This window comes from Equus quagga, chromosome 1 (assembly GCF_021613505.1).
Source record: "Equus quagga isolate Etosha38 chromosome 1, UCLA_HA_Equagga_1.0, whole genome shotgun sequence".
In the NCBI taxonomy this organism is placed as follows: domain Eukaryota; kingdom Metazoa; phylum Chordata; class Mammalia; order Perissodactyla; family Equidae; genus Equus; species Equus quagga.
The window spans coordinates 184,937,465-185,057,448 of NC_060267.1; the positions used below are offsets into that span (position 1 = coordinate 184,937,465).

Sequence of the window (119,984 nt, forward strand, 5' to 3'; positions counted from 1 at the left end):
CCGCGGCCGCCGCCGGAGCTGCGCGGCCCGCCGTCGCGGCCCCAGCCCGGAGGGCCCTCATAGCTCATCGCCCCGGCGGGCCCAGCCCGGGAGCGCCGGCAGCCGCTGGAAATGGCGGCGGGCCCGGAAGCGGGTGCGGACCGCTTCCTCCTTGCTTCCGGCGCCGGCGCGAGGCTGGCCGTTGAGCGACCCGACGGGCGCTTCCGGTGACGTCAGGGCGCCGGCCGTGAGGTCGAAGGGCGGCCAGCGAGGGCCTGTGTGACGCTTTCCGCCGGCCGCAGTGGTGCGTCTGCGCCGACAGCGACCATGGGCGGCAGGTCTGGGCGGCGCGCGCCCGGCGTGCGAGGCAGGGGGCGGGGCTTCCTGTGGGAACCCGGCCGTGAAGCCCGAGCTCGCTTCCGGCGCGGCCCGCAGCCTCGAGGACGCCCGCCCGGTCCTCAGGCTCTGGTCTCGCTGCCGCGGTCTCGCTGAGTGCAGGGCGCAGCCCAGGGAGGCGGGGCGTCCGTCCGTGGAGAGTGGGGCGTCGGGGCCGCGTCGTCCGCGCGCCTCCCGGGCCGCCGGGGAGGCCGTCGCTTAAGCGGGGCCGGCGCCACGCTGTCCTCGAGGTCCCGCCCCGCGCGCGGCCTGCAGGGCCTGCGGTGAGCCCGTCCTCGGGGCGGACCCGCAGCCCGAGCTACCGCGGGCGGAGGCCGAGCGCTCTCGCGGCGGGGTGCAGCCCTGGCGGCGGGCCCGTGGGCCGGGCACCGGGCAGCGGGCGGGGACGCCGAGGGGCCGCGCGCTGGCCAGGAGTGCGCTCGCCGCCGTGAGCGGGAGGGCGCAGCTGGAGGCCGGGATCGCGACACGGCGGCCGCCCCCGGGAGGTGGGGACGCGTCGCAGGCGGAGACGTAGCGGGCGGGCGGGCCGGCGGGCGGGCCGGGCCGGCGGCCGGGTCAGGATGGGGGTCGCCGCCTCCAGAGCGGGGGCAGACGGACGCTCCGGGCGAGCGTGGAGGCCGCCCCCCGCCCGCGTGTGGAAGCCCGGCCCCGCGAAGCCGCGGCGGGAGACGGGCCTTTGAGCGCCACGGGCCTGGTCGTAGAGGCGGCCCCGGTGCAGGGGCCGAGTGTCCCCGTGCGAGAAGGCGCCGGGGGGCCCGCCCGCTGCCTCCTCGGGAGACCGGCCGCCCTGGCTCTGCCTGCGGCTACGGGCAGGACTCCTGCGGCCCGGCGCGCACCGGGGCGGGCGGCGCACACCGGCTCGCGGCGCACTGCTCACGGGCGGTCCGCCGGTCGGTGCCCCCAGGCTGTGCGCGGCACCGTTCGGGGCCGGGGAGACACGGGCGCTCGTCGGGGACCCGACATGGCGTGTTGTCCCGGTTGTCCGGACCTTTCAGCTGGAGAGGCGAGGCGAAGGGAAGTTTGCAGGGGTACGACGTGGGCACCCAGCCTCGGGGGCGGCGGAAGGGGCCGCGGCGAGGGGTGCGCCCTGGGTCAGGCGGGTGAACCTGTCCGCGCCCCGCGGCCGTGAGTGCCGGCCAGGGCCAAGCTCGTGGTCGGCGGGCAGCAGCGGGAGTGACGGCCGCGCGCCTCGCCCAGGCCTCGTGGCCGCCCCAGGGGTGGCGCCTGTTTTCTGACCAGCCGTCCTCTGCGCCCCGTGTTTGCCGGCCCTAAGATGCACCTCGGCCGCGGATCTCGTCGCTAGCTTTCCTGGCGCCCTCGGCGTGAAGCGCGGACCGCTCTGAGCAGACGGCTGCACGAAGGATCCTGCGCAGGGTGGGCCGCCAGGACGCTGTGGGAGGAAAGGCGCCCGCTGTCCCCAGGCTCCCGCGGCGCTGGGCACCAGAGCGCTCCCGGCCCGGTGCGGCGGAGTGCGTCTGCGCAGCCTCCCAAGCGTCCTCCCCACCGCCCGCAGCCAGCCCGCGGACGCACGGACCCTGCTGCACGCCCGCCGGCCCGTCTCCGGTCCAGCCCCTTTGCACGGACGGGGCCGGGGGGCTCCCTGACTCTGCATTTTTACCCCAACACTGTGCAACACCTTCGGCAGGATTTTTCAGGGGTCTAACGTTCTTGAAGCCCGGAGTGAGGAGTTTTTTTAGTGTTCCCCTTGGAGAATGGAACCCTTAATTGACTCTTACTGCATCTTGGGGTGGGCAGAGGGGAGGTGCTGATAAAAGTAATCCTAGACGGCTATAGAATATAACGATCTGGCTGTGTGAGGCTGGGAAAGCAGGAAAAATGGAGAGCTAAGGTCACGTTATGAGAAGAGCGTGGATGGGAGATGACCGTGTTCATCTTTGGAAGACCGTCCGCTGTGTGTGCTGATTCACGGCTTCTCCAAAACGAGGTCACCCCTTCATTTTGACAGCTTGACAGACTTCTCGTGCTGCGTCACAGACACTCCTGCTGCTGCCGTTGTGACGGCTGGAAGGAGAAGCAGGGATAGAGCACTCGCTGTTTAACGAGTGCTTATCGTGTGTCAGGCACTAGAAGCAAGCGCCATGTTCTGTTTTACTACAGTTGGGCCAGGAAACTCGAGGAATGCAAAGACTGAAGAATGAGACCTCTCCAGGGAAGGGATACCATCACTGATCTAATCCGTGAAAAATGAAGCATCTGAGAAAAGCTAGGAAGAACCAGATGTCTGCAGAACCGTTTATGCCTCCTTCCTGTATAAAGCTTCCATTTTCAATCACTGAAATCTCATTTATTTATCAAATATTTTTAAGAGACTAAATGGACATATTTTCAGTCTTCTCCTCTCTAAGTCATATTCCCCAGTAGACTTTGCACAAGTATAGCTCGAGAGAGGGGGGAGAATGAAGTCTGCCTTGGGAAGGATAATATGAGGAAATGGAGATCTCTGATTCATAGGAAGTAGTACAAGGAAGCCTTATTATTGGAGGAGAATGTAGAAGGAGTGTGGGAGAGAAGAGGAAGATGTTTGTGTTACAAACATCCCGGCTTTTTTGCCATATTTCCTGCTTAGATCTCTGAAAGCAGACCATGTTTTTTCTGTTTGTTGGTTTGGTTTGGGGTTTTTTTTTGAGGAATATTAGCCATGACCTAACATCTGTCACCAATTCTCTTTTTGCTGAGGAAGACTGGCCCTGAGCTAGCATCCGTGCCCATCTTCCTCTGCTTTATATGTGGGACGCCTGCAACAGCATCACTTGATGAATGGTACACAGGTCTACACCTGGGATCCGAACCGGCGAACCCTGGACTGCCGAAGCAGAACGTGTGAACTTGACTGCTACCCCACCAGGCCGGCCCCAGCAGACCATGTTTTGAAATACACTTTTTAAAAAACTCCAGTTATAGCTTTTAGTATATCCAGTGCTTATGCTAAAGAGAAAAATTACTTACGGAAGCCTATATTCCCCTGGAATTCTAGGAGGGTTTTGCTTTTTCGTTATTTCAAAGTGATGTATCCTCTATTAGGCCAGTTTTGTCATTTCCTACTACTGGCTTCTCTTGCTTCACTAACCTTTGGGGAATCTTAGACACATCAGGATTTTCTCCTGGTCTTTATCCTAAAATTGGTGAATGCTAAGGTTTTTTATGTTTGTTTTTTGAGGAAGATTAGCCGTGAGCTAACTACTGCCAAGCTTCCTCTTTTTGCTGAGGAAGACTGGCCCTGAGCTAACATCCATGCCCATCTTCCTCTACCTCTATTTTATATGTGGGATGCCTACCACAGCATGGCTTTTGCCAAGCGGTGCCATGTCCACACCTGGTATCCGAACCGGCGAGCCCCTGACTGCTGAGAAGCAGAACGGGCAAACTTAACCACTGCACCACCAGGCCAGCCCTGCTAAGGTTTCTTGATCCAAGAATACCAAACCTGTGCTCTACCCAACTCCATCAAGGGTATTCTTGATTAAAAAGGAGAAGAAGATCCTCATCAAAGTGGGGTTTCAACACAAGAGGAGCTGAGAGGATCCAGAACCTTCGTTTGGTATCTTAGAATTGTATATATAATGCTGTGGCTGAAAGGTTTTAGAATCTAATCCACCTGGGCCTGCGTCATCCCCAATCTTTCTAACATGCATTCTAGAGTACACTGAGTTCTTGAGAGTTGAGCTTCAGGCTAAACAGCGGTAGAGTCAGAGATGGAAACCAAGCCTTCTGATTCCCAGCCCAGTGCTCTTTCCACTGCAACCAGACCAGTTAGGCACTAGGAAAGGTTACAGATTGGAGACACATCTGTTAGAGTCCTTACAGAAAGCAGATGGCAAGCTTGAAACAGGAGAATTCAGGGAGCATTTGTATGTATTTACACGTGTTAAAGCTGTGTACAGGTGCATGTGTAAAGCCTAGAAAAGGTTTCAGTAAACTGGAGCTAGCAGCAGCAGAGATGTTACCATCTCTAGGCCCAAGTGAATGAAGAAAGGGGGCAAATGCTGGCATCCTGAAAGAAAGCTCCATAGAGCCAGCTGCCAGCAAGGAGCAGTGACCACTGATAAAGGGCAGATCCAGTCCAAGGTGATCCTGCTGGGAAAGAGAAGAATAAACATCCTGACCTCACTCTCCTCTCTGGGCTCTTGCTGGAAGTCCCTGTTGGCCAAATCCCGTGGAAGCAGAGGGCACATGCTTCTGTTTGTTGATGCAGTTGAGGCAGACGGGAAGGTGACAAGAGCAGAGGGGTCTGCAGGAGAGCAGTGAAGACGACCAACACTGGGCCAGAGCAGACTGCTGCTTTTAGTTGCAGCAAATTGTAAATATTTCATGGAGGCAGAGATCAATCAGAGAAACTCCAGTCCCTTTATTGTCTGTCAGATGCAGATATTATCTGCTTCCAGTCTCCTGTTTGAATTTGACTGAACATCCAATGTCTCCAGAAGGCATTCTTTGCGAAGACCAGGAGTGGCTGTGTGCTCACCTTTAAGCTGAGTTTCTGAAGGCGTGACAGTCTCGTCCTTTTATTACCTCCTCTCGGGTAGGTCCTTGATGACATTCAGTCATAATTTTCTTATTTCATTCGAAATACTGAAAGGGAAATTTCTTTTTATTCTCTAATAGAAACATGAAAAGCAAGCAAGAGGTACTTTTAGTAGGAAATTGCAGATGTTACCTCGTCTGCTTTTTAGTTACAGTTGGTAGCTTATGTTTTGAGGAAAGAGCATATAGATTAGGGGTTACTTGCTTCAGAACTGTAAGTAGAGTGACTGTAGAATTTATTGTCCACTCTGGGACACTCTGAAGAGTGAAAGAGGATGCTGTTATTCAGTATGCCAGGAGAAACAGTCGTACACTGGGATTATCCCCGGCAAGCCGGACGTTTTGTCATCCCAGCTGTAAATAACTGCCACTATCGGCTAATTCCATCTCTTTCTCATGAAAAGGAAAAAAGAAAAATTGTGACTTGGTGAAGGTGGAAGGATTCCAGGATCCATGTTGAAGACCTTCTTGACTGGCTTATACAACATACTTTCCCTTGACAACTACGTAATCTCATTAAAGTGGATTTTCCTCTGCCCGGTTTAAGCACACAATCTTGGAACTTAGGAAAAGATATTATGAATGAGTACTAAGAAAAAAATTGTTTAATTTTAATCAATACATTTTTTCTAAATTAAAAAAGATAAAAGTACAAAGTACACTTGAAATTTATCTGATGTTATAAACCATTGTTAATTAAAAAAATCTAGAACACACCCGGGTCACCGAATCTTATGAGATCACTCTTGAAACCTGCTTCTTCCAGGAAATTTCCCTCAGCTAATTAGTGAATGATGCTGAAGCCCCTGATGTGGAAATTCCTCAGACCCTCTGTCCTCACAGCCCCTCTGAATGCATTTCACTGTACAGAGTCAAAACCGTTTATTTACTCATTCTCATTTTCCTCAAAGTAGTTATTCTGTGCTGTTGCTCTTATCTGACATAGTAGATTTTATGGTCAGAGTTTCTCAAACTTCACTTATTGGTGTACTTCCGATAAAATGTTTACCATATGCAACTATAAACTCTACTACTAGTTACGAAATTTCATGAAATTGACTCATTTTTATAGTCAGTCATTTATTTGAAAGGGAAACTTTATATTACTATTCTAGATGTGAGATTAGCATTTTTTCATAAATAGATAAAGATAAAGGTGAATCAATGAAAACAAAACAGTGTAATTGAATTCCAGCTTGAGTCATTTGCCCGCTGAGTCTAGTTTAAAGCCTGATTTCCCATTGTCAGAAAAGGAGAGAATCGAGTGGTAGTGAGAGCTAAGGACTTGATAGTACCAAGCTGAGAGTTGTCTCTTATGTAAGCAGAGAAAATAAAAAAGAATTAGATGTTCTTAGAAAGAATAGGAATTAAGAAGGAGTAACTTTCTCATTGTTACTTAATGATTTATCAGTAACACTCACTGAAATCTCATGCACCCCCACTGTGTGTCACAGATCTGGGACACCATGCCCTGCTCACGTGCAGTATTAAGTGATCTGTATGTCATGTGATGTCCTGTATAGGCTGTAACTTTTCTACCCAGTAAAAATGTATTTCCGTGTGTGAAGTTCAGAAACCCTCTAATGGGTGATGATGAGTCAAATTCATGGTTCCTTTTGTAGGTTACTGCACAAGAATGGATATGTGGGAGACCTCTGGGGGCTAGTAATGTTCTGTGTCTCGATCTGGGGGGTAGTTACATGAACGTTAAATTTGAGGAAACACATCCAGCTGTACACTTAAAAAAAATTTTTTTTAAAGAAAATACAAAGTCTTAAGGCTTCTGTTAGCGTGAAGATCTGTATCTTTACTACTATAACCAGGTGACCGTGGATTTGCCTAAACCCTAATTTTTTTGACCCTGACATTTTACAGTTTATGGGAGTTTCTGCTATGTGGTGGAGACGAAAATTTAGCTCTGAGGCATTTTTTTCCTCTTTTCTGGAAAAATTACTCAGTGGGACTATGCTTGTGTAAAAGTGGAAAGATCCTCCTCTGTAATAAAGTGTTTCAAGACAATGTGGCTCCAGGAATCTAAATTGTTCTGTATAATATTGCAAAAGACCGTCTCCATGGTGGTTTCATATTTGGATTTTGATTGCCCAATGCCAGCAAATTGCTGCTGTTCTTGAGAATATGTGTTTTTGTATGTGTGGATGTTTGTGTATGCATGTTCTTGACGCATTTTAAAGTTGAGATCTCAAGACTGAAGGAAAGACAGACAAATATGACTGTCTTTGTATCTTAAGCTGGAGAAGAGAGCCTAGAACAAGTTGACCGAGGTTTGGAGCAGTATTGTCTAGATTAGGGTGTTGATGTCCTAAATTTAGTCGAGACCCAATAACTCAAACTTGGGGAAATGTAGCACTGTTGGGTTACTGTCTGCAGCACCTCTGTCTGCATCTTATGACACCAGAGAGGGGCCCCTATTCACATTCTATCACCGTATGGTGTGTGATTGTCTAGTCAGGGCCACAGCGTGTGGCAGAGACTGGATAGCTAGCTGCTCACCAAATTTGGGTTTCTTCTTCCTGTGCACACACCTCCTCTGCAGTGCAGTGTGGCTGTGTACTGAGATGTGTCCAGTGTCGTGGAAGCTGCAGTGACTGAGGGGCTGTTCTTCTAGGCCAGTCCCACTGAGAGTGCGAGCGCAGGATCCTCCCTGCCATTTCCCCTTCTGCCGGCTTGACACAGACAAGCATAGTGATCGTAGGGAATGAAGAAGTGGAACTGTGAGACGGACAGAACCCAGGCCCTGGAGGAGAAAGGCTCAGCTGGTCAGGAGCATTCATTGACCTGCTCTGCTTCTCTTCCGCTGTACCTTCCACGTCTCGTGCAAAGGTCTGTCGTTGGCAGCTGCTAAACCTGGACCTTGCCGGCAAGACAGACTGGGAAACATAATTTTGAGGCTTCTAGCCTCTGTGCTACATGGAGGACTTTAGAAACATTGGGATATTCCAGAATATTAACAAAAAATAGATGCCTGAGGTAATTTGTTCTCAAGTTACAGGTTCCACACATAGACGTTTAATAAATTTATAATCTAAAATTACCAAGGAAATCCTCCTTATTTATTGAATCAGAATACAACACTGTCACCATCTCCACTGCTGCACCCTAACCCGAGCCAACGTTGTGTCTAACCCAGACCCTTGAAATACCCTCCTGCCTTTCCTTCGTAGCTGTATTTGTACCCGTGTGGTCTTTCCCCTGACAACAGACAAGGATTCTGAAATCAGACACGTCACTCCTTTGCTCAGAACCTCCCAGTCGCTTCCCACCTTGTTTAGAATAAAAATAAAAATCCCAGGTGCCGACCTGGTGTGCGGGGTGCTGATGGTCTGTCTTCCCTGCCCTTCTGTCTGTCTGTCTGTCTCTCTCTCAGCTACACTCAGCACCCTCCGGGATCGTTTCACAGAGCCCAGAAGGCACACTCCCACTCCTGGAGACTTGCTCTCCCTCTGCAGGACTGTGATTTCCCCGGATGATCACACAGCATGCTTCCTCGCTTTATTTGAGTCTCTGATCAGTGAAGCTTTTCCTGACTAAAGTATTCAAAAAAGCTGTCTGTCCATCCTTGTCTTTTTATTCTAGTTTTTCTTCTTAGCATTTTTAGTACTTCTAATACCTATTATCTGTCCATACACTTAGCCTTCCCCGATATGTATATATATATAAATGTATAGTAAAGAACTTAACTTTATCCAAAGGGAGGTCTGGCCTTTGCCCTTCTGGGGAGGTGATCTCTAAGCCCTTGGAATGTGGTGCCTGATAGGAGTGCCTTTGTTTATCTGGGGGCCTCGGACCAGCCAGAGAGTAACTGTGATTTAGGATAGGGGCTTCCATATCACCTGACCTTCTGGGGAGCTGGAAACTGAGCTCAGTCACGTGAGCCGTCAGCCATGCTCGCCCTGTTCCTAGCATGACAGAGTCCCAGTAAAGATGCTGGACACCAAGATCCAGAGCAGCTTTCCTTGCAGGCAATACTCCATGTGTGTTGTCACACGGTGCCAGGAAAGTCATGCTGTCCGTGACTCCTTGAGGAGAGGACCACAGAAGCTCCGTATTTAGACTTTTTCTAGACCCTATTGTATGTACTTCTTCTCTTGGCTGATTTTAATTTGTATCCTGTTAAAAAGAAACACCAGGCCCAAAATGGAGTTGCTTGTGCTAAGCCCCACGTCAGCAAAGCAAGACTTAATGGCAGTTTCAGCTTCTCCCAGGAGTGGAATTTCAAACCCATCAGTCTGGAATTTCCTGACCAACACTAGTGAGGTGATCCACCTGATAAGACCCCTGCCTTCCAGCCCCTCGGGGAAGGTGACCTTGCCTCAAACAATCCACTCTGTTTTCATAGCTTCCTTGCTCTGCTCCCTTCTGCCTATAAAGACCTTCCATTTTGTACAGCTCCTCAGAGCGCCCTCCCATGGCTAGATGGGGTGCTGCCCGACTCATGCCTCTTTTAATAATGCCGATTAGGTCTTCAGATTTACTCAGTTCAATTTTTGTTTCTAACAATCTTTTCCCTGTATACACCAAAACCGTGACTACACAGCTTGCAGTAAGTTCACTGAGTTCTTCCAGTGAATTACAGAAATGACAGTGGTTTTGGGAACACCTTGAGCTTGCGGTTGATGTCAGAACAGAGGGAAGTCTCATGTGGACTGTGTTCTCTAAATTTGCAGTTGGCTCAAACTCACAGTATGTATGTATTTTTGGTTTTGCTCAAAACCAAATATAGGTACAATTCTAAGTACCTAGAACAATGTCTAGCATAGAGTAGGCATTCATTAAATGTTGTAACGAATAAATGAATGAAAGTAGCTGAATAATATACATCAAAAACTAAGAGAAAATTTATCTATGACATCCAATACTAAAGAACCATGTTGAGAAAAGCTTTCAGATAATGCACGGCCAAATCTTCTTTCTCGTGTTCTGAGTAGGGCTGCGGTGTTTACTGTCTTCCAAATGTTGCCTCTGTCCATCCCAACTCTTGGAAGTCTTTGGGATTATTATGTTATTAGGGCGTTTTAGGGATTATGTCTTTTCAGTTTGTAGGAGTCACCACCAGATGGCAATATTTTTATTAGATAACAAGTAGTTGTCTTCAGATACATCAATTTATAGAGAAAAGAAAACCTGTATGAAATATGGCATTTATTAATAAGAAGAACAATATAACGATGCAAGGATAAGATATTTAACTATGCACAGGACACCTGTAAGGGTGTGTCCCATACCAGAAACCCATTTTCGCCATCATAATCCCTTTGAAGACTAAGTAGACTTTGTGCTGGTGTAGCTTAACCTGCCCTCTCAACAAGGACTGGGAGGAGCGCTTGGTGCAGAAGCACAGCCCCTGTGGGTCTCCTTACAGAGTCAGCTGCTGTTGGCCTGGAGTGGGAAGTGTTCCGGGTTGGAATGTGATGCTGATTAGCCTTTCAAACTATGACTTTGGGCTAAATGGTTCTGGCATTGTGTCAGCACTGCAGGATTTTTAAGTGTATCCGTTGTATAGCTAATTCAACAACCAAGAGCAATCAATATCCTAGTGTTTTTCAGTTCCCCCAGTGAAGAGAAGATGGAAGACGGGAGGGAAAATGTGCACTCCTGTCTTCCGGTCCAACTCAGTGCTCTTTAAACCTTAATTCCATCTTCTCCTCTTCATTTGAAGCACTGTGCTGCTATAAAAGATTTGTTTGTATTTAACTCTTTATTTTCTTCTGTTTTATTATGATTTGGTGTCTAATTTCTTTGCTGCCAGAAATTGCACTTTACAGCAGGAAAATCACTTTTCTCTTTCATAGAATTTACATAGAATTTCATAGAATTTCTCTTTCATAGAATACACTTAAATATATCAAGGCTGTCCTTTTTTTTCAGATTGGCACCTGTGCTAACATCTGTTGCCAATCTTCTTTTTTTTTTCTTCTTCTCCCCAAAGCCCCATCGGTACATAGTTGTATATTCTAGTTGTGAGTTCCTCTAGTTCTGCTGTGTGAAACGCCGCCTCAGCATGGCCTGATGAGCAGGGCCATGTCAGCACCCAGGATCTGAACCAGCAACGACTTGGCCACTGGGCTGGCCCAAGGCCTGTGCCTTACAAAGCATTATTAGAATATTCAATTCAACTTTCTCTTTTATAACAGACATTTAATGCTGTTGATTTACAACATCAGATTGATCCGGCCGTTTGTCAGTGTGAAATAGCCCTCAATTTGGGGGATAAAAATCCTTTTTAAATGAAATATATTTGTAATGAGAATATATTTAAATTTGAATTTATATATTATGCACTATTTGAGGCTTGCTTTACAAGCATTGCTAATGGCTTTACATTTGCTCCCCAAGTTTAGATGAGGAGATATGGGTGAGTTAAATGAGAGTTAGGGAAAGTCTATTGAGATAATTATTTTCAAAATGACTTCTTGGTGGCAAAAAAATCTGAAGATGAAACGATCTGAAAGCCCATGTCAAGCAATTTAGAATTCTGATTCAATATAATGAAATAAAAACCAAAATAAATCATTTTAAAAAACCATTCACTTAGTCTGTAAATAGTAAATAAGATATGTGGGTGAGGTGGGTGTGCACAAAGTTTAAAATCATGTAAAATATCAACTCAGTAACTCTGGAAAATAAACATTTAAGTAGTACACTTAACATATGTTTATAGAAAGATCAGAATAAAGCAATTTGAAGGAAATCACTTCATAACTTTTGAAATATACATTACCAATATTCTGACAAGGTGATTCCTGCTTTTTTGCAATTTGACACATTTTAAAATTAGTCTTGAAATGTACACCCTACAGTCATGTAATATAATACATTGAGTTGTTTCTTTGAGATATACATCTTTGGGAAAGAAAGCACCTAGATTTGGAATAATATTTGAACTAAAATTTTCTATGCTTCAAGAATAGCTAAGAAAGTTTGCCAAATCTGCAGCTTTAGAAACAGACTCTTTTATTTTGGACTTAGAGCAGTTTCCTTTGCTCTACCCAGAAGTTGGTCACTCTAGTTGGGTGCACTTCACAGAACTTAATCTGGCAGTGTTTCCCTCCAATTTCCATTCAAATAAGCAAAACAGTTCAAGAAATGGTGTGTACATTCACAACCTTTTCCAATAGTGTGTGAGCTAGGGACTGCTTCTATTTCCACTTAGGACACGCAACATAATTGTTTTAAGGGCAGTCTTGATATACTGAAAAGATGAAAGGAAAACACTGTTTATTTAAGAGAGAGAAGAAAAAAACATTTGGTAAACAATTTGTATTTTATAGAAATGAAGGAAACTGCTATTTACAGACCAGGGCAGGCATGTCTTGAAGTTGGAAGGTGGCCGTTTGACACCACAAGAGATATCTCCCAGACATTAGCATAAAGCTAACGTGGTCACTGTCAGAGGCGTGTTTTGCTGGCACATCCAGGCAAGACTCTTCAAGACAACTTAAGGTTTTGCTCCATTTCTTCCATTCCCAAAGTGTGTTTTCCCCCTGCCAACAGTGGGTATAGACACATGCGTGGGGACAGTACATTCATTGAGTTTGTGCAACTTTCTGTTTGCTCTGAGGTTGATAAACAGCCAAAAGCACTAGTAAACTCGGCCAAGATTTGACTTAGAAAAGATCTTTAGAAATCCGATAAGAAACAAAATCTTTTAATAGCACAGTGTGTGATCTATGGGCAACACATCAAAAGCACTTGTGTTCACACTACTTCCAGCTGTTTGCACTACAAGTAATTAACAGTGAATCTATAAAGCTAACGCAAACCAGCAAATACTAAAGGGCATCCCGCAGCCTCCGAACAAAGGCGTTGGTGGAGCAGGTTGGAGTTGCAGAACCACCCTGCTCTTTTAGACCAGGGGATCACGGGCCCCTTGGCTCGCTCGCTCTCTCTCCCTGTAGGCTTTGTTCAACAGCTGGATTTCCTCTTGGTGCCCCTCCCTCTCCTGACGCTGCTTCTTGCTGTTCTGCCTGTGTGCTTCCACCGTGTCCGGGATGGAGATGTTGATGTCCCCTTCAGGACTACTTGTGGGCAAGAAGAGAGAGTAGGAGGCTGTCTCCCCTAAGTCACACGAGACGAATCTGTTTTCTTTCCGGGAGTAGCGCAGAGATGGCGATCTGACCTGTGTGGACGACTGGCTGATGTTGCTAATGATTGACACGGTGTCCAAGGCCTCCTCATTATCACAGATTTCAAGAACTTCCAAGTGTATTTTCACACTGGCGTCCGCGAACGTGGCGGGAGAATCCTCAGAGTTTGGCTCATGGCCGACACTTTTGGATCGATAGACTTCTATTTTCTTAGAGGCTGGGGATATTTTTTGTCCTTCTGCGCTTACCTCATAGGTAGACAGAGAAAGAGTTTTCCCTGTAGGCGCTTGGAGAGACACGGTGCCCTGGAATGCACACAGGGGGATGGCCAGGCCACCACCAGAGCGCTGGGGACAAAGACAAAACCGTTATTGTTCGGAACTAGTTTCTCAGATAGGGCCATTTAGAAATTCATTTTACTTATCAAAATGTAAAGTTCTTCTATTTCAGACCCATTTCCCTAGAAACTTTTTATGAATATAGGATTTAAATTCTGCCCTCAAAGTACCGTAGCTCAGTTTCTTCACGGTCGAACACAACATCTGCACAAGGGCAGTCAGGAAGCTGCCTTTCGAGATAAAGGACACACTTCCACAGTGTAAGGCAAAATTTGTGTATTGATGGGCGGCAGTAGATGTTTTCAAGGGCAGAATTGGGGCATAAAATTGGATACGTATTTACAATCTGGAATTGCTTGTCAATTTTTGTTACATGTTCAGTTACATTAAAAATTTTGCATAGGTTGAAAGAAATACAGACCGTGTTATCAAAATGCACTTTCTTTTCCTGTTTAGTACGCCAGGGAGCATGCTTATGAAACTGTGATTCAGACTAAGTACAAAGAATATCTCAGTTGTTAGGTTGAGCACAGAGGAGAGGAACCGATGTCAGCAGAGCTGTGCTACGGTGTCCTTACTTTTCCACCGAGAAATCAGTCGTGATTAAGTAAACCCAGTCATAGAGAAGTGCCCCACATCTCTGCAAAAACCTGCCTGAAAGTTTAACCCTTTTGTATTCTATGTAAAACTTTGTATATTAAGACCTTTTAAAAACTGTACTCACCACTGAGAAGTGCTTAAGAAATGAAAATAGGACCAATTCCTATAAAAGCCTGTCCTTTATACTGTTGATTCATGCCTCCATACTCTCAGCTGACTCCGGTTTTGATCACATGTCAGTGTCAGAAGAAGATAGTAGTATGCCAGACTTCTAGAGCAGCGGTGCTCAAAGCCACGTCCTCAGACCAGCTTCATCAGCATCACCTGATAACTTGTAAGAAATGCAGATTTTTGAGCCCTTCCCCAGACCTACCGAATCAGCACCTCTGGGGTGGGCCCGGCAGTCTGTAATCTAGCAAGACCTCCAGGTGAGCCTGTGCGTGGGAAGGTTTGAGATCCACTGCTGTAGCCAAAGAAATGTAGCCCAGAAAAGGAAGGGATGGGAGGGTGGTTAGCAGACCGTTTTGTACACCCCCTATGACGCCTGGAGTTTCTCACTGGACTGGCTGAAGTGTGTCTTTCCACCTGGGGAGTTGGCAGGAGGGCTCATCGTATTTGGCCAGTCTAGGATGATCAACCTTCCCAGTTTGCCTACGACTGTGCCAGTTTTAGCACTAAATGCCCTCATCCCAGGAAACCTCTCAGTCTCAGGGAAATCAGGATGGCAGGTCACCCTATTTTCCTTGGGCATTTTGTATCTGGACCTAAGAGCGGCTGGAGGAAGCCCAGAATCAAAGTCACACTATTGGAGAGCAATTTGGATTCTCTTCTGCTTAGAGAAATTTTTAAGGGAGGATGCATTGTGAGCTTCATTCGGGTGCCTTCCTGTCCCACCCTTTGAATTCATGGACCAGAAAAATACAGTCTAGGCTATGTGAGACATGTCACCAGTCTTTTCCAGTTATTCTCTATGGAGAAGTCTTGAATTCTATTTATCCATAAGGGGACCTGGGAACCTAACTTTAGGGCCTTGCCCCACACGGGGCCAGAAACTGAACTCTTGCACTATGAAGTTCACTTTACCCTTCTGCTGAGGCAAAGAATGTCATCAGCTTCACAGGGACGATGCTGACTGAAGGAGGAGAGACAGAGGAACAATACTTGGGTTCATTACTTACCAGAGCATTGTTTGAATGGTGGCAACTTTCGGCAAAGTTTTATTTTTTATTCATCCTTTTTTTGTGTGTGTGTGTGAGGAAGATTAGCCCTGAGCTAACATCTGCTGCCAATCCTCCTCTTTTTGCTGAGGAAGACTGGCCCTGAGCTAACATCCGTGCCCATCTTCCTCTACTTTATATGTGGGACGCCTGCCACAGCATGGCTTGACAAGCGGTACCATGTCTGCACCCGGGATCCGAACTGGTGAACCCCGGGCCACCAAAGTGGAACGTGTGCACTTAACCGCTGCACCACCGGGCTGGCCCCTCATCCATTTTATTAAACATTTACTGAATACCTATTATGTGCAAGATTCTGAGCTTACATTGGGTGTACAGATATACTACGTCTTCATTCAAAGACTCTACAGATAATTAGGTGAGAAAGACATGTGAAGAAACAAAATGAAAATTTCAGCTCTAACCGTAATAATAGAGACAGGAACCTAGTTCTGTGGGGTCCAAGCAATGACCACTTCTGGTAAAGAGATTTCATGTAGCGGGTGGCATCTGAAACTGATCTTAAGAATAATGAAAAGATGGACAGTTTAAAAGCCTTGCTTTCTGAGTGGTAAGTCATGAGTTAAAGGGCCAACCTAAAAACTTTCCATCCTCAGAAAATATTTTTGTTGTCAAAGACAGCAACTTTTATTTTTTAAATCAAAATCGACTGAAACATTATTTAATCAGAAAATTTGTGTCATTTAATAATGTGAATTATAAGTACAGCCTTCTTTATTCTGAAAGCTAGTTAATCTGAAAGCTGAACTCCCTTACATTGCACTTTCTTGCAAGGAGAAAAAACAACTGTGTCTCAGTGCTTAAAGAATTGTTTATAAGTTTCTCTTTGAAGTGGCGCGCTGTATAAACGATGTCCCATGGAGGGTACCAGTTTAAAAAGAAAGAAACCATAAGAAAACCGAGTTGTCACACAGTGCCCAGCAGCATTGGCTTGTCTGACTCAGCACCTTTACCAGGACTCCAACAGCATTACCGGGTCTTTGTGGGTACCAGCTTGTGTCACTGACGGGCAGTTAATATAAAGGCAAATGTGGTAAAGAATTTTTTTGCATCTGATTTTATACATCCACAGAGGTAATGCAGATTTCAGTAACTTCCCCACGCTAATCTTACCCTCAAGTGAACAAACAAGCTTTACTGAGTTATCAAGCGACAGCTCATTAAAATTAGCATTTTAGAATTGCATAGTGCCAGAGTTTAGCTACATATGAAGTCTGGTTGTTCTGAAATAGCACACAGCGTCTTGAGTTATCAGAATTCTTTTGTGAAGAATTTGTATTCAAAAGAGCAGTCTCCACTTGACAGTCATAGAAATGAAGACACAGAGTCAGATTATGTAGAAAGATCTGAATGTACATCTTCATATTATTAATTCAAAATTGGCAAGTTAGTTTCATCAAAATGGTACTGTCACTTTAAGCTCATTTAGTAATTTTAATTTTACTGGCTATGAAAGTATTTAATGTATAAATTTGTTTTGGTCTTAGATTTGTATAAGAACTATAAGCATAAAGAGTTTATACCAAATGTTGTTTGTACGCCTTTAAGCAAAATGATAAAAATTTGATGTGACAGTGAGGTTCATAGAATTTCGTTTTCTTTAAAAGGGACGTCTCCATTATTTAAGTTAGAGACTCATTGCTCTAGGTGAGGGAGAATGGGAGCTTGAATGAAGGGAGCAGTAATAGGGGTAGAGATTCAGGGAGAGAGCTGACAGAATGACAGAATTTGAGTAAAGAACAGAATTTCCCACTTCCTTTAGAGTATGGAAGGAGGATTATAGTGAAGAGAGATTAGAAGCTGGGAGAACAGATGGATGGGACCACTGTTACGTACTGGAACTGGGTCAGCTGCTCGGTCTACAGCGATGGATGAAGAGGCCGCAGAGCCATGGAATACACAATGACCAAGCTCATGGACAGCTGCATTTGTGTGTCATTCATGGGACCACAGACCCAGGCTGGAGTATGATGAGCGTATGAAATAACAGCCCTTAACCAGGTGGAGTGAGGGGAAAGGAGACCCGAGAAGTCTTCCCAGAGCAGAAGTACCGGATATCAATGCTACTGTCTAGTATGTTCTAGAGTCCGAGCTGGGCCAAAATCAAGAACAAGGAATAAGGAATATAAGTGTTGAGTAGGAAGAGACAAAATTATCATAATTGTCCGATGAAAATACTGTCTACCTAGAAATTCTAGAGCAGCAAATCTAAAAAAGAATTCAGGAGTTTAATAAGGTGGCTGAATTCTAGGAAAACATTGACATCAATAGCAACTACCAATCAAAAAATATGTTTTTAAAAAGTCCCATTCAAAATAGCAACAAAACTATAAAAATGGGTGAGAGCTATATGAGGAAAACTACTATAATAATGAGAAGTCCTGAATAAATAGGAGATAAAAGAAATAATGTTTCCACATGGGAAAACTCTATGTTGTAAATATGGCAATCTTCTTTTACTTTATTGATTTAACACAAGTTCAATAAAAATCCCAATGGAATTTTATTTTGGAACTTGGAAAGTTCCTTCTAAGACTTATTTGCAAGAATGAATGCTTGTGGATAACCAAGAAATATTGCAAACAAACCAATGAGGTGGATTTGCAAACTTTATATGGAGCAACCGTAGTGAATATAGGGGGTTAATGGTGAGCTGTGACAAATCAAGGAGAGTCAGGAAACCAGATGGAGTATATCACAAAGATGGCATTCCATAGTAAGTAAGGACTCATGGGAGCTCTTACATATTATTGGCTATCCATGGCAAAATTAAATTAGATTCCTTTTCATGTTATATGCAAAATTCATTTCTTAAGTCTTAATCATTCTTTTAAAATCCTGGATGAAGAAGAACTTTCCAAATCTGGAATAAAACCAGAAATGACACAGTAAAGGATGAACAGATTTGGACTGCAGAGAAATGGTAAGTGTCTCTGTAGAAACATACGCTAAAGCAGCAATAAAGGGCAGGTGGCGGCCAGGGGAAACGTGGGCAGCTCAGATGCAAGGCAGAGGGGAGCAGTCGTACACGGAGAGTAAGATGGAATACCCAGCCGCAAAGCGGAAGTGAAGTGGGCAGAGCTCTGATGGGAAGAAACACAGGCGGGGATAGAGCTGTGCAAAGACATCCAATTCCACCAGTAGTCAAACAAGGCAAGTAAAAACAATGCATCGTTTTTAGCATCTCAGATTGCCCTCCACCAAAAAAAAAAAGATGAATAAATAAAAGATAGATGCCATGTTTACAGAACGTTTTGATTGTATTTAAGTACAAAATAAAAACTACATATACTTACCAGCGATCCTATTTCTAAGTCAGTTTGATGTTTACGTCACTGTGGCAAGTCCTCGAGTACAAGTGACCTAAATGTCTATCATTTGGTAAAAATTGATTAAATTACGGTACAGTTCTGTACTGGAAAACTATCTTGAAAGAGTGAGCTAAAACCGTAAGCTCTGCCTGGGTAAAATAATTTCAATACATTTTAAGTTATAATAGCAAATGCAAAACAATGTGTATAGCACGATCCAGCTTTCCTGTAGAAAAGTGCCTATCAGAAGACAACGCAGCAAATATGTGTGTCTGGAATAAAAAACAGATCCATAGGCACGCGAGCACACACACATATTATACGCACAGAGAAGACTGAACGGCTACACACCAAACGACCGTTTCCTCTGGGACTGGATGGGGGAGGATTTCGACTTTCATGTTTTATATTTCTAAATTGCTTGATGGTGATTTTGCTCATGGAAGTTTATCAGGTAGTAGAGGAGGCAGAGAGCGAAAAATATTCCAGAAGGGCGCCCAGGATGTAGGGGAGGGTGCAGAGTGTGGGTGCTGCGACGGTAGTCAGCCTCAGAGTTCAGTGTGGGCTTTGTGCTGCACTGGGGGTTTGTGCTATTTTTAGGTTAGGAGAGGAGACAAGCGGGATGGAGGGCACTATCTCAAAGTTTTCCCCTAATGGTTTGGTTGAGTAGAATGAAAGTGCCAGTTGAGGTGTAGCTTATTTTTCATTCACACTTTAAAAGGGTAGAGAAAGGCACTTAGGACAAAAAGAAAAAAAAAAAAGAAATGTTAAATGAAAGGAAAGGGCCAGGGTCTGTAATAAGTCAGATTCTCCTGACTAATTTTCCTGGAAACAATAAACATTTGAGTCCAACAAGCTGTCGATTTAACATTGAGTTCAAATAAACAAAGAATCTCACTTCAGAAAAAAAAGAAATACTATAGAACTGGAGTCACAAACCACAATGCAGCCTGCAGATCTGCAAAGCATTCAAAAAGTTCAAGAACAATTTCAAAAAGAGACTAAAAGTAAAAAGCAATACAATCTTAAGAGAAAATTAACATTATGAGGAGATAATACAAAAAGTGGTTAATATTGGTTTAATTTATCCTCATCTTTGTATAGTTGAATAGGGTCCCCTCCAAAATCCATAGCCACTTGTACCCTGTGAATATGACCTTATTTGGAAATAGGGTCTTTGCAATACAATCAAATTAAGATGAGGTCATACTGGATTAGGGTGGGCCCTAATCCCATGACTGGTGTCCTTTTAAGAAAAGGGGAATTTGGGCACAGACCACGTAGAGGGAGGATGGCCAGGTGAAGAAGACGGCGAGTGGAGTTACGCTGTCCTAAACCAGGACGAAGGACCCTCCCCTAGACTCGGAGGAACCTGGCCCTGCTGACATCTCGATTTTGGAATTCTAGCCTCCAGAAATATGAGACAGTAGATTTCTGATGTTTTAAGCCATCCAAGTTTATGGTAATTTGTTACAGTAGCTCTAGGAAACTATAAATGTTTTATGCAAACAGGTAAAAATACATATGTAAGCAAACATTTTGTAAAGTCCTACAACTGTCTATTTTCTTTTGGATACTGGAACAAAGTGGCATTTGTGTCAAATCCGCATAGAACGTAATCTCCTCAAGGGAAGGGAACATTTCCTTGTTGATCTTTATTTTCCCTGCCATCTATAGCAGCGCCTGGCACATAGCAGGCCCTCAAAAGAAAAATTTGTTGAATGAATAAACGTGTGCATGAGTGAATGAATCTGCAACACTGACCTTGTAGACTTTTTAGGTTCCATATTTTAACTTTCTAAAGGACAAAAAATAAGATCATCTTTTAAAAATATTGCTGTCTAGAATTTGTTTTGTATTTTAACAGCCCTATATAATAAATGATGATAGTTTCAAGTGCATCAGAAGGTCATATTAGAACATATTCTTTTTATAAAAATAGAATGTTATTTTGAATTGTACATGAAAGTTTATTGCATGATAAAAATGATAGATTCTCAGAGAACATAAAACTACTCATTTCATAGTCTCTGCTTTCTTTCCATTTAAAAGTCTGTGAATTAGCATATGCTGTCAGGAATAATGATAATCCATTAATGCTGCATCCCTGAGCGTAGGTGGCTGGAGCTTTTTATTTGGCACTGAAAAGCATCTCTAACCCTCAGAGATGCTTCAGGAGAGAGCATGCCATGTAAACACACTAGCACAAATCCTCGGCTGTGATAATTGATTCAGACTTAGTGACCTTGGGCATATTGAACTTTTATTTCTTCACTATAAGCCTGCAGGTGAATTCAGGGTGCAATTGCGATATAAAAGACTTGCTCTAAATTTCTCTCCTAACGAGGTGGAGTATTCTGTTGATTATCTGAGTCACTCACCTTAAGGAAGGTGTATTACAACATGTTGGATCACAGCACTTCTCAGAGACCATGATTTCTCATCTTATAGAGGGGGAACCGACAGCCAGAAGGCTGAAGCCACTTTCCCAGGGTCACCCAGGTAGTAGAGGCAGGACGGCACCAGTACTCCGGGTCTTAACTCCAGTGCCATGCTCATCCACCACACCCTGTTGTCCCTTTGAAAGAAATGTGCTCTAACCTGGAGCAAATCCTGGGTTTTCTGCCCTGGAAGCTAGAATTCTGTCACTAACTCATGAGTAAGCCAAGTGACTGACAGTTTTAAATTAAAATTCTATAGATGATCTTGAGGTGATTTAAGTGACTTCTAGGCATCTAAAAGTACAGACACTGAGGAGTTAAGTCACGCAGACCATCTAAGGTGGTTTGGGGGAAAAGCGTTAGGGACACACATACACACACAACTAGAGTGAGAACTTTGTGAGAAAAACAATAAACTAGATTTTTAGTGACTTACTTTTGGAATTTTTCTTTAAAACTATGTGATTACTATATTTTCACATATTCAACTCCCAAAATATTCCTTGTGTCATACTGTCACCCTCACTTAAATGTTTAGTAAACCAAATTAAAGAGGGAGACCCAGGAATTTGCTCAAGGACAGGAGCGTAAGGGCAGGGAAAGAAGGACCTTTATCCAGGGCCTGCTGTGTGCCTGGGAAGCGCCAGGTGTCCTGACACACTTTACTCTGAAGCCTCAGACCTGCGAGCTGTCAATTAGGCTTTCTCTTCTTAAGGATGCAGTCTCACAACTGAGTAACACATTTAGGGCTGATATTCACCATAACAAATACTTACTGATTCTGCTCAACACAAGCCATGTGTCAGACTTCTTACTGAGCACTTTATATGCATTTTCTTATTTAATTTTCACATCAACCTTATAAGATGGAGACACTCATCCCAGTTTTATGGATGATATACAGTCATGTGTCACCTAACATCGGGGGTGCGTTCTGAGAAATGTGTCGTTGTGGTCTCGTCGTCGTGTGAACATCAGAGTGTGCTTACCAAACCCAGACGGTCTAGCCCACCGCACACCTAGGCTTCATGGTACTAATGTGATGGGGCCACCGTCGTCTCTGCGGTCCATCGTGGGCTGAAACGTCGTGATGTGGCGCCTGACTGTGATTGAGTCCTGGGGAGATAACTCGAGTCAGTAAATGGCATGGTCAAATCCACATCCAGGATTATCCGTCTCAAACCCTCTGCTCTTAGCTGTTCTGCTACTTCCAGGCTTAGCGTTACGGGATAAAATATGAAAAGCATCTCCCTCTCCTAATCCAGCTGGAACCCACAGTGTCCTGTGGGAACAAGGGACAGGAGGGGTTTATTCACATTAGGAAGGAAAAGGGATATTTAGAGAAGATATTTAAAAGTGGTTTCTAAATAGGGCCCTAAAAGGTAATTTTGGTAGCCAGAAAAGCAGGAAAAACGTATTCCAGGACGAGGGACCAGCAAGAGCAAGGGCAGATGGAATTCTAGGGGATGACACAGTAGAGGGAAATGAAGGTGGGCACAGAGGCGGGGCCCAGGGCTGAGCCCCGTCCTGTGGGATAACAAGTTTTGATTGTAACCCACAGGCAAGCAGGGACCACACATCTTTGTTTTTGCATTTATGGAAAGGAGGGAAATTAAGATGTATGGAGTGTCTATTAGTGCAGGCACTGCACGTGGCACTTCACGTATGAAGTCTAATCTATGATAGTCCATGGGGGGGTAAAATTATTTCTGTTTTACAGAGAGGTAAATTGAGGTGTGAAAGGTTAACTACCTTGTTTAGGTTACATAGGAAGCTCAGTTTTGAACGGTGACCTAAACTCAGCTCAGATTCCAAGCACTTTCCCCCACGCCACCTAAGGTCTACGAAGATAATCGGGACCCTGTGAAAGATTGGAGGAAGGAGAGCCTGGTGGCAGGGAGACCAGCTAGGAGGATTTTAAAATCCTTGCGTGCAAAAGAAAAGGGGATCTGACCTTCAGTACTGCTAGTAGAGATGGCAAACGTCGGGCGGACGATGGGGGAATTGCCGGCTGCGGAGGGCAGCGGTGAAGGACTGCGGTGGAGTCACGTGCACCTGCCCTGGAACTCAGCTGAGTCACTGTCTCTGCAATCCTCGCCCGCTCAGCTTCAGGCGTCTCATTTGCAAAACATGAAGAATAAATGCATTAATGCATGTAAAATGACTAGCTAAGTGCCTCACACAAAGGAAGTGCTCCGTGAGCATTAGCTGTTCCTAAGAGGTGAGTAGGAGAGAGGAATCCATGGCGCTTCTGAGATTTCAGGTGCGTGTGTCTGTACCAGTAGTTGAGATAAGGAGCTTAAGAGGATGTAGATAACTTAAGGCTCCTTTTACAATCTTCACCTCCGAGTCAGCAGCATATCCCTCTGCAGTGTTTTATCCTAATGGTCTAAATATACCAAATAAAAGACAGTGATGGCCAGAGTGGATTAAAAACACAACTCAACTATATACTGTCTCCAAAAAACTCACTTCAAATATAATGACACAGGCAGGCTGAAAGTAAAAGGATGGTAAAGACACAGCATGCAAACATCAATCAAAGGAAAGCAAAAATGGCTCTATTACCGTCAGATGAAACAGACTTCCGAGCAAAGAAAATTACTAGAGACAGGGAGGATTATTGGATAGGGTTAAAAGGATTAATCCACTAAGAGGACATAGCAATCGTAACTGTGTCTACAACAAGCAGCAGAGCTGCAAAAAGGTGTAGAGCACACTGATAGAGCTGGAAGGAGAAACAGTCAAACCCACAATCACAGCTGAGCCCGTACCACCCTTCTCTCAAGAACTGATAGAACAGCCAGATGGAAAATCAGCAAGGACATAGAACGCCATCAACCTGCAGGATCTAATCAACATATACAGAATATTTTATAGAAAGAAAAACTTTTATTTGTAGAAAACTGTCCAGCAAGAGCAAACTACACCTTATTTTCAAGCTCCCATGAAACATATACCAAGATAGATCGTATCTGGGCCGTAAAATAAACCTCAGTAAAGGATTAAAATTATACAGAGTGTGTTCTCCAGCCACAATGGATTGAAGGTAGAAATAAATAACAGAAAGATAACAGAAAAATCTCCAAACTCTTGGAAACTAAACAAAACACTTCTAGATAACCCATGTGTCAAAGAGAAAGTCTCATGGGAAATAAACAAATATCTTGAAGTGAATGGAAATGAAAATACAACATATTAGAATTTGTGGGCTGCATCTAAAGCAGTGCTGAGGGGATATTTAAGGCTCTGAGTGCTTACGTTAGAAAAGAGGAATAGTCTCAAGTCAATAATGTAAACTCCCACCTTGATAATCTAGAAAAAGAAGAGCAAAATAAATTCCAAGCAAGTATAAGGGAGGAAATAATAAAGATAAGAGCAGAAATCAATGAAATTGAAAACAGAAAGCGATAGAGAAAATCAATGAGACAAAGAGCTGTTTTTTTGAACAGATCAATAAAATTGACAAACCTCTAGCAACACTGAAAATTATCAATACTGGAATGAGATGAGATCTCACTGCAGGGATAGCAAGGGAAGACTACAAACGACTTTACACACTTAAATTTGACAACTTAGATTATAAACGGACAAATTCTTTGAAAAACGCAAACTACAACAATGTACTCAATATGAAATAGATGATTTCAATAGTTCTATAAATATTCAGGTAATTGAACTCATAATTTTAAAACTCCTAAAAAGAAATCTCCAAGCCCAGATGGTTTCACTGGCGAAATCCACCAAACATTTAAAGGAGAATTAATATAAATTCTACACAATCCCTTCCTGAAGATAGAAGAGGGAACACGTCTCAATTCATTCTCTGAAGGTAGTTTTGCCCTGATACTAAAACTAGACAGAGACAGTTCAAAAAAAGAAAACTACAGCTCACTATCACTCATTAATACAGATGCATTCTTAACAAACATCAGCAAATGGATTTCAGCAGTCAATAAAAAGAATTATACTCCATGACTAAGTGGGATTTATTCCAGAAATGCATGGCTGGTTTCCATATTCAGAAATAAGTTGTTGTGATCCACCATACTAATAGGCTAAAGAAGAGAAATCACATAATTCTATCAATTGATAGAGAGAAAAACTGTTTGACAAAATTCAACATCCATTCATGTCAAAAGAAAGGTAGGAACAGAGAGTAAGCTCCTCACCTTGATGAAGAGCATCTATAAAAACCCTACAGCTAACATTAACTTAATGGTGAGAGACTGCTCTCTCTCAAAATTGAGCACAAGGCAAGGATGTCAGTTCTTACCACTCCTCAATATGGTGCTGGAAGTGCTAGGCAGTGCAATGCATCAGAAAGGGAAACTAAAGTTGCACAAATCAGAAAGGAAGAACTAAAACTGTCAGTGCCTGCAGACGGCACGGTTGGTCTAGGTAGAAAATCCCAAGGGATCTACAAAAACTCCTAGAACTCATAAGTGGGCTACTCAAGGTTGCCTGCAGGTTAAACATGCAACATCTTCTGTATTCCTATATACTGGCAATGAACATAAGAACACTAACATTGAAAATACAGTACCATTTATACTTGCTCAAAAGAGTGAAATCCATAGGTGTTAGTCTAAGAAAACCTGTATAGGGCTTACATGCTGGAAACAACATGACTTATCAAGGAAAGAAGATCCCAATAAACGGAGAAACATATCACGTACGTGGTCTGGAAGACTCAATATGGTAAAGACATCAGTTCTCCCCAAATTGAATACAGGTTTAATGCAATTACTGTTCAAATCTCATCAAGATTTTTTTTGCTGATATAGACATGATTATTCTAAAAATTTATATGGAAAGGTAATGAACTAGAATAGTAAACTTATTTTGAAAAAATTAATATAGTGAGAGTAATCAGTCTATGTAACTTCAACATAGCTACAATAATCAAGATTGTGTTATGGTGGAGGGACAAACACACAGATGAATGGAACACAATAGAGAACCCAGAAGTAGACCCACACAAATATGCCCCACTGCTTTGGACAAAGATACAAAAACAATTCAATACAGGAAAGAGAGCCCTTTCAACAAATGGTGCTGGTGCAGTTGGATATCCATAGGCAAAAAAATTAGCCTAGAACTAAGTTTCATGCTTTATTCAAAAACCAACTCAAAATGGATGACAGACTTAAATGTAAAACTATAACGCTTTTGTTAAAAACACGGGGGACCTTTGCGATCGAGGGCTAAGCAGAGCGTTCTTAGACTTGGTAGCAAAAGCATGATCCATAAAAGGAAAATGGATAAATCGAACTTCATCAAAGCTAAAAACTTTCATTCTGTGCAAATGCAGGTTCGGATTCAGTAGGTCTGTGGTGACCTGAGATTCTGCTCTCAGTGAAAGCTCTCAGGTGATGCGAGAATACTGGACCGTGGACCACACTTTGAATAGCAAAGGACATACAGTCTGCAAGGCTCCTTACAATTCTAAAATTACATGATTTCTTGGGTTAATAGATTTTTGTTAGTTTATAGTGTTAGCAATTTAGAGAAGTAGAAGATAGAATTCAATTTCAGTTGAAGGAATAATAGAAACCCCTCAAAAGCCAAGTTTATAGCTAGTACAATAAAAAGCGAAATCTTATCTTTCAAATTCCTTTAATATATTCTAATGTTTTATTCAAAGGACATATATTGCAAATGATGAACCATTCTGATGAAAAAAGATCAAGTTTCTGCATGAATCTTCATTTTACATCAATCTGATGGCCAAAATGTAAGCTTCTGAAATGAATATATCATTGCATTTAAATTATTTTTTATTTATGGAAATTGCTATTCTCATAGCTTTTACCTTTATCTGAGCCCATGAGCACAAGCATCACAGGCTACAGGAAATCCTGCAGGAATTTTGAATTTAAGTTTGTTTTTGTTCTTGGCAGAATTGGATAGGTTTTTCCATTCTCTGGTTAAATAAAAACCAAATCTCTTGTCTTATCTCTAATAATGACATTTCAACTCAGATATGATGTATATCCAAATTCATCTCCACGTGTTTTCACTTCTTTCTGCTTTTCTAACAACATAAGGAAGAAACTGTAACTTGAAAGGGAGCGTGCATTGTCTCTATTTAGGAAAGAAATAAGATTTTACCAGGAATAAATGAATCCTAAGAAATGAAACAGCTTTTGTTGTCTTAATGATAAACGCTCATCCAGTTGCATGTTGTCTAAGTGAGGAATATCCTACTAAAAATGGTTGAAGGAAAAAATTATCTCTTACCTCACTGAGCAGAATTAGATCAGGAATGAAGGTATATTTTCATTTGTAAGACAGTTTCAAAGGATAAATACAACGTTTTTGGTAAGATTACTATACTCCAGAAAAGGTGTTAAAATTCATGTTGGTGGTCTTTGTAAAAATATAGAAGACAAAAATGTTTTTTATCAGCTGGCATAATATAGTAAAAAGATCAAACCAAAAAACAAATCTATGGAGATAGATGGTAGATGAGGAGTAACCTGACACAACATGGTAATGGGTCAAGAGTAACAGGCACGTGGGATCTAACTGGTGTGATGAAAATGCTCTAAAACTGACTTATGGTGATGAATGCACAAACTTGGTAAATTTACTAGAAATCATTGAATTGTACACTTGAAGCAGGAGAATTATATGATATGTAAAATATTCCTCAGTAATTTTTTTAAAAAAAGGAGCATTTGCCTGATATTCAGGAGATGCTGAACTACAACTCCTGTTCTGGCACTAAATAAATAGCTGTGTGACCCTAGACAAGTAGAGTGCTTACTGTAGACCGTTATTTCATTATCTGGATAAAGAGGGGGTTGGGAAGATGAACCCCAAAGTGTCTCGTGTCTCTGCCCATTGCAATATTTGATGACTCTATTTTGGCACAGATAGCCTCAAAGAAAGCACCTTTTTCCCTGAAAAATATCTAAGTAGGGATGCTCTTCTGAAAGAAATTAAAATCACAGAATTCTCTTTGAAAACTTGCTGAAAATCATGGATCCAAGCCCCTTCAAATACCTCCCTTTCTATCAACAAAGCATTATTGCTGATGGAACATTTCTTATGTTTTCAAAATATGTGAAATCTAAGCCACCATGCACACTGTCCAGTGAAAATGTCCAGCGTAGGAAGACAAAATAGCAAGCAAGAAAGAAAGCAGATTGTAAACTAGTGCTTAGAAAGAAACCTGTAAGGAGGGTTTGATGATGCTCATTAGTTCTAGTTTAAATCTTCAGTCATAGGAAGCATTTACTGAACACTAGATACAGGTAAGAGATATGGAGAATCCTGCGTATAAGAGTATATATGGGTTCGCGTATGGTATGTGTGTATGCATAATAATTTACAGTTAACTTTTTCCTGATGATAAAAATAATACATTATTGCTTAAGTTTTGCCATTAAAATAATATCTGAAGACTATGCATCAAGCAGTCCTTAGGTTCTAGCTTATTAAGAAGGACTTAATGTGACTATAATTTCAATATTTTAATCCTTTTGAAAAAAGAATCATTCAACTCTATATGGCCTATGTGGATGTTATGAGGTATCTAAAAGGGATTTTTTCTAATTTTTTGAAAAATTATTTTTTTCCAAAATTCTCTAGAAAGTTTTTTTATGCTTATTATCTAGAAAATTATTTGATAAGCCTAATATTTATACATTTAAAAAAGACAATACAGGGGCCGGGCCGTCCCAGTGGCACAGCAGTTAAGTTCACACATTCTGCTTTGGCGGCCTGGGGTTCGTGAGTTCAGATCCAAGTTGTGGACATGACACCACTTGTCAAGACATGCTGTGGTAGGCGTCCCACATATAAAGTAGAGGAAGATGAGCATGGATGTTAGCTCAGGGCCAGTCTTCCTCAGCAAAAAGAGGAGGATTGGCGGCAGATGTTAGCTCAGGGCTAATCTTCCTCAAGAAAAAAAAAAAAAAGAAAGAAAAGAAAATAAGTGCCATTAAACTCTGGTGCTTTGTGTTCCATAAGTGTGGCTAAGCTGAGAATTAATGTTCTCCAGAATCCCCTTTCTTGTATACTTCCAGGTTAGAATTGGCCAAGACAGGGGCTTGCTCAATATTTGGAAGGTAGGAACAAGGCAGTGGCTGTCACCAGCTGAAGCTCTTGTCTTAGGCAGATACAGAGACAGAAGAAGAGGTGCCTGGCGGGTGGCAGCTTGTCCTCTCCCTCTCCTGCTGCACATCCAGCTTTTCTTCTTGACTGCCAGCACTGGTGACCAACGTGGTCCCAGACGCTTGGCTAGGGACTCAGAGAGGTTGCGGTTGATTCAAGGCAACAGTTTTCCACAGAACTCTCCACAAATTCCCTTCATGTTCCTGCTTTGGTGGCCACACATACCTGGCTTCTCAAGTTGACTGATGGTAACTCCCTCTCTGAACCCTCAACTTCTCTTCCAGATCTTTCCTTGCTTAGCTTTCCCACAGCCCTGAATAAGGCTCTCACCCCACAATACTCACAGTGCTTCAGCTCCCCTAACTAAATCTTGACTGACACAAAGCCTACTCAGTGGAAGAGAATCCCCAAGCTTAACAGTAAAAAACTGCAATGACTTAACTAACACAAAAACCCACATACACTTATGGGTGAAGGTGGTAGAATGCAATCCAATCACAGAATCTCTCTCATCCAGTAATAAGATGAAGAAGAAAGAGCAGCCATGGATTCAAGCAGCAGCCGCATAGAGAAAGGGTCCAGTGTCCTGCGTACACTCCTAGAGGTGGTGACACACAAGAAACAGGTGGCTCACCCACTCGCGTAAGCAGCTGTGCAGGAAATATCTTGAGAATTCTGGCTGTGGACTCTATTTTGGCAAGAGGTAGTTGGAAGCAGTGGTTCTCAAAATGAGGGGGGCTGCCTAGTCAATACTATTTCCATAATAATACGGACGCTTTATTTGTCATTTTCACTGTGTTGATATGTTCACTTTTTTTTTTTAAAGATTTTGTTTTTTCCTTTTTTCTCCCCAAAGCCCCCCGGTACACAGTTGTATATTCTTCGTTGTGGGTCCTTTTAGTTGTGGCATGTGGGGCGCCGCTTCAGCATGGTTTGATGAGCAGTGCCATGTCCGTGCCCAGGATTCAAACCAACGAAACACTGGGCTGCCTGCAGCGGAGCGCGCGAACCCAACCGCTCGGCCACAGGGCCAGCCCTGACATGTTCACTTTTGATGGTGCAAAAGCAATGACAGGTAGCACTGCTGGCACTTTACCATGAATCAAGGCAGCGGACCTAAGTTCTACTAGTAGGCACTGTATTTTCACCACTGCACAGGTGTGCAAGCACACGCACACACACACAATCCAATTTCACTTAAGAAAGACCTTGATGAAGCTGAGCATTATGATCCCCATTTTATAGATGAGTTAACTGAGATGCAGAGATGATAAGCACCTTTTTCAAGATCAAGCAGATACTAGTGGTAGAAATGAGATTCTAATCTGGTAATATGGCTCCAGAAAAAAATCATACAACCCAACTTATTCATTCACTATATTGTTATTGCATACCTAATATGAGCCAGACACTATTTCAGGGACTGGGGATATAAAATGATTTTCCATCTGTTATCCATCCATCTATCCATCCACCAACCCACTCATCTATCCATCCATCCACCCATTCATCCATCCATCATCCACCCATCTACTTTTCTCCCTGTCTATGTGCATAGAGAGCTGTGGTTCTTTCTGGGTAGTATGATTTTCAGTTAGTAGCCTTTCTCTTCTTGGTACTTTTCTGTATTGCTTGAATTTTAAAAATAGTGAGCATATGTTATTTTTATAAAAACAATAAAGTCATTATTCTTAAGACAAAACCTAATGCAACTCATTTCTCTTTTGAAGAAAATACAAAGTAAAATTTCAAATCTTAAACTCAAAGGAGTATGAAAAGACTGCTCTGTTCTTTCTTCTCACGCTTAAATTTTCTTTCTTCTCACTACTTACAAAGTAATAGAGCATGACATGTGGAAATTGTTTTCTAAGACTGATTTAGAAGGCAAGGTCTCCAAAATCTTCCCATCCCACACATCAAGTACTAAAGCAAATTTTTAAAAAACATTGTTACAAAGCTTCTTTAGAAAAAAATTAACTAAAAATCTTAGTGATATCATTGGATATCAAAAAAGGAGAATGCTAATGATGCAGTTATACATAGAACATCACCCATATGCACACTCTTTGGAAATTAACCATTTGCCTTCAGAGGAAATGAGTCCTGTGAGGGTAAAAATGGCGTCTCTGACTGGTCTGCTTATTCCTTGGAAGAGAAAAATATACACATATATAACAATGTCAGGGATAGATAAAAGTTCGCATCCTAATAAAATTTCTATGTTTGTAACATGCTTGATAGTGATTTTTTTAACTGATGGAATTACTAAGGCATTTACATTTAAATTTTTTCTGGATTTTGGTTTTAATTCACACTAGTTATTTGTGTAGCATATAGGACAACCAAATGCACAAATGTGTGTTTTAACTTCACAGGGTGAAAATCGGTAATGCTCCAAAGTCTCTTTTTAAAAATATTTGGGCCAGTGCATAGTGTTTTTTTTCTCTTCCCCATCAATAATTATTAAGATTTCAGAATGAGTTGGCTGTCCTAATGTGGCAGTCCCAGGAATTGGCAGTAAGGCATCTGGGTCCTCAGAACCAACGATCCATGGTATCGTAAAAGTGTTTCAACACAATTCAGTCCGCTAGTTGAGACTCTATTCTTCAGCGAGTCAGGCCTACAACTGGCTTCTTTAGTTCCCTAAACCAGGTGTTTCCAAATGCCAGTCTGAGCTGACCACGTAAGGATCACCAGCAGAGCTGGTTAAAGTACATATTTTTGGCCTCGCTTTGGGAGATTCTGACACAGTAGGCTTAGAATTGGAACCAATAATTTATATTTGTAAAGAGCTTTCTAGAAAATTTTTACATGTGGCCAGATTTTGGAACCACTGACTTAGATGATACTAGAAAATGAAGAGAGAGCTGCGATGTCACACAGAGGAAATAATTTCCTGGTTAATTGACTGAACACCTCAGAAAAGCACATTCAGAAATATCTTGCCACCTGCTCGTGTTCTCTGATTCCCAAGCTTTAGTGAGAATTACAGGTGAAAAGCAAATGGGCATTTGCATTAGCTGGGACACTTCAAACTATTTAAAAATGTCAAAACCTCAGGGAGGAGACATTTATCATGATGCCACAAGTTCTGTGGGCTCCTCTTAGTGCTGGTTATTGTTGGAAGCTGTAGCTTCCTGAGGGCACAGGAGGAGGTTGCAACAAGAAAGCATTTCCAGGTAAGTGTGTCTGGGAAATGATCTAAAGAGATCTCAGAAGAAAGATGCCTGAATCTCCAAAGCACCAATAGCTTTGTTGTGGTTTCTTTTCTTGTTCCAAACAAATATTCATTTTCATATCTAATTCTGTATTCATAATTTATATACATGTTTTAAAAGATGTCTCCCCCAAAGACATAACATTCATGTCCTCCATAACCTGTGCGCACGCCCTCTCAAGGTCAGGATTAAGGAATCACAGCAGGAATATCAGGCTTCCTTAGAGACACGCCACTGAAGGAGCGTTAGACACAGATCACTTGATAAGGCAGTACCAGATGACATTTGAAGAATCCTCTAAGAGGGACTGGAACAGAAGGTGCAAAGTTCCAGTGGAAGGAAAAAGCATGGCATCTTCAAGAACGTGAAATTGTTAATAGTTAGAAGGACTGGAACAGAGTTCAAGAGGAGGTTGAGGAGAGATGGAACCACAGGAACCAATCACTTAAGCCACATTAAGGATTTTCAACTCTGTCCTAAATGAGGAAGGAACCACCAAAATGTTCTAAACAGGGGGCTGACGTGATGAAAATGACATTTTTGCAAATTTATTCTGGGCTGTGGTCAGTAAAATAGATTGGAGGTGTTCAAATCCAGAGACAGGAGGACCAGTAAAGAGGCCCTTGAGAGAGAAGGGGGGTCTAAATTAGGGGAGAAACAATGGTTGTGGTGAGACATGGGAACAGAAAGACGTGTTTAGGATGTAAGATTTGGTGACTGAGTTGAGGTGAGTTGAGAGTCGAGGATGTTGACCAAGTATCTGGCTTGGGCAACTGGATGGGTGGTGGTGGTGTTTGCCGAGAGAAGGAAAACAGGAGAAGCAAGCTTGGAGGGGTGGGATAGTGGGCTCAGGAGAAGACAGGAGTCAGTGTTGGAACGCTGAAACTGAGGCTCCTGGGGGATGTCCAACTGGAGAAATGTAGCAGGAGGCTGGATATTGGGGCCTGGGGCTCAGGAGAGATTTGACCTGAATATATATTTGGATATATAGTTGAGAGGAAATGGAATCAGGAAAGTGTGTGAAATGAGAAGGGGATCCCAAGGAGTGAGCAGAGATAGGGAGATCATGACGCAGTCCCAGAAGGAGTGAGCCAAAGAGTTCGGAGGATAATCAGAAATGTAAAATGTGATGGAAATCAAGGAGGGAGTAGAAGAGAGACACAACAGCATCACATGCTACCGAGGTGTTAGGTAGGATGAGGACTGAAAAGTTCATTGATCCTGGAGAGATGGGGATCCGAGATGGGGGCTCAGGCTACCATAGATGGAGTCAATGCAAAGAGGCACACGTACACTCTGTCCTCTCAGGGCCCAATGGGGACAGTGGCTGATAAAGCCCACATCGAGAAGCCCCTGAGAAATGTTAAAGGAAGTCCACGAGCCTTCATCACTGATTGCCAAGTACTTTGCTCAAATAGCCTAGCTTTTATCTGAAGTTCCAGTTTATAAAATCCTTTCTTGTCATATGTGTTTACATTAGTCAGAACTGGTAATCAGACTTTTTGTTGCTGCTCAAGGAAATGTGTTCACTGTATGTTTTAGGAATAAATGTGATGAGAACAAGAGACACAGTTCCTCCTGCCTTCCTCTGTCTTGAATATTGAGGGCCCACAGGAATGCACAGGGCTTGGGGCCAGAATTCCTTTCTCGGGCATACACACTTCTACTCTCCTGCACCAGAGTGATTCAGGTAGTGACAACACGGCCCAAAGAGAAGTCGATGACCATTCACTGCTACGTTCTCAGTGCCTAAGACCATGCCTGGCACATCATAGGTCCTTAATAGATACTTACCAAATGAATGAATGAAAAGAAAATGAAGGAAGCAATTTTAACCTTATGTCCAAGAGAAGAGCGAGGAAAAAAATATTGCTACAGAAAATACCTTTTGGGTGCTTAGAATTGTTTGCCTGACCAGTTTAAAAGAATTACGAGCTCTTGACCACACATCAATTTTCTGTTCTCCAAGAGTCCCCAGTGGCAAGGGATTGGGGCGAGGGTTCTAGTCCCTCCCAATACCCAGAAATAGGGCCTGGTTAAAATTCACAAAAACGAATATCTGACTGTATTTAACAGCTAAGGAAAGGAACACTGGTGTGTCACATTTGTGTATATAGCCCAGGGGCATGTTTCGGTAGAAGAAATCATTCTTGGCAAACTCAGGAAGCAAGGAGAGGTTGAAAAGCAGTGAACTGTGGGCCTGTCTCTTGCTCCTGTGGTACCGTCATTGGAGAGACAGACTTGGGTCCTCAGAGAAACCCTTGGGGTGGACCGGGCAAAGCGGCATTTCCAACACCCACGCATCCTTTCTAACAGAACGCTGTCACAGAGGCGCTCAATAGTGGGCTCTTTCCTGCTGGCTTCCACGTCTTATGTGATGTGGTCCAGTTTGAGCAAAGAGAAATATTTAGAAGCAGCTGTAGAGCAGCTTTTTTTTTTTTTTTAAAGATTTTATTATTTCCTTTTTCTCCCCAAAGCCCCCCCGTACATAGTTGTATATTCTTCGTTGTGGGTTCTTCTAGTTGTGGCATGTGGGACGCTGCCTCAGCGTGGTCTGATGAGCAGTGCCATGTCCGCGCCCAGGATTCGAACCAACGAAACACTGGGCCGCCTGCAGCAGAGCGCGCGAACTTAACCACTCGGCCACGGGGCCAGCCCCTGTAGAGCAGCTTTTGACAGAGGTTTGCTTCTGGAAGTTCTAATATCCTATGCTCCTTAGGAAATATTCATATGAAATTTTAATCCAAATGTTCACCCAAAAGCCAATTTTAATATTGCTTGCTTCCTTTTCTTTCCCTAGTAGAGGTACACTCTCTCTGTTAATATGCAATTTTATTCGTAAGTAGGAAACATTACCTTAAAAAATTTAACAAATGATTTGAGAACATTTTGTCCTCAGTAGTTCCATGCCAAAATATTACATTGTATAAATATTGTAGTTTTTCAAATGACTTTCATCTTTTTAAAAGTTTCATCTCCCCATTGAAGTCTTTTCAATGCTATCATCAATATCTTCAACACCGCAGGGCATCTTTATTGGTATTAAATCTGTATGAATTCTGTCCAGAATATCTTTAGGCTATTTTGTCAGCTTGGAACTAGAACATTATTTTCACCAGAGGACTAGATGTGCCAGAATGTTAATTTTTCACATGCTGAAAGGACCCTAATACCGAAAGTTACCATGAATCAAACTATATTTTCTCATAACTCATAATCCATAGTGGAATTCAGTCTTCGCAAAGACCATAAAAGAAGAGTTATGCTGAAATTAAGGGCATGTTCATATCCCTGATTATGAGAAGTATAAAACGATTTTCTGTTTTTATCACTTGCTCCTTAATTATGCAAACTTTAGTTGCTGGAAGAGGCATTTCTCACAATACCCATCTCACTGTTTGTAAAGAAGTCATATAATCAGGCTTCCAATTTTCTTAAAGAAATTAATTTCCTCCACTACAATCAAAGTTTCTAAAAATGCGTCCACGATAGCTTTGCACTTTTATAAGTCAATTCTCTCCGTTCAAGTTGCTCCTGCTTGCACACATGTCAGAATGAAGCAATGTGTATAAAGAGATTAGTTATTGGGATTAAATTCAGAGTTCTACCAGGACGTCAAATACACAACGTTCTGTGTGTGTGTTCATTTATATTGTATGTAGGTGTATTTATAATTTTTTCCAATACTAATACCAAACAAATATTATTTTGGAGGAGCGGGTGACCGATTCATATAATGTGCCCACATGTTGCATCATTTGTCTTAGGGAAGCAGGATGAAAGGAGCAGTGTACACTCCACAGGGCATTCCCGTTTCAGAAAGCTTTATCTGAAAACACACAGGTGATGAGGACATTGCAATAGGAACAGAAGATGACACACAAATCACTCGCTCTTGCAGTGCTCTTGGGAGGCTGTTCAGCTCAGGGTAGCCTTTGGGCTCGGGGCTCACATTTTGGCTCCGCCACTTCAGATATGGGTGACGAAGGGCAACTTCTCTGGGCCTCGGTTTCCTTTAACGTAATATAGATATAACAGTAATGCCCATTTCATAGGGTTGTCTTCAGAATTAAATGAAACAAGGTGAGAAGTAAAGAAAACAGATGTGTAAAGTATTTAGAAGAGTGTAACTTTCAAGAAATATTAGCTACTATTATAAGCTCAGAGCACCAGTAGTCCTGAATTTAAAAAAGTTCAACAGAAGATAACAATCAATACAATACACAGGGTGAATGGGGGTAGTAAATTGTGGCAGGTATTTAGAAAGTGAAAAGATGTGCATTTGCAGTGGAACATCATTTTAAATTGAGTGAGAAGAAAATATGTTGTATCATTACTTAATGAATATTTGCTCATGTGACCCTTGAATGAGAATAAAGTACTCTAAGAAAAGAGAGATTTTAGGTAAAGGATGTTTCAGTGTTAAATTTATAAAGCATATCTGTGTAAGCCAATATGAGCAGGGTGCTCTGGCCTAGAACATCTTCTTGCTCTGCTCTGCAATTATTTTTTATTTTAACAAACAGTTTTAAGGCATAATTTACGTACTGCTAAACTCACCCATTGTGAATGTACAATGCAATGATTCTGGTAAATTTACCAAGTTGTGCAACCGTCACCACAATCCAGTTTTAGAAGATTTCCATCACTTCCCCAAAAAGCTTCATGATGCCCACTCGCTGGTGATCCCTGTTCTGGCTCCCAGCCCCTGGCGACCGCTGCTCTGCTTTCTGCCTATGTAGATTGAAATCTTATGGACATTCTATATAAATGGAATCATATAGTGTATAGTCTTTCAGGTCTGGCTTCTCTCACTTGGCACAACCTTTTTGATTTTATTTTTTATGTGGTAGCATGTACTGGTAGTTGATTCCTTTTCATTGTTGAATAGAATCCCACTGTGTGGGTAGACCACATCTTTCCTTCATTCTCTACTTGATGGACATGTGGATTGTTTGCAGTTTTTGGCTATTATGAATACTGCTGCTATAAACATCATGCACCTGTCTTTGTAGGGACATATGTTTTCATTTTTCTTGAGTATAATCCTAGGAGTGCTGGGTCGTATAAGTTTATATATGCCTTTTGTGGAAGCCACCAAACTTTTTTCCAAAGTGAGTGTACAATTTTACATTCCTACCAGCAATGTATGAATGTTCCAGTTTCTTTACATCCTTGCCAACACTTATTACAGTCTATTTTTTTGATTGCAGCCATTTTAGTGGGTGTGTAGTGGTATCTGATTGTGGGTTAATTTGCATTTCTCTAATGGCGTTGAGGATCTTTTCATGTGCTTATTAACCATTCTGTATCTTCTTTGGCTAAGCATACGTTTCAATATTACACTTATTTAAAAAATTCGTTGTTTTTCTATTGTTTGCAAGAGTTCTTTATATATTATAGATACAGGTTCTTTATCAAACATATGATTTTTAAACATTTTTCCTGCTCTGTGGCTTATTTATTAATTTTCTTTCTTTCTGTTTTTTTAAAGATTGGCACCTGAGCTAACAACCATTGCCAATCTTCCTTTCTGTTTTTCTGCTTTTTCTCCCCAAATCCCCCAAGTACATAGTTGTATACTTTAGTTGTGGGTCCTTCTAGTTGTGGTGTGTGGGATGCTGCCTCAACGTGGCCTAACGAGCAGTGCTGTGTCCATGCCCAGGATCCGAACTGGCAAAACCCTGGGCTGCCAAAGCAGAGCACGTGAACTTAACCACTCAGCCACAGAGCTGGCCCCTTTATTAATTTTCTTAATGGTGTCTTTTGGAGTACAAAGTTATTTATTTACTTTCTTTTATAAATTAAAATTATTTATGTACTTACTTTGATGTTCAACTTTATCGATTCATTCTTTTATGAATTATGCTTTTGATGTCATATTTAGGAACTTTTTGCCTAATGCAAGGCCATAAAGATTTTTTTCTTGTGTTTTCTTCTACAAGTTTTGTAGTTTAAGGTTATACATTTGTATCTTTGATCTGTCTTGAGTTAACTATTGTGTATGGTGTGAGGTAAGGGTCTAAGTTCCTTTTTTTTTTTTGCATATTTATATCCAATTGTCAGCACCATTTGTTGAAAAGTCTATCCTTTACTCATTGAATTGCTTGGCTCCTTGTCAAAAATCAATTTTGCATTAATGCAAGCGTCTTCTTGTAGACTCTCAATTCTGTTTCATTCATCTATATGTCTCTCCGTATGCCAGCACCATGCTGTCTTGATTACTGTGTCATTATAATAAGTTTGAAATCAGGGGGTGTGTGTCCCCCAACTCTGTTGTTCTTCCTTTTGTGCTATTTAGAACATTCTTCACATTGAAAAATACAAGATTTAAAAACAGGATTAGCCATGTGTGTGTGTCTGTGTGTGTGTGTGTTCCTATTGGCTGAGGGTGTGAGTATCAGTGGTGTGCAGGTCCTTGTCAACCCAGATTTGTGTTCTCTCAGTCTATTTCCAGGCAGTTAACTGAATGCATGTTCTGCTGTGCTGTAGAAACCCAAATAATTAACTGGAATTATTGTTTGGTGGGAAGATTTTTCTACCATTTGAACGGAAGCCCATTTCCTCAAGCCCCCGCTGTCATCACAGTCATTTAACACAGAGAACAAAACAAAATAAAATTAAGTAAGCAGGCAAGTTGTCCTTTTTGCAGGGGAACTGCTTCTACACTATTTGTTCCTACATTTATGTGATTACATTAAATTACTTATTTATGTGATTTATAGAAATAAAACAACATTATTTCATCTAAGGCCCCATTTAAACTCCTTTTTATGTGAAAACATAATTAAGAGATCATTAGGACACATCCTTTGACTTAATCATTGTGCTCTCCTGCACCTGTGGCCCGAGAGTTCCAGCTACAGACGACACACCACGTTCAGGTTGCTACTGAGGGACAGAACACGAGCACAGTGCTGCCCTCACATTAGGGCGTGACTGACTCAAGAGACACTGACCAAGGGTGTGATTCTATTGCCTAGACACCTGTCTGCAGCATGACCAGGTATGCCCAGGGAACCATGACAAGTCTATTCGTGGAATCTTCTTGAAGCACATTGTGATTCTCTTTGTACCTTAACTAGAATGTAGAGACAATTGCTCATTAAACATAAAAAACCTTCATACTGGTGAGAATCACGTGGGTCCTACTATAGCAGAGAAAAACGGAGGTCATTCCTTCCTTGTATGCTTCTGCAAACAGGCTCTTTTACTCTGCAAATAGTCCTCTAACGCCTCCTCAGAACAATTTCTCTCTTCCTCATCTTTATTTTAGAAATGAATATGTTTCAAATTTAATATTCTGAACTAATAATTAACACAAATTAATTATTTCAAGGTCAAAATTGTTATGCCTAAGTAAATTAAATCCAATTCTATAAAAGCATTTAAGGGTTAGATTATTTATATACAGTTAAAAAAAAAAAAACGCTCATTAGCTTGACCACCTGCTATTAGGCTGTGTCCGATAAGCCCCAGGCAAACCCAAGCCCAGAATCTACTGAGCTGGGCCAGTGTCAGACACAAGATTTTAAAGTAGGAACGTTAAACCCAACACCGAACCCCAGGGGCAGACACAGCTGAAGGAAAATTCCTACAGCTATCCTGGTTTCTGAGTCTAGCAGATATTAAGCTTCAAACCAGTAGTTCCTAAGTCTAGATATTCCTCAGAATCTCTTCAGAAAAATTTTGAGAAATACAAATACCAGCATTCCACACTCAGAAACTTTTATTTGATTACTCTAGGTGGGAACTGGGCATCATTAGGTAATTCGGATATGCCATCAGGTTTAAGAAACACCATCTTAAATACAACCCCAAAAAGGCAGCTAAGTGTGATATCATGACCGGTGCAAGTGATTTTTTCCCCAGTTAAAATATATTGAGAATAACATGGATGCCCCAGGAGGTCATCGCAGACCATCCAGGTACATTCACCGGACCTTGCTATTCATGTGCTCGCCTGCCCATCCGCGTTGCCACGATCTGACAGGAAATAATCCGGAGAATCAATATGTTCTTGTTGCTCATTGCACACTGGCTTTTCAGATAACTATACATTATAAATGTTGCAGATCAACAATCACCACATTTTGATTTGAGAAATTGAGCTTTTTCAGCTAGCATTTTTCTTGAGTGCCAACAAAATAGGCTTTAGTGCTGGAATTGCTGTACTTTTAAATTAATTCAGTTCTGTTGTTCTCTAAACATTTAGGGTTTAGTTTTTCTTATAACTTATAATTATTTTGAAATGGTCCCTACCATATCAGAAATGTCTAATTGCTTTAAAATATTTAATATGAAGTCATTATATTTGATGTGGGGGGAGTGAGGAGTTTTAAGATAAAACACACTTTAAGATGTATGGTGTGGAACTAACCTGAGAACTTACTAAGATCTAATTGGAGAAATAAAGGTAATGATTTAAAGTCCTCTTATGCAAGAGCAGGAAAGTCATATGTTGTTAATTCATGGCACTCAAAATTGCATTTGGTGATATGCACCATTTTTTAAAAATATGTGACTACTTCCTAACACAAATTTCTTAAGAGTACACATTTGTCTTGACAAGGGTGTAAGGGGAAATATTATTCTCAACCTAAATGAATCAAATTGATGCTAAAATTACCTATTGTGCTGCACAACTACCTCAGTCATACTCCAAATAATAAGAAATCTTCCAAGAGAGGTTATTCTGCTAAAAGCCAGAAAGATTTTTTTTCAACACAGAGAGTCACTACTTCCCCACTGGTTTTTAAAGTTTCTTATAACTGGCATTTTTGTGAGAGATGAGGAAACACTTACAAACTGCACGTTTGAACGAAAAAGAGGACAGGCCTTTAGCTCTGTTGTGTCTTGAGCTTTGTCAGTGAGGCTGAGCGGGAGCCGGAGAGGAGTTGAGTCTCAGCGCTGTGTGTCTCCCGGGGGTAAGAGGAGACGGCCAGCGATGCCATCCCAGCCATGTGGGTAAGACCCACTGCTTCAGGAGTGGCACGCTCCAGTCAACGCCAGAGGCAGGTACAGCAGAGTTCAGGAGGGTGCGTGGTGCAGGAAACACTCAAAATCCAGGAAGGCTGACCATTGGTGCAGGAGGTCTGTCCATGAAAGCACAGACACAGCACCCAGGGGGTTCTAGATTTCTTTGCCAAAACTCATTTTTCAGAAAGCCAATTTATTTAAAGGTCAATTTGTCAAATGACCATTTGATCAAATTTACCAATTATCAAAAGCTTGTGCTGAGAAAGAGTCTTCCTGGATATATTCAATTATTTTATTCCAGCTGTATTTTACTTTTATTTTTTTTTACTTCAGCTGTATTTTAAATAATGTTCAATTTATTAAGTGCTGAGGGTCATAAAAGTCATTAAGTTTTCTTATGAGTATTTTCATGAAGAATAGGTTCCCAAGAAGAATATTCACCTTTAATATATTCAAGAAGAATATGTTCTTGATCATATTCAAGTAAAACATATTCTTAAATATATTCTCAATAAGAGTATATCCAAATTCATTTAATATATTGAAAAAGAATGTTCCCTAAAACAAATTATTGGTATATTGAAAAATTTATTAAATTCAGTGAATTAGTCATTCAGAAAATTACTCCTTCGGGCAATTATTTTTGGTTAACTGCTCTGTCTTCCATGTGGACTGGAATTGAGGGGGTAGGATTAGGGCTGAGATGGGAGTGTTGAGATCTGGAAAGAGGAAATAATGACTCTAGGTTAGATCGTAGTGAGGGCAGCCCAGGACACAGCGCCACAGCCCCAAATCTGGTCCAGCCTGTGGGAAAAGGGAGCTATAATAAGCCTGGATGAATGGAGGCATTGGGCCTGAGGCTACTTATTTATAGTCTACTGAAACCCAAATTGCTCTGAAAACAAATACGAGGCTGGATCAGCAGCAGATGAAGTGCACTGACCCAGCTGTGGGAGAAGTGGGGATGGCGGAAGTTCAGAAAACAGGCCAGGGGCTGAGAAATTCTGCTGAGCAGGCCACATTTATAGGGTCTCAGACCACACTTGATCATCCCTGCTTCCCAACATAGAGACAATTTCAGTAGGATTTGGCTGAGGCTGTGGGCATCTGCTTCTATACAGATTCTGTCCTTGAAAGGAAGCAGTATTTTCAATTCTGATTTTCTTTCAGTCTCTGGTGGTGAATATGGAGCACAGTACTGGGCACACTAAAGGGGGTTAAAAAATGCTTGTTGACTTGATATAGTTATTTGTGGACTCTTGAAAACTCTTGTCAAGTCATTTATGGCCTTTCTCAAGACAAAGTTCTAATTTACGCTTTCTATGGCAATTGCCCCAGTACGCAGAGTCTCATATTTCACAGGCATCTGCCTGAGGAACAGAAGCACTGCAGTCACACCCTGACCTTTGAGGAGGTGCTGGCTTGAAACCACGTCCTCTGGGCTCAGAGAGCTGAAAGTTCAGGGACGTTTAGAGAATTGTGAAGATTAAAAGGCTCCAGGCATTTTTCTGAAGCCTCAGGTGAGATTTTATTTTCAGTAAATTCAACTTAAAAGAAGTAAAATTATAAATAGCTATTGCTAGTAAGGGAAAGGTCTAGCCATTTTCTCATGTAGAAACATTTCCAGGCTCTTTAATTATATAAAGCAATTGGGGTCACCTCAAACATAAAAAGAATTATTCAAAACCTAAGTCTGTTTGCTTGCTCAGTGACCACCTCCAGGGGCACGGCTCTACGGGAGATAAAATCAGCATCAGTAGAAACACCAACTGAGGCAATTACAGAGTTGACATGGAAGCCTAAAGTTGGGGTCACATAGCTGGGATGGGGAAACCCTGCTACACTGGACAGAGAAGCTTTTGAAGTGAAATTGGGGACAGTGCAAGGTAGGGAAGAATTGTAGACTTAGAATTTTAAGGCTGGAAAAGACCTGAGGTTACCTAGTCCCATCTTTCCATTTTTCTCAAATGTCGCACATTTCAGATGAGGAAACAAAGGCCAAGAATCTGTCCTAGTGTATATCTGAGCTTGCGGGTTGCATATGGGTCAGTCTGTGTCTGGGAACTTGGTGTTGAGATGTTGTTGGGTAGAGAAAAGCAACTTGAAGTTTACTGCTATGGGGCAGAGCAAGGATGACGTGTTTGTGGTTATTCCACCTGGTTCCCATCCCCATCCCTTTGGTGTTGGAAAATTCAGAGTAGGCATTCATATGTTTTGTACCGATGGTGAGTACGAAGAAGTCTGAAACTCAGAAGAGGAACTCTGACCACATGCATGACATCCCTGGATACAAACTCCTTGGTCAATTTCAGTACACCAACTCTGTCCTCTTAGAGAATGACTTTCCAGTCCTTTCACAGCTACCGGGACAGTGAGTAGAGCAAGAAGAGGTCCATGTTCTGGGTAGAAGCTTGACCAGGCTGCTTTTCAGCTGTATGGCTTTTGGAGAGCTCCTTTTGGTTTGTTTACTTGTTTACCATCAAGTGTACATGTGGACAACACCCTTAGGAACGGGTTGAGGGAAAGACATAAATACAAAGATCTCCCATGCAGTGACTTCCACAAATGTCTGTAAATTTCTGACTCTTTGCTGCAGATAAGGAGAATAACTAACGGCTCATAACAAATATTAGTTGAATGAATACATGAATAAATGCACATTTAATGAGCAGTAAACACCTAATATTTGAAACATGCTTCATACTTTTAGCTTGTTTCACCTCAATCTCCTATGAGGTATTTTTATCCCCCTTCTTAGTTGAGGGAATTGAGGGTCAAAAAGAGGGGAACAATAGTCAAATTGGAACTAGAAAGTGCCAGCTTCGAAGCACCTGGCTCTGACTCCAGAGACCCACAATTACAACTTACACAACTGGAGAGAGCTCGACGTTGTTTCTGAAGACTCAGCACACCTGTCTACCTTTGTTTGCACGGGGTAGGCTCAGCCTGACAAGTTCCCACCAAAAAGGTTCAGGCCTGACCTCAAGGAACACTCTACTGAGGGAGGAGGGTGGTGCTGTGTCCTGGTGCGGCTCCGTGATCTTAGGAGAGGGCTGTTTGCACCCATGTTTTAAGAGACCAGAGTTTCTCAGTCAGCCTGCATTCGTCTCCCCGACTGCACGGGAAGCCCTTTGCAGTGGGAAGCAGATCCTGAGGGCAGCAGCCGTCATCCCCTCAGGAGAGACCACCTCTCACTCTCTGATCCACCGAGGGCTTTCCTCGGAGAGACTGTCACCCTACGTGGGCGAGGTATCTCTGTGAAAGATGTTGCTGAAGAAAACGGGCTTTGGGACAAAAAGAAACAGCCACAGAGGATTTAATCCTCAGGGAGCTGACACTGACATTTGGTCATCTAAAACACATTAATTTATCAATTTTTTTTGCAAAAGCATTTCCAATTAATAAGTTAGGAATGTCTGAATAGGAGAGTCAATATTTTAAAAATATAATAATCTACATATTTCCCTCCTATCCATCTGGGATAAATTCAACTTTTCTCTTTTGGAAGAAGGTTAAAGTATATTTTCCTCATTTTTTTCCCTGTAAAATAAATATCGAAGAGAATCTCAGGACTATGCTTACTCCATGTTCAATTTTAAAATGTATAACTGACTATATATAAACAATATCAATGACTGCAGTTTTTGAATAGAAATTTCATACCAAAACAAGACGTGGACCGTTCCTGGACTTTCAGGGCCTGTGTGTTGGAACCTGCTCCCTTCCTCCGCCCTTTCTGAGGGTGAACTGTTGCTCCTTCCAGGCCCCACGAGAGCTGTGTTGGTCTCAGCTGTGCCCTCCCCACTCCTGATCCCTGAGTTTCTTGAGACAAGGGCTCTATCTTATCGCCTTTGAATCTCAGTACCAGTACCCAAGCCCTGGGCTCCATGAATGTTTGTCGAGTGGACAAAATAGGCCTGGTCAGAAGTACCCTCACATTCCCCTCACACCACCCAAGGTCACATCAATGACCTGATGTGATCTCGACCTGACTAGGCGCCAGCATAGGGCACATCTCCCATCTTCTCTAATTTTGGGGGAGCATGAGTCAGCGAGCCTGAGTTACTTCCCTAGCTCAATTGTCTGCTGTCTCTGGATGTCTTATTAATAAACTTCAAAGAGCTGTACCTCCTCCTCCCTCATGGGAATGGTGGAAGATGAACGAGACCACATCTAAGGACCAGGTTTCTTATTAGAGAGAATGTTATTATCCTCACGCCAGCAAACTGCCGATGCTCTGAAAATCCACCCTGAGAAGAACAACCAATCATGTACCTTTTCAACCCACCTGGGCTGCTTTCTGTTGTTAAACAGTACACATCCTGGAGCCCCTGTCATGTGACTCTGGGCCAATGGAGCAAAGGATAAGACAACAGTGAGAAAAATAAGCCTGAGCATTATTTTTGTGGAGGACCACTGACTTTTGTAACTTGCCTCAAGGTGCAGAGGTATTTAAAATAAAGAAATAATAATTGTTTGCCTATTTTGAGTTGGAAGAAAGCACACTGATGTGTGATCCATACACAGTTTTTAATAAAATGTATGTTAAAAAATACCACTGGTTTTTTGGGTTGTTTTGGAAATTATGTTTCAGTTAACTTATTTGGAAAATCTCAATGATTCTACGTTACCTTACATTTTAAAGTACATTTACATTTAGTTTTCCTCATCTATAAAATGAGTTATAGGGCATTAACTATAAATTGCTGAGTAAATAGCAACATTTCAAAATATATATATATATACTTTTATGGACTGTAATTTGTGGGAAAAGTACTAATTTGGAATCCTTCTGTTTTTCCTGAGTGTATCAGGAGAATTTCAAGCCACTTCTCTCTGTCTCAGTCTCTCTCCTCTGTGTTCCATTGCACTCCAAGCTATAATTTCTGATTTCTGAATTTACTGAGTTTCTAAATACTGTGGCCTCCAACTATGCTTTTACCTGAGGACTGACTTAGGAAGGACTTCCTGGTGCCTTGGAAGCAGCATTCAGAAAACACAGCCCTGCCCCTCCCCAGCAAGGCCTGTGGAGCGGATCGGCAGGAGCAGGGCAGGCCATAACTCATTACTTACCCTCCCCTGACTCTCCTGGCCTGAGTTTGACTCCTTTGGTGTGACCTGGACATTGACTATACTAGCACAGAAGGATCTTATTCATGGCACAGACAAGGGAGAACAGAAGGTTCCTGATGAACTGACCACTGTCAGGAAAACCAGTGTCACTGTTAAGCTAAACACTTCACAGATAGAAACAGGTATTCAAATAAAATAAAGCAACTGCTTTGTCTGCATGACGGTGGGAGTGGGAGGTAGCACAGGGGAGGAAGAAGAACAGGCGGATTTCCTCAGAGTTCCAAGAAAAGTAAACCACCTGTAGGAAAGTCTGGGAGAGAGTGGTTGAGCCCCAGATCATTCATTCATTCATTCATTCACCATTATGGAGTATTAAGTCCACACCAGGCACCATGCAAGACTCTGGGAGACACAAAGATTCAGTCATAATCAAGAGGAGATGGCAGACACTTAAGTACAATAACACGATTAAAGAGAGGGTAGAAAGAGAGGCATTTAAAAAGGCACTGAGGAAAGAGCAATGACTTATGCTGGAGATGGAGTGCATCAAAATCACTGAAGTCACCAGGGAAACGGGTCCAAATCATCTTTGGAAATGACCTATCTCCTATGCGTCTTCAGATCAGAGATGAGCAAGGGAGACACTAGGTCTTCTGGGATCATTATAAAAAGCAAACGTCCGTGACGTCTTAGTGCAGACGGAGCCTCCCGACTTTGGGTTGGCACCAATCTTGGGTCAGAAGTGTGCAGGGCGGAATTTGATTCCCGAGTCTCTCCGATTTCTTCTTTATAAAAACCTGACTTTGGCAGTAACAGATGAGAAGAAAAGAAGTGCACCTCAGCTATTTAAACTAGCTTTAAGACATAGAAGCTCTGGAGCACGTCCTTCCAACAGAACTTTTTGCAACGGTAGAAATGTTCTGTGACTTCACTCTCCAGTGACGCTGCCACTAGACACGTGCAGCACTGAGCTCTTGAAGTGTGGCTAGTGTACTGAGGAAATGATGTTAAAATTTTATTTAATTTTAATTAATTTAAATTTAAGTTCAGCCACATGTGGCTAGCGGCTACATTATTGGACAGTACGTCTTTAAAGCATAAAACACCTGCTCCTAGACAACTGAGATGAAATGGCCAATTCAGACTAACAACTAAATTAACAAATGTGAGTTATTCTAGAATACAATTGGAAGAAAGTTTTAGACACCGTAAGGCTTAAACCCAAATCTAAATGCTTTAAACATTCCAGTTATACAGATATGCAGGTGTTCATCGATCGGCATTGACCAACCCCTGCCAGAGGCCTAATGATAACTTCTACCCGGCAACCCAACTCTCCAGTGAGTAGCTTCTGTCTCCCAGTTGTCATTCAGGCTGACTCCTCCCTTCCTGCTCTGTAAAAAGAGTAACTGCTTTCTTACAGAGTGCAAGTCTGAAATAGATTGTCTTATATTGGCAAGCCTATAATTCATATATGTGAAAGACTGTAACGAGGAAGAAACTTGTAAAATTAGAATATTTTAGAAGGAAAAGCCAGTGTTGGGATACTAACCTGCTAGGAAGCTAAAACTAATACTGACCTAAAAAAGCGAGTAAATCCTACTTCTCAGACCTGACTTGTTCTTCGGATGTGAACAGAAAGGTGAAGAGGTAGATTTGGGGAAATAGCTTAAGAATCAGGTTGTTTAGTAATTTGTAGAGCAAGACTAAAACCACAGATACCTAAAAAGTCATGCACCCTGTCAAGTCAAGCTAATGTTTCCCAAATCTTGATGCACACAGCCAAAAGCCAGATGTGGGAAAGCAGGAGATCACGTGAAATAATTTCTTGATAGGAAAACTCAATCAGGGGCTTCAAAACATTTATTTACTGTTTGAAAGCTGTATATTTCTTGACTATTAATACTTTTACTGATTCCTTAGGCTCAGATAGAGGCAGGAGCGTTCAAGATTTGTAAATGTGCTGGCGTGTGTCTAGTTTTGCACCTAAATCTCAAGAGTTCTGAAGTGGTTTGTATTCTGTAAGATTCTCACTGGAGTGTGTCACTCCAAGCAGATTTTTTCTTTTCATGTTGCCCTGATGAGCTTCAACTTACAAATTATACTGAAAATTTTTATTTGGATTAACCTCCATTTCTTATTAGGGAATCTTTGTTTAGTGGGGGATCAATATAACTACTGTCACTTCATAAGTCAGGTAACTTAGATACTAAGAAATAAAGTCGAGGAGCTAATTACCTGTCAAGGAATAGAGGAGGTCTCATGTTATTGGCTTCTATTATTAAGGAATTTATATTTTTAAAATGTAACTAAAGAAACAGTACTCAATTATAAATATATACTCCCAAATATATATATATATATATACACATGTATTCTTTTGTTTTGTGACTTTTTAACTTATTACAATGGGATGCTTAAAAATGTTTGTCTGTAATGAGTTGACTTTATTTCTCTTCTTTTACTTCAAAGGCTCCCTAAATCTAAAACTTATTGTGACTCAGTATAGGAACTAGCCATCTAAATTAAACATTATATAACTTGATAAGTTATCGTATTTAGAGGATTTAAAAATCTAAATTATATCTGAAGGTGATCAAAACATCATGATTCTAAAGACACAATTTCAAATAAAGCTGAGCATGAATGAGATAATTCTCGGAATGCAAACGTTAGGATCAGAGTTTTATTACCTATGCAAGGACTTCGTGGGGCTAGAGGCCCTCGCTCTCTTTCCTTTGTCTTTGCTCACCCTCTAAGTCTTCATCCATCATTTCCACCAACCTAGGGCAGGGAGGGAGACTGGTGAAAAATGAGAACGGCTTCTCTGTCAGTTAGTTCCTTCTTATTTTAAAGAATATAGTTTTTAAAAAGATCATTAAACATTGAACCACAAGATGTGTCCTTGAGTTTATAACACCAGCCATGTGATGTGGGTGTCTGAGCCCTTCCCACTGCTCTGTGTGTCCACCGGGAGCGGTGGGGGGAGGAGGGAAGTAAGCGTTCATGGTTTAGAGATCCATGTCCCTATTAGCAAATCCAGTCCCTATTATTTGGGAAAAGTTGAGAGTCAAGCTAGGAAGATCAAACGCCTGAATCAATTCTGGGGTGAGGTGCCTGGTAAAGGACAGACTGATAAAAGAAAAACAGAAAGAATCAGGTTCTAAGAAGGGATAGAGTCAGAAATGCTCATGCCAAGAGAAGGCAGGTGGGGAAGGAGGAGTCCAGGAGAGCCGACATGGAGGGACCATGGCTCCTGCGGTGAGACACTGGGTGCCTTGTGTTGGTCCTCTTAAAGGATGGAATATGCCAGGGTGTGCTGGAGCTGGCTTGTGCCCACTTGGGAAATCTTCAGCAATCTTGAGAACCAGTTGTTGAAAATTAAATTATATAAACTTACAATCAGCTAAACATTATCAAAAACAAAAATAATGAATACTCAAAACTCACCACTTCCTATTTATTACATTTTGTTATTATATCTTTTCTTGAAATTATTTGCACCTATTGCACTTGTATGTTGGAAATACTATGTAACATACTCCTGTGCATCTCTGCCTAACTCTGCATTCAGGGATGTTACGTTGGTAGCTTGAAATCAGCTGTAGTGGGAGTATTTATACCACCAAAGTCAGCAAATGCTACAAATTGGTGCTTGAGTTTTTTGTTTTGTTAATTGCCTATACTTACGAAAGTAATGGAGAAAATATTAATAATACAAATTAAAATTAAAAGTGTGTTTTGTCTGTAGTCATCACATTGTGAAGAGACCAGCAAATTGAAAACTATTAAGTGATTCAATAAAAGTCGTTATATCATGACAACAAAAGACAACATATGTCTCTGTTGTTTCACTTTCATCTTACTCATCAATGGGTGAAGATATTAACCAACATTCATGTTAGAATGACATCTACTTGCCAATTGCACATATAGGCTGGCTGTGGATTTAAGATTTTGACAAAATCAATGAAAGCGTTCTGTGAGAGTCCAGTGGCTATGTGGAATTTACAATAAAGAGTAGTGTCTGTTTTAACATTATTTGTAAATTGTGTGCTACATATCCTTTATATCAGTAAAATTTATAATAAAGGTACGTAGGCATATTCCCAGATATATATTTACACCACTGGAATATTAATCTCATTTCAATTTACTTATCTCTCAAAGCAGATGAAAACATCTGTGACTATCCAGAGGGAAGATAAGATTAGGCAATACATGTGAAAGTTCTTTATACATTGTTAAGTGCTATACAAATAATGATTGAGATTATGATTAGGGAAAGTTAAAGCACCTTTTTTCTTCTGATCCAGACTTTCTTAAAGGCTTTAAAAGGAAAGAATCTTTACTCTTTGAAATGAAGACTCACTGCAGAAGAGAGCTGCTTTATGGGGTCAGCAAAGTTGTGTCAATTTCATCTCTCTCTGATATTTTTCTTGCTTATTTTTTATGACCTTTTATCCTAAACTAGAAAATAGATAATTTAGAATGATTATTTCTATTTGTATCTGAGTTGAAACCGTTATGTTTTCCCAATATACACAGCTAAGAACAGGAAGATTTGAGTGTAATTTAAAAAAAGAAAAGAAAGAAAGAATAGCCCTGAAACATCATGGGAAATGAGGTAAGCAGAACATAATTACTACAAGTGAAATTTGGCTGAAATGACAAATTCAAAAGCCCAACTATTTCCATTCATGCTCTTGGATCTTAAATCATTAAAAGTGGCCATGACTCATCTCATCCATGTGGGAAGTGAATCAGAGGAAACAATGCCATTTGTTCAGTGATGCTCATGGTTGTCACCACTTGGTTGACTTGGCCAACTGAAGAATGACTGAGTCAAGTCAACCCTGCCTAGTGTTCACCATCTGTTCACATTAAAGTATGAAATGATGTCTCATCCCATTCATGAACGTGACTCCAGTAAAAAGAAGAAGTGGAGGAATAGATCTAATTACAATTGGGGCAGTTTTTCTCATTACTTTATAACTTTGCTTTATAAAGTATAGAGTAGCGGTGGTCAACCGAGGTTGCTCACTGGAATCATTGATTTAAAAAATACTGAATACTAGATCCAACCAGCTGAGATATCCATTTGATTGGTCTGAAGTGGGACCTGAGTCCTGGTATTTCTTAAAAGCACCCCACGTGATTTTAATGTCAGGGTGGGGCTGAGAACCTCTGGCTGGATGTCGAATGTTTTCCTTTATTAGATTTTTCTCCAGAGATCAGGTTCATTAAACACAAGTCAAAGCTTGTCTTCATTATGTGAATATCTTGTCAAAGATCCAGGCTACAATGATTTTTTCCTCACTTTTGTACAAAATATAATTCTCATGTAAAAGTCGAGCTAGAGTAACATTAGAGAGTGAATAAATGCTACTATAAAGTTAATATTTTGAAGATAAGAAAAGGCAGTGATAAGCTATCATTTCCCACAAATGTTTAAGAATTGTCAATCATCATTTAGTGTAATAAACATCACCTTTATCTTAGACTAGTCTTGGACTCCTCTTTTCTAACAATACTGGATACTCTCTTGAACCCAAACCCCTCCTGGAACTTAACTCTCCACGTTGGAATCAAAATTCCCAGTGTTTCCAGAGCTGTTGGCAGCTTTCCTCTGGCCAGAGATAGACAGTCCATTTACCCAGGTGCGAGTTTGAAGCATTTGAGGGCATGGCCTGAGGTATCTTTGTGGCACTATTCTTGAGAAGTCCTTGCCATTTACCACGCTGAATTCTCTCTACCAGGAAGCAGGAAAATGACTGTTACCAACACCTAGGTCCCCTCCACACTCTGGCCTGAAACACACAATTGCCTTCACCGACATTTGTTCATTAATTTAACAGCATATAAGAGTCTGTACCATATGAGATGCATACACATCTGAAGGTCTCTCACTTGAAGCTTCTATATTATTGTAATAATATGCATATGTAAATGGTTGTATTTTAAATCATTTATATCCCAATATTGAATCATCACAGTGCTCTCATGAGCTTATTAAAGGCCAAAGAGGTTACATTGGCCTAGAAGGTATTTCATGTGACATGTAGGGGTTGTGCCAATGGACAGTCTAAGGGAGGGTGTTCACATCCTTTCCAAAATTCTTCATTGTGCTCCCAAAGCCACCTCAACAAATCTGCTCTCCAGTGGAAACCAGTGAACTTAACACAACTTAACATCAGAACCAGCGAGTTAAACACCATTTTAAGACAAATCTTCTAGATGTCCCTTCTACAAGATTTTCATTCTGATGCTTTTTCTATAAAAATCCTGAATCCTCCCCTGGTGACACAGTACTATAGTATATTGAATTAGATGACATCATTCCTGAGAGATTCCCATCTCATTTTTACTGCAGTGAATCAGAAGTTGTAGAACCACCTTCCTAAGGTCGTGGAATTCAGTTATATTCAGTTGACAAGCATTTTATATGTATATCTTTGTGGGAAATTTAAAGCTACTCAGTAGATTTGTGGAAATGCATCTAGGATGTCTGTCATCTTCATTTTTTTATTATAAGATTGTAGAGATGAAGGAATCAAACAAAGAAGACAGGCTTCAGAGTCTGACAGATCTTTTCGTGGATGTGTTCCCCCCATTTTGCATGGGGAAATCCTGCTCGTCCTTCAGGTCTGGGTTTAAATGCCTTATACTCTGGGAGGTCTTTCCTAGGTTTCCAGTCAGACAATCTCTTTATACCCTCTACTTACTAAATACTCATTTGTTCAATTTTTCTCTTCTCTGTTAGGAATTAACTCCATGATGGCCGAGAGGATGTCTGTTCTGTTAACTGCTCCATCTATCACCAGCGCCACGCATAGGGCCCGGCACCTGGCATGCGTTCGATGAATAGCTGCTCAATGAATGAATAACAGTGTCAAACGTGTGTGTTGAATATGCACCATCCACCAAAATAAATATCTGATATACATTATCCTATCTAATCTTCATAGTGTGAGTTTTACCATTTCCCTATATTATCAATGAGGATACGGGGATACAGAGACGTGGAGGCAAGACTGAACTCGGGCCTGGCTGTTTCCAAAGCCCGTGTTCCACCTGCAACATCCCATAAGAGCCTAAACGTTACACTAAAATACTATATTTTACACCAAAAGACTATAGAATTGTTGCTGTTTCACAGGATGATAAATGTGTTTGAGTCCTGGTCTAGCCGCTTACAGCCGTATGATTCACGGGAGGAGGGGGCTGGTTCAAAGTTATCTTTCTTCAAAGGATGAAATGCAAAAAACAGCTATTTTCTAAAATTCTTAGAAGGTTTTTCCTCTTTTATTCCTGTAACTGCTTAAAATTGGTGACTTGTTAGCAAGTGGTACTAATTTACCACTTATTTGAAAGCTTTTCTGGCTTTGCAGGTAGTGCCAGTGGCTGAATTTAGATTTCTGAATCGTGGCTCGCATGCAGGAAAGATGGCTCTTCAGTAGAGACACATTCAGAAAGCAGAGTCTGTGTTCGCCCAGAGGCGAGGCAGTGTTTTCCGATGATTCTGCTTGCAGATAGATTAACCATAAAGCAGATCATCCAGCATATTTTAGTGTTGCTCTGCTGACAGTTTTATCTCACGGAGAGTACAGGAGGCAATCGGGAACAGTTTCTCAGAATCTGATTCTGACCAATAAGGAGAAATGACTGGCAAAATTGGACATGTTGGGCACATCAGGAGGAAAATGACTATTTATTCCTAGAATATACGCTGTCCAGAAGCTGTGTACCTTCAAACTTTTAGAAGACAAATGTGAAAAAAATCCCAGAAAATCTGGATATGTGAGTCCAGACTACAATTCTGGCTGTGTAACTGTAAGTGATCCAGTTAAGGAAGAAAAGAAGATTGTATCTTAAAAATGCCATGCAGGGGCCGGCCAGGTGGCACAGTGGTTAAGTGCGCATGTTCTGCTTCGGTGGCCCTGGGTTCGCTGGTTCAGATCCCGGGTGCGGACATGGCACTGCTTGGCAAGCCATGCTGTGGTAGGCATCCCACATATAAAGTAGAGGAACATGGGCAGGATGTTAGCTCAGGGCCAGTCTTCCTCAGCAAAACGAGGAGGATTGGCAGTAGATGTTAGCTCAGGGCTAATCTTCCTCAAAAAGAAAAAAAATGCCATGCAGGTCATGTTAGGCTTCAGGGGGACCAATAGAGAAATGATTCATTGGCAAAGATGGGAAGATTGGTGTTAGGAAAGCTGAATGGAGAAAACGAACTGTAGCTTGTGAAAAGACTCAGGGCAACCAAAAGGGCCTTTGGAAACTCATTCAGATCAGAAGACCAAAGAAAGGTGTGGGCTAATTGCTGGAGCCAGCGTCGGCAGGTCATGGGGTGACGCGGAGAACGCAGACGTGCTCGGCTCCTAATCTGCTTGTGTCCTCTGTAAGGGACCTTTGAAACATAAAGGAAATACTGTGAGGGGAAAGGAAGCACAATTTAAAACAAGAAATTGCAGGAGACGACCTTGCTGCTGCAGGATGGTGCAAGACTCCTCTCTCAAAAGAATTGCACCACGAGTTCCCAGAAGAGGTGTATAAACCTGGCAGAGGACCTTCCAGTAACGGCACACGGAACGCTGCAGATGTGCAAATGTTTCTCCTACTTCAAATGGGGAGAAGTGAGTCAACAGACTAGACAAGCGGTTCTCTGCCAATTCCTGGAAAGTTTCTAAGATCTACTGATGAAAGGACAGAGTTTGAGAGCCAAGAAAAAGAAGTTATAAGACCATGACACAGTACGAGCTCACTAAGACCACATCTTCTAGACCAGATCCTTTCTTCCAGGGTTGCTGGGCTCATCACTCCATCCTCAGTGGTCTAAAAGCACATTGTCCACATTCTGTGCGCTCTTTTCTCACTGGGTGCAGCTGTTTGCTTGAAAGGCTACTTCCTACACTTGGCTGTGAGGAACTTGAAGGCAGGCACTTACATCTTTATACCCATAGTGTTTCTATGAATGATATTCACTGAATAGACATACTAACGGCAGATAAAAGAAACACACTAGAAAATTTTATACTAGTACTTCAGTAAAGCATCTCATGACATCCATGTGAACAAGAGGGGGTAAAAATATATTGGTTGCAAGGGAACTAAGAAGATCAATAACCACTGGAACCACAATACTGAAGTTGTCTTTGAATAAACGAAATGAACGAGAGGACTTGTGTCTGTATGTGCAGCAAGGTTCCATCTTGGGCCCTGTCTTGCTCCACATTTTTAATCAACAATTTGAATAAAAATATGACTTACTGAATCCATGGGTGACACAAATTTGGGAATGACAGTATAGAAGTCGGCTCTTAGCATCAGCATCTGAAAGCATTTTGATAGCATTAGAAAGGCTATTGAAAATAGTGGAAGGGGCCAGCCTGGTGGCACAGTGGTTAAATTCACGTGCTCTGCTTCAGTGGCCCGGGGTTTGTGGGTTCAGATCCTGGGTGCAGACCTATATACCACTCATCATGCCATGCTGTGGCGGCTTCCCACATACAAAATAGGGGAAGACTGGCACCTATGTTAACTCAGGGACAATCTTCATCACCAAAAAAACTAAAAAGTGAAAGAGTGGGCTAAATGGAACAAGATGAAACTGAACAGAGATAAGATATGATCGGGTCCAAACAGCAGACTCCACATGTGCAATGTGTCTAGGCAGCCACATGAGCATGAGGGCTTCAGGGTGTGAGCGGATGTGAAACACCAGCCGTGGCTGCCCTGTACATGAGTGTGATCTTAGATGCAAGAAGGAAAGTGCAGTCACAGAGCAAAGGGGGAAAGACAACTGAATATTCCGTTTGAATCTGGGCTGTGGGAACCGTGAGTGAACGATCATGAGGAAAGTGAGAGTGTTCAGTCAGCATAGAGGAGAAAAGGCAACAATGTGAAGAACTGGATGACCTCACTCCATCAACTTAGCAGCAGGTGGGAGAGAACAGAGGGGCTCTGGATGGGCCCGAGAGGCAGAAGCAGACATGGCGAGAGGCCCAGGGCAGAGAGGCTCACCTGAATCCTCTGGGCAAACTATTTACTTTTAACTGTTTTAAAATTGTGAACTCTAACACACCTTCAAGAGAGCAATAAGGATAGACAGGCAGCACACGAGAGCATAACCCCCCTGGGATGAGAAAGCGGACCCTTCAGCACTCGGGGCCCCATGTGTGTGTCTTCCTTATTCTCTTTCCGGAGGTGAGCACCACTCAGACTTCCACGATACTCACCTCCCAGCTCTTCTTTGTGGTTTCACCACTTTTGTATGTATGCTTAAGCCATTTCGTTTAGTTGTGTCTGCTTTCAGACCTCACTAAACACAGTCCTAGAGCACGGGCTCCTTTTCTGTCATGTTTCTTTTATTGTATGTGCAAAACTCATTCACATTTTGTGTAGCTTTAGTTTGCTAAGTTTCATTGTTTTTAAACAATGAAGTTGAACCAGATTTTGATGGTCTTGAAGCTTACCTTACTTGCGTTCTTTAAGAAAAAGAACACGCAAATCTTGTTTTTGCGAATTTTATAAAAACATGTGTGCATATGAACACATTGCTAAGGTCCCTCCTAGCCTTGGAAGAGGTCAGGGCGAGTGAGGGGCCTAAAGTTTAAGTTTCCTTGGCTTCATGGAAAATACTCTTCTGAGCGAGGAATTCTGTTGTAGAAATATTCCACAATTTACTCATCAGTTCTAATGTTGATAGACTTTTGGTCTGTCCGTAAACGTGGGGCTGTTAGAAGCAAACATGGCCTAGGGGAGCGCTGACCAACAGCACTGCAGGGTGGCATGTCTCGTAGTTGTGCCGTCCAGGACAGTAGCCCCCAGCCACGTTTGGATACAGGCACTTGAGCTGTGGGTAGTGCAACTGAAGAGTGGAATTTTAAATTCAAAAAAATTTTGTAATTAATTTAGATTTAAATAGCCACGTGTGACTAGAGGCTACCACACTGGACAGTGCCATTCTAGGGTGTACGCTCAAGAGCGGAACTGCTGGGGCCGAGGCAAGCATGTATTTAACTTTTGTAGATATTGCCAGACTGTTTTGCAAACTGATTTTAACAGTTTACTCGACCAGGAGTTACATGAGCTCCTGTTGTTCCACTCTCTCACCGACTCCGGCGCCGTCAGACGGTTTAATTTTAGCTATTCCGGTGGGTGTGCAGGGGTCTCTCACTGCAATCGTAACTGAGCTTTCCAGATGATTAGCGATGTGCACGTCTTTAGACACGTTTATGGCTCTTTGGGTTTCCTTATGTGGATTATCAGTTTATCTTTGCTCATATACTATTGTCTGTCTATCATTTTCTTACTGATTTTTTGGTGTTCTTTATAAATTATATATTATAAATACAAGTCGTTTGTTGATTATATAATTCAAAAATATCCACATGCAAGGAACTTTAAAAAAATATTGATACTCAAATCTTACTCCAGACCAATTAAATCAGAATTTCTGTGAGTGGGTTCAGAGCATTTTTAAAGGTTTCCCAGGTGACAGTAGTCTGCCTGTATGAAGGGGAATAGACTAGAATTTAGTGCTAACCATAAAACGATCTCTCTGAAGCAGTTATGGCAGGGATATGTGGACGGTTCATGGAGTCAGATGGCCTGAGTTTGCTCCTAGGCTCTGGGAGACTCTAGGCTTAGCTTCTCTGTGCCTCCGTTTTTTAATCTGTGAAACTGGGTAACAATATCAACCAGACAGTCTCTGTGAGTACTAAATGAGCAATTGTATGTCCAGTGCTTGGAACCGTGTGTGACACATGGCAAGCACTCAGTGAGTATTAGTTATCAGCACCATCATCAATAGATTAAATTAGCTGCCTTACACAGTAGTGAGGGCCAGTGTCTTCCTTGATGGGAAAACATCAGAAGCTGTTCCTAAGAGCAGGAACAAGCACAGGTGCCCTGTTCCTCCCTTGTCCAACACTGCTCTAGAGGCATTAGCCAATCGACCAGAGAGAAGAAATCAAAGAGAGGCATAAGAATTGATAAAGAAGAAAAACTATCTCTATTAGTTGATGATAGGATAGTATATTGAGAACACCCTAGATAATCAATGGTTTTATTGAAAAAATAAAATAATTCAGTAGTGTAGTAGGTATGATATTAACAGGCAGAAATCAATATCCTTAATATACACAACCAACCAATTAGAGGAGATGATGGTAGAGAAAACCTCATTTGCAGTGAAAACAAAGAAGAATGAATATTTAAGAATAAACTGAACAAAAATGCATAAAATTTATAGAAAAAGCCTTTAAAATATTTCAGGAGGAATATACAAGAGTAAACTAGAACAAATGGAAAGATATCCTCTGTTCTTGGATAAGGCAACTCAACATCATAAAGATGTCAGTTCTCTCTGAACTAATTTATAAATTTAACACAATCCTGATGGAGCTCTTCTATGGAGTTAGATAAGTTGGAAGTAAGTTTGATATAAAAAAGCAAATATGTAAGAATAGCAAGAAAAATACTGAAAAAGAAAAAAAAATAGACATTAAAACTCAGTATAATAGCTTCCTAATTAAAACAATGAGACACCAGCGCATGGACAGACAAGTAGTGAGCAGAAGAGAAAGCCCAGGTGAATGTATAGAGGTACAGAAGATACACACAGTATCTCAAACAGTGGGTGATGATTGACTTTTAGATGAATGATGCTTTCTAATAAATAACGGGTAACCATTTGCAAAAAAGTGAAAACTACATTCATATCTTGCACCAAATACAAAATAAATTCCAAACGGATCTGGGATCTAAATGTAAAAATTGAAACCATACAAATACTAGAAGACAACACGGGTGAAATCCATTTAAATTGGCTTTCCATGACTCAAAATGCAGAGGCAGTTAAATAAAAGATTGGTCATTTTCACTATAAACAAATTTAAAAATTTTGCATGCTAAAAGACACCCTAAACAAAAGACAACTGACAAAGTAGGAAAAAATATTTGCAATATGCATCACAGACAACAGACTAATATCCCTAATATATAAAGAACTCTTAAAAATGGAAGGACAAAGGGACAAAAACCCAATAGAAAAATGGGGAAAAGATAGGAACAATTTACAAAAAATAAAAAAGGCACTTAAACATATGGAAGCTATTCAAACTCACTTATAATTACGTAAATGTAATTTAAAACAACACTGAGATATCATTTCTCTCCCATCAGACTGGCAAAGTTTAAAAAGCATGATAACATATTCCATTATGAGATGGTAAGGAAAAGGACCCTCTGTTACACATTGCTGGTGGGAGTCCAAACTGATATGACCCTTCTGGAGGGGAATTTGGCAATTCCTAACAAAACTACACTACCTTCTGACTCAGAAATCCTAATTGTAGGAATTTCTCTTGAAGATACACCTCCAACAATATGAAAATACATATGCATAAGGTTATTCACTGCAATATTGTTTTTAATTGGAAAACATTAGAAAACACCTACAGCCCACATAAGAGAGTGATTGAATTAACTATGGTGTAGCCACAGTATGGATTATTATGCAGCCATAAAAAAGAATGAGGAAGATCTCTATGAACTGATATGGAGTGACTTCCAGGATATCCTGTTTAGTGAAAAAAGCAAAGTGCAGAAGAGTATATGTAAGGAAGAAGGAGATATAGGAATACATGCGTGTATCTGCTCATTTGTGCAAAAAGAAATATAGGACGGTTAAACCAAAAACTGTGCGATTGGTTACTTACGGGGACAGGAGGAAACAGGGTGGGGAGAATGGGAAATGTAGTCCTGATCTTGGAAACATGGGGATGTTTCACTTAACCATAAATTATCAAAGTCAAAAAGAACGTAGGGGGAGCTCAGAATGGAATACAAAATGAACGGAATGGAAATGAGAAGAACTAGCTGAAGTAAATATGGAAGACTGTATTTTGACCCTAAATGGTAAGATTAAAGATAAAACTAAAGATAAAGATAAAGTGAAGACAATTATTATACTCTAGTTAATATTTTTTCCCCACAGGGGTGTGGGTTAGCAATTCTAAAATGACTTTATGTGTGTGCCAGGATTGAGCAAATAAGTAAATATATTTGTGGAGGATGAAAGCCAGTTTTCTCACTGTTAGAAAAAGAAATAACGAGTAAGAAAAGGGAAAAATATGAATGAACTCTGTGGAATTTGATTGGACTTGGAGGTATCAGATAAACTCGTGGCTTTAAAATATTTATGCAGAGAAATTGCTATAAAAATGGAGATGTGCCCATGTGCACACATGTGTGTATTTCTTAGATGTATCCAATGACAAGGTCTAGAACCAACAACACCCCAGTGGCAATGAGCACACCCAGCACGCTGATGTTGGCTTCTAAAGACCATTCTCCAATACAAGGAACCAGAACTCTTTTTAAAAACGGTTGATTCCAGGGATGGGTCAGGGAAAATACAAGATGAAGCTAGAATATCTTGTGCTGCTAGAAAGTAAGGAAGTATTTAAAAAGATGAGGATAGCATGTTGAATAGATACAGGCATCAACCTGTGGAGCTCCCAGTGGCCAAATCTAGGACAACTGGAGTAACAAAGGAAATAATAATAGTATGGCTTACAACGTATAGATAAAAATAAATATCTATGAAGCTAGGCTAATAAAAATAAACAAGCAAATGGAGGAGAAGAGATAGCTTTTTCTTACAGGAGAATTCCAATAATAAATATAGAAGGAATGGCAGAAATAGAAAATCACCTTCACATAAGTGTTGCAGGCAAGATTCATCAATGAATGCTAAAATTAGTGGGCAAAAGTATGATATGAAACAGAATATTTGTATAGTCTCAGAAAGTCTCTCCACAAGGTACTTATAAGTTACGAAGGGGAAAATAGTAACTTTACATGGAGAAATCTGGCAGACATTACCCTTACGAAGTGACCAAAGTTTCATCACCATCCTAAGACATATCGACATCATGTACTCTTGACATGATGCTCTGGGAAGGACAAACATCACTTCTGTGGTATTCTTGTCCAAAATCCATAACTTCAATTTAATCAACAGAAAACATAAGCCAATTACAAATTGAAGGATATTCCAGCAACAAAACAAAACAAAACAAAACAAAACAAAATGGTCGATAGTATTCAAAAGTCTCAAAGTCATGTAAGACAAAGAAAGGCTGAGGAACTGCTACAAATTGGAGGAGACATGACCACAAATGCAATATGGGCCCGGGAATTAGATTTTGGACCAGAAAGAGGACATCAGCAGGACAACAGGCAAAACTGAAATAAGGTCTAGAAATTAATTTCCTGACAATTACATTATTGTGATGTGACATGCTATATTAGTGGAAGTTGGATGAAGGATATATTAGAACTCTCTGTACTATTTTTGAAACTGTTTGGTAAATCCAAAATTAGTTCACAATAAAAAGTTTAAAAAATAGAGTGGGCTTTCAGCCACTTGAGTTCAAGTAAGGAAGAATCACTCAGTGGGAGGTTGTAAAGAGATTCAAGCCATAAAGGGGTGGTCCGATTCATAGCTTTAAAGTCTCTTTAAACCATGAGCTTTTTAGAGAATGTTGACAGAACTCTTAGCTTAAAAGGTGAATTATAGGATTCGCCACAAACTTTGATCCAATGTTTATCCCCTTGACTTTGTAGAAAGAAATTGAACAGTTAGCTCCATTGTACTTAATTTCAGCAAATGGGGCATGCTGTGAGGATCACAAGGTATGTTATGAAATATGTGAATTAGTTTACGATGCAACTCCCTTCGCTTCAACTTCCAAGACTTTGAATTCTGGAGAAAAAATTCACACTCATGGATAGTTTTCAGCCACATTCCAAAAAGCCATTCTAAACTATACCAGATAATCACAAAAAAAGACTCAAACAAGTGAACTCAGGTGAAAATTACACTCTTAAGGAGGGTAGATTACACAGCAGTAACTGCAGCAGGGTCCCAATTGTGGCAAAAGTAAAAATACGAGCATGGGAAAGAGTCTAACATTTTACATGATAAAATATAAACAGTAGTTAACTTGGAATGGTCGGAAGTGGGTGTTTTTTCTTTGCTTATCAACAATTTTTAAATTTTCTACAATAATTATATTACTTTATAATCATAAAACAATGAAGGCTCAAAAAGTTTTTTTAAAAAAAAGCAGTGTAACAATTTTTCAGGTCTCTGAATAGTGAGTAACCACTCCAAACAAATGGATGTAGCCAAACATAAAATATCTATACTCCAGATAGTCATTTTTTAGGATGACTGCCTTGAGGCTACAAATAGGAGCTGGTAAGTGAATTTTCTCCTATGGTCACTTCAGTTAAAAATGTCAAAAATTACTCAGAGAACAAGATTAAGCATTTGCAATTATTAAGTTAAGAGTCTCATGGGAAACACTAACATCTTACCCTAATTTATTTTTTTAACATTTTATTTTTTTAAATGAAAAGAGAACATGTATGTTGTTTAGGGAGAGGAAATAGATATGTGTGTCGGGGTATTTTCTTCTAGTCTTATTTCACCTCATGGGGCATATCTTAAGTGAAAAGGATTAATTTTGCCCTGTTCTTTAACCTAGTATCCATCTCCTGGTGACCAGAGGCTACAGCTGGGTTTCTGGAATTTTAATGGGCATCTGAGCCGGGGGAGATTCTGATCCTGCAGGTCTGGGAGGAACCTGATGTTGCACTGGGGCCACCTGGGGGTTTGTTAGAAATGCAAAAGCTTGGACCTCACTTCAGATTTACTCAGTCACAATCTACATTTTAACAAGATCCCCATTTGCCTTATTTGCACACTAAACTTTGAGAAGCTCTGATCCAAAGGATCCAAAATAGTCTAGTTGGACTTTGGGTTTCCACACTTTCCTATGAAAATTATTTAAAGAAGTAATAACATCAAAAAAGAGTATAGAAACCAATGTTGCCACTGAACTCTGTGAGCCGACAGCACAACTTTGATTTGTAGAACTGTTTTTAGATAGTGAAAACATTTTCCTTCAAATGGAAATAAAATTTCTTTGGTTCTCAGGTGACTTTAAAGTTAGTTCTTGTTGGTTTTTCGTCCTTATGCTGAATGGGTTATGTACTAATTCAAATGCAATCCCTTACCCCGTTTGTCTCTCACTTGAGAAGGATCATTTTAGAATCTGTTTTTCCATATTCTAGTGGCATAATGAAGAACCTTGAACCTTTCAGATGCTTTGATGATAGGATTATAAATGGGATTAAGTGGCATAGTTAACAGCATATCTTTGTTTCTGATTTGCAAAAACGAATACATGAGTTTCTAGAGCTCTCCAATAACACATGAAAGGAAAAGAAAATGGAATCCATGGGTAATTTGGTGAGTTTAAATATTAAAAGAGGAAATTAGAGTGATTAGCCACAAGCCACTAAATTACTGTATAAGTCTAATTTCTTTATTCACAGATGACAACACTTTTGGATTCTGGAGAATTATTACTTCATTTGAGGAACAATCATACTATGGCTACCACTTTGAAACTTTGTAACTGAAGAACCCTGACATTTATGACTATTTTTCTCTGAACATCTTAACAGTGAACAGCTTAGGATTCTAGCTAATAGGGGTCCAAAAAGAAGCGATTGTGTGGCTAAGTTTAACACTGAATTTCAGTCTTACACTCTCAACTCTCATCAGTTTCACTGGATCACATTTAAACTCACTGAAGCCATCCTACCAGAATCTTCCTTTCGCTGTAACCATCTGACACTCACTCCCACCAGGATTGCCAACAAGACACACTGAGAATTTGTTCGCTAACATAAATGCTAATAAAAAATGAAGCAACATGTATTGTAAAAATAAAATGGGACTCACTAAATATATTTTAAATCAAACCTGTTTTTAAAAGCCTAAAAACAAAGAACATACACATTCAATTAGCACCATTAGATAGGAGCTGATAGATTGAGCCTAAATATTTGAAAGTACAACTGTAGAAAATCAAAAGAGAGAGTGTTTTCAGAGTCACTGCCGCGTCCACCGCAGTTGAATGTATCACTGCAAGACGCACGAGTTAACGCTGCCTGCAGAGCACAGAGGGCGCCTGGAAGAAAAGGAGGAAATGGCAGTGCTTCAAGTTACCACCTCCTGCCCTGAAATGCCTGCTGGTGGAGAACAGGGGAGAGCAGAAACCCGTCTCGGGTCATAGGGAGCATTCTCATAAGCTTTTCAACCCTAGTGTGTTTTGGTTATGTTAACCTTAAAGGCCATAGGCAGTTTTGCCAAGGGAAGGTCATACCAATAACATCAGCCTGTGGTTTAAGGATTTACTATTGTTGTTTTGCTGAGGAAGACTGGCCCTGAGCTGACATCCATGCCCACCTTCCTCTACTTTATATGTGGGACACCTGTCACAGCATGGCTCGATAAGTGGTGTGTAGGTCCATGCCCGGGATCCGAACTCACGAACCCCGGGCTGCTGAAGTGGAGCGGGCGAACTTAACCACTGTGCTACCAGACCGGCCCCTAAATCATTTTATTTTATGATTTACAGAGGTTTGCGGGTAAGTCGTGATTCTTCATCCTTGTAGGACAATGTACTTACATGGAAACACTGTCTGACCCTTTGACAAGTTTCTCAGTGTTGGTAATTGCTTACATTCTCCAAACTAGAACCAAAACCTCTAAATGAGGGCTGTAAGTTGTGATATTTTTAGATGATAATTCCCAAAGTTTTCACAAAAAGCATAAGAAAATGGAGTCATTTAAAATAATGTTGAGTACAAAAAGAGCAGACACAGTATGATAAGCAATTGGTGCAGTATGACACCATCTTTAGAAAGCTCGGAAGAAGCAAAACTAAACAACGTACTCTGTTAGAACTATGTTCATTTGTGATAACACAACAAAACTAAAAGCAGGAGCAAGATTCAAGATGGCTATACGCCCTCAGGGGTAAGCATGGATGGGGTCGGGGCGTAGCACGTTATTGGGACGTGTACACACACACACGCACACACATGTGCACACATTTGAAATTGTAGGGATTATCCTCTTAGCTGGGGTACCATTTTGCTCTAGAAATACTGAGCATTATGTCCTGTCAAGAAAATACTTTTCACTGTAGTTTTCAATTTATGGTAAATATTTGGTGATTTTTTTCCAAGATCCTAATCATTAAATAACATGAATAATTATTTTAATAATATTTTTGTATATTTTCTTTTATTATCTGACTTGCTTTTTTTTTTTTAAAGATTGGCCCCTGAGCTAACAAACCATTGCCCATCCTTTTTTTTTTAGCTGCTTTTTCTCCCCAAATCCCCCAAGTACATAGTTGTATATTTCAGTCGTGGGTCCTTCTAGTTGTGGCATGTGGGACGCCACCTCAACACGGCCTAATGAGCCATGAGGCTCATGAGGCCCCTATTCAACTTACCTTTTAAACAGTGATATCAGAGTAAGACTAGTCATTTTAATTAATCAATGAGAATAAAGGAAATTTCAGATTACACTGCTCATATTTGTAGTTGGTGTTACATGTTCATACTTTTGATCAACGAATGCATTATTCCTAGCAGATATTTCTGAAATTACGTTTTTGTTTCCAGAGACTAGGTGCAAGTGGACTTTGATTTCCACTAAATTGTGTAGAAAAAGGCTCCTCTTCCTAGTAAACCAATAGTGGGGAAAGCAAGCAAGGGCGCCTTTAATTACCAGACCTGAGACTCTGAGAGAGCAATCTCCTATTGATATCACACCACAATTTCAATAAAATAAGAAGCATCCGCCATCATTCCAGGCAGGCTGGAATCCAAGAGAGAATGGGGTGAGATTAACACTCAAATTCTTCCAATTTTAGAAAACATTGTAAAACCATTCTTCCATCCTTAAAGGGATGGAACATTCAGCAGGGCTTGCACGGCCCCCTTGGGGGTATCTGGAATAGATCTTTTTTCCCTGCTGAGTACTAGAGGCTTTACTTCTAATGGGACCAAGAGGCAAGCTGTCTGGTATAGGTGTAGCCGGCCTCCCCTGCTCACTCCCAGCCGTATAAATATTTGCCTTTACGTAAAAACAGAAAACCTCTCTTGGAGACTGTGGAATACTTTTTGGGTGAGAGAGAGAAGAATAGAACCTACAAGTTAACTAATTTGAAACAAGTTCTGAGAGTCTAGTCTGAATTTAGACAGATTACTTGAGGATGAAATAGAATGCTCTGCGCTTCTCGAAGAACCTATTTAGCTCTGCCAATCCCCAAACGTATAGATTTTGAATGAAAATGTGTAAGTAATTAAAAAAATTTAAAAATCCTTCAAAAGACACCTTGAAATAAAATCTGGTAGTATGGAAATTAATCGAGGCAAGTGAAATTCAGCTCAGACCTGATAGGATGAAATAAGCAACTGATAATTTTTTTATGCCTATCATATGTGGTCTCACTTTTAATTTGACATGAAAAACAACCTTTACTGTACCTGACGAGGGGTTCTTTCTGATTTACTCCTACACCATTCCCAGTCTGAGAGGTCTGGTTTCTGACTCTCCTCATGAGAAAGTCTTCTTTCTGGCCCTTCCAAAAAGGTGGTTTCTTCATAGTTAATGTCACCTCCTGTTTTTTCGGAAACCAGTAGATCAACGCCCCTTTGACTGTGGGAATCCTGTTCAGCCTCTGTAATATCAGTATTCGTGCATTTGTTGATGCCTTTCAGGGTGGAGCTGTCCAGACAGGGTGTAGTGCTGATTTCCACTTTTATGGCGTTGAAGATATCACAAGAGTCTCTCTGAGAGTCTTTTGCAGTTTTGCACTCGTAGTTCATGAGACTGTGATATGATGTAGAATTTTCAGCATCGTCATAGTAATCTTCATATGCTATTTTATAAATTCCATAACTTCGTTGGAAAGATAGATTGAATTCAAAGCCTCTCCTCTTGGCTAAGTAAAAACAAAACCAAATTTCCTTGGTTAGGAAGGTAGATATAAACAGTAGTTGGATATACATAGTGAATAAAAATAGGAAAGTGTATTCAACTTGATTACTATGAAGTTAAAGCTATCTTCCTTTACTTCTTGACAATCACGAAAAGCAATTATGCCTCACAAATTCAAGTCATCTTATCACTCTGGGCCTAATTTTTTCACTTGCACAATGAAGGGCTTGAAATACATAAATCCCAAGGGCCCTGCAGACTTTAAAGCGGTTTTATGTAACAAAAGTGTAACCATAAATTAGAAAGCTCTCATATACATTCAGTTTTAGTTTTAGCAGTTTTAGTCTACCAATTATCTGTACACTTCTTTATTTGGGGATAAAATATATTATTTATAGAGGTTGGCCCCGTGGCCAGGTGGTTAATTTCGTGAGCTCCACTTTGGTGACCCGGGGTTTCGCTGGTTCGGATCCCGGGCGCCAACATGGCACCACTCATCAAGCCATGGTGAGGCGGCGTCCCATGTAGCACAACCAGAAGGAGCCACAACTAGAATACACAACTATGTATGGAGGGCTTTGTGGGGAAGAAGAAGAAGAAGAAAAAAGATTGGCAACAAATGTTATCTCAGGTGCCAATCTTTAAAAAAATATATATTATTTATAAATTTTGTTTTGCTAGAAATTAATTAAGTAGCTCTTAATATTATATGAGTTATTCAGCTGACAATACTACCAACAGATATAACTGCTTTAAATATTTTTATGTATACCATTCCTGACATTTATATGTTTATAAATGCATATGTTAAAAATTAGACAATGCTGTAATCTAGTTTTTAAACTTTTTAAAATAACATGTACATTTCTGATACAAATAAATTTGGAATGAATTGTTAAAAAGAGTGAATAGATTTATATTTCTGTGAACGGAAGCACTTTACAACATGTCTATCAACGTGAATAATTACAAGATGAGTTTAGCAGGGATGCATAAAAATTTTTATGTTTTAAATTATGTGAAATATGATGGTATCCTAAATATAGTGCTACTAATTGGTGGAAATGGTACAAAGTCTTAGTAGAATAATAAGTGAAAATGTGGCAGAAAGTCCTACAACTTTTGTGTGAATGTCATTAAGTACTAGATAATTTTTATATATTGAGAATGAAGCTATATCAAGACAGTAGACAAAATGCAATTTAATGTTTTGGTTTTCATCTTTCAAAACATAGATCATTTCAAAAAATTTTTCTACTTGGATAACTCTGTATTTTATAGCAGACATTTCCTTAGTGAAAAAATTTATGAAAAGTTATAAAATTTCTATGGGAACAACAGGTAAAATTTGATTTATTTTATAATACATCCTAGTGTCATTCACATGCTGATTCGATTCTGAAATTTTCCCAGAACTGAAGATTTAAAAGCCAATTCTGCTGTCTGAAAAATAGAGTTTATAGATATCATATATTACTTTAGCCAAAACATTCCTTGTTTGAGCCAGAACACAAACAAGAATTTCTTCAAAGAAATTGGAATTCAAAGAAAATGGAAAAGTAGAAACATATGTTAATACTTTATATACTGTCTCATTTATAGTTCTATGTACCTTTTCTAGTAATATAGTCCAGTAAAATTAAACTGAGATTTTTAACTTTAAAAGTGTGAAAGCTGATAGAACTAAAAGGATGTTTAAATTATTGATAGGTTTCCCTTTTCTCTAAAAATGATATAAAGTGACAAATTGTCAACTCAGGGACATTAAGCAAAGAAAAACTGTCATAAAAATACAATTTTATCACACAACGTGATAAAATTGAGTCTGTGGCTATATATTTTATTAGCTGCATATTATAACTATGAACCACGTAAAGCAAAAATGAGTAACGTTTTTGAAGGAGTATGCAGGTTTTGTCAATGGGGAATCTGCGTGCATGTCATGAGGTGCACGAGGCAGTCTCAGGCAATGGGAGGAAAGTGCGAGTGTGATGGATACCGAGGGGAGATAGCATGTCCCAGGACCAAGTGATGCACATAGGTCAGGCCACGTGACACAGCAAAAACCCCACACAGGAAAAAGCTTATTGGTGCCATTTTACAATTGAAAAAACTGAGGCTGATAGAGAAAACCTATCTAAGGTCACTTACCTGGTAAAGATATTTGAATGTAAAGCTCACTGATTTCAGAATTGGAGTTATTAACCTCTGTGTGAAATTGCTTTACTATAATCAGACCCATGAGAGAAACAGGGTAATGGAGGCAGAATGTCCTGGATTTGCTGTCTTTAACTTATGGGAAGTTCATTAACTATGAAGTGTAACCAAGAAAAACATTTCTTGTTAGTGACTCCTTAACACGAAAGGTAAATTCTGACTGAGGTAACTAATGGAGACAACACGTTATAACAAGACAACAGAGTTGACAATGTTTGACTAATAGCTTACAAGAACCTTCAGGACCATCAGAATGTAGTCAGGATCTTTTGAGGTCTATACTACACTTAGGAAAAATATAATTTTATATTTGTTCTGGAAAGCAAAACCCTGGATAAAGCCTGAATTAGCTCTAGTTTTGCTTTTAATCACATCTTGCTAATTAGGATTTTAGACATAGCTAATTATATCAGCTTATAAAAATAAATAATTCTTCAGAGTAATGTCACCAGATATTCTCATTTTGTCAAAAAATGAAAGATGAAAAACTGAGTAAAAGTCATGTCATGCAAACAAAATGAGTCTGAAAGCCATATCCAACCCGTGTGTCTGCCACCTGGGACCTCTGTGTTAAAAATCATCCTTTTTTTTTTAACACTTTTGTTTTGAGATGATAGTAATATAGATTATTGTTAGAAACAGGAGAGAATTATTATTTCTGCAAATTATTTTCCATTACTGACATCCGTTTTCTGGTTGCATGACTCTCAGTTTCCATTCAGTGAAGCTGAGATGTAAAATTATATTTACATCTGCAAAATGAGTTCATGGTAAATATGAGTTAGGAGAAAACAGTTTCCCTTCCTTGCTTCTGGAGTTCCCTGATAAAGAATGTAAAGGGTTAGGGGCCGGCCCTGTGGCCGAGTGGTTAAGTTCACACATTCCGCTTCAGCGGCCGAGGGTTCGGATCCTGCGTGCGGACATGGCACCGCTCACTAGGCCATGTTGAGGCGGCATCCCACATGCCACAACTAGAAGGACCCACAAATAAAATATACAATACATATGTACAAATATATGTACTGGGGGGATTTGGGGAGAAAAAAGCAGGGGGAAAAAAAAAGAAGATTGGCAACAGTTGTTAGCTCAGGTGCCAATCTTTAAAAAAAAAGAAAAGAATGTAAAGGGAGGGCTCTTAGTTTATTATGGAGAAAAAGCTTAAATGTGAAACTGGAGCCATAGTCCCAAAGAATCAAAGTCCTATAATTGATGAAGCACCTGCCCACCTGAGGATGAGCCATCTTAGGGCTTCAAAATTCTATTTTTGGAGCCGGCCCAGTGGTGCAGTGGTTAAGTTCGCATGTTCTGGTTTGGTGGCCCAGAATTCGCTGGTTCAGATCCCGGGTGTGGACATGGCACCGCTTGTCAAGCCCTGATGTGGCAGGCGTCCCACATATAAAGTAGAGGAAGATGAGCATGGATGTTAGCTCAGGGCCAGTCTTCCTCAGCAAAAAGAGGAGGATTGGCAGCAGATGTTAGCTCAGGGCTAATCTTCCTCAAAAAAAAATCCTGTTGTGTCATCCCAGCAATGGAAACTTTACAGTGGGTCTTCAGACAGTGAAAACACACCACATGTATTCTCAGAATTTCCTATGGCAGAACCTGCGATCATAAAAACGATGGAGCCATTGGAACCATAAGCATCTTAAACTAATGTTTCTCACAATGTCTCACTTTTGAAGCCATGACTTCTTCTGTAAGCCACATATTTCAATGCCTTTCCTGAAATTTTAGAATAAATACAAATAAAAGCAATGGTAATTTTAGAAGAAAAATGTCATTTTGATCTCGAAAGGCATGGTTTTAATTTCAAACATGAGATGTAAACGTGATGGTTGACTCTGCTGGCCTGCTGCAGGCCCTTCGGTCTTGTGCAGGAGAAGACAGAATCCTTCCCAGACCGTCTGCAGTGATGGATCTGTTGCATTGTGTTGCTTTCACTTCTGATAGGGGTGTCCGCTCCTTAAAATGACTGCCCTGAAGCACTTCACACAGACTTTCCATTTTCGGTGGCACTAGACTTTTCTTGTCCTCTCACAGTCTTAAATACCATAAGAAAAGGCTAATTCACTAATTTAGTAGCAAAGTGTTAATGCTTGATAGAACACTAGAATTTTCAGGCTGGTCAATTATTTTTATACGTTATATGTTCTTTTATGTGTCCCTGCAAAATTTATTACTAATTTTCTGTGTCATTGCTGCTCTGGATATTAATCTCCAAAAGCAAATAATTATTATAAGTTCCTTGGTTATTTTATTTTAAAAACATAGATGAATTTGGCATCTATTACAATAAGACTTTATGGCATACTTAACACTAAAAAAAAAAAACACTCTGGTCATTTGAAAAATACCTAGACATATTAAATTTTAAATGTCATCAATGCATGGAAAATGACTAGTTCATGACTAATCAATGGTTATAGAGTAACCTAATAACTGTTTATAGAATAACCCTGTCATAGAACTGAGTGCAGAATATACTTCAATATTCTCCAGTTTTCACACCCCTAAAATAGTCTGAGACGAACTGTTTTTATTTACCCTTTCTTCTCTGTTAAAGAACAAAATACATGCTTATTCTGAGCAAAGGACCATTAATGGCACAGTTAATTCAGTGTATGCTAATGCATTGTCTTCCTGGCAGAGTCAAAATGTGTAAGTCAGTCCTCAACTCGTCCTGTGTTTGTGTGGGAACTGCCACACTCCAGTGGTTCTGTAACCGACCCACTTCCTTTCTAGGTGTGCCTTTAGAACACATTTGTTATTTGTTGTTGTTTTTTTTAAGTAGCTAGCATAGCTAGATTCATACACAAACGTACATTGACAAACTCACCCACCTTTGTCCTTTCTTGAAACTGAGGTGTTTTGGGGTGGGGGTGTTGCTTTGTGTGTATATGTGTGTTTTCTAAAAGCAGAAACAAACACTTGGCATTTGTTTTGGAACTGTTTTCAGGCACTCTGCAACCACTTCCAAAACCCTGGAAGAACATCGCGGCACCGTAAGGAGAATGCTGTCTTTACTGTTCCACTACTAGCAATGGGCTGAGCCATCATGAGTTTCCAGCTCCTCAAGGAGCTCATCTCTTTCTTACTAGACTTAGGAGGGGATTCATTTTCTACTCTGGGCTCAGGGCTGTGGTGGACACCACGTCTAAGGGCCTGTGTTGAATGAATTGTCTCTTCCTTTCTTACCTAAAATAATCATGGCTCTAAACCTGCCTCCTTTAAAACTTAGGTCAACCCTGTGTTAAGAATTGTTCCACAGTTTCTTCTTACCTCTCACTCGCCCTCGGCCTGGTCCTCCCTGCTCACCCGGCTCTCCACGGACCACTTTTCTGACCTGACTGACTGCGCTCTGCACCGACCCCAGCGCTCTGCACCACTGACCTTTCCTCCCGTCCGACGCAACCTCACAGGCGCCCTGCTTGCAGTCGATGACGCAGCCACAGGGCAGGTGGGCCCAGCGTTTGGACAGGACGAACACTGGGGTCACAGTGGCGGCCAGCAGGGTTAGGAGGAAGCTGAGTGTCTCGAAGGGAAGGCTCTGAGACCCCACGGCGTGCTGGACCACCATGTGGACCTGCAAAGGCAGAGAACTTCAGAGCTGTCCCAGGACCCCATTTTGCACCTCGCCAAGCCTCTCCCCCTTCTGCAGGCTCCTTTCTGGGCCGCCGCCCTGGTTTGGGCGGTGGACCCTGGATCCCCTGGGGCAGGCCCGCCGCTCCAGGCCGCACAGGGGTTTGGGGGTTTCGCTCTCCAGCCCGCTCTGGGCCCGCCGCCAGGTCAAGTCTCCACCAGGGAAGCACAGTCCACAGCGCGAGGGACGCTACCGGGAAAACGAGCGGGCGTCTCCGCGACCTGCACCTCACATCCCCGACCCTCACCTCCGCGGGCGCTTGTCACAGCAGGGCGCCGCCCTGCCACCTCTCGACGGGGCTCCCGCCTGCAGGCTTGAACAAAAGCCTGTTTTGTCCCCCGCCTTCTCCCTCCACTTCTGATGGCGCCTCTCCTCTCTCTCCCGCTGGGCACGGGTGGCGCCCCTACCGGGCAGGGATGGAGCGGAGAGAAGGGGATGACAGAAGGTTGGGGAAAAACGCCCCTTTTACTCCCTGCCTCCTTTTCTGCACACTCCCAGATGTTGCTACGAGAGAAGAGAACACCTTTGGCCAGGACGGATCCAGGGAAACTAAGTCTCCCGCCCAGAGCGCTCCCCGCCCCCTGCCCAGTTTTGAAACGGGAACTTCAGTAGCCAAGACTCCGTGGGCAGCCAGCCCGACCCGCGAGCTGCCCTCCTCCCGGCGCGTGGCTGAACCGGAGACGCATCGCGCGGTGGACCGAGCGGCGCGTGTCTCGGGGACGCCGGTGCCCACGCGCACCGCCCGGCACACACCCCGCGCACGGGCGACCGCGCCTTTACCATCATGGGCAGCCACAGGACGACCTTCGCCAGCGCCAGGACGAAAGAGAAGCGCCTCTGCGCCGCGCTCACGGCGAGGCTGCGGGGGCCGTGGACAGCCCCCCGGGACCCCCCGCCCGGCCTCGGTCCGAGCGCAGCGGCCGAGGTCGGGGGCCGAGTTCCCGCGCCCCGCAGGGCCGGGCCCGCAGCGCCGTCCGGGGACCGGGCGAGCCCGCCGCCCGCGGTCGGAGGAGTCCCGGGCGTGCACGCGCCGCGGGGCATCGCCCGGTAGTTGGCGCGCAGTCTGGGCGGCTCCTCCGAGCACAGCAGCTGGTGGGTGAGCGGCACCGAGAGGCCCGCCAGGAGCGCGAAGGCCGCGGAGTACACGGCGAAGGGGAGCAGCACGTAGGAGCTGGAGCGGTCGGCCAGGCAGCCCCAGGGCGTGCGCACGAAGGCGCCCCAGCCGCCCAGCGGTGGCGAGGCCAGCAGCAGGCTGACCGCCCACACGGCCAACGCCGCGCCCAGCGCCCGGCCCGCTCCTCCCGGGGCCGGCCCGCTCCCCGCGGCCCCGCGCATCGTGCGAAAGTTGTAGGAGACCAGCAGAGTCGCCTTCAAGTTGCTGGAGAGCCCCTGGCACAGATACAGTAAGGCAGAGGTGGTGCACAGGGGCTGGAAGTGGTCAGGGGCCTCTTTTGGCCACTGCAGGAACAGGAAGATGGTCACCGACAGGATGCTCATGAGGTCATCCCCAGACCACGAAGCCACAAGCGTGGACACCACAGTTCTGTTCTGCATTTTCAGCAGGGACACCAGCGAATAGATGCTGCCCGCCAGGGCTGCCAGAGTCATCAGGCTTGTCAGGCAAAAAAGATAGATATTCGGAGGTCCTGCTGGATCCGTCGAATTACGATTTTCTTTCTGCAAGCTAGAGTCATTAGTTGATAAGTTACTGAAAAATACAGACATTGTCCTGGGTCAGTATTTAATTTCCCTTTCAATGAGTCTGTAAATACTCTCAAAATAAAGCGTGGCTGTTAGTTGCAAATCAGATCTCATTTTCTCCTACAAGTTTCCCTGCGATCTCCCCCATCGATCCAGCAGAAAATGGTCAGGTATGTCTCCTTTATCTCTGACTCAACCCATATTTTAAAACTGGCTTCCATTTAAAGCATCAATAAGAAACTTTTCAACATTCCAATTAAAAACAAACCAGAAACTCGCTCCCAAAACCATCAAGTTTCAGGCGTGAAAGCAAAAGCTCCTCAGGTAGACTGAAAAAACCGTGATGTCTGGGTCCTTTTGGGTCCTTCTTATGGAGCAAAGCAGCTTGTAGCGTGAGGTAATCAAACTCTGTTCACTTTTTAGGAGCAGTAACATGATGCATTTGGTTCCAGAGCTGGATTAAAAGGCAGAGAGATTTTCAGGTAGGTCTCAGCTTTGCCGATGCAGACACACACACACACACACACACACACACACACACACAGCACAGCTACCCGTGGGAACCGCGGCGTTCTTCAATCAGCCTGTGATCCTCATCCTCGGAGCTGCAGGAAGGAGGAGTCAGCTCCAAGCAGGAGAGAAGCAGGAACAAAAGGGAGGCGAGTTCAGTGTCTGAGCGAAATGTAGCACATCTTCTCAGCCTGCCTCCTTCGAAGCAAGAAACACTGTCCTTGCTAAGCCTGCCCCTTGGGTTTCGATACGTAAAACTAGCCCGAATACTTGCTCAGGCTGGATGTGAATGACAAATACCATCTTGAGAGATCCAGGCTACTCCGCTTATGGGCTGCTTTTATTCTTATCTAGAGCTTTCTAATTCATAATCCATCAGAGGAAGAATATCATCAATGCCATTTCTAAAAGAATAGGATGTACCAGCTTTGTTTTTTAAATGTGTATTGTACTTAAGAAGAAGAATGTCATAATGGTCTTCATTACACTAAACAAGATTTTGCAGAATCTTTGGGTAGAGCCATACTAGCTTTAGGCATGTAACTATTTTCTGTCAATGTCATCCAGTAAGCAAGCTGCCATTTGAATAAATAGTATGTCTAGTTGTTAAAGTTAGATGGCATTATATAGGGCTAAACGGGAGGTTACCCCACAAAAGCATTCTTAACCAGAGTATTTGGGGTGTTGTGTACAATCATTGCATCTCTGAACTCATTTTAAGAGCTGTCAATTTTGCAAGATGAGTGGCTTAGCAAAGAAGCGACTGAAAGCAGTAGTTCTGGTCTGGGACTTATTTCCCAGGATGCTTTAAGGTAGCATTGCTCCTCAGCTCAGATTCAAGACCTGGGATGGCCAGGTCCTGAGTGGAAGCAGGGGAGGGGATGTGGAAAGCTGATATGGTGATGATGTAAATGAACGGACGTGGTGATAGAACTCCGACCATTCCTGTCATTTTAGAGGTAACTGAAGCTACGTTTTGAACCTGGATCTGTTCAAGTGGAAAGTGATTGTCCTGGTCCCTGCTGGCCGTACCCTTCACTAAACACAGCAGCAGGTGCTCTGCCTCTCTGGGCCTGTTGTCTGAGTGCCCCTTCCCTCAGCAGGTGGAAACAAGCCTCCTGTGACAGCCCGCTCAGCGCTCCGGCTCTCCCTCCTGCAGTGTGGGACCCTGCAGTGTGGTGTGAGTGGGAAGGGTCTGTGTGTAAATTCGTTTCTAAATCATGTTGCTCCAGAAAGCACAAAATAATAAACGGACCTTATTTTTTATTGTTATCAAAGGTCTGTGGCATCCATTCTGTCTCTTCTCTCAAATCTTATTCTTTGCTGCCATAAACAAAAATATCATTCTTCAGTATGTATTTAATCCTGGATTTTCAGTTAGGTTGGACAATAAGTATCACATTGCTAAAATACAATGAATAGAAATTAGTGATATCTGTTGCAATACCATTTGATGCCTGGGGACATTCCCTCTATCATTACCATCATTTCTAGGTTTTCCACTAAATATTAATTTGGAAAAGGGACACTATACTACCATGTTGCCCCGGTGTCTGGGATAGGACAGAAGGGACAAGTGGGTTAGCACACTTTCACAACTGCAGCCAGTGGGGCACTGGGAAAGATGCCCAAATTTGACTCCTGACTCTGCTGTTGCTGGCTATGTGGCCTCTCGCAAAAATCTTATACTTTCTCTGGGGGTCTGTTTCTATATCTGGAAAATAACGGTCTTGACTGGATTGTTTTCAGATCCTTTTAAGTTCTAAAATTGGGTGATAAAATTTTTAAATAGTACAGGTTACCTTTATCTTAGTTTTTCTTTCTGCCTCCTTCACAATAATCCATATTGTCATAAACAACAGGTGGAAGCCTGTAAGAGCTGATGCTGGGGTGCATCTCTCTCCCTGCTATGGCGGCAGGGAGGCCCTTATCGATACGGAGGTGGTGGAAGTTTCAAGCGGCTGCAATCTTGGCCCAACTGAAGGTTCATGGCTGCCCTGAGGTCTGTATGGACGCAGAAAGCTTTGCTCGAGTGGGAAGTAAAATGCGTTGTGTGTCCCTAAGTCTTGGGGGTTGGTCGTTACTGGTTGTAACCAGCTCACCCTCACGTGGATTGGGATGCTCCCGCCCCACACGGGTAGTGAGTGGTGGAGCCACATTTCAAAGTCGTCGTCCGGTTCTGCGTTCTTGATCACTACAGACACGTTTTCTAGTTACCCCCTTAGCATCTCATTCTTGGGAACACTTCCAGTGGGTGTCGATGATCACAAAGTCTGTTTCTGCTTTCGTTTCTCAGAGAGCATGTTTGAAATGTCTCATTTTTCAAAATGTTAATTTATGAACCACGTTTACCAAGCTTTATGTTTTATAATACATACATGTTATATATACACGTCTTTTACATATGTATAATAAATATATATTATATATATACTATGTGTCTATGTGTATAATACATCTATATTAAATGTGAGTTTTTTAAAGTTGTAAGCCCTCCCCTTAGCCATAATCTCATTTTCTTTACAATCATCCTGAGCTAACAAAAAAAATGCCTTTTAGATAACCACATAACTTTTAGAAGACCGGGAAGAAAGATTCCTAAGTAGCCTCTTTATGCCTTAAAAAAATGTACTCAGCTCTTGTGAATGAGCCGCGTTTCTCTGTCTGACTTGTGATAAGCCTTTATGTCTCCAAATATTTAAAATTCTGTCTTCAAATTACTTAATAATGCAAATTTACCTTGATTTAAATAGAAATTGTGATTATGCGAGAGAGCCCAGGTGAAGACTTGTTTATTGCCCCACTGCTGCTCTGGTTACTTTCAAAGTGCACCCAGGACAGCACTGCAGATGATGAAACAACCCACAGAGAATTCCACGGCAATAATTCCATTAGGCTCTGAGTTTATAAAGTCGTTGATGTAATTATACCTTTGCAAAGCACTGCAGGCAATTCATTCCTCTAAAAGTCTAAATTATATCTCAAAATCCTCAAAGAATAAGAAACAACATAAAAAATTCTAGTCGAATACGGGAAAATAACATCCTTAGCAATGTGGGGCTTTGGCAATAAAAAGATAACCATAGGACCAATTGAAAACATTTAGTCTTGCTTTATGAAAATTTTAAAAAGCATCATGGATAAAGTTAATCATGAAGGTATAATATTTCTTTATTTCTAGAAATATAGCATTATGCAGCCAAAACGTTTTAGAGGATTAGCCCAGCTTAAGACTCTTCTTAACTTACCAAAGCTCAAATGAAAGATCTCATAAGCTATCCAGGATAGATATACACACGCACTTGTATAACATATGAATAAAATCTAGATTTTGTAAATATAAATTGTAAATATATAAATTTATAATATATGATCATATTTATATAATATCCAGATTATATAAAATACATGCATAGTCTGCTTGATGTTACAATTTGGCAAAAAATAACTAGCAATTTGGCATCATAGGAGAGCTCAATGCTGTGATTTATTTTCTTCTTTTTCAATGTCTTATCAGAAATCTATGATACTTAATACAGTATGATAACTATAAATAAGGACACAATTTAACTTGGCTCCAAGTCAGAGAAACTAACTTTGTGAATCTAATCTTTAGAAACCTGGTAAGCATACCACCAACCCAGAGATGCCCCGCGACATTAGTGGGAGTGGGGTCAAAGGTTTCTCAAATGGGAAATTCCATGGTTTTTTTAACCTGTTCCATGGATGGGACAAAAATTTGGAGGTATGTGTGTGTACACATGTAGCTATGTCTGTGCATGCGTACATGCATTTGTGTGCATATATGTTATTGTAGATCAGCTACAGAGAGAAATAAGGTTGGTTATTAATGGTCACTGCTTATTCAGATTTACTTATTCTGGGCAAGGACCTTGACTCTGGTAGTTATGTAAGGTCCACCTCATGGTATAATAAAGATAATGTCTCGAGGAGAGTTTTTATGTAAGCTGTGTGATTGAGAATGGCTGAATCTACCCATAGGACAAAAACGTAGATAATATATAGCTATTCTAAACAGAATTATATACTATAAACTTTCATTCATTCATTCAATACCTATTTGAGTGTCTAAAGGTCAGACAACATGCATTAGTGGTAAAGAGAACATTATCGTTCCCGCCCTTGTGAAGCTTATGGTCTAGTCATTTTTCATGCTATCTTCTTCCTTAATTTTCTCTCTGAAAATAGCCTTTCATCCCAACGGATTCAATACAATAAATATTTAATGCTTAGGATGAAGAATGTCCTGATGTACAGCAAATTGACCAAGTCTTAAATCAGTAATGAGATAATCCAGGGGGCACCCCTGTACTTTATTTTCAGGAGGTCCATTTGAGCTACAAGTTTTCAAAGCAATCTTTTCAACATCTTAGTGTGTCAAGGGTAGAACAATATTCTGAGCTAAGTACTATCTCTCTAAGTGAAATACAAAGGAGTTCTCATGTTGATTTTTAGTTTCTTTTCACTACGCAGCTGGTGAAAACTCTTAAGGAGCTGTGAGGATAGTTCTAGGTTCTAGTTTGGTCCAGATCTCTCTCTCTCTATTTTTTTTTTTTTTCCTGAGGAAGATTAGCCCTGCGGCAGCATCTCTTGCCAATCTTCCTCTTGTTTTTCTTTTGGCTTGAGGCAGATTAAGCCTGAGCTAACATCTGTGCCAATCTTCCTCCACTTTATATGTGGGTCACCACCACAGCATGGCTGATGAGTGGGGTAGGTCTGCACCTGGGATCTGAACCCACAAATCCGGGGGAATGAAGTGGAACGCACTGAGCTTGACCACTACACCACAGGGCCAGCCCCTGGTTCAGATTTCTCTTCATCTTGCATGGTCCAGGTTATGCTGCTCCTTAATTATTATGTGACCCGCCCCCCCCCCCCCAATTCCTGTCCCATAGCAGTGTGTGCTTAAATAAAGCCTTTCTCAGTATTTTCAGGAATTTCTTAGTCTCCACATCTATAAATGCTCCAGGTTCACTTTAAGTACCAAAACTTCATCAACCATGTTCTCCAAGATGGTTGCTCTTTCCAGGCCTTTGCAAAACGAATGCCACTTGCCCTAGGAGTGGCTTCTCTCTCTGCTCAGTGCTGTGGCTTTGCTTTCTAACCTGAGTGCTCTGCCCTGTAGGAGCATCATCGTCTCGCCTTGAGGTGATATCTGGGGCGTGGTCGTGGGAAATGAGTTTTATCTCACACCTTTTGGCAGGAAGAGTAATTTCCTTATTGAAGTCTTGGTATACTTCACTAAGTAAAAACATGACTTTGAAAGATTTCTTGGTTTATTTTAGGAGTTGGCAAACTATGGTCTGTTTTTGTAAATAAAGTTTTATTGGAGCGTAGACACATCCATTTGTTTAAGTGTTTTTGTGATTGCTTTCAAGCTGCAATGGCAGACTTTAACCCTGAGTAATCGTGACAGAGACTGTGCGACACACAGCACAAAATGTTTACCCTCTGGCTCTTCACAGAAAAAATTTGTTGATCCTTGGTTTATCCGAAAGAGAAGCATTTCGATGCAGGGTAATCTCGATTGTAGGATGTCTGGGTCATTTGTGAGATTTGACATAATCCCACTTTATGGGTCTAACATGTATAATAATATAATATATAATAAGTTGTGTACTATATGTATAGGCTATATACAACTAGTAATATCAATAACAACAATAATAACAGCTAACATTTACTCAGTTCCTATAAAGTGCTGGACATTCTCCTTATTTTCATGTTTTAATAATTTAATTTCACAATCCCATGATGTGGGTATTAGTTTTAGCCCCATTTTCTGGACAAAGATGCTGAGGCACAGAGCGGGAATAACCCACGTAGAGCCACAGAGCCCTGGCTTACAGAGGCAGGATTGTCTGCACTTTATTTTTCTGCCCTAGCCTCTAGCTTTCTTGCCTTTGCAAACATCCTGTGAGCTTCAACAAATCAGAGGGATTGCTGGGGAGGGAACTTCCTGAGGGTTCTGATTTCTGAGGTTGTAACTCAGTAATCCAATGAGGATGGCCACCTGCTCTCTTTCCATTTAGTATCACTGGGCTACAAGGGTTCCAAGGCAATTATCTCAGTGGCTCTTGCTTCCTTCAGGAGACGTGGAGTCTCATCCAGACTCCACGGCTGAGAAGTTAGAGCCTGCCAGCATGACCACTTGTTCGAGGCGATGCTGTCCTTCAGTGACAGGTGGGAGTTAAATCGACCTTGCTCCTTGCCCTCAGTCACTGTCTACTCACAAGGGCAGAGGTGTCCTTGGGCTGTGTTGTGAGAAATATCCCAGGTTTTGGGGTGTATTTGAAATGAAAAGGTTATTTATTTATGAAGGACTTTTAAAAACTTGAGTGAAAGAGGGACGTGGTGAGGGCTTAGAATAGTCCTGTGGAGTGAGAGGTGATAGCGATTATCTGATCACTGCGGTGGCAGAGCCAGAACCTGACAGCCTGAATGTGGGTCCTAACTCTCATTGGGCTTGCCCTGAATCCCTCAACAAGCCACTTAATCTCATCTACGGCTCGGCTCCTCTGTCTTCATAGACAGGATAGTAATGCCTATTGTGAAGAGCTGTAGAAGTTCAGATGATAAGCATCATAAGACCTTAGAATAAATCATGATGAGTTTCTGGTATATGCATATGTCCATAACTTGCAGTTTCCTTGGAAACCTCGCCAGTTCTGGGTCCTGGTAGACCGTGGAGGGGAAGCTTTTGCGGTGAGCCATTTTCTCCTCCTTTCCTCCCATGTCTTATGCACATCAGGACCACAAACGGCACTGTGCACATTATGCCATTTTTCATTTGAGGCTCAATTTAATAAAATGTGCAATTAAAAGAGGGGAGAGAAAAGGAGTGGGGGAGAGAGAGGATATATCGCAGCCCTGAGGTGTCTAGGCTGAATATCTCGTCCTGGGTGGTAGGCGTTGGGGTTGGGAGGAATGTGGCTGGCCTAGAAGGTCAGGGTTAAGAGACACAGACAAATTGATAGACACAGATGTATTTTAAAAGTGATTTGTTCCAGAAAGGATTTGAGACGACGGTCATTAAGTCAGACTTGAAAATGGGTTAAATATAACTGTAAAGATATGGGGAAAAAAAAATCCAAACAAAACAAAACTACAGAAGAAAACTAAACTATGCTGTCAGTGTGCAGAAGGAATGACGATTAGCAGTTTCATGTGTCCACACAAACGGAAACCATACACGGATGGAACATACTTACGTCTTGTTTTTCTCGTGGATCAAGGCTTCTTGGAGCTCACTTCGTATCAGCACTTCGTTCCTATTATTTAGCTGTTTTGTTTTTGACTGAATGGATGAACTCTAATTTATTTAATTAGTTCCTCAGTGAAGAACATGTAAGCTTTTTTTCCCTATTGTTTTGCTCTAAAAAATAACATTGAGTGAACATCCTCGTAAATACATCTTTTTGTAAGTACATACACAAGGTATGTTCTTAACATTGGAATTGCTAAGCCAAAGTTGCTTTAAACTTTGACAGATTTGGCTATATGCCTACCAAGAAATTACACCAACAAAAGTAGCATAAACTCAAATATATTAAGACTGCGTGTTTCTCCCACATTCTCACCAGTACCTACCATGATGAAAATTTTTAATTTTCTTGGTCAACTGCTAGGTTAAAAAAATATTGATTTATAAGTGACTATTGTATGTGAAGAAAATAAGAACTTTATATATTCAGATGTTTGTTCTGAATTTGTCAGTTATGTTATGATCTTGTTTATGATTAATTTTAATTTTAATTTTTTAACTAGATGATTTTATTCAGCTGTTGCAATTGGGAGAGCTTTCATTAATGGGAAACAACTGAAAGAAAAGGAAGGGCTGGATTGTAGAGAGGCAGGAAACAAGGGATCATTGACATGAGTGCAGGTGGGTCTTGTCTGGGGAAATGCCAGAATGTGGTCATCTTTTGGATTCAGCCATTTCCCAGAACATAAAAGGTGAGGATCTCTCAGCCATTACTGCCTTCTGGGGCAGAGGGCTCAGACTGAGTTCAATGTTGTCATTCTCCCCTTTTGTTCAAAACAAAACAACTTAGAGGAGATCAAAGACTTCATGAGAAGCAGTCTAAGAAACAGTCTCTCAAGGGTACTTGTTAATGTCTTCATGGTTTATTTTAAAAGAAGTGTTTACTTTTAAGGTAAATTGATTATTATTTTCCTTTGCACCACACAGAATACTTCACATCCAAAGCATAAAATAAATTACGTCATTTTTTGTGCTGGTATGAAATCACTTTTTGTATTTAAATTTTACCTCTTGAGTATATTTTGGTACAAGGATTCTGAAAAGGTTTCTGCTTGATTTTTACTTCCCAAGTGGCTATCCAGTCGCTCCAACACGATTTTATGTAATCTATCTTTTCCCATATGATATGATATGATCATACTACTCACATGGGCAGAGGTGTCTCCGGGCTGTGTTGTGAGAAATATCTCAGGGTTCAGGGTGTATTTGAAATGGAAAGGTTATTTATTTACAAAGGACTTTTAAAATCTTGAATGAAAGAGCCTCTGTGAGGGCTTAGAATAGTCCCGTGGAGTGAAAGGTGATATTGATTCTCTTTAGTATACAGGCATAATAATTTCTCATAGGAATGATGTCATTTCTGATTCTCCATTCTGTTCCACAGATTATTTTTTGTTGACTCCTTTCCAATGAAATACTATTTTTTTTGAAGATTTTATTTTTCCTCCAAAAGCCCCCTGATACATAGTTGTGTAGTTTTAGTTGTAGATCCTTCTAGTTGTGGCATGTGGGATGCTGCCTCAGCATGGCTTGTTGAGCAGTGCCATGTCCGTGCCCAGGATTTGAACCAGCGAAACCCTAGGCTGCCGAAGTAGAGCGTGTGAGCTTAACCACTTGGCCATGGGGCCAGCCCTGAAATACTATTTGTTTAAATAAATTCCAATGGAGTGTAAGAGGCATACAGAAAAATGTGCAAATGATAAAAGAACAAATCAATAAATTATCACAAAGTCAGCTCACCTGTGTAAATAACACCTAGATGAAGAAACACATTACCAGGATGTCAGAAGCCTCCTTGTGCCCTTCTAGTCACCCCCACAGACATACCACACCCTAAGGGTAACCAGTGTCCTGACTTCTAATCTATAACCATAGACTTGTTTTCCTTGGAGAGATAAAGTATATGCTCTTGTGTGTCTAGCTTCATTTGTTCAACATCATGTTTGTGAGATTCATCCATGTTTTTGAATATAGTGGCTCTTTCTTGTTCTTTGGTGTATAGTGTTCCAAATTTATGAATATCCTACAATTTATTTATCAATCCCACCATAGATGGACATTTGTGTTGTTGTCAGTTTGGGGCTATTATAAAACAGTGCTTATAGATTTTACACTACTTGCAAGCTAATATTAGCTTGCTGCAGTTTCATGGCAAAATGCAGAGAATTCCTACTTTAGAAATAAAGGACTTTATTACCCACAGCAATAGCAGTAGAATATCAGTGTTTTCTTGTGCCAGTTTCCCAAGCTCAAATTCCCACAGGGTCACATGCAGAGGGCCAGGTGACACCTGCACACACAATGGAGGTTGCATTGCAGGAGAGAAACCCTGAACTAGCTTAGGGAACACAAATACTCTCTCATGGCAGTAAGCATGCCCTCCCTTTACTCTGGAGGGAGACATTATCCCTTTCTTCCAAGGCTGTACACAAACCTGCCTTTTCCTTTGGACACACACATCCCTGAAAAGGGAAAGTAGAAAGGCAGTCAGTGTCTCTGCTTGCAAACGTGCAGAACATGAAGTGTGCATGGATAATGGTCTCCCAACAGGACCAGGACAAGTACACCCACAGTCACTGTCACTGTTTAACATATTGCTGAGGGGTCCTAGCAAAGCTCTGAGGAAAAAATGCAGACAAGAGCTTGGAAGGGATGAGGGTTAAGAGAGAAAATTAGCATTATGTGCAGTTGATGTGATCATAACCTAGGAAGAAAAAGAACTTACGGTCAAATTATTACAATTAAAATGAGAATTCATTTCTTGGGCAGAAGATCAATTTTTAAAAATCAATAGCAGCAATAACCAACTAGAAAATGTAATAAAATACTGATTTTCATAATTTCAATCCTTGAAACAGTAAAAATTTTGAAATGTCTAAGGAATTAATTTAACCAAGAATACTCAAGCTCTGTTTAGATAAAACTTTAATGAAAGGCCATAGAAGATGATCTAAATGAATGGAGAGAGAGTCCATGATTCTGGATAAAATGATTTAGTGTTAAAATTATCTCGATATTCAATGCGCTTCTAGTTGAATTTCTTGAAGGACTCAATAAACTTAACTTAAAATTTGTTCGGAAGAGTAGAGGTCCATGAATAGCAAGTCATTGTTATAAAAGAGGAGTGATAGATGCAATGAAGCTGTTGTTCTAAAGGTAGTGTGATGTTAGTACAAGAACGCGTGAACTACTAGTGCAACAGAAGAGAGAGTTCAGAGACAGGCCCAGGAGTACATGACAACATATTACCAACATGGCCCCATGAAGGACGAGCTGTAGAGCAGGTGATGGCTTACCCTATGGAGAAAAATAACAATGGATCCTGACCTTGTTCCACACATCAGGGTGAATTTAGATGGATCAAAGACGTAAACATAAAAGGCAAACTGTTAAGTTTTTGTAATCCAGGGCAATGAAAGTCTTATTAATTAAAACCCCAAACATACAAATCATAAGGCAAAAATATTGATGAAACTTTTTATATTAAAATTAAGAATTTCTGCTAAAAAATTCCATGGACAAGGTTAGTGGAGAAATAACAAAAAGAAAGAATATTTTTGCAACTGTTAAAACCAAAGAAAAACAAATATTGTTAATATCTATTGAAAGGAATAGCTCCATCTGTAACTAGCTTATTTCACTTAGCATAATGTCCTTAGGTTCATCCATATTGTCACATATTGCAGAATTTCCTTCTTTTTAAAGGCTGAATCATACCCCCTTGTATGTATACACAATCATGTGACACAGAACAATGTTTTGGTCAACGAAGGACTACATATACAATGGTGGTCCCATAAGATCAGTACCATACAGCCTATGTAAACCTTATACCATCTGGGTTTGTGTAAGTCCTGTAGGGGAGGAAGAAATTTTCCTCTATACTTCTAGGTTCTTCTGGCTGCCCTAAGAACTAAATTGACATGAGAAACATTAACAGGAGAATAACGAACAAAAGTTTAATAACATGTATACATGAGAGAAACCCAGGAAAACTGAGTAACTCACCAAAATGGCCAAGCCCTCACCTTAAGTACCATCCGCAGCTAAAGACAAAGGAAGATGTTGGGGGTGGAGCGAGTCGGGGACTTCAAAGTGAAGGAAGGCAATTCACAGGCAGCTGAAAAGGAGCAAATATAAGAAAACAAGTGTTTCGCCACAGAAACAGAAAACAGAGGGCAGCCCAGCAAACAGACTTTTCTAGGCTCCTGCCTGTCCACCACCTAGTTCATGTGATGCTGAGGTGACAGCTTGCTTCCTGAGACAGGATTTTCAGTCTGAATTTTTTTAGGCAGTTAAGGGGGAGGTAGCAAGAAAAACTTTCTGTGTCTTTTGTTTATTAAAAATAATGAGCCTAGGGGCAGGCCTGGTGGCGCGACGGTTAAGTTCACACGTTCCATTCTGCATCCCAGGGTTCACAGGTTCAGATCCTGGGTGTGGACCTATGCACCACTTGTCAAGCCATGCTGTGGCAGGCATCCCACATATAAGGTAGAGGAAGATGGGCACGGATGTTAGCTCAGGGCTAATCTTCCTCAGAAAAAAATCAGCCTAAAGTAATTCTCATGTTAAAGAGACATACATTGGGGTGGCAAATTTTGTTCCCCTTCAGTACACTTGGTGATGTTTGCACAATGACGAAATTGCCTAATGACTGATTTCTCAGAACGTATCTCTATCATTAAGCAACTCATGACTATACCAGATGTTCTTTATTCATTAATCTTTTCATCTATTTATCCATTCATCTATCAATGGACATTAGGTTGTTTCCATGTCTTAGCTATTGTGAATAGTGCTTCAATGAACATGAGAGTGCTGATATCTCTTCAAAATAGCTAACAATACTGTATTGTACACTTAAAAATTTGTTAAAAAGATAGATCTCATGTTGTGTTCTTCTAACAATAAAATTAAATTTAAAAATGAAAAGAAAAAGAATAGCTCTAAGGCAACATTTGGAGGGCAGCCATTCCCACTGGAAAAATGGGCAAAGCATATGAACAGGTGCTTCATTGAAGAGGAAATCCTAGAAACCAAGATACATATGAAGAGATGTAAAAAATAGAGAAATGCAAATATAAACAATGATGAGATATAATTTTACACCTATTGAATGACAAAAGTAAGAAAGCTGAATAATGCCAAGTTTAGCAGGGATGTGGGAATATAGAAACATTTTTGCATTGCTGGTGGGAGTAGAGCGTTGTGCAACCATTCTGAGACAGCATTCCTCACGGGGAACAAGGAAATGCATGCCTATAGCCTGATATTAATACAAAGGTTTCATGCATCTTCACAAGTGGACATATAACAGTGTGTTCAGTATGTAGTCTTGGCTGTGTGGTGGAGAGTTGGAGGTAACCTGGGTGCTCGTACCTGGAAGAAAAGATAGCTTCAAGGTGGTGGATCCACACATGCAACAATGGAAAGTACTGGTGAGTTTACGCAGGGCAATGTGGGTGGTGCTTAGAAACTTTGGTGTTAAAAAAATGCAAGAAACAGAAGGAAAATGTTTGGTTCAATACTGTTTATGTATGCTAGAAATAAATGCACATAAAATATAGACTCACGCTTTATAAGGACACATACACACAAAAGTGTAAATATTAAACACTATAGATTGGACCCTTAAGGGGTAAGGGAAATGAGAATGGAGTATAGAAATAAAGGGAAAAAAGAAAAAAATCATCTGTTTCTTCTGGATTTTCAAATATATTTGCATAAAGTTGAGAAAATCATACTTTAGCAATTCCCCTGTATCTTGGCTATTTCTTTCCTTCTAAGTTCCATTTTGAATATTTGTGTTTTGGTAGTTTTCTTTCTTGATTAGATTGTAGCTAGTAATCTATTTTATTCCTTTAATCACAGCACCAGCTTCTGTACTTATTTACCAATTCACTGTTTTTCTTATTTTCAATTCATTAAGAAATCAATTTATTTTTTAACTTCTTGCATTGCATAATTAACTAGTGAATTCCACTTGTTCTTGTTAGTAATGTGAATGCTTGAAGATATATATGTGAACATATATATGGAACTATTATTATTTTAAGTCTATACTCTGTTTAGCTATATCCCATAGGTTCTGAGTTGGAGAACAGAAGGATTGGTCTGTGTGTGCTGGAACCAAATGGCTTTCTCCGCCTGTGAGTACATTGTTGTCTATGCGGGAATGGTTGTGGAGTAAAGTAGCATCTTCTTTGTCGAGCTCAAATGAATCTTGCTCCTCCATTTCCAACCGTGTGAATAAGTTTATGTCATCGGGTGACTGACCATTGAATGAGAATCATATTCTAGCTCAGCAACGAACCATCACTCGCGGCAGGATTAGTCTGCGGTGTGGAGAGGATGACTTTCTGGTTTGGGCTTTTCTGGACCGTGGCGACACTCAGCTCTTCTTAGATGCCTCCTCATGAGACAGGCAGCAGGTTGGCATGGATGAGTGACACAGCAGGGGCAGATGAAGGAGAATGTTGGGTTCATATTACTTTCAGCATCATTGTTTTTTTAAATTATAGGCAATTTGGGCTGTTTTTCATTTTGATCCAAAATTATTTGAAAGAGTTTTCATTTTAATTTCCAGGTGGGAGGATATTTTTTCATATTTTTTATATGCTTTCTAGTTTTATCATACTGGATGAGAGAAAATGACCCACATTATTTCTAAATTTTGGACTGAATTTAGGTTTTCTTGGTGGTCTAATATTTCTTTTTTTATGAAAGATCCATGGGCACTTAAAAAGAAGATACCTTCTCCGTTTTAAGATAATAGCATTTGACAGACTTTTGTATAACTCTGCTCTGGACCACAGGGTCACAAGATGAGCTAAGGCGTATTAAAATGTTTTCTGTTTGTTTTTCTAAAGATTGGCACCTGGGCTAACAACTGATCCCAATCTTTTTTTTTTTTTCTGCTTTATCTCCACAACCCGCCCCCCGTACACAGTTGTATATCTTAGTTGCTGGTCCTTCTAGTTGTGGGATGTGGGACGCCGCCTCAACGTGGCCTGACAAGCGGTGCCATGTCCGCGCCCAGGATCCAAACCCTGGGCCACGGCAGCGGAGCGCACGAACTTAACCACTCGGCCACGGAGCCGGCCCCAAAATATTTAAGAATTTATTTGAGCATGAATTGATTTGAATTGGGCAGCTCTAAGCCAGCAGTGGTTAGGAGTGCCCCAGGCTAGGAGCGGGGGAACTGCTCACAGAGATGAGGTGCTGAAGCAAAGAAAGGGGTGGTTGACTGGCTGCGGCTGGAAGCCTGGCTGGCTCTTTGTGATGGGTTGTCCCTAGGATTCCATTGCTAACCTCGAGGCATTTTCAGGTAGATTTTGGTTTGCTTATGCAGCTGCCACAGCGTTAGAGCCACCTCTGTCTAATGCGCTCCTTGATTAATTAATTTAGCCATAGAGACACTGTTTGCTTTTGGCATCCTCCCACCACCTTCAGGACAAAATTCACTGCGCTGGACAGCTTCTTTAGAAATGTTTTATTCTGCATTTTTCATTCTCCTTTTTCAGGGGAGGGTTGATTGGTTTTGTAGAGGGGAATTGAGTAGAAATACTTTTTCACCAATATTTTGATTGGAAGTCCCCGTAATAAACACTTTAAAGTACAATTTGAAGATAATAATGATGATGAAGCCCAAGTAAGTAAGTATACAGAACTCAAGGATTTATTTGCTTCAAGTGAAAGCAAAGAGCCTATGTTGCACTCATGTTCTATAGTAAAAATTCTTTACAATACTTCACAGGACTCCTCAATTTTCTCTTTATACTGGAATTTCATTGTCCTGAAGATTCTCAGATTCTTGGAATCTTCTTAGAGGATTGTTAGAATGAAGTCTGAAATATTTTTTTATTGAGTTTGGTTGTAATGGGGTTTGGCCTATTAAAAAATCAGCATTTGTGTTTTATAAATATTTATAATACAATGTTAATATCCATGTAAACATTATAGTCAAGTGTTATTAAATAAAGCCAATGAATCGTGTCAGTTGGTAAGAAAACTGATTAATATTAAGCATGATAATGGATTTTAACATATATTGGTAATGGATAAACAGTCCTATAAATAATGGTTATGAAAGAGCAAAGGAAAACCCGCATGGTAATTTTCTCTTCTCTCAGAACCACCTAGTAGGAAGACCTCAGATTGTGTGTGTCATACATAGAGTAGGCACTCAATAAATGCTTGTCTTACAGCTTGAAGTTGAGGATCCAAGTAAGAAGACCTTGAAGAAACTAGGCATGGGAAGTCTGAGAAAGAAGCATTTCTAGGGCTTTGATGATAAAATAATAATATCTTGCATTTACTGAGTGTTATTACGTGCCAGAGTCTCTTCCACGTGCTTTCCTTAGGATAGCCATCTCTGCACATTTATGGGATTTTCGTATAGAAGTGGGATTGGATTTATTCTTCGATTCTCCACATGGAGAAATTAGTACTAAGCTGTGGAAATTAGAAATTTAATATATGAATCTGTGAATATATGAATTTTAAAGAGAACCCACCAGAACTGTTTGACATTCAAATGAAGATCTCTTGAAGTAGTGAGAGTCCCTATCAGGAGAGGTGTGCAAAGAGCACCTGGGATCCCCATGGCCTGGGACACTTCAGAGATAGTTCATAACTTCAGCTGAAGGTTAGACTGAGAAACATAGAAAGCTTCTTCAAATTCTGAAAATCTGTGATTCTAGAATCCATTTCTTGGATCTCATTAAAGAAATTAATGCATCTTTAGAAATAAAAATATAGGCTTTTGATATTGAGATGTTGAACTTAGTAGACTTAAAATTATTCTACAAGATTTCGAGGCAATTGTTAAAGTAATAAAATTTCAGGCTAGTTAATATTTGATTAATAAAACCAATAGGACACACTTGTTGGGGCTGGCCTGGTGGGTGGTAAAGTTCACACACTCTGCTTCGGTGGCCCAGGGCTCACAAGTTCGGATCCTGGGCATGGACCTACCACTGCTAGTCAAGCCACACTGTGGTGGTATCTCACATAAAACAGAGGAAGATTGGCACAGATGTTAGCTCAGGGACAATCTTCCTCAAAAAAGAAAGAACGAAAAAAAAAAACACAATAGGACACACTTGTCTCAAACATATCCCCAGAAAAGAGTTTTACTCTACCACTAACATAGCCAATAACCAACATGCAGTTCCCAACAGTTTCTTGAAAAGATAACAGCCATGCTATGAGACCATAAAATGTTCTCTTTATAGTTCCACTTGTCCACAACTACATACATGCAACGTACGAATCCTCTAGCTCTTTAGTTTAGATTTTCTGTCTCTCCTTCTCTCCCGTCCTCTCTGTCTCTGTCTGCCTCTCTTTTTGTTTCTCATGTGGTTCTTCCAAACACAGAATTCCATTTTAGGAACTTGTAGAAACATGAACGGCATAGAGGCAACATACAATTAGAACGTTTTATTTTCTCAGAAGGATTACAGAAATGATCTCTTTATCTTTTTTTTTTTTAAGATTTCATTTTTTTTTTCCTTTTTCTCCCCAAAGCCCCCCGGTACATAGTTGTATATTCTTTGCTGTGGGTCCTTCTAGTTGTGGCATGTGGGAGGCTGCCTCAGCGTGGCTTGATGAGCAGTGCCATGTCCACGCCCAGGATTTGAACCAACGAAACACTGGGCCTCCTGCAGCAGAGCCCGCGAACTTAGCCACTTGGCCACGGGGCCAGCCCCTGATCTCTTTATCTTTTATTACACTACAGCACCCTTAAATGATGATGCATCTTAGTATTTTTCTCTACATAGCTCTTAATATTTTTTTGTTTGTAAAGTGATTTACAGTTTGCTAAGCAATTTCGCCTGCGTTGTGATCTTGTTCACTCTTACTACAGTAGACCTGATTTTACAGTTGCCAGATACCATTCACTGTCATTTACCTCTTGCACGTGACAACAGACCTTTAACATCTGTGATAGCTACATTTCAAAATTTTCTCTGGGTACAACAGTAATTTACTATGGCATATAACTGCGCCCATAGAATTTTTTCTGGTCAGGAGCTCTCTGTTTTTTGGAAGCTTATGATTCTCTGCATTTTAATCATGAGCATTTGACTCTCTTTCAGAGGACATTTTTAATAAAGGACAATGTTTTCATGATTACAAGTAGATAACAAAACTGTGGCAGAGTTTGAGATGCTGTGTGTTCAGCTAGATTTACTCACTAGCTAAATGTCTTACTCCTACGCGAAAGACTTGTCATTTACAAATTGGGCAAAACTGCTGATAAATTAGTACTTGGCATGAACCCTCTGGGTTGCTTAGAAATACTCAGCACGATGAACGTTGCATTAGGAATGACAAGCCCCAGCTATATGTCGAAGAAAGAACTGACTTTTGGTTGCTGAGAACTGCTTTTGTGTTTCGAGTATGCATCTGAAGTCCATGTTGACAGGGACGTGATATTTTATGGGACTTTAGAGATCTTGATGACATGGAAGGTATTTCTTGTGGCGTTAGCAGAATAAAGGACTGGTTTCTGCCTGAACCCTGTGGTTCTGAGGCTGTGCCTTTTATGGCCCCAATAGGAGCTGGGCTGTGAGTAATTTTGATGGGGACTCTGGAGGTTTGCCTGTGCTTTGGAGGCATGGCTGGAGAGCTTTAGAATCTAATTCAGTGTTTCTCTGAAGCTGTCAGGAGTCCTGGTACAGTGAACTTTTCTGCCCACTGAGATCCCATTTAAGAAGAGTCAGAGCTAGTAGCACATCGGGGCAAGGCAGGGTCTGAGGTGAAATTCTCACCTAACTGATGTCTTTCTGCAGAGTTGGGTTGATTGCCTAGGGGCTCTGAGCCTTTGTGAACCGAGGCAACAGATAAATCAGTTTCCACCATTTAAACCCGAGTTTGACAAATCCCTAGGTGTGCCACGTGCAATTTGCATCTCGACATAAAAGTCATAGAATTGTGACTCGTTTTTCTTACCGACCCACTTCAGAGTGAGTGGCTGACGTCTTTTTTTAGTAAGTCTAGAGAGCAGCTGCAACCCAGATGACGGGTACAGCCTTTTAAGTTTTACTAATAAATTGTTCAAGAACTAAATAGGTATTGTAATATTTTCAAGCTGGTTTTCACAAAGACTTTTCAGAGACTGTTAGGATTTTCATAGCATTTTGCTACTACAGAGCTGTGATGGGTGACGCAAAGTTAAAAATAAATTTGGTTTAGTGCATTAAGCTCTATTTTTGCTTAATTATCCTAAACTAGGTGTCAGTCCATATCATTGTAAATAGAAGTCTAAAACACAGAATGAACTTTAAGACTAGACAGTATTATTTCACACAGAATGGAGGTATAGAGTGCCTGCAATAGCTCCATGAATTAAAAAGAAAGTGTTTTGTCTTTCCTTGGAAGAGCTTAAATTCTCAGTCTGCTGTTAGAGTCGAAGAGCTACAGGGCTGCAGAGGACCTCTCGGATCATTAGTCAATGCTGGTTTTGGAGGGGGAAACTGAGGCTCAGAGAGGCTGGGTGACTCACCCAAGGTCAGGTGCCAGCTAATGGCAGAGCTGGCCCTGACTCCAAGTCCTTCAAGCCTTAAATCATGCTTTTGTTTCTTTGGCAGCATTTTTGAGATTATGAAATTTCCCTGTTCTTCTGCTAGGCTAATGGAAACTGCTTCAGAAATGACTTCCTGGTGCTCTAAGGCTTTTGTTTTTTTCTCTACTCTTCGTCAGTCCCACCTAATTTCCCCGCCTCTGCCCCTCCCAGCATCTCTGGTAGATCTTTCTGCAGCCCCAGCCCTGATGTTCTGGCTGGATCTGAAGGAGGTGAGGTGTAAGTGCGGTCGTGATTGTCTTTTACTCACATCTGGGGACACTCTGGCTTAAATCACCGTCTCAAACTGTTTATTCCCTTTTGGAGACATCATATGAGATCTTATTTTCTATGTAGAATATAAATCAATGAATGCAATAAATTGTCCGTCACTAGTTCATTTATTCAACATTTTTAAAAAATTTTGAAGGCAGGTAAGCATTTATTTATTATTGCAGTAACATTGGTTTATAACATTGTATAAATTTCAGACGTACATCATTGTCTTTCAGTTTCTGTGTAGATTAGTTCATGTCCACCACCCAGAGACTACATACAATCCGTCCCCACACACATGTGCATAATCACCACTTCTGCCCTCCTCCCTCCCAGCTTCCCCTCTGGTAACCACCAATCCAATCTATGTCTCTATGTGTTTGTTTGTTGTTCATTTGACCTTCTATTTATGAGCGAAATCACATGGTATTTGACTTTCTCACTCTGACTTATTTCACTTAGCGTAATACCCTCAAGGTCCATCCATGTTGTCACAAATGGTCAGATTGCATCGTTTCTTATGGCTGAATAGTATTCCATTGTGTATATAGACCACCTCATCTTTATCCATTCATCCCTTGATGGGCACCTAGCTTGCTTCCAAGTCTTGGCTATGGTGAATAATGCTGCAGTGAACATAGGGGTGCAAGTATCTTTATACATTCGTATTTTCATGTTCTTTGGATAAATACCCAGCAGCAGAATAGCTGGATCATTTGGTAGCTCTATTCTTAATTTTTGGAGGACTCTCTATACTGTTTTCCATAGCGGCTGCACTTTTTTCTCCACATCCTCTCCAACACTTATTACTTCCTATCTTGTTAATTATAGCCATTCTGACAGGTGTGATGTGATATCTCATTGTAGTTTTGATTTGCATTTCACTGATACTTAGTGATGTCGAACATCTTTTCATGTGCCTGTTGGCTACCCGTATATCTTCTTTGGAGAAATGTCTGTTCAGATCTTTTGCCTCTTTTTTAATTGGGTTGTTAGTTCTTTTGTTGTTGAGATATATGAGTTCTTTACGTATTTTTGATATTAACTCGTTATTAGATATATGGTTTGCAAGTGTCTCCTCCCATTTCTTAGGTTGTCTTTTCATTTTGTTGGTGGTTTCCTTTGCTGTGCAGAAGCATTTTAGTTTGACGTAGCCCCATTTGTTTATTGTTTCTTTTGTTTCCCTTGCCCAGTCAGATATGGTACTTGAAAATATGCTGCTAAGACGATATCAAAGAGCATACTGCCTATGTTTTATTCTAGAAGTTTCATGGTTTCAGGTCTTACATTCAAGTCTTTAATCCATTTTGAGTTAATTTTTGCATATGGTGCAAGAAAATGGTCTACTTTCATTCTTTTGCAGGTGCCTGTCCAGTTTTCCCAACACCATTTATTGAAGAGACTTTCCTTCTCCATTGTATGTTCTTGGCTCCTTTGTCAAAAATTATCTGTCCATAGATGTGTGGGTTTATTTCTGGGGTCTTAATTCTGTTCCATCGATCTTTGTGTCTGTTTTTGTGTCAGTACCATGCTGTTTTGGTTATATAGCTTTGTAGTATATTTTGAAGTCAGGGAGTATGATACCTCCAGCTTTGTTCTTTTTTCTCTGGATTCCTTTGGCTGTTCCGGGTCTTTCTTTGTTCCATATAAATTTTAGGATTCTATGTTCTATTTCTGTGAAAAATGTTGGAACTTTGATAGGGATTGCATTGAATCTGTAGACTGCTTTAGGAAGTACGGACATTTTAACTATGTTAATTCTTCCAAGCCAAGAGTGCTGACTATCTTTCCATTTCTTTGTGTCTTCCTATTTCTTTCAACAATGTTTTATAGTTTTCAATGTACAGATCTTTCTCCTCTTTGGTTAAGTTTATTCCTAGGTATTTTATTCTTTTTGTTGCGATTGTAAATGGGATTGTATTCTTAATTTCTCTTTCTGGTATTTTATTGTTAGTGTATAGAAAAGCAACCAGTCTTTGTACGTTGATTTTGTATCCTGCAACTTTACTGTATTCGTTTATTATGTCTAATAGTTTTTTGGTGGATTCTTTAGAGTTCTCTGTATATAAAATCACGTCATCTGCAAATAGCGACGGTTTCACTTCTTCTTTTCCAATTCAGATCCCTTTTATTCATTTTTCTTGCCTGATTGCTCTGGCTAGGACTTCCAATACCATGTTAAGTAAGAGGGGTGAAAGTGGGCATTCTTGTCTGGGTCCTCTTGTTAGAGGGATAGTTTTCAATTTTTCTCCACAGAGAATGATGTTAGTTGTGGGTTTGTCATATATGGGCCTTTATTATGTTGAGGTACTTTCCTTCTACACTCATTTTATTCAGCATTTTTAGAAAGAAATCTCACTTGATCATGGTGTATGATCTTTTTAATGTAGTGTTGTATTTGATTTGCTAGTATTTTGTTGAGGATTTTTTCATGGATGTTCATCAGTGATATTGGCCTGTACTTTTCTTTTTTTGTTTGTCTGGTTTTGATATCATGGTAATGTTGCCTTTGTATAATGAGTTAAGAAGCTTCCCCTCCTCTTCAATTTTTGGAAGAGTTTGAGAAGGATAGATATTAAGTCTTCTTTGAATGTTTGGTAGAATTCTCCAGGGAAGCCATCTTGTCCTGGACTTTATCATTTGGGAGGTTTTTGATTACTGTTTCTATCTTCTTACTGGTAATTGGTCTATTCAAATCCTGTTTTTCTTCCTGATCCAGTTTTGGAAGGTTGTATGATTCTAAGAATTTATCCATTTCTTCTAGATTATCCAATTTGTTGGCATATAGCTTTTCATAGTATTCTCTTATAATCGTTTGTGTTTCTGGGTTGTCTATTGTAATTTTTCCTCTTTCATTTCTGATTTTATTTATTTGAGCCTTCTCTCTTTGTTTCTTGGTGAGTCTAGCTAAAGGTTTGTCAATTTTGTTTATCTTTTCAAAGTACCAGCTCTTAGTTTCATTGATTTTTTCTATTGTTTTTTAGTCTCTATTTCATTTATTTCTGCTCTGATTTTTATTGTTTCCTTCTTGTTACTGATTTTGTGCTTTGTTCTTCTTCTTCTTCTTCCATGTAGGTTTTTTCCTTTCAGCACTTTGCATATATCGTGCCACTGCCTTCTAGCCTGTAAGGTTTCTGCTGAGAAGTCAGCTGATAACCTTATGGGGTTTCCTTTGTATGTAACTTGCTGCCTTTCTCATGCAGCTTTTAGGATTCTCTCTTTATCTTTAATTCTTGATATTTTAATTATAATGTGTCCTGGTGTGGGCCTCTTTGGGTTTATCTTGTTTTGTGCTCTCTGTGTTTCCTGTATCTGGATGTCTGTTTACTGCCATAGGTTAGGAAAGTTTTCAGCAATTATTTCTTCTCTGCCTCTTTGTCTCTCTCTTCTCTTTCCGGCACACCTATAACATGGATGTTAGTGTGCTTGCTGTTGTCCCAGAGGTCCCTTAGACTGCCCTCATTCTTTTTAATTCTTCTTTCTTTTATCTGTTAAGCTTGGGTGATTTCCTGTCGTCTTTCATCCAATTTGCTGATCCAGTCTTCTGTATCATCTACTCTGCTGTTGAGTCCCTCTAGTGGATTTTTCATTTCCAGAATTGTATTCTTCATTTCTGATTGGTTCTTTTTTTATATTTTTCTATTCTTTGTTGAAGTTCTCACTGAGTTCATCCATTATTCTCCCAAGGTCAGTGAGCATCCTTATGACTTTTTGTTTGAGCTCTTTGTCAGGTAGATTGTTTATTTCTGTTTTGTTTAGTTCTTTTTCTGGGTTTTGTCCTGTTCCCCTACTTGGAACGTATTCCTTTGTCTCCTCATTTTGCCTCTTTCTCTGTGTTTATATCGATGTAGTAGGTAGGTCTACCACATCTCCTGATCTTGGAGAGGTGGCCTTATGTAAGAGATGCCTTATGAGGCCCAGCAATGTGTTTCCCTCTCATCACCAGTTCCAAATGTTCTAGGAGTGTTCCCTGTGTGGGCTACATGTGTCCTTATCTTGTGGCAAGGTTGCTTTTGCTGCAGGTGCCTGGGGAGGCTAGGCTCTCCCCCTGGCCAGCTGGTTGTAATGCTCAGCTGCGTGTGTTTGCTCTGGTCCCTTCAGTCACTTTATTGAGTGTGGGGAGCCCCAGCACTGTTGGCTGCAAGGTCTAATAGCACATTCTTGATGCAGTTTTTCTGTTAAGTGAGTAGGCCCCCAGCATGGCTGGCTGCTAGGCTCAGGGGCTCACAATTGCTGTGGACCTCAGGCCTGCAAGCTCTATTAGGGTTGTAGCTGAGTGGGGCTGGCCCCAGGCAGGGAGGACCCAATTGTTTCAGGCTGATCCCTTATGTGACTGTTTGAGAAGCACAAGTCTGCTGCAGATAAGAAGCCCCACCACTTACAGGGCCACACGCCCCATCAACATGGTCCTGTCCCCATGCATGCACCCATATCCACTGAAGTGGACCCAGTCGCCCCACTGGAGATGCCCCACCCTCTTAACTAATGCCCCACACACTCCACCCACTCCTCATGCATGCTCTGCCCTGCTGAGGCAGACCACTCACCTGGCTGCAGTTTCCAGACACCCTGCCTATGTGAGCCCCCAAGTTTCCTGAGGGCCTGCTGTTGGGTGGGGCCAGTCCCTAGGGTGGGCCGCCTGCCCTGGCTGAGCTGGATCAAATCTGGGTTCTAGTGGGTGGGGCAGACCCCTGCAGTAACAGGCCAGGAGAAGAGCTCCCATGGTGTCTGCCAGCATCTGTCCCAGCACGCCTGTACTAGGTCACAGTAATGGCTGCCACCAATGTCTCATTACCCTGGGAGGTCTCATCTCTCACTGAGATGCACACAGAACCTATCAAGTGAATCTCTTTCTCCAAAGGACTGTGCACATTTCTTTCTGGTGATTTTAGGTTGCTTTCCAAAATGGGTGAATTTGTGCCTGGGCCCTTTAAGAGCAGACTTTTTCCCCCTTCTGTCTGATAGCCTTTCTGGGGGTATTCCCCACTGTAGTCAATAGCCAGCAGAACCAGATATTATGACCCTTGTCTCAGTTGTGCTGAGTCCAAAAGCTGCTTATAGTGACAATGCTCCCCTACTCAGATCCCCCACTCCTCCAGGGAGGGCTGTGTACCTTAGGATTGCTCCTGGTTGGCTTTGAAGTGCTGCAGCTCATGAAGGTTACTTATTTCTCCCCAGAAAGGAATTTCTGCCTCTTCCTCTTCAGTCAGGACTGTCCCTTGCTGTAAAGGTTCTTTTTATCCAGTTTCCAGTTCTCTCTCAGGGGTAATTGTTCCAAGAGTAGTTGTAAATTTGTTGCGTCCATGGGAGGAGGTGAGTTCAGAGTCTGCTTACACCACCATCTTGACACCATCCTCTCAACAAACATTTTTTGAGCAGTTACCATGGCCAGATATTGTGCTGGGAAGAGGGAATACCAAGATGAATGTCTTCAAGGACTCTGCAGTCCAGGTACAGGGGTTACAATGTTGTGTATGTCTCTAGGAGGCAAAATAAGGCTCACCTGATGCAAATTGCCTCCCTTGCTCTGGGAAGCCCTTGGGTGGCCTCTCAGTTCAACCAATGCTCCATGCTATTTTTCAAATTTTATTTTAACAAACACTTACATGGCACTTACCATGTGCCAGGCACTGTTCCAAGAACTTTACAGTGATTAATTATTTCTATCCCCAGTTAACCCTAAGAAGTATGTTCTCTTGTTATTCCCACTTAAAGATGAGTAAACTGAGGCACAGAGAAGTTAGGCAAATTGTCTAAGCCTATAGGGCTGGCAGGTGGTGAAGCAGGGATGTGGACCCTGGTGGCCTGTGTGCTTAAGCACTATGTCGAGGATGTGGACTCAATGAAGAGGAAGCAATGATGAATTCTACTTTTAGTAATAAAAGGGGAGAGGAGAGCAGAAGGCGTTGGAGCTTCTGGAGATGAGTTTAAAAAAAGATTCAGAGAATGAAAGGGTGTTATGAAAAGTTTTGAAGATTTGACGCCCTTCTAATGAGCCCATATTTTGATGGCTTCTGTTCCCTTTCTGTCTGTTTGCCTGTAATAAACTATGGGAAAGCTAGTTAATAGAGATCTGGTGCTTGTTTTTGGGATTCAACAGGGATCAGGTAGCCTGGGAAAATGGCATCAGGTTTTCTCTTGAACCTTCCTCTTTCCCTTGGTGAGGATGTGCGCTATCCTCTCAGCCTCCCCAGCCAGGCCAGCAGTCTACACACTGAAATCACCAGGGGTTCTTCTGAACATCCAGATGTCTGGGTCATAGTCTGGCCCAAAGAAGCCAGAATCTCTGGGGTGGGGGTTTTCTTTTTCTTATCTTCCCAGGAAATTCCAATATGCAGCTATGTTTGGGAACCACCAGCTTCAAGTGCTTTTCAGCTTTAGCATGTGTCTGAACCACCTGGAGGGCTTATCAAACATGGATTTCTGGGCCCCATATCCAGAGTTCCCGATTCAGAAGGGCTGGAGTGAGGCCAGAGAAGTCATATTTCTAAAAATTTCCCAGGAGATACTGATGCCTTTGTTCCAGGTACCCTGCTTTAAGAGCCACAGGCTTAACCCTTTCCTTACTCCCTTCCCCCTTTCTGCTCACTCTCAAAGTCTCCTGAATCCCATCTTCTAAATACCCTCACATCCACTTTCCTCTCCATTCAGTCGTCTCTGTTCCAGGTCTCCCTCTTGAAATATCTGTCTTCCAGTGTTCTTGTTTCCAGTCTCACCCACTCCAACCCATTTTCCATGTTGCTGCCAGAATGGCCTTTCTAAGAATCTGCATATTATGTGACCATGACTCTACAGGTTTGAATTATTAGTTAAAAATGTGAAATCTAATGATTCTCTTTTAAAGTCAATTGTATCTCTACTGCTTATTACATATTCTACCCAACTTTCCTGACTCTTCCCTGGTTCCCAAGAAAATCTTAGCACCTCTTTTGCATCTTGCACAGCACCGAGTATGGACCCCTATCCTAGCTCTCGCTATGTCATACAGCGATTATTTAACAGGAGTCTTCCTTTCTTCACTGTGTGCCAGAGGAGGGGACGGTACTGCGGCTTATGCATCATTGTACACCAAGGATTTACAACAGTGCATGGAGAAAGGAAGAGTGTAATAAATGTCTGCTGAGCTGGTGGGTTGTATTTTTTAACTAATTTACTCCAAGTTCCTCCTATATCTTTGAACAATTCTTTAGTGAGACCTTGAGTAAACAGAAATTTATACCTAATCATTACCAATAATTAGCACTCTAGTGATGTTTCCTGATATGGACTGCCTTCTGAAAGAGAGTGAGAGCTTTCGAAATTTTAATCATCTAAAAAAGTCAACATTTTTGTTCCATAACAGAATATTATAAACATTATACGAAAATAATTTCAAACATTGAGGTTTTGATTTTCTTCACTGTAGTCAGGCACTTTTTGTATGTGCATAGCAGAGTAAATTGTGGTCTTTCAGTAATGGAATGTACTTATGGTATTAGGCATACCTTTCAAAAAATTATCCTGATGTTGAACTTTGATGGTGAAATTTTACTCAGTTTATATAAATTGTGAGAAATTGATCCATTCTCAAATTGACATTAGAAAGAAGACGATGTATATTTTTAAGAACTCAGAACTCTAAATAAATTGTTGTGAGACCTGACTAAAATTAATCACTAATTACATATACTCTAAATCTTTGCATAGAAATTGCATTTGGATTTAGGATGTAACTTAAATTTATAAAGGCCAATGTTACCCTATCAATATGAATCCTTAGTTTATACAAAGCCACATACTAGGCCTAAAACAGAATTCTCCTGTTTCCTCCATATGGTGGACATTGGTTTTTTGCTACCCAGCATCCGTTCTCCTACCTGTGGTGAAACAGCCCGGTTTTCCTTTTCCTTTTAGGGAATTGCTTCTCCTCTATTGTGTCAGTGAAGGTGCTCTGGCATGATCTCAATCTGCCACATTTCCAGGAAGATTCCACTGTGTCTTTTCAGCAGTACTCATTATGGACAATACACGGTAGAACGTATAATAGTAACCACCACCACTGACTGGATAGCTTTGACTTGCAAGACCATGGCTGAGCACTTTCTGTGTTATTTGTAATCTCATATCAAAACTGTAAGGCAGAGGTCATAGCAACGTTCTGTCCTTTTAGTAACTTCTAACATGTTTAGCATTGTGATTCTAACCACAAAAATTGATCCAAAAAAATGTCATCAAGGTCAAGAATTTTCTTTTTCTTTTCTTTTTCTTTTTCCTCGAGGAAGATCAGCCCTGAGCTAACATCTGTGCTAATCATCCTCTACTTTGTATGTGGGACATCACCACAGCATGGCTGATGAGTGGAGTAGGTCCGCGCTCGGGGTCAGAACCTGCAAACCCAGGCCACTGAAGTGGAGTGCATGGAACTTTAACCACTTGGCCACGGGATGGGCCCCACGAGTTTTTTAAAAAACTCACTTTATGGAAAACTATATACATTAAAGTCAGAGACAATAGAATAATGAGTCCTCATCACCCAGCTTCAACAAAGATCCACTCATGGCCAAACCTGTCTCATCCACCTTCCACCACTCCCTTCCAGACTATTTTGAAAGAAATTCCAGATATCACGTCTTCTCATCTATAGCTATTTCAGTATCTTTCTCTCAAAGATAAAGATTGCTTTTTAAAATGTAATCTTGATACTATTATAACACCTAAAAAATATTAACAAGAAGTCCTATCAAGTCACGTATACAGACTGGATTTATGTTTTTCTAATTGCCGAATACTTTCTCTCTCTCTCCTGTCTCCACTATTTCTTTCTTTTTAGCAGATTGTTTAATTGGAATCCAAATAAGATCCATGCTGTGTCTCTCAAGTGTCTGTTAGTCTACAGGTGCCCCTTCCATCTCTTTTCTTTCCTTGAAATTTATTTGTTGAGGAAGCACATGGCTTGTCCTGCAGAGCTTCTCCGTAGTCTGGATTTTGAAGATCAGATTGCTTCCCAGGCTTTCAATTAACAAGTTCCTCTGTGAATCTCTGGTTAGATCTACAGGTTTGATAAGATTCAGGTTCACTTTTTTTGTGTGTGGAAAATACTGCCTGGTTGATGTGCAGTTCCATTAGGAGACACAAAGTGTCCACTTATCTCCCTTTTTGTGACATCACTTGCCACTGATGATCACTTCCCTGATCCATTAACTCATTAGATGTTGCTAAATTCTGTCCACTCATCCTCATTTATTAGCTGGGATAATTATATGAAGAGAATCTCCCTCATCAACGATCGAGTTACCCTGAGGTATAGTATGTTTTAAAACAGCAGGACAAATTCTTGATTATTTGCTTTTGTTTACCAGTTTTCAATATAATAAGTTGATACCCTAGGATCCTCCAAAGAAGACCAATTATTATTATCTTTAAAATATTATTATGAAATAATGGCTATAAAAATTTTATTTTTTCTCTATTAGCTGCAGTTTTCTTTACTGATACTCAAATTTTCCCATCTTTGGCGAGTGAGAGCCCCTTAACGCTGGCCCTGAGTCCTTTTGATGCAATCCTAGTCATCTTCGGTAGTTTCCTGGCATATTGGTATGACAAGAAGCAATATTCTAGGCTCATCTTGTATGTTTCTGCCCCAGATCTGGCGGTGCATTACTTTTTAGTGAAGGAAAGTTTTAGTATCAGCTGGAAGTGACTAATGAAAGTCACTTGGCAGATGACCCTCTGTGCAAGCACTCACAGAATATTTGGCGAAGACGGAACTGGAGGCCCTCTTCTAAGCCAGCATTTGGGAAGCGAGCTGTTGCAGGCTGGTGCTGTCTCCTGCTTGTCTTCTTTGGACTGATTTGACATCTTCAGTGGCTCCGTTCATGTCCACGGATAAGACCACAGATAGCTGAAAACACGGTCCCTGGCTCTACCTGCTGGGTCTTTGCCGGGCTCATCTTCTTCCCCGTCCTCTTCCTGTGTTCAGCTCTGTGTGCGGACCTCATGCCTTGGACCCAGTTTTCATCTCTCTGCTTGTCCTGTCTGGGGTTGATTTCCTCCATGGGTGGTTTATCTGGCTCTGGAGCTGCCCTCCTCCATGGCACTTCCTCCACCTCTGTCTGGGCTTCTTGCTGCACAGGAGGGCTGAGCCCCCCACCTCACTCCTGGTCGGGCCGGTTTCCCAGAACCCCACCCTGGATAGACTTCTGTTCTCTCTTATTCTTTCAGAGGAGTTTGATCTTTTGTCAAGATTATGACATGAAAGTAAGCAGTGTACCTAAAAAGATGATATAACAAGACTTTGCTAGTTTTTTGGTGAGAGAAAAAAGCTATCATGTTGGACTAAAAACCGGTAACCGTTTTTTTAAAATAATTTGTAACACAGAAAAAAGAAGGAAATTCCCCAAATTTAAAACCTCGGACTTATCTACCAGTTTTAAAGGAGAAGTGCTACATCTGAGTATATCTAGTGTGGAGACTTTGCATTGCAAAGGGTTTGCTTACTTTACTGTACACAGAGGGACAGAAAACTCACCATGGCCTCATATCTGGTAACAGTGAAACACCTGTGGAAGCATTTCCTGAGTGTGTCATTCTCACTCATTATGGACTCCATGTCTCCTAAGAGAACCAGTTGCCTAAAAACATTGAGAACCACATGACAATGATATAATCAGCTGTATAAGACAGATCTCAATGCTGTGATTAATTCTCTGTGATAGAAACTATAAGCAATGAGGTAAATTTACAAAGAAATGGTGGGAGAATCTGAGAAGAGATGTTGGGGAAAGGAATGCTATTATATTTCTAAGAGGAGTGGCGAATCATGCACTTGTTCTTTCAACACTTCAGATTCTAAAGACAGATTCAACAACAACATCGATCACGAAATGATCTTTTACTATCTGTCAATCACCGTGAGGTGCCTCATTCACTGACTGCATTTAGTTTTCACAATGGCCCAGAAGGGAGTAGGTCTTCTCCCATTAGGCAGCTAAGAATAAAGTCTCAGAGAGGTTATTACTACATGCTGTGTCACTAGGCTAGTTAGTGATGGAGCAGAAGCTGAAAATCATATCTGCTTGAGTACGAGGTTCATAGTCCTTCTGTTAACACCAAACTATCTTGAAATTGCCTTAAGAGGGTAAAAATGTGCTTATTTTTCATTTATTAATCCCATCTCTTATTTCTTTTTACTTTATGTTGCATTAAAATAAAGTCTAATTTCTAATATTAATCTCACTTCTTGTTATACTAGTGTAACATGGCTAACCTTCAAAATAAATAATTTCTTTTATATTTGCCGTACTGTGGTTTTGCTAGCAAAGAAAACATCCATTTTAATATTATCTGCACTTTGCTTGAAGTATTAACTAAATTAATATATTCTCATTTACCACATGAGTGTTTTCAGACTACAATGAATAATGCACTTTTCAAATATACTGTAGCAAGCTATAAAATAGGGCATAATTATTTTGAGTGAGTTATGGTTTAAAATCAGCATCTGTCGTAATGTCAAATAATAAAAGGGAATGAAGTCACATATACAATGAAAATCATTTATCCTTTGTGAATCTGGTGAAAGAGTACAGTGAAGTCTGCAAAATACCATTGGAGAAGAATGTGGTGCTCTGTCAACGGAAACATGTTGATGCAGAAAAAGAAGTTATGATAAACTTGAAAAAGCAAAAGATGGATCTTCTCCTCTTTGTATGCTAGGAATCTTGAATTTGACTCACTGGGAAAATATTGTTTGGGGATTACCAACATACTTTCTTTTTTTTAAAAGATTGGCACCTGAGCCAAGTTGTGACATCTGTTACAATCTTTCTTTTTTTTCTTTCTCCTCCCCAAAGCACCCCAGTATGTAGTTGTAGGTCCTTCTGGTTCTGCTGTGTGAGATGCCGCCTCAGCATGGCTTGATGTGTGGTGCTAGGTCCGCACCCAGGATCCGAACCAGTAAAACCATGGGCCTTTGAAGAGGAGCGCATGAACTTAACCACTCAGCCGCAGGGCTGGCCCCACCAACATACTTTCTAATAGTCAAACTAAAGTCAGTATTACATGATGCTAGAACATCTCAGTGTTGTTGAATAAAATGATTTTTCTGGAAAAATTTTTGATAAATCTGATTTAAGCAGACACAATTCATTACTCCTATAAAGTACTGAAATATTAGAAGAAAATATTCTTTTTTGAAAGCATTTGTTATTAATTATAATCAAAAGTTTTAATTGAAAACCATTGTTCTGATAGTTTATTATGAGGTTTTACTGCACAAGTGATAGACACTAAGTTCAAATGAGAAAAGGTCCTTTGATTCTCTAAAAAATGTGCATACTAATGGTCCTTTAAATAGCAATAATCAAGAACTCTTTATTTAGAAACTGTTCATTTGATTAATCTTATTCCTTTTTCCTTGAAGTGATGTTTTCTTCTAAAATGTGGCCAAAAATCACCTTTACCCACTGTTATGGGTTGAATATTTGTGTCTTCCCAAAATGCTTATGTTGAAATCCTACCCCAAGCGTGATGGGGTTAGGAGGTGGGGCCTTCAGGAGATGATAAGGTCACAAGGGTAGAGCCCTCGTGCATGGACTTCGTGCTCTTGTGAAAGACACTCCAGAGAGCTCTTCACTCCTCCTGCCCTGTGAGGACACAAGAGAAGGCTGGCTGTCTACAGCCTGGAAGACGGCTCTCACCAGAACCCGACCGTGCTGGCGCCATGTCTTAGACTTCCCCCTCCCCAACTGTGAGAAGGTGAGTTTCTGTTGTTGATAAGTTACCCAGTTTATTGTACTTTGTCTTAGCAGCCCAAGCTGCCGGAGACACCAACTGTAGTAGTTTCCTCAGGCCGCCATAACAAATTACCACAGACTTGGTGGTTTAAAACAACAGAAATTTATTCTCATAGTTCTGGAGGCTAGAAATACAAAATCAAGATGTAGGCTGGGCCTGCTCCCTCCTGAAATGCTAGCGGAGGATCCTTCCTTGCCTCTTCCAGATTCAGGTGGCTCCAGGCATCCCTTGGCTTTTGGCTGCGTCCCTTTCTTCTGCCTCTGCCTCCATCTTCGCATGGCCTTCTCCTCTTCAAACTGTGTGTCTCTCCTCTGTGTGTTTCCTGTAAGGACAGTTGTCATTGGATTTAAGGCCTACCTGGATAATCCAGAATGTTCTCATTTTGAGGTCCTAACTTAATTACATCTGCAACAATGCTTTTTCCCAAATAAGGTCATATTCACAGGTTCCAAGCGTTAGGATGTAGACAGATCATTTTGGAGGCCTCCATTTAACCCACTATATTAACCTTACCCAAAGTTTAGTGTATGTCCAGAGTTCAAAAATGGGCTTTGGGGTCTGAAAGCTGTGCGGTCAAATGTGGGCTCCACCATCTACAAGTTGTGTGATATTTTGCAAGCTACTAGTTCACCGTGCACATTTGGAAACTAGAATAATAATAGTGGTCATAGAGGGTTGATGGACGTAAGAATTTTGGTAGGCATTGGTAATTGACTTTTCCTTCTTGCCTGCTATGTTGGCTTTCTTTTGACCATCTTTACTTCACTTGCTCACTGTTACTTGATCTCTCTGTGTCATTTGACCCTCTTGACCACTCCCTATTTCTCGAGCATCTTTACTGGCTTAACCTCTAAGACACCGTGGTTTCCTGGTTGCTCCCCTCTCCCTTCACTGTTTTTTCTCTTTCTTGTGCTCTTACCTGCCCTGAAATATTGCTTTCCTAAGGTTCTGAATACAGGCCCCTTCTTTGATTATTCTATGCACTTTCTCCAGGTGACTTAATCTTTTCCCAGGGTTGCAGTTAACCCCTGGTTGCTGATGATTCTGAAGTCTGCCTCTCCAACTCAAATACCCGTCTTCAGCTGGAGGCCTATATGTGGCTGCCTCCTTGGCTTCAACGCCTAGATGTCCCACCTCGATGTCTTCATATTCACATTCACAGCAAACCCTAATTCTTCATCCAGAAATAATTGTCATCTGGAAGTCTATATTTCTCTGTGTCCTTGTGTTGCTCTCCAGCCGTGCTGGTCAACCAAGAGCTTCCCGAACCATCACGTGCTTTTGCCCTTTCTGTCTTTATCCACACCTTCCTCTCTGCCTCAAATGCTCTTTCCCAATCCTGTGAACATCTATTTATTGTTCCAGACTTAGCTCAAGCATCGCCTCATTCCTGAAGACGACCATTCACTCTTTTCTTTGTAGCCCCACAGAATCTTTTACCTACTCCCATCACATCAAATGGCATTTTGGGGTTTTTCTCCTCCACTGACCATGAGCTTCCTCAAAGAGGAGCATCCGTGCCCCATTCATCTTTGCATCCTTACTTTTCAGGACAGTGTCTGGCACATAATACTCAATAAACATTCAGTAAGGCCTTCTTGCTGCTATTATTATTTTTGTGCTTAGCTTATTCTTGAAAGGACTTAAAGATAGCAATAATGGGTGACATTCATCAAAGCCACTGTTTCAGACATCTGATGGTAGGCAGCTGTCTAAGAGGACTTTTAATGTTTCCCGCCCATGGTATTCATGCCCTTGTGGAATCCTTCGCTTTGACTCTGTGTTGGACTTAGCTACCTGCTTCTCATAAACAGGATGCAGCAAATGGGACTGCTTTTATTTCTGAGATTAGGTTATAAGGAGAACATGACTTCCATCTTGTTTACGCACTCTTGCTTGCTGTCTCTGACGAAGCAAGTTGCCACATCATGAGCTGCTCCGTGGAAAGGCCCACGTGACAAGGAACTAAGGGTGGCCTCCAGCCAACAGCCAGCATTGAACTGGGGTCCTCAGTTCAGCAATCTGAGAGGAACTGAATCTTGCCAACAACAAAATGAGAGAACTTGACAGCTGCGTCTTCTCTAGCCAAGCCTTGACTGCTGTCTTGGCCAACACCTTCATGCAGGCTTTGAGGAGACCCCGAGCTTAAGGACCTGGATAGCTGCCTCTGGATTCCTGACCCAGAAACTGTGAGATGATAAATGTTTGTTATTTCAAGCTACTCAATTTGGGGGTAATTTGTTACACAACAACAGATAATTAAAACTCATTGCTTCAAGCAATTCACATGAATCAACTCACTAATCCTTGTAAAACACTGTGAGGTAGACACTATTTTTAACCCCATTTACAGATGAGAAAACTGAAGCACAGTCTTGGGTCTGGGCGCAGCTTAGCTGCTCCCCGTTCGTGTCTCAGAAGGCTAGAATCAAGGTTCTGTCCGGGGCTGCAGTTCTAATCTTGGGCTCAAGGTCTACTTCCAAGCTCTTTGAGGCTGTTATCAGAGTTCAGTTCCTTGTGGCTATATGATGGAGGTCCCCATTTTCTCACTAGCTGCCATCCAGGAACCATTCTCGGCTGCTGGAGGCTGCCTTCCCACACGGCCTCCGTGGGAAGTTCACAACACTGGTGTTTACCTTCTTCCAGGCCATCAGGAGCCTCTCTTCTGTCTCTAGATCCCCTCTTTAGAACTCATCTGATTAGAAGGAATTAGAATAGTCTTCCTTTTGATGAACTCAACTGATAAGGAATCTTAATTACATCCGAAAAAAATCCCTTTGTCCAATAATATAGTATAATCATAGGAGTGGAATTTTATTCTATTCACAGGATTCACCAAAGGCATGGGTCACTGGAGATCATTGTAGAATTCTGCCTGCAACAGATAGTCCTTCTAGTCTTCCATTCAGCCTGTTTTTATACAGTTGTAACAATGTAGAACATTTAATATATACACTCTCCTTTCATTTATCATATCACAAGCGTTTTCCATTATGATATAGGCTTCATAACTGTAATTTAAACAGTTTTATAATGTACTATATAAAATTAAATTTGACACATTTTCCTACGCATTGTCATGTCTAATCCTGGAAATATTAAGATATTTATCTTTGGAGCGAGACAAGTTTCTTAACTCTTTTTTTGTCTCTATTTATAAAATGGATATAGTAAAACTATTTATTCATATGACATTCTTCAATTTAAATGAAATCATACATATAAAATGCTTAACATAATGCCTGGCACGTAGCTTTTAAGCAGCATCAACATCATTGTAATCATTATCATTTATTCTGAAGTCATTCTCATTTTACTCTAGATTCTTATAGCTATATTTGATATGAAGATTTCTTCTTGATGTCAGTGAGAATGCAGAAATATTTGGGATAAAAAGAAGAAGAATCAAATGGTGATGTGAGTTTTTGTTTGCTAGCTGTGTGGCTTTGGGTAGGTCACTTAGCTTTATCATCTGTAAAATAGAGATAGCAAAATGATCACACAGCGTCTTTGATAATGTGTGTAAAAGGATAAATAGTGTAATTATTACATAATTCATGCTCAATAATTTAGTTTATTCATCTTGAAAGCTCATTAAAATATTCCAGGTGCTTTATACACATTCTTACAGTCAAAATTCTTATTAAATGACCCATATTTCTCTTACATTCAGAGTTTATGGAAATAACAAAACAGTTTGTAGAAGATAGATTGTAAAATTAGAGTTTGACATGAAAGCAGTGAGACAATGAACTGTTTTAAAGTTGTTTTCTTTGTATTTCAAACAAGATCGGTAAATAAGAATAGATATATAGAATTTCATAGTTCCCATTTCTTAAGGATAATTAAATAAATGAGAAGGCTGAGGCTGTCCTACTTTGGGCACATCATGAGAAGGCAGATTCTTCGGAAAAGACCATAATGCTGGGAAAAGTAGAAGACGTCAGGGAAAGAGGAAGGGCAAATATGAGATGGATTGACCTCATGAAGGAAGCCATAGGCACGAGTCTACAGGAACTGAGCAGGGTTGTTGAAGATGGGACACGGTGGACAGCACTCGTTCACACGGTCGCATCCCCAGGAGTCGGAACTGACTTGATGCGCATAACACAGCAACCTACATATACTCTGAAAAAATAGTCACTATCTTTAATGAATAACATATATTTTATTCAGTCATTTTCCCTGTAGATTCCTTGAGGCAGGTGTAAAAAATTCTCATTCTGTTCAAAAAGAGCTTCTTTAGTTATCATTCACCATGTTTCAATCAATGAATTGCTATATTTTCCATACACTCATCTTTATTTTCCATTGAAGTGTTGTCATAGTCCAGTCTGAAACATTCACATAGAAACTGTGTGGGCTAAAATGCTGAAATGTTCTGTAACTCATTGTATGCTAATTAAATTCAGTGTTATTGGAATCTTTTAGTTTTCTTTTTACAGGAAGATATCTAAAGATAATTGATGGAAATGTTACATTTGGAGAAACATTTAGGCCTCCGTGCATTATACAGAAAAACAAAACAACTGACAAGTTTCAGCATTAAGGCTGGATTTGTGAGAAAAACACTGCCATTGATATTTGAAGAGTTTGTAAATTGAATTAAAGTCTTTTATTTTAGTAAAACCGTTCATCAAATGGGAGCGTCTGACAGTCTTTTGCACTGATGACATGTGCCTTGACTTGAGACCAGTGATGGCTCAGAAGGCAGGATTCTGCAGACTGCAGAGTGCACAGCATGTGGGATGTGACCCTGTGGTAGCTGAAAGTAGAGGTCGGATTGGCCCTGGGAACCTGATGCCTGGCTGCCTCATCTGTAGACCGGGAGCACCTTGGCCTTGCCTTAAAAGGGTCCTGTGAGGAAATGACGAGGTCATGGTGCAGAGTGCTGAGGCCTGGTGTGTTGTAAGTGCCCCTTCTAAGTTCACTTTCATTCCATTACCATAACGGGTGGTGCCATTTTCACGGACAATTGCTAGATGCTTGCTTTTCTAATGCCTCCCTAACGGCGTTTCTCTGAAGAAAACTTGATGATGTTTAGGCATTAATTGAGCTGCGGCTGCCAGGCCTCAATTCTGAAGGGATTGCCTCTGTTTAGTGCCAGTTCTCACTCCAGGGGAGCGTGGGGAAGGGCTTGGATGGTGGGGAAGGAACTTATAGCTGTTTCCTTTTAAAAGTTAATGAATCTGAATCTCCCCAAAACCACTCACGAAAAAGGTTTAACAAATGTGATTTCCATTATGTAGAGGAGACTGAGGGGTGAATGCACTGATTCTATCCTTGTCACCTTCTGCCCTATAAAACTAGATGAAATATATTCAACTTGGACCAAACTCCTGTTGTTCCAACATGCGGATGTTTGTAACAGCTTCTCTCATGGGGAAGGTCTCCAGCATCCTGTAAAGTCCTGTGGTTACATGCCAGTACTCTGGGCATCACTCCCGGCTCTGCCTTCCACCTCCCTGTAGCCTTGTGCTTGCTCTGCTGTGTGGTTCCAGTTTCTTCCGTAATCCAGATCGTTTGCACTGGACAGTCTTTCTGATTCTGGATTGCCCTTGGGCAGTCCCTCCTTCAGTTCTTCCTCCTTGGGTCTATGTTCTACAGCCCATGGACCAGCGTTGTTCCACTCCATCCCCAGTCCTGGCGCCCAGAACCTGAGCTCTGGGAAATTATCCCAGACACTTGCCTGTCCAGAGACAGGGAATCGGTGAGTGCCCCAGGTCTTAAGTGTTCCAGTCTAGAGATTTTCCTGGAGAACTAGGAACTTATGTTCATTTTTACGTGGAGTACTCAAGGCTGTGTGACTGGGGTCAGCTTGGCCCCCTAACATCTCTGAGAAAATGAGATGACACTGAGATGATGGATACCTTCGATTGATGGTAACAAGATTATAACAAATTCCATAAATGTCTCAGGTGAACCCAGCCACACTTTTGGCCCTTGATTTGGAACTGCACAGGCCTCTTGATGTGGCGAAACAAAGTTTTGATGGATATTTATGAAGAGTTGAGGAAATAACCAAAGATGATGCCTTACTCAGAGTTGTTTCTTTCCTCCCAAACTTCAGATGAGTTTGTTCTGAGCCACACAATTCTTCTGACCCGCCTTCTTGCATCCAAGAGTACTCACAGCTTAGAGGTACACTTTTCAGAGAATTTCCCAGCCCAACGGTAGCTGCCTTCAGTGGGATATGACACTGTGCCCCACAAAACAGTGCCAACATCACAGTTAACAACTTTGTAGCCCCAGTCTAAATTGCCAACACCAATTACTAAACTGGCAGATTCTTTTGGAATACATTTTTTATTCCGTATATTTCATTGTTAGTTTTTTTGGGAAATCAAAAGATGTATGGATATAGTTCTTATTCTTGAGCAGATTGTGACCCATGAAAATTCACAGAAACAATTAAATGGTGTAACATTTTTGTGCTCTAAGATATCAGAGAAGGAAGTGACCATCAGGCTGGTGGCAAATGGTTTCACGGATGAAGTAGATTCAATCTGGGGCTTGAACAATACTAAGTGTTTGCAGATATGGAATATATTGGTTGAGGAATATTCAGAAAGACTCACATTGAAGCTGGAACAAAGCTGATTAAGTCATTCTCCTGCTTAAACCCTTTCAGTGTTTTCCAGTGGTGCTTCTCAAACTTGAATGTGTGCACGTGATTAAACTGCTAAAGGATTCAGGTCCAGCGGGTCTGCAGCGCAGGCTGAGATTCTGCATGTCTAGCAAGTTTCCAGCTGCTGCTGCTGGACCTCAGATAACAGTTTGAGGAGCCAGGCTCTATACTGGGCGGCGTAGGATAAGCTACAGCCCATGGACCAAACCTAGCCCACCACCTGTTTTTTAAATAAAGTTTTATTGGAACACAGGCACATCCGTTTGTTTACCTATTGTCTCTGACTGCCCGTGCACTACAGTGGCAGCATTAAGTAGTTGTGACAGAGACTGTATGGGCCACAAAGCCTAAAATTTTTACTATCTTACTCTCAAGAGAAAAGCTTTGCCAATCCCAGCATAAAAGCCAAATTCTTTAGGAATATGTGCTAGGACTAGCAAAATTTCCCTTCAGCCTATGTGTCCAATGTTATTGCTCTGTGCTCTGCCGGCTCAGGGTGCATTACTGCCTTATGATCAACTTGCTGGTACCCAGTCCCACATGGTCTTTCCAACTTCTTTGCATATCCCCCTTGCCTGGAACAACGTTCCCAGATATCCCCACCTTGCCCACTCACTCATTTTTATTCATTTCTGACGATACCTCTTCTGGGAAGCTTTCTCAAGGCTGGGCTAGGTGCTTGCCTGGTCTTGCCGTAGGACCCAGTACTCCCCTCAGTCAGAGCACTCATCGCGGTGCACGAATCCTGCCTATGTGTCTGTCGCTCTCACTGAAAGGCAGGACATGCATTACGTAATGCATAATATGGAATAGGTGTTCAGTAAATGTTTGTTTAGTGAATGAAGAAACCAGTAATGGGGGAGCACGTTTGGAGTGCAGTGGGGAGACAGGTTTGATGCAGGATTTATTGAGGAGAGTGGGGAGCAATAAGGTTGGACAGAGCAGGATGCAGCCAAACCATAATGACCTGGAAACCAGGCTCAAGAACTAGCTTTTCTTATTCTGGGTCAATAAGTCTCAAAGGCTTCTAAGAAATCCTGGAACTATGAGATACTCTTTGATGACTGGTCTTTATGTTCAACAAGTTTCAGAAACTGCACACTATGCCCTCCTTTTGCAGATTCACAGTTCACAGAATTTTACAGGAAAGAAACCAGTTCAACTTTGCTTAATTCAGGACAATGCATACTTTCTTGCCTGGAATCTTGCCCTCCCTTGGAAGAGCAAGTGCATTTTGAGGAGCTCATGCTGTTTGTGGTCCCCTTTGGGAGATGTTGATTTGGCAACACAGATCCTCAAGGTCCATAACTGAAGTGATGTTCTAGGAAGATACTCCTGGCAGATGCAGGGTGGATGCACTGGGGAAGAAGGGAAGGGGCCACAGAGTCCTGCTCTGAAGTTGGGTGCGGAGAGGAAGGAGGGGTGTATAGAAGCCAACACAGAAGAAAGAATCTCGGACCTACTATGGTATTACAAGCCCCTACTACACCCTCCAACGAATTCTGCTGTCCTTCCTCCCTAGCACCCTAACAGGGAGGGTCACCTCTCTTTGATGACTTCCTGCAAAGGGGCAGCTCTCTACTGCACGTGACAACTCACTTTACATTCTGGAGCGGGGTTTGCTCCGATGAAGCTGCTTCTCGTTCCTGATTCTCTTCATTAGCAGTAATTCTCAGGTTAGAGTCAGTGGACATGAAACCATAATGCAGGGTACCCAAAAGTCTGGAGACACCGAGAAACTCTATATTTATGACACTCTTCTGGATGAACAGTTAGACTCAGACCTCCAATTTCGGAAGTATGCCACCTGAAAATGTCCCGTGCAGGTTATTTGAAAATTAAACTGCCATTGTTTAACAGTAAGTTTGTCCTACACTTCCCAATTTTGCAGACATCTGTAGAATATTGCATATTCACATGCATGGCGCACAGGTGAGTGGGAAGTGGCTGATGTAAGGACAATAGGTCTGGGTGAAAACAGCTGGAAATTTTCTGTAGGTTGCTTTTTCTTTTTAATAGCATGCTGTGGACTATGTTCACATGGATTTGGATACTTATCCTAATCTATCTGAATATACCTGAATGTTGGCAAAAAACCTAAGTGCAGTGTTTCCCAAACTGTGTTCCACTAGGATTTCATGAAGTGTTACAACACACACACACACACACACACACACACACACACTCACATATTTGGAAAATGCTTGTTAAACAGATTTCTTTGCTGCAGGAATTCTCTGAGACTTTGTATGATAATGTGCATTGTGAATCTGCAAGGAGGGGATTGGATCTGCAGGGTTTCTTAAGAGTATCTGACCATGGAATCTTTTTGATATGAGATGCCATTTACTCCACGAGTATTTTGTCGGATGCCATTTGAACAATGCTGTCCTAGAACATGGACCCGCCATATGCTCTTTGCAGAATTACTGCACATTTCCTCTAGGGGACAGTGTGGAGTCAGACTCCTTTGCATGGTATGCTGCCCTATTGCTCGGTAAATATGTGATCCTGGGCAAGCTGCTTATCTCCTGCAAGTCGGTTTCTTCCCATTGGAAGTGGGTACAGCAGTTCCGGCGGTCCCTGTTAGAGAGTTGTTAGGATTCAGTGAGGCAGTGTAAGTGAAGCTCTCAGCCTGGCGCCTGGCACACGGCGACTGCTGGCAGACACCGTCTCTTCTTGTAACTGTTATTATCACAACTTGCGTCCACAGCGTGACTTCATCACCACCAACGTTCTTCATCATCCCCGTTTCCTGCCTGGTGCCTCTGACTTTCAAAAAGCCTGGACAATACATACTGGCTTATTATGTACCAACCTGGATCACTGTGGTAAAGCAGCTTGAATGTTAAATAGGATAACGTTTTATTCTGTAATTTCAAAACATTATGTTTCAGTAAATTTTAGAAATATTTCTCACCTAATTGTGGTGTGTAGTAGCTGAACTTATTATTGTGGTCCTCTGAGGCCCATGAGACAAAGGAGGAATTTCTCATTTCATGAAAAGATGACAAGAATATTTCTTAAATTTGTTGCCTGAAATTTATCATTGTAAAGTGACAAAGAGAACTACACATTTCCAGAACAGCCAGAAAAAGCTTCTTGTTATTTATATAGTCAATGTTGTGAGAATGCTAGAGAAGAAAAGAACCCTCGGAACAGTGCACTCTTCCCCGTGGTGAAGGCCTCTAGGACCCGGAGGAAACTTACCCTGCACAGATCTTCATATTGAAGTCAATAATAGAGTATAATAGTTTGCATTTGCGGTTTTTCAAAAGTCTTTAACCTTTAATGATCTCACTTGACCGAATATATTCTTACCCTGGTAACACTAGATTTGGAAACCGTACAGAGATTTATTCTGTATTCCACACGTGTAAAGAATACATAAGGTCAAAATGCAGAAGTTTGTGGGAGCTACACCTTCTTTTTCAGTCCTATTAAATCCTTCAGCATTCAATAAGGAATACTTAAGTATCTATTATTGTTTAAACTCAAAGGAAATGCAAATCAAGGCTTTGCATACTTGAGCATATAACCCTCCAACCTAGATGACCAAGGCTAAAACTCCCAAATAAAAATAAAGAGCAGTTAAAACCTACAGTTAAAAAATTACAGGTGAATTATCTTTTTGTGTGTGTGTGAGGAAATTTGCCCTGAGCCAACATCTATGCCAGTCTTCTTCTGCTTTGTATGTGGGATGCCTCCACAGCATGGCTGATGAGTGGTGTAGGGCGACGCCTGGGATCTGAACCCATGAAGTGTAACACGTGGAACTTTAACCACTGGGCCACAGGACCAGCCCCTGAATTATCTTTTATCTTTTACAAATAACTGAAACCTAATATGATTTTTCTTGTTTTCCGTCTTCCTGTGACGTTGGTGTTTCTCAACTGGAGACTATTCATTTTCTTTGGAGTCACAGCAGCAATAAAATGGGTCATGAAGCCATGCCTGCCGAGGCCGTCTCCTCATCCTGTCCAAGGCCGGCCCTTCCACCTCTCTGAGACGCAGCTTCTCATCTGCAGCATAGGTCAGATAATACCCCCTGTGCGCCTTCCACAGGATTCCCATGAGGATAGGAAGGCAGAGCGTGAGAAGGCAGTAAAGCCGCAGATCACCAGTGCAATGTTGAGAGTTACTGCGGGTCGTAATCCATCCGAATTGTTCTTGGCCCCGGATCTCTGCGAGGCTGGCTTCTTCTCACTATTTAGGTTTCACCTGAAATGTCAGCTCCTCAGAGAGGGCTTTCTGAGCAATCCATGCCAGGCAGAAACCCACGACCTCTACAGTGACCCCTGCCCCGCCCCCGTTCAGACCCCTCCTGACTGTCTGACACGAGCCCTATCGTTCTCGAGTTTTCTGCCTGCCTGGCCCGCAGTGAGCTCCATGTGGTGAACCGTGGGCTGTGTGTGCGCCGCTGACCCCCATGTCTGGGACGCGCACCGGGAGGGGGTGTGCTGTCTTCAGGGACGTCTGTTCGGATGGGTTTAGGTCTCAGAGCTGTGTCAGGCTGAGCATTTTCACAAAAGATTCTATGTACTTGGCAACAAAAGGTTTCAGAAAGTAACTCCTGCACCCACGCAAGTCAGTGCTCAAATCTGTCCTGAGAGAATTGCTTTCTCTGCGGGTCTTTTTCATCTCAGATAAAGTCACTTTACTCAAAATGCTGCCCAGAATTCGCCTATCTCCAGAGAACCAGAAGAGAGATTTATTTTTTGATTCTCCCAGTGAGAGTGGTTAACATCAGCTAGATGAGCTGGTATTCCTCTCCCCAGGGCCAGCCTGGAATTTTGATTGTAAAGCTACTAGGTCAGGCTGGCTTGTTTTTGTTTTTGTTTTTGGTGAGGAAGACTGGCCTTGAGCTAACATCCATTGCTAATCCTCCTTTTTTTGCTGAGGAAGATTGTTGCTGAGCTAACATCTGTGCCAATATTCCTCTATTTTGTGTGTGGGATGCCACCACAGCATGGCTTGACGAGCGGTGTGTAGCTCCATGCCTGGATCCAAACTCGTGAACCCTGGGCCACTGCAACGGAGTGCACAGACTCAACCACTGTGCCACTGGGTCGGCCCCTTAGTCTGGCATTTTCAAATGGCGCTATTGTACTTAACATGTTGGTTAAAATGCTAGGCAGTTTGTTCCTATCAAATTAAGAATCCCAAAGTTTACGTGATTGGAGAAATAAAATATCCATGCCGTAGAAAACTAATGAGTGAACCCCAGAGTCTTTTCAATCACTTGTGAAGTCTTAAGCCATCTGGCCTCCTGTTACTCTCTGACTTTACGCCCTCTGGTCTCCCGTCACTCCTCTGCTCCAGCCACGCAGGCCCCCTCGCCATTCCCATGATCCTCCCCTAGATGTGCACAAGGCTTGCTCTCATACAGCTGTCAGGTGTCTGCTCAAACGCCGCCTTCGTGGAACTGCCTTCCATCTACCCTCTTCACAACCACAGAGCCTGCTCTGCGCTCCCTGCTTATTTTTTTCACAGCACTTATCACCATCTGACATGCTTCAGATTTTATTTATTCATCTGTTTACTGTCTGTTTCCTTTCATCATAACCTAAGTTCTATGAAGGCAGGGATTTTTGTGTGTTCACTGCTATGTGCTATCTGGCACAAGATAAGCAGTTAAAAAATATTCATTGAATTAATTAATGAATGAGAGCAGAACTTAATATGCAAAGGAGTAGTGTAATTTGAATAATTAAAGGTCAAATGGTTCATTAAATTTGATTATGTTTGATCTCCAACACTTAATGCTGAGTGTTGATCTGATTGGTACGTGGGACAGAGGCTGCAGGGTTACTCCAGGATGCAGGATTTTGTTTTAAAGCATTTAGGGAAAGTTGGTCAGAGAGTAAGGAAATGGAACGTCATTTAGAACCCCATCTGAGGTGTAGTCGCTGACCTAGTGCTGTGGTTCTTGAACTTGATGGTGCGTCACCATCATCTGGGCACTTATCCAACGCTGGTGGCTGGGCCCCACCCCATCCTGGATTCAGTAAGTCTGCGTGTGGCCTGAGAAGGTGCACTTCTAACCAGCGCCCAAGTGATTCTGATGCTGCTAGACCGGGTGCACTGTGAGCACCCTGACCTAGTAGCAAGGAGGCACCACATGACCTTCAGGTGGTCCAGGACCAGCATGGAAGCACT

At 41.3% G+C, this 119,984-nt stretch overlaps 2 protein-coding genes across 2 annotated transcripts in view; both read right to left on the reverse strand.

Annotated features, from left to right (window-relative positions):
- Window positions 1–152, reverse strand: part of DHX36 (DEAH-box helicase 36) — a 50,673-nt gene extending 50,521 nt beyond the window's left edge. The window contains exon 1 of the mRNA XM_046657924.1: window positions 3–152. Coding sequence (XP_046513880.1) covers window positions 3–68 — 66 coding nt within the window. The 5' untranslated portion in view covers window positions 69–152. The remainder of the gene's footprint in view (window positions 1–2) is intronic.
- Window positions 153–12,781: 12,629 nt separating this feature from the next.
- On the reverse strand, window positions 12,782–74,810 carry GPR149 (G protein-coupled receptor 149). Its single transcript, XM_046642295.1, has 4 exons — window positions 73,866–74,810; window positions 72,836–73,028; window positions 66,775–67,232; window positions 12,782–13,369 (listed from the first exon to the last, which is right to left on the reverse strand). The coding sequence occupies exons 1-4, from the start codon at window positions 74,808–74,810 to the stop codon at window positions 12,782–12,784; spliced, it is 2,184 nt and encodes a 727-aa protein (XP_046498251.1).
- Between the last annotated feature and the right edge of the window lie 45,174 nt (window positions 74,811–119,984).

Excerpts from the sequence above, each read along its gene's own strand:
- GPR149 (XM_046642295.1), bottom strand. The coding sequence starts at position 74,810 with ATGTCTGTATTTTTCAGTAACTTATCAACTAATGACTCTAGCTTGCAG. Across the intron at positions 73,029-73,865 it reads TCCTGTGGCTGCCCATGATG|GTCCACATGGTGGTCCAGCA; the intron begins GTAAAGGCGCGG and ends CTGCCTTTGCAG. Across the intron at positions 67,233-72,835 it reads TGCGTCGGACGGGAGGAAAG|CCAAGAGGAGAGGCTTTGAA; the intron begins GTCAGTGGTGCA and ends GTTTTTACTTAG.